General features: G+C 46.6%; 11 protein-coding genes across 21 annotated transcripts; 3 read left to right on the forward strand and 8 right to left on the reverse strand.

Moving 5' to 3' along the window:
- Nucleotides 1-349: 349 nt before the first annotated feature.
- Nucleotides 350-6778, forward strand: Rec8 (REC8 meiotic recombination protein). Its single transcript, XM_047538419.1, has 20 exons — nt 350-473; nt 666-782; nt 872-940; nt 1044-1186; nt 1271-1346; nt 1455-1575; nt 2849-2933; nt 3354-3433; nt 3673-3805; nt 3888-3960; nt 4042-4133; nt 4299-4348; nt 4659-4793; nt 5089-5155; nt 5251-5411; nt 5591-5639; nt 5896-5962; nt 6071-6202; nt 6276-6382; nt 6466-6778. Exons 2-20 carry the CDS (start codon nt 727-729, stop codon nt 6549-6551), a joined length of 1782 nt encoding a protein of 593 aa, XP_047394375.1. The 5' UTR covers nt 350-473; nt 666-726; the 3' UTR covers nt 6552-6778.
- Ipo4 (importin 4) lies at nt 3006-15655 on the reverse strand. Its single transcript, XM_047538417.1, has 30 exons — nt 15572-15655; nt 15403-15489; nt 15205-15284; nt 15067-15108; nt 14433-14562; nt 14164-14343; nt 13846-13911; nt 13633-13734; nt 13463-13546; nt 13049-13213; nt 12896-12949; nt 12624-12733; nt 11989-12097; nt 11693-11822; nt 11385-11498; nt 11163-11276; nt 10837-10957; nt 10555-10666; nt 10336-10451; nt 10142-10219; nt 10008-10065; nt 9781-9886; nt 9504-9697; nt 9311-9358; nt 8838-8963; nt 8514-8722; nt 8268-8400; nt 8073-8177; nt 7124-7193; nt 3006-6997 (listed from the first exon to the last, which is right to left on the reverse strand). The coding sequence occupies exons 1-30, from the start codon at nt 15638-15640 to the stop codon at nt 6867-6869; spliced, it is 3243 nt and encodes a 1080-aa protein (XP_047394373.1). The 5' UTR covers nt 15641-15655; the 3' UTR covers nt 3006-6866.
- Nucleotides 15656-16000: 345 nt separating this feature from the next.
- Tm9sf1 (transmembrane 9 superfamily member 1) lies at nt 16001-21899 on the reverse strand. Its single transcript, XM_047538418.1, has 6 exons — nt 21546-21899; nt 20899-21260; nt 19359-19980; nt 18889-19074; nt 17580-17853; nt 16001-16666 (listed from the first exon to the last, which is right to left on the reverse strand). Exons 1-6 carry the CDS (start codon nt 21706-21708, stop codon nt 16273-16275), a joined length of 2001 nt encoding a protein of 666 aa, XP_047394374.1. The 5' UTR covers nt 21709-21899; the 3' UTR covers nt 16001-16272.
- Nucleotides 21781-29336, forward strand: Tssk4 (testis specific serine kinase 4). Its single transcript, XM_047538420.1, has 5 exons — nt 21781-22237; nt 27015-27249; nt 27592-27806; nt 28169-28562; nt 28987-29336. Exons 2-5 carry the CDS (start codon nt 27028-27030, stop codon nt 29167-29169), a joined length of 1014 nt encoding a protein of 337 aa, XP_047394376.1. The 5' UTR covers nt 21781-22237; nt 27015-27027; the 3' UTR covers nt 29170-29336.
- A 167-nt stretch (nt 29337-29503) lies between these two features.
- Chmp4a (charged multivesicular body protein 4A) lies at nt 29504-33979 on the reverse strand. Its single transcript, XM_047537799.1, has 6 exons — nt 33826-33979; nt 32244-32393; nt 31981-32158; nt 31334-31448; nt 31060-31195; nt 29504-30625 (listed from the first exon to the last, which is right to left on the reverse strand). The coding sequence occupies exons 1-6, from the start codon at nt 33854-33856 to the stop codon at nt 30567-30569; spliced, it is 669 nt and encodes a 222-aa protein (XP_047393755.1). The 5' UTR covers nt 33857-33979; the 3' UTR covers nt 29504-30566.
- Mdp1 (magnesium dependent phosphatase 1) lies at nt 32258-36415 on the reverse strand. The gene is made up of 7 exons (XM_047537804.1): nt 35657-36415; nt 35484-35544; nt 35300-35410; nt 34852-34959; nt 34669-34754; nt 34347-34508; nt 32258-32393 (listed from the first exon to the last, which is right to left on the reverse strand). Exons 1-6 carry the CDS (start codon nt 35691-35693, stop codon nt 34417-34419), a joined length of 495 nt encoding a protein of 164 aa, XP_047393760.1. The 5' UTR covers nt 35694-36415; the 3' UTR covers nt 32258-32393; nt 34347-34416.
- A 147-nt stretch (nt 36416-36562) lies between these two features.
- On the reverse strand, nt 36563-43910 carry Nedd8 (NEDD8 ubiquitin like modifier). 2 transcript variants are annotated; one of them, XM_047537810.1, is made up of 4 exons: nt 43758-43910; nt 38090-38137; nt 37850-37956; nt 36563-36927 (listed from the first exon to the last, which is right to left on the reverse strand). In XM_047537810.1, exons 1-4 carry the CDS (start codon nt 43773-43775, stop codon nt 36831-36833), a joined length of 270 nt encoding a protein of 89 aa, XP_047393766.1. In that variant the 5' UTR covers nt 43776-43910; the 3' UTR covers nt 36563-36830. The 2 variants fall into 2 exon arrangements, with proteins under 2 accessions (XP_047393766.1, XP_047393767.1); XM_047537811.1 differs by having other exon boundaries at nt 37850-37932; nt 43758-43902.
- A 253-nt stretch (nt 43911-44163) lies between these two features.
- On the forward strand, nt 44164-57677 carry Gmpr2 (guanosine monophosphate reductase 2). 5 transcript variants are annotated; one of them, XM_047537785.1, is made up of 11 exons: nt 44169-44353; nt 44608-44815; nt 44952-45071; nt 54318-54401; nt 54573-54746; nt 55611-55692; nt 55781-55887; nt 56065-56107; nt 56686-56845; nt 57046-57205; nt 57402-57669. In XM_047537785.1, the coding sequence occupies exons 2-11, from the start codon at nt 44729-44731 to the stop codon at nt 57447-57449; spliced, it is 1065 nt and encodes a 354-aa protein (XP_047393741.1). In that variant the 5' UTR covers nt 44169-44353; nt 44608-44728; the 3' UTR covers nt 57450-57669. The 5 variants fall into 5 exon arrangements, with proteins under 5 accessions (XP_047393746.1, XP_047393741.1, XP_047393744.1 ...); XM_047537788.1 differs by having other exon boundaries at nt 44695-44815; XM_047537790.1 differs by lacking the exon at nt 54318-54401 and having other exon boundaries at nt 44164-44353; nt 57402-57677.
- Tinf2 (TERF1 interacting nuclear factor 2) lies at nt 55921-60974 on the reverse strand. Of its 2 annotated transcripts, none has more exons than XM_047537784.1 (9): nt 60478-60973; nt 60236-60340; nt 60025-60126; nt 59830-59937; nt 59644-59740; nt 58809-59259; nt 58652-58719; nt 58451-58542; nt 55921-56083 (listed from the first exon to the last, which is right to left on the reverse strand). In XM_047537784.1, the coding sequence occupies exons 1-9, from the start codon at nt 60667-60669 to the stop codon at nt 56054-56056; spliced, it is 1245 nt and encodes a 414-aa protein (XP_047393740.1). In that variant the 5' UTR covers nt 60670-60973; the 3' UTR covers nt 55921-56053. The 2 variants fall into 2 exon arrangements, with proteins under 2 accessions (XP_047393740.1, XP_047393739.1); XM_047537783.1 differs by having other exon boundaries at nt 56036-58318; nt 60478-60974.
- A 12038-nt stretch (nt 60975-73012) lies between these two features.
- Tgm1 (transglutaminase 1) lies at nt 73013-88210 on the reverse strand. Of its 2 annotated transcripts, none has more exons than XM_047540107.1 (15): nt 88084-88210; nt 87034-87321; nt 86701-86889; nt 85458-85706; nt 84967-85085; nt 84744-84851; nt 84123-84297; nt 83580-83718; nt 83332-83435; nt 81114-81202; nt 80456-80609; nt 80074-80355; nt 79764-79924; nt 79224-79360; nt 73013-73409 (listed from the first exon to the last, which is right to left on the reverse strand). In XM_047540107.1, exons 2-15 carry the CDS (start codon nt 87317-87319, stop codon nt 73184-73186), a joined length of 2418 nt encoding a protein of 805 aa, XP_047396063.1. In that variant the 5' UTR covers nt 87320-87321; nt 88084-88210; the 3' UTR covers nt 73013-73183. The 2 variants fall into 2 exon arrangements, with proteins under 2 accessions (XP_047396063.1, XP_047396064.1); XM_047540108.1 differs by lacking the exon at nt 88084-88210 and adding an exon at nt 87644-88020.
- A 2195-nt stretch (nt 88211-90405) lies between these two features.
- Nucleotides 90406-96910, reverse strand: Rabggta (Rab geranylgeranyltransferase subunit alpha). 4 transcript variants are annotated; one of them, XM_047539973.1, is made up of 17 exons: nt 96807-96910; nt 96437-96492; nt 96160-96270; nt 95681-95805; nt 95303-95490; nt 94864-95067; nt 94454-94537; nt 94285-94367; nt 94092-94193; nt 93882-93987; nt 93737-93788; nt 93487-93575; nt 93263-93351; nt 93082-93171; nt 92013-92126; nt 91666-91753; nt 90406-91023 (listed from the first exon to the last, which is right to left on the reverse strand). In XM_047539973.1, exons 2-17 carry the CDS (start codon nt 96437-96439, stop codon nt 90875-90877), a joined length of 1677 nt encoding a protein of 558 aa, XP_047395929.1. In that variant the 5' UTR covers nt 96440-96492; nt 96807-96910; the 3' UTR covers nt 90406-90874. The 4 variants fall into 4 exon arrangements, 3 of the variants coding, with proteins under 3 accessions (XP_047395929.1, XP_047395927.1, XP_047395928.1); XM_047539971.1 differs by having other exon boundaries at nt 90407-91023; nt 93055-93171; XM_047539972.1 differs by lacking the exon at nt 96807-96910 and having other exon boundaries at nt 90407-91023; nt 93055-93171; nt 96437-96779.
- Between the last annotated feature and the right edge of the window lie 7905 nt (nt 96911-104815).

Consider the following 104815-nt stretch of genomic DNA (forward strand, 5'->3'; position numbering starts at 1 on the left):
TCCCGCTCATTGGCCAGGGAAGAGCCTTGGAGAAGCCCTTGTTACTACAGGCGAGAACGAGAGCCCATTGGCCAGGACACTTCACAATGCCCAAACGGCCTGCAGAGTTCTTCTGATTGGCTCGCTGTCGCTCTCGATGATCCTGTGGCCTGGAACCCAGGCAGGCTGCTTGGCGCCAGGAACTAGGGCTCCCCTCAGACGCCGCCTCCCCATTGGCTGTCCTGGCACCGCCCTCCCAACCACGAGCTAGGAGCAAAACCTTAGAGTGCGCTCTCTGCGGCCAGACCTAGTACCGCGGGAGGGCGGCCCGACCGAGTGTGAGACCCGGGAGCTCGGCCTCTCTCTCTGGGCTCAAGGGTGAAGGCCTGCCATAGAGGACACTGTGCTCTCTGGGGACCTGCTCTGCCTCCCAGCGCGGGGCCTTCCCTCGGAGCTTCGCATCTCCAACCTGGAAGCCAACCCCGAAGGCTTCAGTAAGTTCGACTAACCAACGCCGGGTGCGAACCCACCAGGGTACCGCGGAGTGGGGCGTCCCAACTCCCGCGTGTCTGTTGTTACCCCCTCGGTAGTTTAACCAGCAGCTGTTGATCGGTGGTCCAGCCCACCGTGCCACCTGTCAAAATCCTTACTTTTCTCCGACTGTGCTGGAAACTTGTGCTCTAAAGAATCCCGGTTGAGATCCTAACTGGGAAGTAGTGGAATCGAGGGTGAAACCCCAAAGGGACGATGTTCTACTATCCCAACGTACTTCAGCGCCACACCGGCTGCTTTGCCACTATCTGGTGAGGAGACTGTTGGGCACGCCTGGAGAGGTGCCCGGGGATCCCAGACTAACGGCTTCCTCTCATACTCACCTTCCCATCCGCTTCAGGCTGGCAGCTACGCGCGGCAGCCGGTTGGTGAAGCGCGAGTACCTGAAGGTGAACGTAGTGAAGACATGGTAAGGCCTAGAAAAAGGAGGAAGGATGACCCGGTGCTGAGGCGGGAAAGATTGCGGGGCTGGTGCTGGGTGCATCGATGATTAGGGCACATTGTTCCTCCAGCGAGGAAATCCTCAATTACGTGCTGGTACGAGTACAACCCCCGATACCTGGCCTGCCGCGGCCGCGTTTCTCCCTCTATCTGTCCGCGCAGCTCCAGATAGGTGTGATTCGGGTCTACTCTCAACAATGCCAGTACCTCATTGGTAAGGCTGGAAACCCTAGAGATGGGGCAGAGCTGAGTGGCCCTCTGCTAAGCTGGCTCTTTATTTTGCCTTCCCTGCCCACAGAGGACATCCAGCACATCCTGGAGCGCCTGCACCGTGCCCAGCTGCAGATCCGCATTGATATGGTGGAGGCTGACCTGTGAGTGTCCCCCTGGGACTAGGATCACTGCAGTCTTCAGTGAAACAACTATTTCTTGGCCTCAGCCTACCTCAACATCTATCCTTGACAGCCCACATTCTCTCTCAGACCCAGTCTGCTGCTTCCCAACCGCCTGGCCTTGATGGAGACCCTAGAAGATGCTCCAGATCCCTTTTTTGGGATGATGTCTGTGGACCCCAGACTTCCCAGCCCTTTCGATATCCCTCAGGTAGGGGATATTCTCCTGGAACACCTCAAAGTCATGTTTGACAGAGCAGAAGTGGAGCTGTCCCTGTGTTAGTCTAAAACTGGGTTTCAGGAAAGAGAGCCTGCCATAGCTCTCCTGCAGAGATGGGGCAGGTTCTCTATGATGGTAGGCCCATATAGGCAAAGCCCCCTGTATTTGCCTACTCAAGGCCAACTTGCTAGGATGGTTTCCCTGTTGGACATAGCTCTGTCCCCACTCATTTCCATATTGTTCTCACTGCCAAGGCCCTAATCCAGTTCCTCGCCATCTGTGTGCGCTGGTATTCCTTACCCAAATCCTCCTTCATCCATTCCCAACACTCCCACAGCTTAGATAATGTCATCCTGATCCCTGGTTCCAGTTCTCTGGTTCCAGGCTTCAAACATTATCAGCATTTGGAATTCTTCACACCCAGTTCTGAGATAGCTGTCTTCAACTTTTCTCTCAGCCACCCCTGAAGTATCCCCGACTCCAAAACATCAGTTTAACCTGTGTCCCAAAGATGCCAAGTTGGCTTCTTTGCTTATGTAAAAGAAATGTTGTTAGCCCATAATGATCACTCTTCATTCTCTATTAGTTAGGTCCTACATATCCTTACAGACCCAGCTCAAATGCTACTCTTTTTTCAACCAGGGATAGAACCCATTAATACTTAACCACTGAGCAGTACCCCAGCCCTTTGTTGCTGTTGTTTTGAGATAGGGTCTTGCTAAGTTGCTTAGGGCCTCGTTAAGTTGTTGAGGCTGGCTTTGAACTTGTGATCCTTCTGGCCCAACCTTCTGAGCCACTGGGATTACAGGCATGTGCACCACTGCACCCAGCTTGCTTTATCCTTTGCATTGACTCTTTTTGGGCTCATATACAAACTTGTCTCCACACCAGACCATCTGCTCAAAACCAAGAATCTTTTCTGCTCACCTCTGTCTCCCATAGCAATTGACATAAGGATGCAGTGCTTCTTGCACAAATTGACAAAGACCTGATAATTTTGGGGGTGAGGGCAGGTAGGAAAGGAAAGGAGAGCAGGTGGTGAGTGTGTTGCAAACTAATGTCAATGCCACAAATTAGGGTTGCAGCTCAGTAGTTGAGCACTTGCTTAGCATGGAGGAGGCTCTGGATTCCATCTCTGGGACATGCTGTTAAACTAACTCAGTATAACGGGAGATTATCAATCGCTGTCCATTGACCATTCTGAGAGTGGGAAAGCACAGGGCTGAGGCCAAACTGTATCTTTTGTTTTACTCCCTCCCCAAAGATTCGACATCTCTTAGAGGCTGCAACTCCAGAGAGAATTGGTGAGGAGACCCCTCCTGAAGTCCCTACAGAGCTCAGGAAGCCAGGTCAGCAGAGAATCTTCTTCCTGTTGAGAGGCTGAAGAAATAACCACCTTTGAGCTTCTTTTCTTTTTAAAATTTATTTTTATTGTAAACAAATGGGATACATATTGTTTCTCTGTACATGGAGTAAAGGCATAAGAGCCAAGCCCTGTGAGGAGCACTTTATGTGTGAAACCTTATCACTGTCACAAGAGTTCTATGGGGTCAGAATTCTTATCTCCATTTTAGGGATGAGGACAGTGAGGCTCACAGTGGTGAAGCAATGTAGTCAGGGTCAGGTGAGTTGACCGAATGACCTGGCTCTGACTAAAATCCAACTTAACTCAGCTCTGGAGTCCATTCTTTGATCACCACTGAACTTGGAAGTAGTGTGGGAACTTGAAAATAGGCAGAGGGACTGGTGTGACTCCCCTGCCCCTCCAGACAGGATCTTGGTCACTGTGCTATCTCCTGAGGCCATCACCCTCCAGGAAGCGGAGCCTATACGTATGCTGCAGATTGAGGTGAGTCATCCCCCAGCACACAGGGCCTCAGCCCCTTGCACCTATTTCTCTCTGCTCCACAGTCCTGCCTTCTTCATCTCCATTTTTCCACTTCCCATTCTTGGAACTTGAGCATCCAGTGGGCTTCCTTGGGCCTAGGCCTGTGGCATGCTTCTTAGATCTACTCTTCTGCATTCACTCGCCTTTTTCAGAATTGGGATTGTTCCTTCCCCCTTCCCTAGCTCTTCCTTTTTTGACAGGGTGAACAGGATCTCCCAGAGGTCAGCCGCCGAGACTTGGACCTGCTTATTGCAGAGGAGGATGAAGCTATCTTGTTAGATGTATCCCGGGAAGGCAGGCCTCGGAAGCGGAGGGCCCGCCTGGCTCTGGATGGTCAGACCCCTAGCACAGGCAGTCTGGGGCTTGGCACTGCTCCCACTTCTTTCCTGCCCTCTGAATTCTGATCTCTCTACAGAATCTAAGGAAGAACCCCGTGCCCTGGAGGGGGACACTGTAGTCCCCTCGCTTTCGCCTCCAGCTCCTGCACAGTAAGGGCAGGAATACCTGTACCAGGTAAGGGGTCAGTGCTGGGAAGGATGTCCTAAATCCACCTGCCTATTTCCCTTAAGGGTAGAAGGGATAGAAGAGCCACTTCCAGGCCAGGTCCTGGGGCCTGAGGAACTGAAGCTGACAGGCTGGGAGCCTGGGCCCCTGGTCACTGGTGAGTATCCACTATTCCCATGGGCTTTTCTGGGAAGACTTCCACGGGTGTTGTAAATAAAGGCCCTGTTTCCCAACCCGATGATGGGCTGTAGCTTCTTGTCTTGGTGACGATGAAAGTGAAAGGGCTTGTGGGACAGAGCCAAGATCTTGGGTGTTGTTGCAGAGGTGACCCCTCCACAGGAGTTGCGCCTGCCGGCCCCACCCAGCCCAGAGGTGAGCAGTGTCCTTTCTAAGCCTCCTTCCTGTCTTTGGGCTTCTCCCAGAGCTGATTCCCTAAGCCCCGGGCCACTGTTAGCTTACATGGGACTTTTGTGATTAGTAAAAGATGACCCTTCCCATACCCCATTGTGTGGCTTTACTTCCCAAATGGGTACCCTCATGTAAGGTATGTGCTGCACAAGTGTATGCAAGCCTTGCCCAGGCCCCTGCCCCAGGCAGAGTATGGAGCCATTAGCAGCCCTTCAAGATGACAAGAAAAGGAGTGCTGTGTAGCAGGTTATCCATCTCCCCTCCCACTCAGCAGAGGAGGGCCCCAGCTCCTGGGAGCCCACCTGCTCGCAGACGTCGACGCCAGTTACTGTTCTGGGACAAGGAGACTCAGATTTCACGGGAGAAATTTCAGGAACAACTGCAAACCAGGGCCCACTGCTGGGAATGTGTGAGTGCAGCCCACGGAAAGGGAGGGACACAGGTCAGGTTGGGCCTTTTAAACTCCTTGGAGGAGCTCTGGGAATCCAAAGAAAACCTGCTCTGTTCCTTAGAAAGTGCATGTGGATTTGCACAAGTTTCTATGCACTTCTGGGTAAAAAGTCCTTTTAGCAATAAGGATAGGCGAGATCATGAACCTGAAAGTAAAGGAAGTCAAGGGGCTGTGGCACAGTGTATAGAAGAGGTGAAGCGGCACTGAAGAGTGGCTCCCTCACAAGGGGCTTCTGGCCTTCCCCCACATACAGCCAATGGTGCAGCCTCCAGAGAGGACCATCGCAAGCCCAGCAGAGTTGTTCCGAACCCCAACTCTCTGTAAGAACGGCAGGAGTTGGGCACATGGGGATTTTAGAAGCAATATTCTTCATTCTTGGTTTCTTATGACTCAAACCCTGTCCCCTTGTCCTCAGCTGGCTGGCTACCCCCAGAACTACTAGCTTTCTGGACCCACTGTGCCCAGGTACCCCCAAGAGTGCTCAGACGAAGGCCACCCCTGGAGGCTGAAGAGGCTGAAAGGGAGGCAGCAGCAGAGGAGGAAAGAAGAAGGGCTGAAACACTGAGTGAGATCGAGGTAAGTATACCCACACTGCTTCCTCTAAAGTCCCAAAGCTCTGCTTTGCCTAAGCCGCTATAGGCTGTCTTCTACTGTGAGCCAGCAGTGCAGGTGCACTGGACTGGTGCCTTCTATCAGAAGCCTGAACCCAGATGCTTGTGATGCTTGTGTCTCAGTTCTCATTGTTCCACCTGTAGGTCCTAAGGGAGGCCCAGGAACCCAGTGGTCCCCTCATGCTGTCTTCAGGTAAGTACCTGGAGAAGAGGGGATGGCAGAGTCCATACCCTAACCACTGTTTCAGGAGACTAGTGCCCCAAATGCTGAAGCTGTTTCCATTAGGCAAGAGAGTATGTCACACAAGTTCTCCTGCCTAGGTGCTTTACACAAATCCATACATGGCTCTGGTGTCTATTCATAGAGTAGACATTTTTTGGTGGTGCTGAGGCTCAAACCCAGGGCCTTACACATTTAAGCACTCTAGCACCTTTCCTTCCCACAACAGAGCTCTCCCTAGAAGCAGCAGAAGAGGAGAAGACCCGCACCAGCCTTGCCTTGCCAGAAGAACGGTGGTACGCAACCAGCCTTTGTGTGAGCCTGGGTTAGAGGGGGTCAGCTAGGATGGCTGTGCTGTCATCGTCATGGTCACCACCTTCTCTGCTCTGGCTCTGTTTTCCTAGGGCCTGGGCTGAAGCAGAGCAGCCAGAGCCCCCTGCATTGCCAGTGGTGCCTGAGCTCCCTGAGGTGCCCATGGAGATATCTTTGGAACTGCCCCCAGAGCCTGAGCTGCTCTCACTGGAGGCAGTGCACAGGTACCAGGGATAGGGTGCCTCAATGGGCTGGACCTGGGCTGGGGTCTCAGCTAACAATTCTTGATCCCTGTAGGGCAGTGGCACTGGAGCTACAGGCCAACAGGGAGCCAGACTTCAGTAGCCTGGTGTCACCTCTCAGCCCCCGCCGAGTGGCTGCCCGGGTTTTCTACCTGCTCCTAGGTGAGTGCAAGTATAAGCAGAGACAGGCCAGAGGCCACTACAGACAGTCCTTGTGATATGCCATCTTCTCCTCTCTTGACCAGTGCTCTCGGCACAGCGGATCCTTCTTGTGGAACAAGAGAAGCCATATGGGCGCCTCCTGATTCATCCAGGACCCAGATTCCACTGAGGGTAGAGCCCATTTACAAGGCTTCATTAAACCATGCCCTGCTTCATTGGGCCTTGCCTACCTCATTTCTGTATATACATCTCAAGTCTTCTAGCCCTCAGAGCTATTGTCCAAGCAGAAAACAAACTGCCTTTATTATTGTATGATGTTATGGCTCAACCTGTAACAGATGCAGCCCCAGGGACACCCCTGTAAGGCAGCAAGCAGGGTTGACTCCAATGGATGAGGCCCCAAATCTTTGGTAAGGCGTGAGCAGGAACTGGGCCGAGAGGTGGTGGGCAGGCTCTACTCTCTGGCCCAGCTGCAGCCTGCAGTCTAGGTGAGGCCCAACACAGCCTGGAGCTCCTGAGCCTTGTCAGCAGGCAGCGAGCCCAGTGCCGTGTGGAAGCTGTCCGTGTGCTGTTTGGCCAGGAATGTCAGGAGCAGCAGCAGTGCAGCCTTGGTGTCTGGGTGGAGTGCAGACGGGAGAGGTCCTGATGGGGGACTGTACTCCTAAATCTTAACTGTCCCACACCCACTGAACCCTGCTACTCTGTTCTTCCCCAATCCCTGTCCAAGACTGCCACCCTCACCTGGTGGGATGTTGTTGTCAGCCAGAATGAGGCTGCAGATGCGCAAGAGTTCAGGAGCCACATCTACAACCTGTGGAAAAAGAGTGGCTGACTCAGGGGCAGTAGCTGCCCTGGGCCCCAGGACTAGGTGGGTGGGTGGTTGGGACACAAGCAGTCTCCTGTCAGGGCTATTTGAGGTTGATATTGATTCATAGGCATCCAAAAGAACAGTGAACAAGGAGAAGTAAGAATGTGGTAATAACTCTTTTTTGGAAGGGATGGGAGATGTGTGACCAAGGATAATTAAAGTCATAGCCTCAAGACTAAAAGCCAGGACACCCACAAGCTCTCCAAAAAAATAGACTCACAATTCTTTTAGACAACACTGGACATAAGCCAAGCGTGGTGGTGCACGCCTGTAATCCTAGTGGCTCGGGAGGCCAGCCTCAGCAACTTAGCAAGGCCCTAAGCAACTCAGTGAGGTGAGACCTTGTCTCTAAATAAAATACTTGAAAAAAGGCTGGGGATGTGGTTCAGTGGTTAAGTACCTCTGGGTTCAATTCCCAGTGACAACAAAACAAAACACTGGAACACGAATCCACACAGCTTCTTGGTACAGACAAAATCTCATTCAGAAGCAGAGCTGCTCTGATTGAAATGACAGTGAGGAGGCCCAGAGGTACCCATGGCTCCACAGAGAGCAGTTTCCTAGCCCTGATCTAGGAAATCAGTCTAGGAAAGTTTTAACTACTGGCTCAGCCCAGAGCGTAGAAATGGAGCTAAGGAAAAATGCTACATGAATAGAGGAAACTCCACTCCTATTGTAGGATGGCTGTCAATCCTTGTGGACAATTAAGAAAATGGGAGAGTGGTACATAAGGACAACTGGAACTCACCCCACACTGGATACACCTATCACTGAGACTGGAGCATTATGCTCCTGCACGGGTGTTGCCAGCATCAAGGTTACCTGGTCAGGACTGTTCTGGTACAGGAAGCTGAAGAGGTGCCCTATGGTGACCCACTCCTCCAAGTCTTCCCTCAGTGGCAGGGCGTGTAACAGGGCAGCCAACACCTGGACACAAAGATGCCTTAGGCCCATTTGTCTTACCCTCTGCCTGCCACCCTTGGCTTCCATGCCCTGTTTGATGTCCCCCTCCCTCACCTGGGGCTCTGGTTTCCTTGTCGGACTGGCCATTAGCAGACGGGCAAGGGCCCCACAGATGTTGTCACGGACACGATCATGTCGCTCTCGTGCCAGGAGAGGCAAAAGGAGGCCCAGCAGCTTGGGAAAGTGGCTGATCCATAGTCAAGGAACAGGTGCATGCACACAGGCAGGCCTTGCCCCTCCCTGAACCCTGGGGACATTCTCGCAACCCCACCCTTCTAGCCACCTATAAGCTGAGGATACTCCTGAGCAGGGCGGCCCCCATGCTCTGCCAATACTCCCAGTCCAAAGATGGCATTGCTCCGCACCTCAGGGTCTGCTTCCCGGGCAGTGCTCAATAGCACAGGGAGCAGCCGAGACACAAACTGAGCTGAGGCAGCACCCAGACCCTGAATGGATTCTGCCAGTGTCCCCACTGCAAAGGACTTTTCTGCCACTGTGCAGCCCTGCTTCTGTGGGGGAGGACAGAGGAATATAAATCAGTCTGAGACTAGGACACAGTTGGGGGAGCAGGCACTGGGTACATGGGTTGGACCAGGGTTTGAAACCAGAGGATGAAGCACTCACCGTCTTACATAGCAATAATGGCAAGAAGCCGGCAAAGAAAGGAGCAAAGTTGTCTCCCCCAGCTGCAGCAGCCAGGGCAGGGATGGCCTCTCCAGCATGCTCTAGCAACATGGCGTCGTATTCAGCCTATGGAGTCAGGTTAGAGGCTGGAGCACTGGGGCCAGCTCTGTGGCTGTTCATACCTTTCCACTCTGCCACTGGCAGCAGGTGGTTCCAGGCGTGGCCTTGGTTGATGGGATCCCCCCAAACTTCCAGGCTAGCTTTTGTGCAACTCTGCATCCTTCTTCCCCCATCTATTACTTCAGGTAGTCACACTGCTCTCCTCTGAACTTCACTACCTTAGTAAGATCAGGGTTAAATCATTCTGACCATTACCAATCTCGTGGTGACCCTGGCCAAAATGAGTGCACTGTATTCCTGGCCCTGTGGAGACTACCTGGACTGCCTAGCCTGTTTTCATTTGTAGCTCTCACCTGGTCATCCTCCTCTTCCTCTTCTTCGTCAGTGTCTTGACATGCTGTCTGTTGGGAGAAGTAGCTCAGCTGAGTCTGGGTTCTTCTGCACCTTCTTTTCACAGGGGTGCACGGAATTGAACTTGTAATCTCTCATTATCCACTCTTCTGGGGCCTGGCACTCCTCTTCCCACAGCCCCACTGCCCTACTCACCTTCCTCTGTAGCACAGCCCTGAGCATGCTACAGAGCTCAGCAAGGCGCCCAGGAGGTTGCAGTGTGAGGGTTCCACAGCTGCGCAGCACCCCTGTCAGGGCCTCCAGCACAGCCATCACCACCTGACGCTCCCTTTCCCCATTCGCTGCCTGAATGTAGGATGGCACGACCCGGGCCAGGGCGGCCTGCAGAGCTGGGAACATTATTGGCTGAAACCTCAATCAGGCCCCGACCCCCATCCAGAGCCCCCAGTCTGGCCTGGTCTCCCCTTCTCACCGGCATTATTGGGTTCTGAGGGGCAGCTTTGACAGGCTTTATGCAGTGCACAACAGAACTGACCCAGAGCCTCATGAGCTGCCTTCCGCACATTCAGATGAGGACACTGTGGAGTGAAGAGGGAGGGTCCATGCATCCCCTGTGTGTGCGTGTGTGCGGGGGGTATGCTGGGGGGTAGTATAGTCCAGCCCAAGGACCTCACCCATTCCATTCAATGGCCAACTCACCTCCAGCAGTTTGAATACTTCTTCAAAGGCACTCTCCATATATGGAAGGAAGGCCACACTGTAGACAGACACATGATTGTGGGGAAAAGGCTCCCAGGAGGTGTTCCCAGTACCAGGCAAGGATTGATGCTTACCTGGTGTTCACAGAAATCTCCCCCAGGGCAGCACAGGTGTCCTCCTTCTCATCAAAGAAGGCATTCTCCACACTGTACCTAGATGAAGGTGGGAAGGCAGGGGTGGTCAGACACCGGTAGGAGCAGGTCTGGCACTGGCCTTTGTCCAAAATCAAAATCTGGATTCCTCTGAGCAGAAAAATACCTCTCCGTACCCTGAGATCTCTGAGTCATCCTCCTCCTCCACATCCTCATCCATGAGCTCCTCCTCTTCTTCCCCATCACTCTCATCATCAAACAGAAGGAAAGGGCTGCTTCCATCACACTGAGGCTGGATGGAGGAAGCACAACAGGAACTTTGGTTCACCTGGGCTTAAATCACATCATAGGGCTATCCTTGCTTAACTGGCCCAGCCCACCTACCCTCTGCTTACCACAATGCCCTCAGTGGAACGCAGTGACAACAGCATGAGAGTGGTGATTTTCGGCAAGTGGGGTGCCAGGTCTTCACCCATTAGCCCTGATAAGGCTGCAAATAAGCTGTACCTGGTAGAGACAGACAGAAGCTGTGTGGTGGTGCTGCTGTAGCCAGGTAGGATGGGAGAGCCTAGGGAAACCTGTCTGTGGTCCAAAACCAGAGGACTGGAGTCTGGGGTGCTCTCTGTGGATCCAGTGGGTGGGCAGGAGGGAAAGGGGCAGGATGAGGGGTCACTCACGTGCAGCGGCGCAAGTCAGGGTCGTCTACCTGCTCACATAGGCCCAGCCCCAGCTGACAGCATTCCTCAGCCAGGGGCCTCATGGGCTCCCCTACTGCTCGTGCCAGCACTGCCAGTGTCTCTGTGGGGATAAGGATTTAGTTAGCACTAGGATGTGCAGCTGGGAGGAATTCAGAAATTCTACCCTACTCCTAGGTACAGAGTGGAGAATGCCTTTGAGAAACAAGATATCTTCACTACCCTAAGGGAGATGTCTGTGAACGTGGTGAGGTGACCACTGGCCCTTCCCTGGCACTAGGAATCCTGCCTAGGGGTCCCTTACTCACCCAGGCTCTGGATCTGCACAGGCTGAAGGTCTTCATGGCCCATCAACAGAAATTCCCGAAGATGTTCCATGATGGTAGGGAAGTAGGGCAGCAAGGAGGCCTGAGCAGCTGTGGCTGTAGAATGAAGGTCAGAATCAAAAGTGGAACAAGGCTGGGGACCTCCTGCTACAATGTCTTTGGGTGAATCCTATGTATGCCCTTGCCTCCTGCCTTTCTCCTCACCAATGGCCCCCATAGCGCTCACAGCCAGCTCCTTGGCCCGGGGGCTGCTGGGGTTCCTCAGAGGCTGCAGCATACACTCCATAAGTTCCGGGAGGTAGGGCTGAACTTTGGGCCCTGTAAGAAAGGGCATAGGGCCTTTCTCCAAACTTCTGCAAATCCACCTCCCTCTGGGCTGACCTTTCTTGTGGCCCTTCCCTGTCCTGTCCCTTTCCCCACTAGAGCAGGGATCAGGAAGATGTACATCCTGCCCCTCTAACCAAAGCTGCAGCTTCATCTCCCTCTCCTGCAAACCCCACTGCCATCACTACCTAGGTTCTCCACGAAGTTCTCTAAAGCGTAGCAGGCCTTGGCGAGGTGGTGCATGTGCCCTGGAGGCACAGACTTCAGGTAGGCAAGGAGCAGTGGCATCACCTCCCCTGAATAGCTGCTGATATGGGGCTGAGGGAAGGAGCAAGCAGGTCCAAGTCAGGTTCACCTGTAGAGCATACCCTTCAGGGCCAATGGCAGCAAGGATGCTTGAAGAGATAAAAGTTGAGGGGAAGGTGATCCCTGACCCAGGTAGGGAGCTCTCAAGTGGCTGCTGTCCACATTTAGCCTTGCTGACCTGTAGGTTCTCTGAGAACTGGCCCAGGGCAAACAGTGCAGCATTACGCACAACCTGCGAGGAGTCCTCCAGGCCCTTGCACACAATCTGCAGCAGTGGGGGCAGCAGTCTGGATGGGGTGAGACGAGAGGACAAAGACATGGTCTGAGGGGGGGAAACGCTAGGCTGGCCTGTTCTCTTCATTTACCCTACAAAAACTAAAGCTTTCTCTGTCATCTGATGGTTGTCAACATCCCCTGGTCCCTAGCTAGAAGACCAAACCAGAATACCTTTGGGACTGGGGGGAACTGCTATGGCTAATTAATGCTTTTAATTCAAGCCAAGCATAGGGCACATGCCTGTAATCTCAGCGACTTGGGAGGCTAAAGCAGAAGGATCACAAGTTCAAGCCAGCCTCAGAAACTTAGTGAGACCTTGTCTCAAAATTAAAAAAAAAAAAAAAAAGAAAGAAAGAAAGAAAGAAAGAAAAGAAATGTGGACATAGCTCAGTGGTAAAGCGCCCCTGGATTAAATCCCTAGCACCAAATTATTTTTCTAAAAAATAAGCTCAAACAAGTATTCAAGAACTACCAAGGGATGTGCAATGTACCTCCCCATGACCTATGCTCATCCTGGGACAGGAACTGAATGGATACCTCTGCCTGATGTAGTCACCGGCTCCGTCAGACAGCACAGCCAATACCAGGAGACCAGCCTTACGCTGGTAAGGGCTCTCACTCCGCAAGGCCTCTTCCAGCATGGGCATCTAAGGGAGCACATGGTACTCTACTGAAACCCTGGGAAGAGCCTGCCTGCCTACTCCTGTGGCAACAGGCCCATGATACCTATCAGGGCCCAAACATCCTTGACCTTAGGAGATGAGGCATATCTGGGGATAGGGACATCAGAAGGTTAGAACTACACTTACCAACTGGGGACAGAGTTTCTCAGGGGGAAGGTGTAGGGCCAGCATGTCCACAACCTGTAAAAGGTCAAGGAGGCTTTGATTGACTTCATCTCTGCCTGCTCAACCTCCCACAGCCACTTAACACCTTGTCCCTGCCCTTGTCCCACATCCCACCTGTACAGCAAAATGCTTGGGAGTCTCCCCAACTAGCCCAGTCTCCAACTCTTCCTCTTCAGAATCCTGGTCCTCAGGATCCAACTGGCCCGGAGGGGGCTCAGCAGCCATAATGGGGAAAAGGGTGTGCAGTAAGGGAGGCAGGAGACGATTCTTCAGTAAGGCCTTGAGAGGAAGAAGGGAATAGTGTCCCTAAGAATCAGCTCCCAGGATAGACTCACATTAAAAATTCCAGTCTTCCAGGTCACAAGGGGCCCAGCAGGAGATTCCCAATCTCTCAGGCAGGAACTGGGGTAAGGCTGGACCAAGGTTTGAACTAGGGTACTTTAGATGCTCTGAGATGAACACAAAGCCCCAGCAGTGAGAATAAAGGTAGAAGTGGAGGTGGAGTGATAGACATCAGACGGCACTCACCTTGCTCTTAACTTTGACCAAAAAAGTGAGGCAGCAGAGAATACGTACACGTATTGCATCACCCAGGGCCATATTTCTAGCCACCTGCCCAGAGATTAACAAAAATCAGAGACAAGCAAGGATACTGACAGCAAATCAAGCAGAAGGGGTCAACACCACCCCAGGCTCACCTCCAGGCAGAATGTGAGGACCTCAGAGAGGTGGGGGGTGATGATGGGTACCTCTGATTCCAGTAGTTCATCCAGAGCCTCCAGGGCCTCACAGGCCTTAACCTGTCAGACAGACCAGACATAGGATTTCCATGCTTCTCTTCTTCAGGAGAACAGGCTGAATGTTCCTACACTTTCTTCCAAAAGAAGGAGCTCCCTCCCACCTAGCCTTACCTCATCTATAGGGATCAGAGTCTTCACAGCCACGATGAGCTTGGGCACCAATGATCTTGCAAGAGGCTGGGGGACACAGGATGAGCTAAATCACAGAGAGCATGATGCAGCATAATCTCAGGTCCCAGCTTCCTCATAACCCATACTCTGAGAAGGGGCCCAGGTACACCAGCCAGGCCCAGCAACCCCCATGACCCTTCTAGCTATTAGGAAGAACAGAGACAGGATAAGAAGCTGAAACATCTTTGAGACCCACAAGGGTGAGGACCTGAAGGTCCCAAGTTACGGAATTGAGTCAGGTGAGGGCCCACATCTCACCACATCATCAGTGCGGAGGTAGGGGGCCATGGTGGTCAAAGTGCGCAGGGAGTAGAAGAGTAGCCCTGGAGAGCCCACCTCACCAAGAGTCTCATTCAGAAGTTGGAGAAGCTCCCGGTGGTGGGGTTGGAAAGCTTCTGGCTGAGAAGTCACCACTACACTCAGCAGCAAAAGCCCCATCTGTCCAGGATTAGGGAACGGGAGGGAAAAGCTTACATGGTTTATCCAGTCTCTTGGTCTCTTCCCTCCTGCCAAAAGTATGATGATACCTCTCTCTCAGGACTGTGGGGGCTCTGAGTACTGTGCTGAAGAAGCTGCATGAGCTGAGGCCAGGCCTCCAGGCCTTCTTTTCGAAAAATGGTGGCTGAGAGCTGTGCCAGGCTGAGGCTCACACAGTGTCTGCAAATAGGAGATTCCCCCCAGCAATTACCCTCCAATACCATCTCCTGTGTACGGTGGACCAGCCTCAATGGGGTGGCCAGGAAACTTTCAGTTGTGGGCACCTGCCAAGCTGGGATTCATGAGAGATCAGAAGTTCGGCAGTACTGGGGGAAGGGAGTAATCTGGGGACGTCAGCCTCAATGAGCCTGAATTTCAGTCTCAATTTTCTGACTCTAGTTTGGCAGATCATCATCGCCCATTCTCAAGAACATGTCTTTAACACAACTTTATGTGGTGCTGAGGATGGAATCTGGTGCCTCACACATGCTAGGCAAGTGTTCTACCACTGAGCCACAACCCCAGCCCCTAAAACAACTTTAGAATCCCTACTCTACCCGCGATGTAGGATTTAAGGCCCTACTCTTCAAGTCTCAACAAGGAGCTGAAAGAGAAGGCAGAAAGCTAGAGAGGGTCTCAGCCTGAAGTCAATAGGGATCCAAAGAGAAGGTGGTAGGCACTTACTCTGTCTCTCTCTGCAGGGCCGTCAGGATCTGGGATTTGAGGCTGGAACACAAGTAGCAGGTGTTTCCTACTCATCCTGCCCAAGAACCGCCTCAGCCTAGCCTGGCTCCGCCCCACCCCGCCCCAGATCCAGCCCACCTCTCGCGTAGCTCTGTAGCCAAACGTCGCCAGCGGGTGCTTAGTCGTCTGCGGGTCAGCACGGCCGCGAACTGGCGGATCTAAAACAAGGAGGCAGGCATGTGAGGGTTGGGGCAGGAAGATGCTGAGTGGACCGCAGGGGGTGGGAGCTAGAGCTTGACCAGGGGAAAACTGGGCGTGGAGGGGCAGGGGCCCTACCTGAGGGTCGGTCGCCGAGGCCAGCAGATTGCAGAGTGCGGGCAAGGCGGCGGGGTCCCGAAGAGCGATCTGGAGCTGCTCGGTGGCCTAGAGGGAGACTGGGGGGGTCACAGTTGGGTCTTTCCCACAGCCTCCCCCTGGCCCTGGCCCTGCCCCGCCTGCGATGTACCCGGCGGATGCGCTCAGTGTCGGGCAGCAGCAGTTCTCTCAGGATCTGCTCCAGGCCGGCGGGCTCCATGGTAGCAGCCGAGCCGCCGCTACGCGGCCGGGATGGGGGAGGGACGGCACGTGGAGGCTCTGACACACACTTCCGGCGGAAAGGGCGTTGCTCCGCCTCTTCGGTCGCCTGGGTGATTCAACTCTTTTTTTTTTTTTTTTTTTTTCCCCCCTACCGAGAGCTCCCACTCCGCGGCTTCCGTTAGGCGGAGTGTGGGCTGGACCGCGGAAACAGGACCCTGACTACGTAGGTTCCTCCAGCCGAGAGTTCCCACGCTGGGTTGAAGAGTTTCTCTTGCATTCAGTGGCGGACTTGGCTTTCCCAGGACCACGCCCCTAATGGAAGGACTCGAGTTTACACAGCCAGACCAAAATCTCCAACTACAGGTTCCTTTTTCTTAATAAATTTTATTTTGATAATTGTAAAAAGAAAAATCGGGATCAAATTAAAGGCAACTTAAAAAATTCAAATATATACTCCTTATATAATAGAGATTTATAATTTCCAGGCTCTCTCTAGGAAAGAGAGGCCCAAAGAACAAAGGGGAAGGCAACAATGCCATCACACTCACTCACGCAGAAGAGAAGCTGGCAGGAGAGATCAGTGGGGCATGAAGAAAGGGAGAGAAGATTAATAGTTCTGCTACTCAGAACTCAGTCCATCTTGAGGTTAATGTATATATAACGGATGAACTTTAGGGAGGAAAAAAAGGAGATGGTGCCCAGCATGAGGAAGAAGACATAACCAGTGAGTAAGGAGTAGCCAAAGAACTCTACTGTCTGTACTGTTCCTGACATATTGGAACGGCGAGCATAGTAGAAAACTGAGTAGAGGAAGATGAAGAGGCCAGTGGAGCCAACACTCAACACAGATCGCCACCACCAGCGGTAGTCCTCCCCAGACAACTGGAAGTAGGTGAGTGCGATGGAGATACAAGCCCCCACACTCAACAGGATGGCGAAGACGAAGAAGAGGATGCCATATAGGGTATATTGTTCTCGACCCCATACTGTGGCAAAGATGTAGTACAGCTCCACAGAGATGGCACTGTGAAGAGAAGAGACCATATACATCATTTAAGGTTATGCAGGGCACCATGGCTAAGCCAAAACTAAGCTCACACCCTCTTTTGTTGCTGGATCACTGAAAAGTGAGTCAGCTCCACTCTGCCTAAGATTTCCTGGTTTTGTGGGGATTTTTTGTTGTTTTTTTGTACTGGGTAATGAACCCAGGGGTGCTTTACCACTGAGCTACATCATACCCAGCCCTTTCTGTTTTTTATTGAGACCAGATCTTGCTACATTACTTAGGGTCTCACTAAGTTGCTGAGGCTGGCCTAAAACTTGTGACCCACCTGCCTTGGCCTCCAGAGTTGCTGTGATTACAGGCATGTGTCAACATACTTTTTAAAATTTTTATTAGTTGTTGATGAAACTTTATTTGTATGCGGTGCTGAGAATCAAACCCATTGCCTCACACATGCTAGGCAAGTGCTGTACCGCTGAGCCACAATCCCAGCCCCATGTCATCATACATGGTTGTGGGGATTCTTTTGCTTAGGATTAGCTGCTCTTAATTTAAGAACATCTCTGACAGAGTGAAAGCAGGGACCTTGTCTGTTTTATTTTTCCACTGCATCATCTGCCCGGAACAAAGAGATACCCAGCAAACTGAATGAATAATCAAATGAGCTTTAAGCCCCACATGATACCTGTACTAGCAACATGTGGGGTTTAAAGGCCATTTGATTACTCGTTCAGTTTATAAGTAGGAGAACATTACAAATGAGACACTCATATCTGAACTGACTGAAGTTCAGTTGTGCTTGGGGATAGGAGGAACTATTTAATGGGCTCTTAGTAGTATGGCCAAACCAGGGATTATCATTGAGTTATGATAGGGAGTATGTAGGGAAAGCTGAAGTCAAGATCAGAGTGATGGCCATGATGAGAGAGAATACCTGAAGGGCAGGAAGCCTCCAACAGTCATGTGGATGAGAGTAGACTTGTACCAGGGCTGGGGTGGGATCTCTCGGGCGATGTTCTTGGTACGACAAGGCGCATCAAAGGAGTTAGCATTGTTCTTCCCAAAGATGCCTCCGATGACAGTGAGAGGAAAGCCTACCAGCAGCCAGACTGTCAGAAGCAGCAGGATGGTAGTGGCTGGCAGGGCCTGTGTTGAGCCATTGGCCCAATGTACTGAGTTCACCACACTCCAGGTCAGGAAGAAAGGCACTGCAGGGATGGGCCCCCGGAGGGAGGATCAGCACTAGGAGATACGTCCCTAGGGGCACCCACACAAATTGCACCTGAAGGGGAGAAGAATGGACCAGCCTGCCACTCTTAATAGCCCACCTATTTTCCTGGATGTCTGCATAGAGCTGACCGCCTTCACCTCTACCTTTTCATGTCCTATTGTTTCACTTTTGTTTTTGCAGTGCTGGGGTTCAAACCCAGGGCTTAGTGTGTACTGGGCAAGTACTCTACCACTGAGCCACATCCCCAGCCCTCACTGTTCTTTGTTCTTTATGTTGCCAACATTCCCTCCCCTACCCAATGTCATCAAGGATCAAGGTAATTACTACATCAAGATCTGAGACTGACAAATCCACCTGCCTTCAGGGGCCTGTCTTGCTGTGACACTGGTAATTCCTCACATGAGAAATTCCTTTGCATTAAGGCCCTGTTTTCAGAAAGCCCTACTTCAAATAAAAACGTGATGGGATATAAGTCAGACACAAAATTGGGAAGATGTAGGGTTCAGATTATAGACCTCTATTGCCTTTGAAAGAGCAATCTGGTTTGAAAGGTTAAGATGACCATACCTTCAAAATAAAAGGAAGTATCAAAAAGTAAATTCGACAGTGTTTTATGTAAGTATAATGGTTGAGAATACAGGCTTGAGATTCAGATGCCTGCATCTGAAACCTGGCTTACTACTTTCAGGAGTATAATCTTGGCTAAATTAAGTAACTAGCTGAGGTTCAATTTAATCATCTAAAATGGGGACAACATTACCTACTTCACACACATTATGAAGATTAAATGAGATGAAGATATATCAAATGCTCACTAAATTACTTATGACTTTTTAAAGACTTAACTATTCAAAAGAAATAGATTCTTGTCTTTTTGATGGTTTCCTAATTCTCTGTACCCCTATACCCCATATTCTTTCCCTTAAGGTTTCACTCTGACCTTCCCAGGTTCCATGATATGTTCTTAGTTCCCAAGTCCAAGCAGACCCACTGGGGAAGGGGAAGTCCTCACCAGAGAAGAGACTGGTGGTGAGAATGATGTTCCACACCCAGCGCTCGCCTCCAATCTGTCGGTAGAAGTGGCTGGACACATAACCAGAGATGCAGCAGGTCAGGGCATACAACAAGATGGCTGCTGAGTTAATGGCTCCATGACGGTGCACGTTGAACATGCCCAGAAGTGCCATGACAATAATGCCTACAAGGTGGTAGTGGAAAGCCTGTGTTAGGGCTCACCTATTCAGTGCCTCTTATAGTTTCAAAGGAATCAGACCCCTGCTCCCAGACCCAGGACTGCCAGCAAAACTATCTCCCCCAATTCAGTTGTCCAGAAAGTCAGCAATAGAACACACATCCTCACTACAGCCACCTTAACCCTTAGGTCTGCCCTTCACCTTGGACAGAAGAAAAGATCTACAGACCCTATTCCAATAAGCTACCTACCCCTTCAGATAAATCCCCAATTAATTCTTATCATCTCACCAGTGCCAAGGGCCAGGAACTGGGCACCCACACCAAGCACTGCACAGAGCAGACCACGGTATGGAGGGAAGCGGAAGACGTCTGTATGGATAATTTTCCAGCCATTGTCACCCTGGTCAAAGTCATCACCAGAACCTCCAGAGGTGGTCTCCTCATCCAGGTTGTATCGAGCCAGGTCATTCCGAAGCACACGCATTAGAATGACAGCCACAAAACCCACCAGTAAAAACACAAGCACCATGGAGTTGATGATGGACAACCAATGGATTTCCAATGTTCGGGGAAAGAAACCACCATCATCACCACGGCGCCTGTCACTCCGTCGTTCCACTGAAGTCTCAGACCAGCGCACACTGTATGTGTGAGTAAGACCTAGGAACTCATCAGATCGTAACCCGTCCAAGCTGTGGGGCTTCACATCCCGCACTGAAACATTGGCAAATATAATTCGATCACCATGGAATTCTAGGTGGAAGTCCAAATGGGTCCAGAGTCCTATCTTGTGGCTGTGTGGCAGGAAGCCACTCTCTTCCATGTAGCCCACAAAACCACGGATTGGCAAGTCATCTACCACAAATTCAAAGTAATACAGTTCCTCAATGGCCTGGCGCAGCTGCTCCACCTATAAAGAGCAAGTTAGGAGACAATCACACAAGGCCTTCCCAGGCATGGGGTTACAGCAGGGTTTCTTAACCTCAGCGCTGCAGATATTTTGTATTGGGTAGTTCTTTGTCCGGGATGGGGAGGGGGTGACGGGCAGCGTCCCTGGCCTCTATTCACAAAATGCTAGTAGTACCTCGCAGTTGTAACAAAAATGTCTATACAGATTTGCCAAATGTCCTTTGGGGGTCAAAACCCTGTTGAGACTCACTGTCGTTCCCCTGCTCCCTCCACAGCAGATACTACTTTGACAGGGTTAGGCTTAAAAAAAAAGAGAGGCAAGGTGTAAGAAAGACTGGAGTAGACTAAGAAGTGCCAGAATTTGCTGAAGAAATAAGGAAAAGTGGGCTGTGGTTGTGGCTGAGTGGTAGAGTGCTTGCCTAGCATGTGCGAGGCATGGGGTTCAATCCTCAGCATCACATAAAACTAAATAATTTCAGTTACTTATATACAAAAAAAAAGAAATACAGAAAAGTGCCAGCATTTGCTAAAGAAAAACCATGACTGGAAGGTTAGTTAGAAAGTAAAGGAGCCAATCAAGAAAGAGCTAAGAGGTAGGTATGGAAGGAAAGAGTAATACTCAGGAGTAATAGTTGGGACCATATTATCAACAGAGAAGGTTGGAGCAAGCAGCTCTGGGCTCTAATAACAGCTTTGCAATTCACTAGCCAATCTTTAAGAAGTCACTTCTGAGCAAACAAGTCACTTCTTGGTCAATTGAATTAAATTACTGTCACCTGCCCTGTCTGCCACACAGGGTTGTAGTTAGAATCGAGTCAGATAATGTTCATAAAGGTACCCTTGAACCATAAATGCTAGGCACTATTGGTCCCTGGGAACAACTCCTGGGCTAAGTAATGACCAACGTGGAGAGGCTGACCTGTGCAGAACTGAGCTGCATGTGGCAAAGAATTCTTTTCTCCACATTCTCCCGAAAGCGGATCTCATACAAAGACTCGGCCATTCGGTCCCCATCCAGCACTTCACCCAGGCTAAGGCTTTTGTGACGAATCTTCTCAGGGCAGCAGACTGGAAGCTGATAGTAGTGATAAGTTTCCTGAGGATTATGGTAAGGTCCCACTTTGTTGACATATAGAATGACAGGGTCTCCAGCCTTGTAGTGTGTCACACCTTCTACTCCTGGCCCACCTCCCGTGCCCAGTAGCAGTATCAGGATTGGCAACCAATGGCAGCTGCAACTTCGAGGTTGCCCCAGAACTGTCATCCTTGAAGCAGCAGAACCTGTTTGGGGGAATCATGCGGTTACAGAAACTAGGGGTCAGCTCATGACGCCCCAGGTTAGGTCCCTCGAATGGATGCCCATTGGCCTCCCAGCCCCCACACCACACTATCTCTTTCTAATCCGAAGACCCGGCTCCGCTTCTGCTCTCTAGTCCTCCTCACTAGGGGTTCATCCCTCCCGCCGCCCGCCGGGGGCCTCTATTGCGCGAGCTAGCCCGTTCCCATGGCAACGTCTCGCGGCCTCGCAGCTCGGATCCCTTCCCGCCACAGCTCTGGGGTCCTCACCACGCGGGAAGGGCTGGCCAAGGCGGCGCCAGCGGGCTTTGCGGCCCCGTAGCTGCCCTTGGGCTCCAGCCAGGGTCTCCCCCTGGGCGGCGCGGGAGCAGCAGGGTTGGAGAGGACCTGACGACCGACCTCCACGGGGTTGTCCGACGCTGCGCCTGATCATGGAGGTTGCGGCCGCACCACACTGAATACCGCGCTTGGCTCTGTCAAGTGCTTCCTAATGAGCTGTGTTTTCCCAGAGGCGTGTTCCAGCTCCGGGGATCCTAGGAAGCTCGGGTGGCCGGTGCCTGCCGGGGGGTCCTCCCGGCGTTCAGGAGAGCAGCCCAGGACACGTCAGTCTTACCACTTCCGTCCTCACGGGTGGGGACCTCAGCCCGCCGGAAGGCTCCTTTCTGGAACCTAGCTGGTTCTCCGCTGCTGGGGCGGTGCGTTTGGTTAGCGAACAGCTTTCGACCGAGGCCTGGTAGCTAGCACGCCAACACCCTTTCGGGACAAGAGTCGCCACCCGCCTGTCCGCAGGAAGGTTTGGCACATAATGCCCACCTTTGGCTCGAGCGGGCGGAGATGGAGCACTGGCGGCGACTGAGTCCGCGCCCAGTGGACTCCCCGAAGCGTTTGCGGGCTGAGCCAATGGAACTTGCCACCGACTGCTGAGCCCTGAGAGGCGGTTGGTGGCCCCCAACTCCAGCTGGGTGAGGCTTTGCAGGTCGCTCCCATGCAAGGGTCCTACGCCTGAATTTCCTCATTCCTTCCACCTGTAGAGAATGGCTTCGCGTAAGAATGATAAATATTTGAAGTGCCTTCCCAAGGCTGCTGGAGGCTTCCCTTGCAGTTGACAGTTCACTGCCTGGTGATAAGCAGATCAGAGCCGGGTCGGGTGCAGAGGCACGCGGAAATAGGGTGTCTGTACTTCGAATCGTCTAGTTGGGCTGCTTGATAGGGTTATTAATTGGAGGTAAAGAATCTTGTTGACCTTTCGCCTCTTGATACTTTTGTGCTTATCTCTGGGTGCCTTTATTTGGGATTCTTTTAATTTTGTATTGCTTATTTTGAAAAACTTGGTTCTTGTGTCTCTCAGCTTATTTTCTTAGTACTGGGGATGGATCCCCCAGGGATCCATTTTATTTTATCTTGAGACAGGGTCTCGCTAGGTTGCCCATATTGGCCTAGATATTGTGATGCTTCTGCCTCAGTCCCCGAACCGGAATTACAGGCCTGTACCATTAGGACCTGCTTGTCTCCGCTATTTTTAAAGGGACTCTGCAGTCGGGGAGTTCTTTCTGGAAGTCAGACTTCTTGGCAGTGACTTCTGCTGGGCTACCTGGAGTCACTTGTATAGAGGTTCACTTAAAGCTCTCACTGCTCGGGGAAAGAAGTACTGTGAAAAAACCGAAGTGGCGTCAGGCCTCAGAATTCCTTTGTTTACCTACTTCTGTCATTGCCCTCTCTGACCCAGCCTTTCTCCCTGTGGTCAGTGAGATTTTAGGAAGTTGGGGGTTTGAGTTTATTAGACAATGATTTTCTTGTCATTATTATTATTATTTTTTTCCTGAAAAGGGTCTTGCTATGTTTCCCATTCTGACCTGGAATTTGGGCTCAAGTGATCCTCTTGCCTCAGCCGCCTGAGTAACTGGGACTACAGATGTGCACCACTGGATGGTTTTTGTAACTACAAAAGTAATTTATAAGCTGGACCCAAACTTGAGGCCAGCCTCAGAAACTTAGCAGGACCCTGTCTCATATTAAGAAATAAAAATAAAAAGGGCTGGGTAGTGTAGCTCAGTGGAAAAGCACCAGTATACAATTTCTGTAATTTTTAAATAATTTTTAAAAAAATATTTTATTTTGCTACAGTGTCTCCGTGATTTGCTTTTAAGGCCTTGATAAATTGCTGAGGCTGGCTTTGAACCTGTGATGCTCCTGCCTCAGCCTCCTGACCACTGAGATTATGGGCGTGCACCACGGTGCCCAGCCGAAATAATCTTTAACTGACAACTACCTGGTCTCTAAAACCAGAAATAGGACCTTGATCTCAGTTTTCCCAAATATCAGTAGAAGTTCCTTCTACTTATTGCCTATATATCTTCTAATACTTGCCTTCCACCATTTCCTTGGAAAGGTCTCCATCCTTTCTCACTTCAATTACTGTAACAGCCATCTTGCCAAATGATTCCCTTGGATCATTTTTCACACTGCTACTGGAAGGATTTTTAAAAATCTGTATCTCAGGGGAGGAGATGCTATGTATCAGTTTTGTTTTGGTTTGTTTGTTTTTAAATCTTGATGCACAACAAGATTTGACCCTGAGTATATGAGATAAAGTATAAATAGCTTGACATGTGAACCCTCTCAGACCTGTATCCTAAGTTTGAGATAGATAGACAGATATATAGATTAGATAGAAAAATGAAAGTAATTTATCACAGTATATTCCCTTTCTGGAATTCTCTCTTGCAGTTGAGTCCGAATATTGCATGGAATGTTCTCTTAAGCCTGCAAGCCTTATATTGTCCTTGCTGCCTAGACTGCCCAAGCTATCATTTCCTATATACCTGCCTGGAGATTTTTTTTTTTTGGGCCAGGGGCAGGCAGTGCAAATAACACCTTCTATAAAACCTCCTTTTCCCTCTCCTTCCAGGTTTGAATATAGCAGTTCATCTCTCTGTACTGTCATTTTATTTATATATCTGTCTCCCTTGTTAATTGCTAACTCCTTACAAGGAGACTGATTTATTCATTTTTGTATCTTCATGATCCAGCAATGTTTTCTTATATATTAGGCAGCTTAATACATGCTCCTTAAACAAACTGTTTTACTCCCTGTACATGTGAGAGACTACAGCTGTCACCAAGGCACCTATATATCCAGGGGCCAGTTTTGTGGGAGCAGAAGATGGGTTTTATTACCATTGGTGCACCCTGTGGTCTGTTTCTGGCTTGTCTTCCTTACCTATATAGTTTAGATTCCACATTCCACCATTGCAACCACATTCTTACCTGTGCTCTTCATGCCTCACTACCATTATTTCATTGTAGCTTCCAAAAAAACCTGTAATCTTGGGTTAAATTATCCACCAGTATTTAAGCACCTATAGCTAAGATGCTAAAAGAATCTCAACACTATGTTTCTGTAAGTTGTATTTTCCAACCTCACTGAACTTTCAGTTCTGACCAGTGACTCTACTCATTTTCCAAACCAGGTCCCTTCCATTCTCTACAATTCATTCTTTTCAAACGTCTGACTTCAACTTTCTTCTCATCATTGGACCTCCCTGCATAGCCTTGTAGAGATATGAACAAGAAAATCAATTTTGCATACTATATTAGGTGCTGTGGGGAAGGTGGGTACCCAGAGCTAAATTAGACTTGAGCTGTCAATAAAGGCTTCCTAAAAACAGCTCCACACTAATAGTCACAGTTACTGAGGAGGCTGAGACAGAAGTTTGAGACCCACCTGGGCAACTTAATGAAATTTTATCTCAAACATTAAGAAAGGTTAAGGGGGAGGGTCCTGCCTAGCATGCACAAGGCTCTGGATTCAACCCCCAGTACCACTAAACAAGACAAAAAACAAATCCTAAACTAAATGAAGGAAGAATAGGATTTTCCAGGTGAATAGGGAGAACAAAGATGGAAAGCCAGTTCTGTTTGGTTGGAGTATTATGTGTGTGTTAAAAGATGAAAATTGGAGCACCAAGTGAGGTGTGCATGCCTTTAATCGAGTGACTTGGGAGACTAAGGAATGAAGATCTTAAGTTTGAGGCCAGTGCCAGCAACTTAGTGAAATCCTAAGCAACTTAGACCCTGTCTCAGAAATAAAAAAGACTAAGGATATAACTTGGTAGTAAAGCATCCCTAGGTTTATCACCAGTACCCAGTACCAAAATTTAAAAAATAAAAGTTGGAGAGGTGGGCATGTCTATCTTAAAGCCAAATTGGGGGTCAGGGGGAGTAACAATCCTGAAGTGAATAGGAAGACACTGAATTGTTTTAAATGGGAAGAAAATCAGATTTATCCCTTGGACTTCAGTGACTATACTGGAGAGGAGCAGAAGCTTGCTAGGACAATCAGTTAAATGATTGAGGCTTGAAGTAAGGAAGAAATAGTGGACTTGGAAAACCTTGAGTACATTATTGATATATTTAGGAGGTCTAAGGGACAGGATTTGGTGATGGATTAGATGTAGGAACCAAGGTAGCAGGCAAGTGGAGGAGAGTCTGGGATGTGTCTAAAGACAACTAGTGTAGAATTTACAGAAAGGAAAAGTCTGAAAGAAGAAAATAAGGAATTCAATTTCAGACATGATGAGTTTGAGGTACCTGATATCTGTGATGTCTAGTGGGGAGATGGACACGGTATCCAAAACTGCAGAGAGATCTGAGGTGCAGATGAGATTAGAAGCAGTCAGCATAAATGTGGTAATTGAAGCCTTGGGATGGGATGAGATCCTTAAGAAAAGATGTGAAGGTCTGAGATTATAAGGCTTTTGATAGAGCCCTTAGGTTATGATCAAGGGATAGATGGAAGATCTGTAGCTCAGTGGTAGATTGTTTGCCTGACATGCACAAGGCCCTGGGTGCAACCCTCAGCACTATGGGGGGCAAAAATAGATGAGGCTCCAATGGAAAGAATGACCAGGAGCATGGGGAGAAAACTAGAAAATTCAGGGTTGTGGAAAGCAAGAACGTGTTTCAATGTTAAATTCCTGGAATGTACCAGAGAGGGTGGTGCCTGCCTGTAATCCCAGCAGCTCAGGAGGCTGAGGCAGGAAGATTAGGTGTTCAAAGCCAGCCTCAGCAACTAGGGAGACTCTGACTCTAAAATAAAAATTTTAAAAAGGGGGGCTGGCGATATAGCTCAGTGGTTAAGCCACCCTGGGTACAATCCCTGATACCCCCAAAAATTAAAAAATATTTTTTAAATCCTGGAATGAGCTTTGACACCTTGTAGTTCTTCATAATACACTCATGTATTTCTCACTAAATTATAAAATCTAGGTACATAGAGTTGCTGTTGGCCTTATTGGCTAATATATCCTAGTGTTCAGCACGTTAGCATGTAGAAAGTGCTTAGTAAAATTGAAGAAAGGGCCAGATACATGGGGGAGTCTCACCAGATTGCAGAACATACCCTTTGTGAATGAATATGTTCCAAACCACACATTCTCAAGCTTTGTGGCTAGTGATCATGGATAGAAAGTGGATTGTGATGTGTTCAGAACTTGGGACCTTGGGGAGTTCCGTAACTAAGGGGAGGAAGAAATAACAACAGCCAGTGGAGACAAAAAGAACTGCTTCTCTGTTCTTTCGCCTCTAAGTTCTTAGTGGAGGGCTGAGTCCAGCATCCCAGACTTGTGTGACTACATAGGCAAGCATTCAAAGTCTAAACTTGACTTTGGTCCCTTAGCCTTCAGTGTTGGCTTCTGAGTAGACAGAGGCATCTTAAGTAGCAAAACTCCTTATTTTCAGCAAGCCCAACATCATGAAGGGAGATGCCATGGAGTCAGCACCAACCACCACAGCCTATCGTTCTGTCATGGAAGAGTATGGTTATGAGGTGGGCAAGGTCATTGGCAATGGCTCCTATGGGACTGTGTATGAGGCTTACTACACAAAGCAGAAGGTCATGGTGGCTGTCAAGATCATCTCAAAGAAGAAAGCCTCTGAAGACTATCTTAACAAGTTCCTGCCCCGTGAAATACAGGTCAGAAAGGGCTGGAAGCTCATAACTTAAAGTTTCTTAGAAGGGGTGGGTATGACTAGGAGCAGGTAGAGCCCCAAACCACCAATCAGAGTTGAACATCTAAGCAGCTAGGAAAACTCCTTAATGTATATTCAACCTCTTTCCCATTTGCCCACTTGCCTCCAGCCCCCCAATAAGTAAAAGTGAAAACCAGGATTTACCCACAGGCCACCAGTGCTCTGGAGTTGAGAGGTTGATTCTGTTAGGGAGTTCTAAGTAAGTTGCAGCAGGAGGGTAGGAGAGGGTTGGGAGTACAGGCAGGGTTCTCTTTCCCAGGTTTGATGGTTCCTCTTCTGGGGTCAGGTAATGAAAGTCTTGCGGCACAAGTACCTCATCAACTTCTATCAGGCCATTGAGACAACATCCCGAGTATACATCATTTTGGAGCTGGCTCAGGGTGGTGACGTCCTTGAATGGATCCAGCGCTTTGGGGCCTGCTCTGAACCCCTTGCTGGCAAGTGGTTCTCCCAGCTGACCCTGGGCATTGCCTATCTGCACAGCAAGGGCATTGTGCACCGGTGAGGGCACAGCCACCCAGACTGGGGCCTTTGGGATCTCAAGGGGGTTTTATGCATATCACCCATCTTCTGCTCACTTTTTTTCTTCCCTTGACCTCTGCCCTCAATATCTAGGCCCATTGAACCGTTCTTATTTTAACCACTGGTCAAGGACATTTGTAAAGTACCCACTGTGTACAGACTCCCAGTGGTCCTGAGGTACCGTCCTCTCTCCCCCTTTAGGCTCTGCTCACAGCTCCATGGCCTTCCTCACTACCTTGTGCTCCCAAAAGGGCCTCTGCCTCCCATTTTGCCTGTCCTCATCTCTAGCCTCTGACCCCTGGCCCTTCAGCTCCCGGTCTAATACTAAGCCCTCTCCCCAGCCTGACCCCCAGCCTTTCTGCTGCTGGTAGGGACTTAAAGTTGGAGAACCTGTTGCTGGACAAGCGGGAGAATGTGAAGATATCAGACTTCGGCTTCTCCAAGATGGTGCCTTCTAGCCAGCCTGTGCGTAGTAGCTCTTCTTACCGCCAAGTGAACTTATTTTCCCACCTCAGCCAGACCTACTGTGGCAGTTTTGCTTATGCCTGCCCGGAGATCTTGCTAGGCTTGCCCTACAATCCTTTCCTGTCTGACACCTGGAGCATGGGCGTCATCCTCTACACTCTAGTGGTCGCCCATCTGCCCTTTGATGACACCAATCTCAAGAAGCTGCTGAAAGAGACTCAGAAGGAGGTCACTTTCCCACCTAACTGCACCGTCTCCCAGGAGTGCAAGGTGCTGGCTCCCCCAGGAGGGCTGAGGCCTTAGGGATAACCCACAGGGAAGAGTGAACCTAAGCGTTCCAGTCCCGGGGAAGGCTCTTCCAACCGGGTTATGTCACACTCTAACTTCACCCTGTAATAGTGGGGAGGGTTTAAAGGGTCTACCACTGGGCTCCAAACAGATATGGTTGATAAAGTGATTCCAGCTTCTATCCATTTAGGTCAGAAGGGGATTATGCAAGAGATACCCCACCCCACTCCAATTCTTCCCTTCTTAGCAGGGAATGCTTGGCATTCTAGCATAAAAGCAGGGCCACATCCCCTTTTACTGGAGTGGTGTGATGGGCTGTCCTGCTTCTTTCTTAGGTCCAGTTGCTCATTGCCCGTATGGCACAATGGGGGGTAAGCTCAGCCAAGACCTCTCTCCCTTGCCCTAGAACCTGGTCCTCCGGATACTACGCCAAGCTACCAAGCGTGCCACCATCCTGGACATCCTCAAGGATCCCTGGGTGCACAAGTTCCAGCCTGAGCAACCCACCTATGAGATGAGGCTGCTCGAGGCTATGTACCAGTCCCCCAGCAACAGTAATCGCCACCAGTCTTTGGAAGTCACAACCTGAAAATATCTGAGGCAGGGGGCTAAGAGGAACAAAGTAGGAGGGTTTGGGGTGAAAAAACCTTTTATACCAAAAATAAATCTAATTCTGATTTAGTTTCATCAGCTAGGGTCAAAGATGGATTTTCTGGCCAGAGTCTGTAACCAGTAAATCTTTCTTTTTTTTCTTGTTTTATTTTAGTTGTAGAAGGACACAATGCCTTTATTTTATTTTTATGTGGTGCTGAAGATCGAACCCAGTGCCTCAGGAATGCTAGGCAAGCACTCTACCACCAAGCCACAACCCCAGCCCTGTAACCAGTAATCTTTTTTTTTTTTTTTTTTTTTTTTTTTTTGTGGTACTGGGGATCGAACTCAGGGCCTTGTGCTTGCAAGGCAAGCACTCTAGCAGCTGAGCTATCTCCCCAGCCCACCAGTAATCTTAACACCTGTGTAAATCAACAGTAATTCAGTGTAGTCCATGGGGGGTGGGGTGGGGCAGATACCCAGATTAACACCCAAGTAAGTATGTACTCATTATTTCATTATTTTGCATCTCAATGTTCAAGCAGTGGTTGGAACAAGTCCTGGATATTCTACTTTGTAGTTCTGCCTATCTATAGTCCAAAGTGATAGCATTGTATATTCTTTCACAAATGAATATTAGGCTGTGTTTAGTACTTTGGCTCCTCCCTCCTTCAACTCCACATTAACTGCTATTGAAAACAATACCAGGGAGTCAGAACTCCTTGTACTGTTACTCCCAGACACAAGTGATAGAGTTCACACCAAGTCTTCTAGTTATGAAAGCTAAGCACTTTGAGTTCTGGATAAAGGAAAGCTACTTGTATTCTCCCTCCCTGTCCTTGAAAATGTGCTTTAAAGGAAAATGAAGAGAGATTATGACTGACAAAAGAAATGAGTCAAGACTAGAGATAGTTCCACATACTTCTAAGATAACACTGGAAGTTTGCTTAACCTCAACACTAAGCACCTTTAGGATATGGAGTTGTTTCCCTAGAATACAGGTGAAGATATTAAAAACACCCATTTGTTCTATGTTCCAACCCCTGCTCATGACTCAGTGTTAACTTTGTTCACTGCTTAAAATACAGCTCCAAGAACCAGGGAAGAGTTTCAGGTATAGGCAGAACAGTATAGACACTGGGGATCCATCCACCCAATTTATTGGGAACATGGGCACTGTAACTGCTATCAAAGAGAAGGGCGCCCAGGGGCTCCTGCAGCAAGATCCTTTAGCATTCAGCCAGGGATGGGAGGGCAACAGGTCCCTTTCTCAGACAGGCATACTACCACCTCAGCAAGACCTCCCAAAACAGCTGTGCTCCTTTAGCTCAGCATTTGGCACTTAAGGAAAAGGGACTAATGAAGGCAGCAGGAGGAGGACAAGCCCAAGACTCATCAGGATACCCATTCAGCCAACTGTTTTAATGCTTCTTCATCTTCATCGTCTTTGGGAGCTTTGAAGACAAGGATACCCAGAAAAAGAAAAGAGAAATGTTAAAGCCTCAGTAACTTCCAGCTATGCCCTGCTGCGAACCTTGAAGCCTGCTATAGCGTGTCTCCCCAGCAAAGAACCTAAAGGTGCCGTCCTGCTTACTACACTGCTGCTCATTCCCACAGTAGCTTAGCGCAAATTAGAAAAAAGATGGCTCTTGCTCCTAGTATTTGCATCCCTAAAGCAGGGTACACAGCTTGCTGAGTGGAGCACAGGTTGCATTCTGAATTTCATCTACACTCCCTTTTAGTCAAATGCTATTACATAGTCAACAACCTGCACACATGCAATAGCAGCCCTCTGCCTGGATCCTTTTGGCAGAATGGATGGGGAATAATCTTAACCCATATCTCTCCCCACCCTCAAGTCCTCGAGAAAACAAATAGCCCTGGGTACCTGGCCCTGCAGGCAGATGTGTAGAAGGTACACTAGGCAATTTGACTGGCGGTTCTTCCTCCTTGCTGCCCACATTTAACAACTCCTGGTCCAATTCCTCCTGCTGTAGCTCCTCTAGTTCTTCCAGTAATTCATCCTGGATATAGGATGACAAAACAAAGACCAAGAAAGGGAATTTTGACTTCCAAATTTGCCCCAAGAGCCTCTCTCGGGTATTTCTTCTGGCCAGTCTCATAGCTCCTCTAATAGTCCCTGACCCCTCACCCCCAGGTACCTCATCCACATCATCTCCAAAGCCCACAGGCCGAGAAATGGCATCTGAGATCTGCTGGGCCAATTCCTGTTGTTCTGTGATGTCAGCCATCAATTCATCCACCTTGTCAATGTCCCTGAGAACAAGATACACAGTGAAGGAATCAGGCAACACCACTACCCGCAGACTTCCTCATCTCACATGAATGAAAAACCCTTCCTGCCTTGTGCCCTCATACCAATAAACTTATGGCAGGAAAAAGGTAGAATCAAGTCTGGGTCAAGAAGCAGCAAAAAAAAAACAAATAAAAAAAAACACATTGGAAAGTACAGGCTATTCTTCCTTCCTCTAATGATCATTAAGAACTAAAGAAATCAGCTTTCCTCCCTAGAATGCCCCACTTAGCAAGAGGATCTGTCTTGCAGGAATCAAGGAGGTAGACAAGTCTACCTATCACAAACATACAAGTTCACATTCTGAAAGGCTTTAAAGCTGAAAGTATAGGCTGGGGATGTAGCTCAGTGGTAGAGTGCTTGCCTAGCATGTGGAAGGTCCTGAGTTCAACCCCCAGTGCCACCAAAAAAAAAAAAAAAAAAAAAAGTGGAAAATATAATCCCAAATCATCCTCCCTAGTGTGTGGATACTCTCCTCCTCTGCCCCGTACCCACATGTCCTGGTAGGCTTTCTTCATGCCTTGGGCAGCCAGCTCCATGGTACGAAGCACTTCTGCATTGGTGGTGGCATTCTCAATTGCCTCACGCTGAAACTCCAGGGTGGATAACGTCCCATCGGTTTGTGCCAGCTGCTGTTCCAATCTTTTCTTTCTCCGCAAAGCCTGCAGGGCAGCTGACCCAGCCCACACCCTGAACATCATAATCAGAAACACCCAATTCCCACAGTGCCCTCCCCAGTGGCTCCTTTCCCTTACTACCTCTTTTGTTTTTGGTTCCATGCTTCTTGGCTGTTTGCAGCTCCTGTTGAATCTTCTGTTCCAGAAACTCCTGTTTCTTAATCAATATCTTCTCAGTCTCCTTCAGTTTCTGTATTGCTTCTTCAGGGGTTGGCCCCTTCTCCTTCTTCCCTGAAGAGTCCAGTTCAACAATGTTGTGCGAAGGAAAAATATTACCCACCAGTCACTGAGTGCACAGTATGTGCCAGGCACTTGACTGTGTTACAGATAATCTCTAAATGATTCTCGACAATAAGTGTACTATCTTCACTTTACAAATCTGAAAATGGGCACAAAGTGTTTTTTTTGGGGGGGGGGGTCCAAAATTACAAGAGATTGAACAGGATTCAAAATGTGGCACTATGACTTTCAAAGCTAATACTCTTTGCTCTTTCAATGTCATTTCCAGTCACCACCACCCCGTCCCCATTTTGATGGTACTGGGTGCTCTACCACTGAGCTACATCCCCAGCCCTTTTTACTTTTTATTTTTAGACAGGGTTTAAGTTGTCAAAGCTAGCCTGGAACTTGCAATCTTCCTGCTTCAGCCTCTTGAGTAGCTGGGATTACCAGCCTACACCACTGTATTCGACTGACTCCAGTCACTTTGTATAACCACTATTTTCATTTGCTGTCCCAGGAGATACCAAAGGTCCTAAACTCCACAATATCAAACCAAATGAAGTACAAGAGGCTAGAAGAAAAAATCATTTCAATTTCTCTTTTCACCTTCTATACACATTTTCCCAAATAGAAACCTGATACCTTTGCCTGTGCAAAATCCTTCCATACTCTCCATTACCTACAGGACAAAACCTGAAACTTTCTTGATTTAGTCGTCGTTTACCTCTCCATTCATACTTCCCTTTACTTTTCTTTCCTCTTTTAATCTCTCTCTCTCTCTCTCTCTCTCTTTCACACACACACACACACACACACACACACACACACACACGACATCCAAAACTCTTTTTTCCGTAGATATATCTCTCCTGCTTATGTTTTGTGAAGGCTGTTACCACTTCTGGAGTATCTCAGTACTCCACAAGGCAAACTGCTAGCCTGTTGGAACATCAGCGACGCCTATTTCTGTTCTTCCCTCATCTTTTAGGAATATCTCTATCACTGAGTTGCTATATTACACAAATGTTTGTGTTCCCCTTAACGTGAGCTTCAAGAAGACAGACTTCTTTCATCTTAGATCTCGGCTGCCCAGCACTAAGTAAGCATCAATGTTTTAGAAAGGACTGGATGGAGGCTGCTGGAAAATAGTCGTCGTCGTCCCCCGCCCCCCCGCCTTTACAGTGGGAACCAGCTCAGTCGCCAAGCCCTCCACTCGCTTCCCCTCTCGGATCACGAGCTCTAGGCTTTGGGAGTCAGGAAAGCAAGCTGGCGGGAGCTAGGCGCCCAGACAAGGCGGGGCCTATTGGCAACAGAGATGAGCTTGACTCCGCCATGGGCCAGGGTTTTCGGGTCCGACTGCCCCCTGGGTCTCTTCGCCGGCCGGGCTCTACGGTCGCCCCACCCCCACTCCGGCCAGCACCTCCTGGCGGCCCAATCTCACCCCTCCCGAAGAGTCTGCCGAGCCCACTCATTGCGTCCTCGCCTCTCCAGCCTCCGCCCCTCGGCGTGCCCCGCACTTCCGCCTTGCTCTTGGAGGGTGGGTCTCAGCACAGAGACCGGCCTTGGCCAATCCCTCCTTAAGGCGCTGCGGCGACATCATCAACAGGCGCAAAGGAGACCGCCGCTGTCATGTGACCAGGGCCACCAGCCCCAGGTTGACGCGCTCCTCTTAAAGCGGCCGCTTGTTTTTCTACTATCGAAAACGGCCATCCCCATTCCACAAACTGGTTTTGTTCCCCGGAAGGAAACGTACAGCGTAATAGCACCCACCATTGAGGCAGTGGGAAAATTCTAAAGGCCCCTCAGTAAATGGCGTGGGTATGGGTTCCAGAATGAAAGGGTCACAGGCTGGCACAATCTATATGGCAGAACCTCTGGTCTGGGCACCTCAGGACGACAACTACACTAGAAAAATAAAAAACTACCCACACACAAATACACTTTAATAAATTGTAAATGCACCTGAAAAAATGCCTTCTCCGTTTCCTTTCCATTTTAGGCCTCAAACGAGGCTCATCCACAGGGCTGGACCTCAGCGCCCAGCTTGGGAGTTTGCAAATGTTTCTAACCCTTGGGTTAGGGTTTGAAGACTCATTCCATTCTGGATGTGAATGCAAATAACACCTATAAGAAAAAGAAGTCACGTTTCATCAGCTTTTCAAGACTCCCCATTATTATTCACCTTTTGTGGATGTCACCTGTCATGCAGACCATCCACCTAATACCCTTCTAGGAACCCTTTCTCCTCGTTCCCCAAATGGTTATCCTCATTCATTGCTCATACCCAGTTTTCCAACGTCTACAATATTTCGCTTCTCATCATCAAAGAAAATCATCTGGGAGAAAGGAACCCCAGTCTTCTGCTGCAACCTGTGCAAGAAAGAGCAGGGGTAACCAAGATGGTATCTTGGCTGACCCGGCCTCTCTAGTACTCTCCCTGCTGGCTCCTACCCTTATCTCCACCTACCTCTCAAAGTGTGTGACCTTGCTGCCCGGATAAATTTCCTGATGAGCAAAATATCTAACAAGGTCAAAGAGCTCCAGTAGTTGGTTGGCCCCTTCTATCTCACCTGTCCTGCAAAAAGGTGTAATAGATGAGATAGGCAAGTGAAAGGCCATGTGAAGGACTGCAAGCAAAGTTAAAAATAACCAGGGGAAAACCACTTTGCTGTTTTTTCCAGGAAGGATAGGCTTCCTCTGCCCTCATTCAACTCCACAGACTTCTGTCTGACCACAGCTGGCGCTTAGACCATGTTTAGTAACCAAAAGGTACAGAAAGATGTATCATTAGGAAAAAAATGCAAATAATCTCAAATTTGCACTTCCTAAATTTTATTACAGGGGGGTTACACGAAGTTTCCCTATGCATGCATCTTTCAGCATTTATACGGATTTTTGTCAGTCACTCTTCTTACCGGGAAGCGGCTGCCACAGGCACCCCAAGGTTCTGTAATCGTTCTAGGACCGCTGGCACCTCTGGGTACAATCGGACGTTCTGGCCCCGACTATCCCGGACAGTTCCATCACTAGAGAGGACGAGAGAACACTCAGCTCTGGCAGCGTCGCGACTGGACCCAGTCCTCTGATACCCTGCCTCACCTGCTCTTGTGGAATGGGGGGTCGACGTGCGTATCGACCCAGAAAGGCCATAGCGTGTAATCTGCGAGAGGAAGAGCAAGGGAGGTTCAGCCTTGGGGGTGCAGAGACTTGGCTTGCCCCTGACGAGTGGAAAAGGAGCACGCCCTATGAAACTATCCCTGCCCATTCCTCACCCAGATCAAAGACTGCGAGCTTAGGGAGCCGTGCCATGCCCTGGCCCGAGTCTGCGTGCCCAGTTGGAGTTTTCTCCCCGACGCCGCAGAGGCCCACGAAGCGCCGGGGTGCCACAGAGAAGGGCGACTAGAGCGTCGCCACGTTCCCGCAACCAGTCTGATGATCGCGCAAGAGCGCCTTCTGCTGCTGCACGGGGGAAAGGCCTGCAGCCCCGCACCAAAGTGAATGGAGCTGCAGGGGTGGGATCCGTCTAAGTCTCTGATCAGAGGTCTCTGGTCCCCTTACTTCTCCACTCCACTCAGCTTCACCAGTTTTCACTAGAGAAGCCAAGGAAGGGAAACCCTTTCTTCTAGCTTCAGCCATTTTAACTTACCGAGCAATGATCCCATCCCAGCTTATCACTCCTTCAACATTTCTCTACATCAGCCTCTAGATAGCGTATAACCCAGACTCTTCAGAAATATTACATGCTATAAAGAATGCAGTGTCTGTAGCCAGGTGTAGTGGTGTACGCCTGTGGTTCTAGCTATTCAGGTGGCGGGGCAAGAGGCATCACTTTTAGAGGCCATCTCGGAAAAAAAAGAATGTTAGGTGTGGGGTCTGCAAAGCCCTTGAGGTTTTCTCCAGCCAGATACAAATGTCCAGCCAGAGCCACAGTGGCTTCTACCATATCAGTATGCTGATAGACGAGCAACAACCAGTTTGTGGAACGGAACTAACTTGCCAATTTCCACCAACACCAACACAAAATCACTTAACGTGGAGTTGGAAAGAGGTGGCTTTCCTAGAGTGTGATAATCCCTCTAAAAGCACAGCTCTTCCATGGTCCTGCTCCTTAAGCCTGGTGTAAATGGTTATCACTGGATCTGTTTTTATTTCAGTCACATTTGTGCAACAGAAAAAGATTACAGGAGGCCAGGAAATATTTTATTGACAACTAGGGACATAGCCATAAGAGAGGGAAGCACACAGGACTGCAAATTAAAACCCAATAGCCAGCAGGGGCCCTTTGGGCCAGGAACATTGCATCCTGGGGTCCTCACATTCTCCCACCACACACAAGACTGGGCATCCAGGGGAGGGGGGAGTGGCTCTGGTGTCCCAGAGAGTGAAGGATATATGATGCCTCATTATGAGCAACAGCGTAAGGAGGTGAACTGGAAGGAAGGTCTGTCACTGCCTGAGACTACCTCCTCCTCTCAGAGCCAACACCAGGTGGAGAACTGAACCACCTAGAATCTTGTAATCAGCTGCTGTCTTCTCATCATTCCTACAGAGGGGGGAAAAAAGCATTAGAAATACCATCTGGAATAGGGGTTTTCTCTTTTTCTCTTTGGGCCATGCTGGGGATCAAACCCAAGGCTTCAAGCATGCTAATCAAGTGTTTGACTGCTAAGTTACATCCTCAACATCCACAGTCTTAAAAGTGCTTTTTGTTTTTATACTGGGATTGAATCCGGGGGCACTATACCACTGAGCTACATCCTCAGGCCTTTTATTTTGAGACAGGGTCTCACTGAGTTGCTTAGGGCCTCATTGAATTGCTGAGGCTAATCTCAAATTTGTGATCCTCCTGCTGCAGCCTTCTGAGTTGCTAGGATTACAGGTGTGAGCCAGTATGCCCAACTAGAATAAGGATCCTTAATCTGGGTTTCATGGTTCTCTTTGGGAAGCCTGTGAACTTGGATGAGAAAAAAATTCAACCTTTATTTTTACTAACCTCTAACTATGATATTTCTTTTAATTTGGAAATAGGGGAAAAAAAGCACAAAAATTCACAGTAGCATCGGCAACGTAACTTGTTAACAACAGAAATTAGATATTTTCATATCATATTACAACTGTTTGCAGGTATCTTGAAAATATTTCAAAATTATAGCAGTTATTAGACCCACTAGTAGATCTTATTTATTACTAAAGAAGCACATATATTATTATACCATGTTTATTTTCATAGTTTGATAACTGTATTTCAATATAATTAGTTTCCTTTGTTATCCTACATATTTTATTCTATACTAAAAAAATACCCATATCCTGAGAAGTACTCTATAGGTTTTACCAAATTGCCAAATGGTTCAATGTACCAAAAAAAAAAAAAAGAGCAAGAAAGAGGCAGGCCTGATCCACCTTGAGCACTTGTCCCCTCTTCACATAACATCACTCTACCCTCACTCTCTCTCCAAACTCACATCTGTTTGCCACTGTAGATGAGCCGTTGCTGTTGTGGGGGTATTCCCTCTTTCTCCTCCACACGTTCCTTGATTCGCTCCACCTTTAGAGGGCAAGTAGTCAGAGGCTGCTTGAGGATAGAACCATGGAAATGGGAAAAACAAACGCTATGCAGACAGCATGACAGCAAATGGACCGAGTTCATAAGCCCACCCAAATAAAGACACAAGGCAAGGAGAAGGGTGTTGGGCATACATCACCTTGTCTGTGGGTTCAATGTCAATCTCAATTTCCTTTCCAGTTAGTGTCTGAAACAGGAAAATGTTTTATAAGTCCTACAGTTCAAAATATAATTTATCTTCTAGGTAAAACAGGCTGTCCTGTTCTCTAGGAATCTGCTGACTTCTGAGAGATGGACATTCTCAGCAAGTTTACTTTGGAGAATCAGAAGACTTTGACCATAACTGTAGTCATCAGTTTTAGGCTGTGGATGATTTTGGTAGGGCAAGATTCTATGAACCATTTGATTCTCCTATTCCTACAAGTCATCTTTCTCTGTTCACTCCACCATCCAAATCAGTAAAAATATTGTTTTGATTTTTATGGATGATACAGCAATGAGAGGTATTCTAAGAATTCCTTCAAGTCAGAGACTGCACCAGAATAAATACCAACACTAGATCTCAACTTTCAGATAATTCAAAGACTTCTCCAGGATACCAGAAAATCCTCTGACCAGTTTCTTTTTTCTTTCTTTTCTTTTCTCTCCTCTCCTCCCTCCCTTTTTTTTTTTTTTTTTTTTTTGTATGTGTGTGGTACTGGCAATTTAACCCAGGGGCAACTACCACTGAGCCACATCTCCCACCCTTTTTAATTTTGAAACTAAATTACATTTTTTGATACTGGGGATTGAATTCAAGGGTGCTTTACCAACAAGGTACATTCCCAGTCCTTCTTATTTTCATTTTGAGACAGGGTCTTGCTAAGTTGCTGAGGCTGGTCTCAAACTTGACCCTCCTGCCTCAGCCTCCCAAGTTCCTAGGATCATAGCCATGTGTCATGCATTTGGCTATGCAAAGACTCTTGAACTACACAATTACATTTGTAGGTAATCAACTTGGAGAAAAACTTGGGCATATATCCAGAGGCATACGAAAGGTTTACTGCAGTACCATTTGTGAAAGCATACCACTAGAAATAGCCTAATAATACCCGTTAATAAGAAAACTATCAGGGAAAGGGGAAGTACTAGGGATTGAAATGGAGCAAATTATGTTATATGCATTTACCAATGTGTCAAACCCCACCATTATGTATAATGATAATGCACTAATAAAAACATAAAAAATTAAATGATGGTACAGTTATACAATGATATATAACAAGGAATGATCTAAAGGATGTATAATTCTTTAAAGAATGTATAATTACATATCATTTTCATTTTCTATATGCAGACACATGTATATGCACAGAAAAAAGAATTAGAAATATACACAACACTTTTAATAGTGATTATTTTTGAAAAGGGGGGTGGGTTTGAGAGGGGGCTTTATCAAGGGTAACTCTTTTATCTCTGTTTAAATTTTTTATAAAAATATATTTTTATCACATAAATATTAGTAAATATTTGATTTACTAAAAAATTAAATAAAAAAGACTGTGTGGGAGGGGTACTAGGGATTGAACCCAGGGACACTATCACTAAGCTATATCCCTACCCCTTTTATTTATTTATTATTTTTCTGGTAATAGGGATTAAACCCAGAGGAACTTTATTACTGAGCCATACCACCAGTCCTTTTAATTTTTTATTTTGAGACATGCTCTTGCCAAATTGTTTAGGTCCTAAGTTGGTGAGGCTGGTCTCAAATTGGCAATCCTCCTGCCTCCAACTCCCAAGCCACTGGGATTCAAGGCATGCAGCACCACACCAAGAAACAATGAGACACAAGACAGAACAAACCAGTATACGAAGAAGTTCCATATTAAATACTATTGTCCAAATACAAGGGACAATGACAAAATGCTATGGTGAGTGAAAATTAATGATTGAAAAATTAATGATCAGTGTGAACCTGAATGAGGTAACATGCCCACAAGAATGGCTAAGGAATGAGATCAGTGAAAATTGGCAAGGGTACAAAGCAAGTGAAATGTTCAGATATTGCAGGTAGGAAGGCAATATAGTGCAACCCTTTGGAGAACTGTTTGGCAGTTTCTTTTTAAAGTTTTATATATCTATCACATGGTCTAGTAATTCTATTCCCAGGTATGTATCCAAAGGAAATGAAAATGCTTGTCCACAAAAAGACTTGTATAACAATGTTTATACAAGTCATTCACAAACAATAAAAAAATGAAATAAGAAAAACAAAAACAAAAACAGAAGTCTTACTCATAATAGCCAAAAACTGGAAACAACCCAAATTACTATCAACAGAAGAATGAATAAACAAACTATGATATAATTATCTAATGGAATACTATTCTGTATTTAAAAGAAAAAAATTATAGATACACATTACAACAGATATTATGCTGAAAGAATCTAGAGACAAGAATTATATATTGGCCAGGCATGGTGATGTACACCTGTAATCCCAGCTACTTGGGAGGATGGCAGGATTGAGAGTTCCAGTCTGGCCTGGGCAATATAGTGAAACCCTGTCTTGAAAAAAAAGAATTATATATTTTATCATTCTATTTATATGAAGCTCTAAAACAAGCAAAACTAAATTACAGAACTTCTGGGTTGGGGGAAGGGACGAAAATGTTTTAAAGCTTGTAGTCACATGGGTTTATATTATTATTAAAAATTCAATGAACTGAACCCTTAAAAACTGTACATTTTATTATGTTACAACAAAATGGATGAGAAATGAATGAGAAAACAGGTTCAGATAGTAAAGACAGCTGCCACAGTAATCTACAACAAGGGAATCAATGACAGTTCTGGGGTCAGGAAACAGTATGATGGAAAGAAGCTTAAAGAATACCTCTGTACACTATGGTTTTGTACACCATGTCTTGGTTTAGACTACACACTTTAAAGAAGGAATTGCAGTAGGAAAACAGAGGTTTCACAGAGAAGGACATAAGGCTTTTTTTTTTCTTGTAACTGAGGACTGAACCCAGGGGTACTCTACAACTGAGCTATATCCCCATCTCTTTTTAAAATTTTATTTTGAGATAGGGACTCATTAAGTTGCTGAGGATGGCCTCAATCTTGCAATCCTTCTGTCTTAGCCTCCCAGGTAGCTGGGAGTACAAGGTTTGGACCACCATACCCACCTAAGGATATACGTCAGTGAGACCCCAGACCAGCAGGAAAGTAATGTGGATGGGAAAGAAAAATAATGCAGAAATTGGTTTCATATGAAAAATGAGATGCTATAAAAAGGCAAACTAATGTTGGACTGTGTTGATTATCAGGGTTTTTGTCTCTGGCTAAAGATACAAAAGAGGAAATAAAAGGACTAACAAGGGTTAAAAACTGGTGAAGAACTACCAGAGGAGTTGAGTGATGGAAATGAGAGACAGCTAGTACAAAGAACTAAGGCACCGTAACTACTTGCCTCGGTCAAGAAAGCAGTGACCGGTTCAGAAAGGCAAGAGACGACTGAACGTACTCTCAGCTCCTTAAGAACAGCTTAGATCCTTAAAGAATTGTGTTCCAGATACCTGGTAAATCAAGGGCATCAACATATGAGATAGGTACTGGGAAGATGACTTATGATAGAAGAGGATGTGTTTAAAATTAGTGCCACAGAGATTAGGTTACAAGAGAAGACTTAAATAAGGAAGGATTTAATTGTAATGGATTACAGAAAGATATGGAAAGAGTCAGTTACACAGAAACAACAATTGAAAGATGTATAATTCACAAAGGAACCCTAATAAAAACTATCATTTACATAGTAATTAATAGCTAACTAATTGCTCTCCTGTGTTAAATATGTAAAGAATGAAGCAAACAAAAAAGAGATGCAGGACAGAGAGATCTGTTAGGAAATAGAAGGCAAAGTGTGGCAGGGAAGGAGACTGGAAATTTTAAATGACTGCAAAAATGGATTAAAAAAAAGACAAAGGGTTGGCTGTGGCTCAATGGTAGAGCACTTGCCGCACATGCATGTGGCCCTGGGTTTGATCCTCTGCACCACGTAAATAAAATAAAGGTATTCTGTCTATTACAACTAAAATTTATTTTAAAAAGGCAAAATCTAGAACATTGCTAATCAAAGTACAGTCCTCAGATAAGATGCAATCAACATCCCTATTAGCAAAGCAGACTCTCATACCTCATCCTAGGCCCACAGAATCATAATCAGCATTTTAGCAAGACTCCCAGCTTATTTGAATGCACTCTGAAGTTTGAGAAGTCCATTTGGAACATAGTATTTTTTAAACTGTAGGTATCAACCCACAAGTGGGTAATGAAACAAATTTAGAACTGAAACTATCAGAGGGTATCACACATAGTAAGTTGTTTGCGTTTATTTGTTTTTTCTTTCCTTTTTTTTTTTTTTTTTTTTTTCGGTACTGGGGATTTGAACCCAGGGCCTTGTGCTTGTGAGGCAAGCACTCAACCAACTGAGTTATATCCCCAGCCCTTTTTTTATTTTATTTTTTATTTATTTATTTATTTTGTTTGTGTTTAATATTAAAACTTCTTGGTGTGGACTGGAATTTTTTTTTTTTTTTTTTTTTTTGGTGCTGGGGATCGAACCCAGGGCTTTGTGCTTGCAAGGCAAGTACTCTATCAACTGAGCTGTCTCCCCAGCCCTGGAATTTTTTAAAAAGTTTAAAAAACATTTAACAAAAGAATAGGAATAACCTCTTCTTTGGACTAGGAGGACATGAAAAGCATGAGTATTCACCTGTAGTGTTTCTAAAAATCAACAGTGAAGCACATTAAGAAATACTATGAATAGTAACACGTGTATGTAATATACATATAAAATGAAAACAATCTTCACAAAACAATACCCTTACACAGCAGTATACCCTGATGTTTTCTTTTCTTTTTTAATAGTGCTTTTAACCCACAAAGTTGATTTCACAACTCTCTTTTAGATTTCTACTCAAAGTCTGAAAAACAATTATTTTCAACGTGCTCTTTGGTAAGAGATCATTTGGAAGGACTAGAAGAGAAACTTAAGAATGGCTATGACATATTGTAAACATGCTAATAAGCTGATGAAATAAAGACAGACTTACTTAGCTATAAAAAGGCAAACTAGTGTTGGACTGCGTTGATTATCAGGGTTTTTGTCTCTGGCTAAAGGTACAAAAGAGGAAATAAAAGGACTAACAAGGGTTAAAAACTGGTGAAGAACTACCAGAGAAGTTGAGTGATGGAAATGAGAGACAGCTAGTACGAAGAACTAAGGCACCGTAACTACTTGCCTCGGTCAAGAAAGCGGTGACCGGTTCAGAAAGGCAAGAGACGACTGAACGTACTCTCAGCTCCTTACGAACAGCTTAGATTCTACATCTCAGCAACTACCAGCAAAGGCCTATAGTCTAGCCTTTGGGAGACTCCCAGTTTTCCCAAGCTAATCTTTCAGCGCTGTGCTTGGAGACAGTCTATGTTAGGGGTTGCGAGAAGATAACCAGGGCATGAAGAATGGAGGGCAGAGCTTTCCCCAAGAATCCGGGGATAGGGGTGGCAAGCTGCTTCTAGGCCTTCTCTAGAGAGCGGGACTTCGAATGCGGCAAGACCCCAGGGTCGCCAGGCGGGGCCAGCCTCCAGCTCTCAAAGCCCACCGGGGTCCCCCTATTTCCCATCACCACTCGCGCTGAGCCCCGAGGCTGTCAGCACTCTCCAGGAGAAGGAAAGGCGTGGTTTTCCTTCCCCGCTTTTTCCGTAAGGCGCAGCGGCCAGCCCAGTACCACTGAGTCTGGCAAACGTGGAAATGCTCCCACCTTCACTTTAATTAGCATCTTCTTCCGAGATTGTAGCCGCAACCAGATAAATTGCTGCTTCTCCCGCTGCGGTCGCTTCTGTCGCTTCCCAGCACTCCGCTTGTGGGAGTCACTTCTGCTTCCGGGTCAGCCTCTGGCCACACCCCCCAACCTTTCCACAGGGTTCCCGAAAGGCTCACGAATGCTCGCGGGTTTCGTTTTAGTTGGGTTATAAATAAAATAACGCAGCCAGACTAGGTACAGCAGAAATGACGCCTTCCTAATTTTGAGAATCCCTAAGGAGTCAGAGTTAGTGGAAAGATGGGGCGGAACGAACTACTTCTCCCATCATGCGAGAAAGGAGCTCCGCTCTTTGCACCCTGGGAGTTGTAGTCTCCTGCCGCTAGCATCCAACGGCAACCTCAGTATGTGAACTCTGTTACCCAGAAGGCCTCGCACGGCCTCCCCCGAAGGTGGAATTCTTCGGTTAGTTGTTCTCACCCGCAGTTAGCGGAACCTGTTAGCGTGACCCGACAAGGCTCAGCTGGGCTGCATGAGGCTAGTTGCTAAGCAAGGGGAGCTTCGGTCAACTGCCACCTAGGCCAAGACAACAGGAAGTGAGTACCCCTGTGCCGGAAGTTGATTGATACCTCCTCATTCCTTCTCCCTAACTCAGTTTCTGACTCCTCTTTGCAGGGGTGGGGAAGGCAAAGTAGTTGGGTAAAGTGGACACTAGGTTCACCCACACCCCCTTCCCAGTTCTACCTAACAGTCTGTACTTAGGATGGAAGCATCGAGGCCAGGACGAGTGCTGGCGACTGGCTTCGGGGCCCACACCTTTTCCTATAACCTGACCTTCCACGGTTTCCAGGAGAGATGCAGCCTGTCCCAGCCCCATCAGGACATTAAGGCCCAAGGGAATATTGATTCAAATTCCTCCTGACTTCCTACCCTCCAGCACTCAGATTGGAGGCTATCCCCAGACCCCCGCCATGCCTCATATAGACAATGACGTGAAACTGGACTTCAAGGATGTACTATTGAGGCCAAAACGCAGCACCCTTAAGTCTCGAAGTGAGGTGAGCCAATTTTTCTACTTGCACTTTTTTGACCCTAAGCTCCTTGGTCAGAAGCAGGAGCAAGAAAATTGCAAGGTCCTTGTTCTAATGTGTTTTCGGAATGAATAAAATAAATGTTTTCTGTTCATCTGTGCAGGTGAATCTCACAAGATCCTTTTCATTTCGGAATTCAAAGCAGACGTACACTGGTGTCCCTATCATTGCTGCTAATATGGATACTGTGGGTACCTTTGAAATGGCCAAGGTTCTTTGTAAGGTAGGTGTCTAGTTGATTGAGCTGGCTAGAGGTGTTTGCATCCCTATCCTCATTCCCACTTAGTTCTGGCTAGGATGCTCCATTTAGTGTTTTCTCCAGTACTAAGACCCCTTTATCTGATTAGTTAAAAGGGCTATCTGAATTAGTAAGATTCAGAGTTAAATTTTGTCCCTATTTTTCCCTTTTTTTTTTTTTTTGGTACCAGGGATTGAACCCAGGGACACATTATCACTAAGCCAGCCTTTTTTGTTTTTCATTTTGAGACAAGGTCTCTCTAAATTGTTTAGGACCTTGCTAAATTACTGAGGCTGGAATCAAACTTGTAATCCTCCTGTCTCAGCCACCTGTTTCTGGGATTACAGGTGGGATTACAATGCACCTGGAAATTGTGCCCCATTTTTCTGATGTATGAACAAAACTTTTTTTTTTCTTGTCTAATAGTTTATACACCTTACCAACTTTCCCTACCACCCAGCTTATTCCCCCTTCAATCCCTTCAGACACACCATTATTCATAACACTCAGCATTGTTTTAGTTTAGAAACTAAATACAGTTTTAATTAAATTCCTAACTAGAATATTCCAGAAAGAAGCAGCTTATTATGTCTATTTTTTTTTTTTTTCTTTTCTTAAATCTTCCTTTTCTTTAAGTCCTAGGTTACTAGGAGTTTCTGGGATATTCCCCAAATGGAGTATTTTTTTTTTTTTTTTATTAAAATCTTTTTTTATTTTTACAGACACATTTTGATTCATTGTACACAAATGGGGTACAACTTTTCATTTCTATGGTTGTACACAATGTAGATTCACACCATTTTTGTAATCATACAAATATATAGGGTAATACTGTCTGTTTCATTCTACTGTCTTTCCATCCCCCACCCCCTCCCACCCCATTTTCCTCTACACCATCCAAAATTTCTTCATTCTTCTCTTCTCCCCTTTACACCCCCCCCCCCCATTATATACTGTCATGCACTTATCAGAGAAAACATTCGGCCATGGTTTTTTGGGCTTGGCCTATTTCACTTAGCATGATATTTTCCAACTTCATCCATTTAGCAGCAAATGCCCTAATTTTATTCTTCTTTATGGCTGAGTAATATTCCACTGTGTATATATACCACAGTTTCTTTATCCATTCATCAATTGAAGGGCATCTCAGTTGGTTCCACAATCTAGCTATTGTGAATTGAGTTGCTATGAACATTGATGTGGCTGCATCACTGTAGTATGCTGACCTTAAGTCCTTTGGGTATAAACTAAGGAGTGGGACTGCTGGGTCAAATGGTAGGTCCATTCCAAGCTTTCTGAGGAATCTTCATACCGCTTTCCAGAGTGTCTGCACCAATTTGCAATTCCACCAGCAATGTATGAGTCTGCCTTTTTCCCCACATCCATACCAACATTTATTATTGCTTGTGTTCTTGGTAATAGCCATTCTAATTGGAGTGAGATGAAATCTTAAGGTGGTTTTAATTTGCATTTCTCTAATTACTAGGGATGATGATCACTTTTTCATACATTTGTTGATCACCTGTATATCTTCTTCTGTGAAGTGTCTGCCCATTTCCTTAGCCCATTTATTGATTGGGTTCTTTGTATTTTGGTTGTAAAGTTTCTTAAGTTCTTTATAAACTTTGGAGATGAGTGCTCTGTCTGAAGTGTGTGTGGAAAAGATTTTCTCCCACTCTGTAGGCTTTCTCTTCACATTATTGATTGTTTCCTGTGCTGAGAAAAAACTTCTTAGTTTGAATCTATCCCACTTATTGATTCTTGCTTTTATTTTTTGTGCTATGGGGGTCTTGTTAAGGAATTCTTGTCCTAAGCAAATGTGAGGAGTTTCGGGCTTACTTTTTCTTCTATTTGGTGAAGGGTCTCAGGTCTAATTCCTAGATACTTGATCCATTTCAAGTTGAGTTTTGTACAGGGTGAAAGATAGGGGTTTAATTTCATTTTACTGCATATGGATTTCCAGTTTTCCAAGCACCATTTGTTGAACAGGCTATCTTTTCTCCATTGTAAGTGTTTGGCACCTATGTCTAGTATGAGGTTACTGTACTTATGTGGGTATGTCTCTGTGTCTTCTATCCTGTACCATTGATCTACCTGTCTATTTTGGTGCCAATACCATGCCATTTTTGTTACTGTTGCTCTATAGTAGAGTTTAAAGTCTGGTATTTGATACCCTGCATCACTCTTCCTGCCCAGGATTGCTTTGGCTATTTTGGGTCTTTTGTTCTTCCAGATGGATTTCATGATTGCTTTTTCTGTTTCTATGAGAAATGTCATAGGGATTTTAATTGGAATTGCGTTAAATCTGTATAGCACCTTTGGAAGTATGGCCATTTTGATAATATTAATTCTGCCTATCCAAGAACATGGGAGATCTTTCCATTTTCTAAGGTCTTCCTCAATTTCTTTCTTCAATGTTTTGTAGCTTTCATTGTAGAAATCTTTCACCTCTTTGGTTAGATTGATTCCCAAGTATTTTTTTTTTCCGAGGATATTGCAAATGGAGTTGTTTTTCTCATTTCCCTTTCAGATGTTTTATCACTTATGTAAAAAATGCTTTAGATTTATGTGTCTTGATTTTATAACCTGCTCTTTTTTTTTTTTTTTTTTTTTTTTTTGCAGTGCTGGGGATTGAACCCAGGGCCTTGTGCTTGCCAGGCAAGCACTCTACCAAATGAGTTATATCTCCAGCCCTAACCTGCTCTTTTGCTGAATTCATTTATTAGAAGTTTTCTGGGCTGGGGAGATAGCTCAGTTGGTAGAGTGCTTGCCTTGCATGCACAAGGCCCTGGGTTCGATCCCCAGCACCGCAAAAAAAAAAAAAAAAAAAAAAAAAAGAAGTTTTCTGGAGGAGTTTTTTGGATACTCTAGAGAATTATGTCATCAGCAAATAGTGACAGCTTGAGTTCCTCTTTTCCTATTCATATCCCTTTAATTTCTTTAGTCTGTCTAATTGCTCTGGCTAGTATTTCAAGGATGATGTTGAACAGAAGTGGTGAAAGAGGGCATCCCTGTCTTGTTCCAGTTTCTAAATGGAATGCTTTCAGTTTTTCTCCATTAAGAATGAGATGGGATTAGTATAAATAGCCTTTAGAATGTTGAGTTATGTTCCTACTATCCATATTTTTTCTAGTGTTTTGAGCATGAAGGGGTGTTGTATTTTGTCAAACGCTTTTTCTGCGTCAATTGAAATAACCATATGATTCTTATCCTTAAGTCTATTGACATGATGGATTACATTTATTGATTTATGGATGTTGAACCAACCTTGCATTCCCAGGATGAACCACACTTGATCGTGGTGCACTATCTTCTTAATATGTTTTTGGATACAGTTTGCCAGGATTTTGTTAAGGATCTTTGCATCTATATTCATCAAGGATATTGGTCTAAAATTTTCTTTCCTTGATGCGTCTTTGTCTGGTTTTGGTATGAGGGTGATATTAGCTTCATAGAATGAGTTTGATAGGGGTCCCTCCTTTTCTCTTTCCTGGAATACTTTGAGAAGTATTGGAATGAGTTCTTTGAAGGTCTTGTAGAACTGGGCTGAGAATTCATCTGGTCCTGGGCTTTTCTTGGTTGGTAGGCTTTTGATGGCTTCTTCTATTTCATTGCTTGATGTTGATCTATTTAAATTGTGTATGTACTCCTGGTTCAGTTTGGGAGGATCATATGTCTCTAGAAATTTGTTGATGTCTTTGGTATTTTCTATTTTGTTGGAATATAGATTTTCAAAGTAACTTCTCATTATGTATTTCAGTGGTGTCTGTCGTGATATTTCCTTTTTCATCACAAATTTTAGTAATCTCAGTTTTCTCTCTCCTCTTTGTTAGTGTGGCTAAGGGTTTGTCTATTTTGTTTACTTTTTCAAAGAACCAACTTTTCGTTTTGTCAATTTCTTGAATTGTTTCTTTTGTTTCAATTTCATTGATTTTGGCTCTGATTTTAATTATTTCTTGTCTTCTAGTACTTTTTGTGTTGTTCTGTTCTTCTTTTTCTAGGGCTTTGAGCTGTAATGTTAGGTCATTTAGTTGTTGACTTTTCTTCTCTTGAATGCGCTCCATGCAATGAATTTTTCCTCTTACTATTGCTTTCATAGTGTCCCAGAGATTTTGATATGTTGTATCATCATTCTCATTTACCTCTAAGAATTTTTTTATGTCCTCCCTGATGTTTTCTGTTATCCATGCTTCATTCAATAGCATATTATTTAGTCTCCAGGTGTTGGAGTAATTTGTTTTTTATTTTGTCATTGATTTCTCATTTCATTCCATTATGATCTAATAGAACATAAGGCAATATCTTTTTTTACATTTACTAAGGGCTGCTTTGTGGCATAACATATGGTCTGTTTTTGAGAAGGTTCCATGTGCTGCTGATAAGAAAGTGAATTCACTTGTTGATGGATGGAATATTTTATATATGTATGTTAAATTTAAGTTATTGATTGTGTTATTGAGTTTTATGGTTTCTTTGTTTAGTTTTTGTTTGGAAGATCTATCCAGTGGAACAGTGGTGTGTTAAAGTCACCCAGAATTATTGTGTTGTGGTCTGTTTGATTCCTGGAATTGAGAAGGATTTGTGTGATGTACATGGATGCACCATTGTTTGAGGCATAAACATTTACGATCATTATGTCTTCCCAATTTCTGGTTCCCTTAAGCAGTATGAAATGTCGTGCTTTATCCCTTCTGACTAACTTTGGCTTGAAGTCCACTTATCTGAAATAAGGATGGAAACCCCTGCTTTTTTACTGAGTCCGTGTGCGTGGTAGGTTTTTTCCCATCCTTTCACCTTTAGTCTGCGGATGTCTTTTTCTATGAGATGAGTCTCTTGAAGGCAGAATATTGTTGGGTCTTTCTTTTTAATCCATTCTGCCAGTCTATGTCTTTTGATTGATGAGTTTAGGCCATTAACGTTCAGGGATATGATTTATATTCCCAGTCATTTGTGCTTATTTTTGGTTTTTAACTTGACTTTGTTTCTCCTTTGAATGGTTTTTCCTTTAAGGTAGTTCCTCCCTTTGCTGACCTTTACATTGTTGTTTTTCATTTCCTCCTCATGGAATATTTCTTGAGAATATTCTGTAGTGCAGGCTTTCTATTTGTAAATTCTTTTAATTTTTGTTTTTCATGGAAGGATTTTATTTCATCTTCAAATTTGAAGGTTAGTTTTGCTGGGTATAGGATTCTTGGTTGGCAACCATGTTCTTTCAGAGCTTGAAATATGTTGTTCCAGGCCCTTCTAGCTTTTAGAGTCTGGGCTGAGAAATCTGCTGATATCTGTATTGGTTTCCCCCTATATGTAATCTGATGCTTTTCTCTCACAGCCTTCAAAATCCTATCTTTATTTTGTATCTCAGGCATTTTTATTATAATGTGCCTTGGTGTGGATCTGCTCTGATTTTGTCCATTTGTTGTTCTGTAAGCCTCTTGTATTTGATTTTTCATTTCATTTTTCAGGCTTGGGAAATTTTCTATTATTTCATTGAATAGGTTGTTCATTCCTTTGGTTTGTATCTCTGTGCCTTCCTCAATCCCAATAATTCTTCAATTTGGTCCTTTCATGATGTCCCATAGTTCTTGGAGATTCTGTTCATGATTTCTTACCATCTTCTCTGTTTGGGCAACTTTATTTTCAAGATTAAATATTTTGTCTTCATTGTCTGAGGTTCTGCCTTCCAATTGGTCTATTCTGTTGCTGATGCTTTCCATTGAGTTTTTTATTTGGTCTATTGTTTCCTTCATTTCAAGGATTTCTGGTTTTTTTGTTTTTGTTTTTGTTTTTGAGAATCTGTCTCTTTGTTGAAATGATCTTTTGCTTCCTGCAGTTACTCTTTCAACTGCTTATTGGTATGATCATTCATTGCCTGCATTTGCTCTCTTATCTCATCCTTTGCTTCACAAATCATTTTAATTATGTATAATCTGAAGTCCTCTTCTGACATTTCTTCTACCATATTGTCACTGGATTCTATTAATATGGAATCTAGGTTTGTTTGGATCATTTTCTTCTCTTGTTTTTTCATGTTGTTCATGTATCTTTCCCACTAGCAGTGCAGATCTGGGGTATTGCAGTGTTCCCCCCTATAGGCTTATAGTGATCCTATAGGTTTCCAAAACTTTTCTTTAAGGGGGAGATCAATATTAGCAGTGACCAGTTCAGATAGTATGCAACCTGAAACCAAAAAGCCTATGAGGACGTTAACAATATTGTCATAATAAATAGAATGAGTTCAATTATTATCTTCAGTATAACAAACAGATTTGCTATAAGGTCTGCAGTTTCTAATGGAGGACAAAGAGGATGCAGAGGGATGTAGGATGTACCTGTTAATGGGATAAGAAAAGAATATATAGAAGTTCTAGATCATAGAAGGGTGAGAGTGTAATCAAAGGAAGTTGGTTGTTAGCATGCAAAAAGGGAGAAAGAGACTCTGAGGGAACAGATAAACAAAGCGAGAAAAGTAAAGAAACAAAAACTTAAAATTTTTCAATAAGGAAAAAAAAAATCCACACTAAAACAGTCATATAGTATTCAAACCTCCCAGTCTTCAGTAGCCTGATGTATATGAGAGGTACCTGACAATGAGCTTCAAGTGTCCAGCAGCAATCTCAGGATGGGATTTGCCCCACCTAAAGATGGGAGATACTGCTTCCAGGATTATCCAAGATGGCCACTCTGGCTTCCAAATGTGGTTGGCAAATGGGGAGCTGTGGCTGGGAGTGTGGGCGTGGTCAGCTGGAGATCCTGGAGTCGGGTGAGGTTGGTCGGGCAGGGGTCCTGGAGGTGGGGTATTGTGGGTCTGGTTGTGGGATCCTGGAGGCGGGGTGCAATCAGTCAGGCTGGGGGTCCTGGTGCTAGGGTGCAGTCAGTCTGGGGGTCCTGGTGGCAGGAAGCAGTCAGTTGATGTGAGGGCCCTGGAGGCAGGGAGTGATCAGTCGGGCTGAGGGGTCCTGGAGACGGGACTCAGTCAGTCAGGCCAGGGGTCCTACAAGTCCTGGCTGTTGTCTCAAAATGGCGGCAGCCACGTGTAACCAAACCTGCAGGTACCATGACAGTGAACTTCCAGGCAACAGCAGGCATCTGGTGCTCCACTGACTGCTGTCAGACAATTGGGAAGTAAACCTTGGGCAGTGGGTGATGGGTAGGTGAAAGGCAGGCGATGGACAGGCAAAAGGCGCCAGGCAAATGGCAGATGATAGGCGCCAGACAGTGAGCAATCTGTACTCAAAAAGTAGTTGATATGCTGGCAGACTGCAGGTGATTGCAGTAGACAAATGGGGTAAACAGCAGGGGATCGATAAGCTGCAAAAACTGTTTCACCAAGAAACAGATATCCTCTGCTTGAAACCCGAGTTATGGAGCGACAAGGAACGCAGCCTCTCTCTAGTCCGTCATCTTCGCATATTGTTTTCTTATATGCAGGTTGTTCACTTCAAAAATGGAAGACACCGCTCCTGTCAGTAATGTTACCTGCCTCTGTACTTGTTAGCTGAGATGGTAGTTACCTAGGCACTCTGAGAACATAAGAACTCTACTTGTCAATCCATGTTACCATAGTTGATGGATTTTGTTGCTGTTTGTGGCTCTCTATTAAGACTTTAGGAATCCATATCCATTTTTAACTACTGTGTCTTTGTGGAATGCCTTTTGCTATTTCTCTGAGGTTGATAGTTATGCAGTTTCATTACTTTATTTCTGTTTCCTTACTAACTTAACTGCTTAGGAATCCTGCTGTTGCCCATAGTCTGCTTGCCCTGACCAGTAAATTTGGGGAATGGTAAATTTGACTGGAAATTTAACGAGCATGCTGTAATACATGAACCTTATTGGGAAATGTCTTAATACTCTATATTGAGACTGGTTTTTCAGTATTATGGATGGGTACTAAAGAAATCAGATTTGGGCTGGGGAGATAGCTCAGTCGGTACAGTTTTTGCCTTGCAAGCATGAGGCCCTGGGTTCAATCTCTGGCATTGCCAAAAAAAGAAAAAAAATCAGATTTTAGAGACAGAGCCAAGTGTCCTACTAATTATAAAAAGGTTGCATACAAACATCTTTTCCTAGGTTTGGTATATATTAGATGTTTTCATGCCACACTATGCCAGTGCACCTCCAAGACATGTTGACCTCCTAGAGCAGCTTTTATTAACATATTGAAAGTGTTACTGAGAAGGCAGAATTTAATACCAACTTTTAGCTAGACAGTATTGATGATGATCTCTGAATTAAGTATAGCACGTTCTGCTACTGGCTGGTATATCACTTCCTTGCATTTCTTGTCCATTGCAAGATTTGTGCTCTCATGTCTGTTTGCATGTGTGCACTTTTAAAGCACAAACACTGTTTACAGTGGCTTTGTTTTGTTTTTCCTAGTACCTGGGATGAACCCAAGGATCATGCTCTACTACTGAAGTACATGCCCAGCCCTTTTAAAATTTTTATTTTGAGACAGGGTTTCACCAAGTTGCCTAGGCTGACCTTGCACTTGTGGTCCTCCTGCCTCAGCCTCTCTAAGTAGCTGGAATTACAGGCATGAGCCTGGCCACAGTGGCTTTTGAATGCCTTTCTCAAAGTATTGGGATATTATCTGTAATTTGTTGAGCTAGAGAATATGAATGTGATGAGTCATTATGTCTTACAACTTGGTTGACTCAAACAGACTTTTCATATCTATGTCCCCATTAAAAATATTTGTCCTTACTCTTGTAGAAATAAAGGATGGGATGGCACCTTAACAGCTCCACTAACCTTAAGACCTTACCTTTTGTGGGCATCTGGACTCACTGCTGAATTATTGCTGGCAAGTGAATGAGACGATCTAAAGACAGACTTAGTGCTAGATTACTTAGGAGGAGGATCTGAGTAAGTGCAGACCATTACTGGCTCCATCTAGCCTCTTCATGGTTCCTGCATGTCTACTTGTCCCCCTGCACTAAGAGCTTGTCCTTCTCACCCTTTAGGTCAGAAGCAATGTTTGTGCTGGCTGGTGAAATCCAGATGACTCAATACTTTAGTGGGAATACTAGTTCATGTTAAAAAAGCTCTATTGGGGTTTGTAGGAATAGTAATGGTTGAACTCAAATCCCAGCTCAGCCAAGAACTTCTTTAACTTGTTTTCCTTCCAAACTCCAATTGTTTCTCTCTCTCAGGAGAGTGTAAAGATCCATTTCTAGAGAAAGAGATCCTGATAATATTTTATTTTTGAATGCTCTTTCTTCTTCCTAGTTCTCCCTCTTCACTGCTGTCCATAAACATTATAGCCTTCATCAGTGGCAAGAGTTTGCGGACCAGAATCCTGATTGTCTTGAGGTAACATTGGGCCTGTCTTGCTCCCTTCCTTGTCCATTTTCCAGGGAACCATTTTTGACTGCCTGAGAACCAACCCTCACCCTTAGCCCCTTTGGTCACTAGATCATCTCTGATACAATGCCACAGGCAGGTCTAATGCTTCTCATATCAGTGACCCTTTTTCTTCTACAGTATCTGGCTGCCAGCTCAGGGACAGGCTCTTCTGACTCTGAGCAACTGGAACAGATCCTGGAAGCTATTCCCCAGGTGAAATATATATGCCTAGATGTGGCAAATGGCTACTCTGAACACTTTGTTGAATTTGTAAAGGATGTACGGAAGCGCTTCCCTCGACACACCATCATGGTATGTTTTTATTATCCTGTAGTTGGTACCTTCCTCTCTTCTTCCACTTTTTCCTAACACTTTATTTTGTTACATCAGTTCATTTTTCTGTTATATTATGCTATTCCTAGTCCACATACATTACTGGGTGATTATACCATGATTCCAAGCCTAAAATGTTTATTGTCAGTGCAGTATCTCTGACCCTTGATTTAGTCTTTGTAAATCCAGAGTCACTGATATCACTCACAAAACCATGATGGAACATATAAGCATTGTACATACTTGTGGTACAAATACATCTGCCCACTGAAATGAACAATCACATAAAATGCATCACATGAAATAATGTTTAATTTTTTCACAAGCTAGGGGGAGGTGACAAAAACTCATTTTTTTCACAGCATTAAAGGTCTCTGCTGTCCATCAAAAGCAAATATTAAGCCTACACTACCATGTCTTCCCCTTTCCCTGAAGCCAGAGTTTCTATGAAAGAATAGGGTATGTTGGAGAAAAATCTATTAAGTCAGATCTGAGTTTGGTCTAGTAGTTTCTTTTGCTTCATTAAACGCTCCTCCCCTGTGGGTTATACCACCTTGCTGCCTGAGATATTAAAGTGCATCCTGAACCTTGGCTTTGCTGTCATTTCAGTGGTGACACTGGATTCTGCTCATTGCTCCCTATCTAGCTAGCTTGGTGTGGGAATCAGGGTCCTTTGAAGTAGCTAGTGTAGAAGGCCTCAGAGGTTCCAGTATAGGGGATCTAGGTATCCCTTCTTTGTAACAATGCTGGAAGGTCATAGTCCAGGCATGCCATCTAAGAGCAAATAAGCTTGTGTCCATTTCTGACCTTAAGGATGCTCTTATTTTTATTGCTCTGTCTCAGGCAGGGAATGTGGTAACAGGAGAGATGGTGGAAGAGTTGATCCTCTCTGGAGCTGATATCATCAAAGTGGGAATTGGTCCAGGTAAGCTGGTTCATTGAGGCCATTAGCTACCCCTTCAGTGGTAAACTCATGGAGTACTTCACTCTCACCCTTGGCATGTTCTTCCTAGGCTCTGTGTGTACAACTCGGAAGAAAACTGGAGTGGGGTATCCACAGCTCAGTGCAGTGATGGAGTGTGCAGATGCTGCTCATGGCCTCAAAGGCCACATCATTTCAGTAAGGCTCAATGTCTTAGGGTATGAGGCTGCCAACAGATTTTCTGCAGGGTTTGGAGGCTCTGGTAGAGATGGGTCAGGACTCTGAGTGCCTTTCAGTTTTGAAGTAGACTGTTGTGACATTGCTGAGAACTTGGAAAATCCGTGCTGTCTCCTCACTGTGCTCTTTATTTTACAGGATGGAGGTTGCAGCTGTCCTGGGGATGTGGCCAAAGCTTTTGGTAAGGAGTTTGGGAGGGCACAGAAGGATGATCCTGTAGAGGAGGCTGTATCACCTCTCAGGATCTAGGGTCAGGGTAGGAGAAACTCAAGAAGCCATTCAAACTCTCATAATATGAAGCAGTGACCCTGAAGCCTGTGGTGTCCCTGGGGCAAGATAGCAGGGGAAATCCTGAACCCCACTGACCCTGAAGAATGGGATTATAAATGTGCATTTTCAGTTTCCCAGGGGATACTTATTCACATTAAATTGAGAGACTGCTGTTCTTGGAACATACAATGTTTTACTCAGATGGGAGCAACAAAACAAAATATTCAGAAGACAATGAAAGCAGAAGGAAAGAGCAGAAGTTGGGCAGGGAATCACAAAGGTTTTTTTAAAAGTCGTGAGGAAATCAGGCCCACAGAGGAGTAAACCAGGTCAAAGCAGGTCTTTGTGGATTGTGGGTCAGAGAGAACAATGCGGAAGATGCTGGAGACACTGTCAGGACTGAGAATTCGGCAGGAGTTGCTTTTGAAGGGGAAGTATTTGGGCATCTGGGCCAGAAGCATCTCTTTCCTACCTCCTTGATTTTGGCAGGGGCAGGGGCTGACTTTGTGATGCTGGGTGGCATGCTGGCTGGGCACAGTGAGTCAGGTGGTGAGCTCATCGAGAGGGATGGCAAGAAGTACAAACTCTTCTATGGAATGAGTTCTGAAATGGCCATGAAGAAGTATGCTGGTGGTGTGGCGGAATATAGGTATGTGTGGAGGACCAGCCCCTGAGGGTTCTTGAAGAATGTGACTGTACAGTATGGTGACAGAGCTCATGGCTGCTGGGAAATGGATGATATAATTCTCAGGAGAAAAATGGTGACATGGGGTTAAATGTTAGAGACAGAAGAGTCATTGGGCTTAAGGAATCTAGAATGAAAAGGTAATTTTTCCCCCCTATTTCAAGGGCCTCAGAGGGAAAGACAGTGGAAGTCCCCTTTAAAGGGGATGTGGAACATACCATCCGTGACATCCTAGGAGGGATCCGATCTACATGCACCTATGTGGGAGCAGCTAAGCTAAAGGAGTTGAGCCGGAGAACTACCTTCATCCGAGTCACCCAGCAGGTGAATCCAATCTTCAGTGATACACGCTAGACCCGAGTAGTTCTGCCCTCTTAAGGCACCAGTACTTCACCACAGGGTCTCCCACATGGACTACTCACCCATTCTAGCTACTGTGGCTGTGCATTTGCCAGTTCCTATCGCCTCCCTCCTGAGGGCTCCTGTAATAACGCTATACTTCTCTGTTTGTACATACAAGATGCCCAGAGCACTCACTGGGAAGGAAGTGAGGAAGAATACAGTCTGAAAATGAAGTAAGATAATCGAATGGGTATCTGGGGACCCAGCATCCTGAAGATTAAAAGATACTGATTGATTCAGAAATGTTTTACATGGCGTTGATCTGGAAGAGGCAGGCTTTTGGAATTATGTCTTATCAGCTTCATTAAATGAGATCTTCAAATATCTAAAAAGCTCAGAAGTGTTTATATATTTGAGATAACTCAATAAAAAGAGGTCTCACTGACTGTAAAGAGATGCTGGGGCTTCTGCACAAGACTGGAATCTGGGTGCTGCTCCAAAGTAGGGAGGTAGGGTTAGCAGTGACCCAATGGGACCAAGGACAATAAGCATTATTCCCATGAAGTATTTCCATTCTAGTGCCACAATCCCCAGATAACTTGGCAGCATGAGAGATTATAAAGTATATTCTAGCATTAGGACATGTATTTTCAGAACAATAAAAAGACATTTCTAGGCTCTCAAATTCTGGGCACATCTGAATAACACTTTCCAAGGGAAGTAAAAAGGCAAGGGGATTCTTCCAGCTGTGGAGAAGCTGGTTCTGTTTCTAAGAAATTACCTCCACTGACCTACAGAAGTCCTTCCTCACATCAAGACAGTGTTGTAACAAATCCAAGGTTTAATTATCAAGCATCACAAAGTTTTAGCAATGTAGTCAGACAATCCAAGCCTGGTCTTCCACTTCATTCCCACTAAACTGCCTATAGAACTGAGGAGGAAGAAGGCATTCCAGTACTATCATAGGGGTCTAGAGCTATCTAGGTGGTCACAGGAAGGGGCAGGCACCATACTGGGGCCAGAAGTGGGGAGGTATTCACAGAAGGTGGGGATCAGGGTGTCAAACTTTGTCTTCTGATAGTTTTCCAGAGACTCCTGTAGAGAAGGGAGCAGGGAGATCCTATTGTTGGAAACCATCCCCCTAGTCCTCCCTATCCTGAAGCATGTGGATTTCTCAGGCTTGTTCTGCCCATCCTTTTCCCCAGCTTTCTGTTCCTTACTACTCACCTTTCCTTCCCTCTGGCTATTTTCTTCCTCATCAGAGTCCAAAACCAAGTCTCCTATGGTAATGACGGAGCTGCACAGAGATGGAGAACACACTGGAGGAAGGAAACCAGAATCAAAATACTCCTTCTAGGTGAACAAAGTCTCTGAAAAGTCCCCAAGAAAATAGGCTGTCTGAGCCAATCCTGACTCAAGGCTACCTACCTGGATTCTTGGCCCTAGGAGGCGATAATGATAGTCTCAGGGGATCTACATAGCAATCCAAGCAATTCCTGAGGTGGAAGCAAGCAAAGGATAGTGTGAAAGGAAAGCAAGCAAAGAATGTGCTACTATTAGGAAGAAGCAACTCTTTACCACTCACTCTTTTTGCTCTGAGGCAGACAAGTCAGCAGGGTGCTCCTTTAGAGCCCTTTCCCCCAGAATCTGAGATGGACTCTTAGACTTCCCAGTGATGGCTGTTCTTGTGCCCACAGCATCTGATGTGTCTTCTGTGTGAATTCCATGCTCTTCTCTGCTCTCAGGTTTAGATATGACCTGGGCTGGTGTGCCCAAATTCCTGAAGGGGAACAACATGACCATGGGGCGCTCCTTATGGCCTCCCCTTGCAGATGTCCATCGGGACCGGATTTTTCGTCGACCCAGAGGGGCCAGATTGAAGTGGTGGCCAGCCAAAGGTTCTGGGTGCTTCCTTGAAGCTGGTCTCTGAAGGTCAAGCTTGGCTTTTGGTGGACTATGGAGTGCTAGTGCTGGCTGCAGAGGAGGATTTTGTTCTATGAGGTCTGTCAGGTTCACTGAATCAGAAACAGAGCACTCTGAAAAAGAAAACGAGGCTCCTTATTAAAGAAAATAGGTAGCTGGGTATAGTGGCACACACCTGTAATCCCAGTAACTTGGGAGGGTGAGGCAGGAAGACCACAAGTTCAAGGTGAGCCTCAGCAATTTGGTGATGCCCTAAGCAACTTAGTGAAATCCTGTCTCAAAATTTAAAAAAGGGCTGGAGATGTGGTTCAGTGGTTAAGCAACCCTGGGTTCACTCCCAGTACCAAAAAAAAAAAAAAAGAATAGGTAGTAACAGATTAATTCAGTCAGGTGTCTTATGCTTCAGGCCCACCTAACGTTCCAGTTGACTGACTCAAAAGGTGTCATGCTAGACACTACATCCACAAATTGCTAGTTATCCCAAGTGGTCCTAGTACCTGGAAGTGGCCACCCCATGTCCACACCATATTGACTCAAGGCAACAGAAGAGGTGATAGAAACTCCAGGCTGAATCCAACTCAGCACATCCTGAAGCTGTGGGCAGGAAAAGAGGCATAAAAACCAGTCCTGATACAACCACCCCACCTCACACTCTGCCCTTTAATGTTTTGCTTCAACAAAACCTGCTGTGTCTGTACGGTAGGCAGTGCTTTTTCCAGCTGACACATGTATTCAAAAAACAGCTTTTCCATGGCATCCAGAAAGGGTTCCCCATACTCTTGTTTAAGTTCCTACAGTGGAGAAAGACAAGCAGGTCAGAAAAGCATTAGAGAAAATAGAAACCACCACCAAACAGCCTCCAAAATACTCAGTCTCACCTGCAGCTTTGAAGCCAAATCTACAGAGGCCTCTGACAGTTGCTTCACCTGCTGGCAAAAAGTCTCCTGTGCCTCCAAAATCTTCCTCAGATCCTGCTTTGTCTGTTGATATGAAAGGCAGAGAAGTTGGGGTCAACAGGATCCAGTCGCAGGGGCAACTTTGTTAACCGAGTGCAACTGGAGTTAGGGCTTGTCCAAAGGATTTACTCACGGCTTTAGGGTCCCGCACCACAGGTCCAGACTCAGGGAAGTGGTGATTCAGGGCATTCAAGACCTGGGCCCAAGGCCGGCCCTGCAGAATCAGCTCCACCACCACCTGCACGACAGTGAGCTCAGAATCCCGACTCGGGGCAAACTACCCTTTTCCAACTGGTCTTACCCCGTTCCCCCAACCTTAGGCCCTCCTCAGGCTTCGCATTTCCGCCCCTTTCCAGATCCTACTCGCTCCAATACCTTGGCTTTTAGGCCCATACACAGGCGTTCATGGTGCCGGTAGCGAACCAAGCCCGGGGCAGCAGCGCGCAGGGATCGCAAAAACTCTAGTACTCTCGGAAAGTGCTCCACGCTGCGTCGGCGCAAGACTTGCCAGCTGGCTGCCGCAGCAAAGCGCAAAGTGGCGGGACCGGCCCCCGGAGGCGTGGTCATGGCCAGCGTCTCCGCCCCAGGGCGGTTCCTTCAGGCTTCTTCCACCTAAGAGAGGCTACCCGACCCTTCCTAAGGGCGGGGTTTCCGGAGGCCCTCAATGATTCGGCTCTTTCGTGGTGCGCCGGATACGTTGCGATCTGACTCAATTCTCTTCTATAGGCTGCCAGAACTCTGGGGGCTTCTCCTAGCTCGGGATGGAGCCTGAATGGAGGAGCAGGGTGTCTCCATTGGTACCAGGATCACTCAGCTTTAAACGCCACTGCAGCCTGCAACTCGAAGGTACCTCACTTCCGGCTCTGAGACTAGTTTCCCTTGCCCCGGAAAATGGTGGTAAAAGAGAACCAATGAGCGGCCAGGCAGAGGGAAGTGTGACGGCGCGTCATAAGACCACGCCCCCAAGGTCCCGCCCCCTCTAAGGTCCCGCCCCCTGGGCTGCCTGGTGCCTCACTTGTCTGCTGAGGCAGCTGTGACCACCCCTCGGAGTCTTCTAATCTGGTTTTCATCGCGGAACCTACTGAGAAGTCGTGTCACTTTTTGAGGCCTGACTTCCTAATCTGTAAACGGAGATCATGCTGTCTCATCTGCCCATCGTTTTCATTCATTGAAATGACAGGTCCTTAAATCGCAGTCCCCAGCCAGCGCCTGCCATACCTTCCACGGCGACAAGCTGCTTTCAGTAAGAATTTAGCCAAACAGAAGAGGGCGCTGGCCTTTAAAAAATAAAATATGAACTGGGCGCGGTGGAGCTCTTCTGTAATCCCGCGACTCTATGAGGCTGCACAGGAGAATCGCAAAATCGTGGCCAGCTTCGGCAATTTAGAGAGACCCTGTCTCAAAATAAAAGATAAAAGGGGATAGGAACGTGGCTCAGTTATTAAGCACCCCCTAGTTCAATTCCCGGTGCCAAAAAAATAAAAAACCGAGCCGTGATTGGTGGCATGCGCGGGTAATCCCAGCTACTCTGGAGGCCAAGACTAGAGGATCGAAAGTTCGAAGCCAGCAAACATGGGCAACTTAATTAGCAAGACCTTGTCTCAAAATAAAAAGGGCTGGGCGTGTAGCACAGTAGTGGAGCGCCCCTGGGTTTAATTCCTAATTCTGCAAAAGTTAAAGAGGCATTAGATTGTTAACCTGCTTTTCTCTGCATGGTAGGGTTATCTATGTAATATTTTGTGCTTTTCTGTTTTTCTGTATCCAGTCATAAAGTTTAAAAATAATTTCCTTTCAGATATCTGTTGACCACTTAACTTGAGTCAGTCCATTAATGATTTGACTGTTTTTTTAGTCTATCATCCTTCCTGGTACCTCTTCATTTTCATCATCAAGCACTGAACTGGGGATACACTGTACACTCGGTTGACTGAATTAACTACCTGCCTTGACCACTGTACAAAGATTTACTAAAACCGTCCATTCTTTGACCTATGTCTTCCATTCCCAGATATAATGGCTCACACATTCTTGTCTCCACCTCCTGGTAAGTCTTCTGAGCTGAGTGAGTCACGCATTTAACTGTGCAGGGGACACCTAGTTCCAAAGTACTTCACACTGGACACGTGAAATTCTAGTCATCTCCCATTTTTCTTCACATATTCCTTCTCTAAAGTTCCTTTATATAGAATTGAATTTATGACCTATAGAATTTTCATTCTTGGGACTGGAGATATAGCTCCGTTGGTACAGTGTTTACCTTTCATGCAGAGGGCCCTGGGTTCTAATACCCAGCACCACAAAAAAAAAAAAAAAAAAAAAGAATTTGCATTCTTTCTAATGAGTTTATTCTAACATATCTTGTAAGACAGGTCTAATGGTAATAAATTTCCTCAACTTTTTTTAAGTATTTCTTCCCTTTTAAAGGATAATGGTTTGGTTACAGAACTTGAGAGTAGTGAAGGTTTTTTTTTTCTTTTTCCCCTTCAACACTGCAATTATTTCGCTCCTTTTTTGCTTTCATGGTTTCTGAATGAAAAGCCAATGTTATTCTTATCCTTGTTCTTCTGTAGGTAAGTTTCCCCAGCCTATTCCCGTCCCTTACTCCCTACTTCTTTCCTTTTTTTTCTTTTTCTTTTTTTCTTTTCGTCTTTGATTTTCTGCAGTTTGGATATGATATGCCTAGATGATGTTATTGGTGCTGTTTTATGTTTGTTTATTTGTTTGTTTGGTATTTATCCGGGTTGCTGTTCTGTGAGCCTCCTGAATCTGTTTTTGGTATCTATCATTAATTTTGGGAAATTCTAGTCATATTGCTTCAAACACTTTTTTTCTGTTCTTCTGTATCTGCTATTCTCATTATGTGTATGCCACACCTTTTGTAATTATCCCACAATGCATGGATATTTTGTTCTTTTTAAATTCTTTTCCCTCTGCATTTCAACTTTGGCAATTCTGTTGACATTTTTTCAAGCTCACTGATTCTTTCCTCAGTTGTGTCCAGTCTAATAAAGAACCCATCAAAGGCATTTTTCATTTCTGTTATGGTATTTTTTATTTTTAGCATTTCCTTTTGGTTCTTTTCTAGAATTTCTGTCTCTCTGTTTACCTTACCCAACTGTTCTTGCATGTTGTCCACTTTTTCCATGAGAGCCATGGCATATTGACCATAGTTTTAATTCTTGGTGTGATAATTCCAGTATCTCTGCTATATCTGAGTCTGATTCTAATGTTTGCTATGACTCTTCTTCAAACTGGTGTTGTTGTTGTTGTTGTTTAGCTTTTAGTCTGCCGTGTCATTTTTTGTTTCTTTGTTTTTGTGGAAAGTCTAGTGTTTTATGTTTATCTGCCTAAGGGTTAGGCTGTATTTGTTGTTCGTTGTAGATGTTAGGAGCTAAAATTTCCTCTGGCATCCTTGTTATTGCCTCCCCTATTGTCTTTGGTAGTCCCAAGAGACTTCCTAAATAAGGTCCAAGATATGCAGTTCTTTTGCATTCCCCTGTTATTATATACAAAAGCTTTATTGGTGTTAAATTACTGGGGGGAACATTCTAGAATCCTACAATTAGGTTTCAGTTTCTTAGAACCTGTACCTGGAGCTGTGACTTTCACAAATGCTTCTCAGTCCCTGACAGCTCCCACCTCTCACTGCCATGCACAGGTCAAATAGGAAAGCTAGAGCAGGCTGAAATTGCGTGTTTCCCTTCCCCATGTGAAGTGCTAGGAGGCTAGAGTAAGGATTTCCCTTTTCCCAGATCACCTGGGCTCTCTCAATGTCCTGAATTAGAAAGACTTAGTTTCTTTGGAGGACACGCCTTGTTAAAAACAAGTAGTTAATGCACTTCAAAATGGCCATTTTTGGCCAGGCATGGTGACTCATGCCTACAATCCCAGCAATTTGGGAGGCTGAGGAAGGAGAATTGAAAGTTCAAGACCAGCCTCTGCAACTTAGCAAATCCTGTCTAAAAAAAATAAATAAATAAAAAATAATTTTTGAAAGGCCACTTTCTCTTTCCCCCTGCCAGAAGTCCAATGGGAGTTTTCTCTAGTCTTTACTGTGAGAACCTGGTAAACTTCTTGAGGCAAGACTCATAGATGCCTGGGGACTCCCTTAAGAAGGGGACCCCCTGGAGTTTTTAACTCTCAAATTTGTCTGCACTAACCTCTAGTTATTTGTCGATTACAGTTTAATTTTTCCAACATGAGTACTGGTTTCCATAGAAGTTTCTGCTCCTAGGCTTTTGCTGGTAAATAGTGATTCTCTGTGTCTACCTGTTTGTCTCTACTTTAGGGGCAGTAATTTGCCTTTTGCTTGCAGTTCTCTGATAGATCCAGGAAGAGTTGTGGATTTTCAGTTTGTTCAGCTTTTTCCTTCTTGTGAGGATGGGAGTGAGGACTTCTGGGTTTCTTATGTCACAGACAAAGCACTAGAAGTCATTAACTTTCCTTTTATGATCTGTTCTTTTGGGTTCTGTAATGCTGTGCAGGACAATTCCCTTCATAGCACCATGAATGAGAAACCTAGCTTAACTTTGTCCTTCCTCCTCTTCAAATTGAATCCATCATCAGATCTAATCAGTTCTATTTCCTACATAACCATCAAACCACCCTCTTGTTTCATTTTTACTTCCTCTGTTCTAGTTCACTTTCTCCTGTCTTTTTCTCTGAGAGGACTCTACTCACTTCACTTCTATACAAATCCTTCCAATTTCTTTTTTTTTCCTACCAATTTTTTCCATGTTGCTTTCACCACAATTCTGGGGAAATGCAAAACTGACTATATCGCCCCTAACTGTCATCCCCCTCACTTTCAGAAGAAAGTCTAAACCCTTAAAATATGACAAAATTTTTTTTGTGTGTGAGTGTGTGTGTGTTTGTGTGTCTGTGTCTGTGTGTGTGGGTGGGTGGTGCTGGCAATCAAACTCCAGGTCTCAGAGGTGGTAGGCAAGATCTTTACCACTGAGCCATACCCCCAACCTGGCAAATGCACTTTTAATGACCTGGCCCAAGCTTAATTCTTCAAGCATATCCCTTGCCCTTTGCTCTAACCATACTCTTTGCATTTTCCAAATATACTGTGTTGTCGCACCTTTCTGTGCTTGGCTCATGCTGTCTGATTCCTTTGTGTTCTACCTCATGAACTTGACTTCTCCTGGTTCATCTGATAATCACCTTCATGGAGCCCTTCTGGATCAGCTCAGGTAGAATTCACTATTCTCTGAGTCCTTCAACATCTGTACGTCCCTCTACTTCTTATCATGCAGAACTTATTTCGTAAGGTTGTCATAAGGATTAAATGAATTAATAAATATAGAGTTTGGAATCTCAGAGCCAGCCTCCTAGTAAGTGCCATGTATACATTTACTGTTATCATTCTTTGGTTTCTACAGGAGATTGATTCCAAGACCCCCTTGGAGCATCTGTGGATGCTCAAGTCCCATATAAAAAAAAAATCTCATAGTATTTGCATATTACCATACATTCTCCTGTATACTTTAAATTATTTCTAGATTACTTATAATATCAAACACAATTTAAATGCTATGTAAATGTTAACATAGCTGTTGTTATGCTGTATTGTTTAGGGAATAATGACAAGAAATAAAGTCTATATGTGTTCAGTGCAAACTTTTTTCCCCCAAATTTTTTATCTTTGGTCATTTAAGTCTATGGATATAGGGCCTGCAGATGTAGAATGGTATTGAGTGTAATTAGAATGTTTGCAATCTGTTGCCCCCACTGGGCAGGAGCACTCCAAGGGAGGGGTTTTCTTCTTTCTTTTACATGTTGTGTTACTGGTGCCTCTTGTGACATCTTGTTTATATGTTTACTTCTAGTAGGAGTAGCTTCACTCTAGTAGATTTCTTAACTCAAAGATTCAAGAAGATTTGCAACTGGAAGTGAGACTATCAGGTACGTGGTCTCATAGCTCCTGCTAACCCTAGAAGAGTGTAGGCAGGGGCAACACAGGAAATAAAACCAGCTGAGCCAGGCTTGGTGGTGCACACCTGTAATCCCAGCAACTTGATAGGCTGAGGCAGAATTGCAAGTTCAAGACCAGCCTCAGCAACTTAGCAAGACCCTGTCTCAAAACTAAGATAAAAAGGACTGGGGGATATAGCTCAGTGTTAGAGTGCCCCTGGGTTCAATCCTCAGTGACAAAAAAAAGAAGAAAGAAAGGAAGGGAGTGAGGAAGAGAGGCAGGAAGGAAGGAAAGGGCAAGAAAAGAAAAGAACAAAAGAAGAGCTGAGGAGAAAAATAGGAGGTTATTAGTTTCAGTCCTTAGTCAAACCCTTAGTGTTTTGGGCCTCTGCAACTGGGATTCTGATAACATGAAATCTATTTTGGGGGCCAAACAACAGAATTTTTAACTAATAATAATTTTAGATGATTGTAATTTTAGATGATTATAATGGAAGATGTTTAGAGATTACCCTGACATAAGGGAACAGTTTAAAACCAAAGCCAAAAGTCACCTGTTTTACTTTTTTTTTTTTTTTTTTTTTTTTGCTGTGACAAACTATCTGAGAAAATTAACTTAAAGTAAGAAAGATTTATTTGGGCTTATGGTTTCAGAGCTTTCAGTTCTTGATCACTTTGTCTCCTCACTTTTTGCCCTGGGCGAGGCAGAACATCAAGGTGGGGAGCATGTGTTAGAACAGAGCTGCTCACCTTATGGCAACCAAGAACCAAGGAGAGAAAGGAAAGAGCCAGGAACAAGATACACCCTTCCAGGGCATGCCTCCAGTGACCTACTTCCTCCAACTAGGCCTTATATCCTACAGTTTCCACTACCTTCCAATAGTCCATTTGTTTATGACCCCACCAATGGATTAATCAGTTAATGAGATCAGAGCCCTCATGATTTAATCACTTCCCCTAAAACCCCACTTCTGAACATCCTCTGCATTTAGAACCAAGCTTTCAACATGTGAACATTTGGGGACATTCCAGATTTAAACTACAACATAACCCAAAGGAAAATCTCCAGTTAGAAGAGAGCCTCACAAAGGAGTACTGGTTCTGAGACTCTGGGCTTCACCATCCCTTGCAGTTTCCTCTATGGTAAGTAGTCCCTGTATTCAGTGGATGACGTGATCAATCAGTCCTGCTTCACAAGACAGAATCCTGGGGGCTTGTCTTTACTGTTCCTCTCTACCTTCCACCCAGCCACATCCCATCCTTCCCCAAACCCTGTCAATTTCACCTTCTGGGTTTTCTCCAGGCTGTCTTCCCCTGGCTTCAGCACTACCACTTTAGCCTAAACTCCAGCCCTACCTTATTCCATTCTTGACACTACAGGAAGAGTAATCTATCCAAACCACACAATCTGGTTGTGTCACTTCCAATCCCTTAAACCCTTAAAAGGCTTGCCACAGCTCTTGGGCAGACCAAATCCTTAATGTGGCCACTGCGACCCCATAGGGCTTGGACCTGCATCCCTCAGCTTCACTGCCTCCACTCTACCCTGTACTCTCTTCATTTGAGCTACACTATCCTTTTAGCCTTGCTTAATCTTCTAGGCTCCCTTCCATCTCAGTTTCTTTGCACAAGCTATTCTGTTTGCCTGGAGTAATTTCCCTTCTTTCTGTCTATCTAATGCCCTCTTGTCCTTCGGGGTCACCTGTTAGGTAAAACTTTCCTAACTGCCACCACCAGGCTAGGTCATGTGCCTTTACTGTAAACTTCAGAGTCCTACTCTCCCTGGTCTTGTGCAGTTTTTTGTTTTTTTCTTTCTCAAACTGTACACTTCATAGGAAAGGAACCAGGTTTGTCCTGTGTTCCAGCACTTAGTTCACTGCTTGGTATGTGTCACCAAATATTTGTTAAACCAGTGGAGGATGGGCCCATTATCCACCTTTATGGCTGGACTTTGGCCTTCAGGGTCTCCTGCAAAACTCTGGTCCGACTATGGACAAAAATTCCTTTCCAAGGTGGACCTTAGAACAATTAAATTAGCCATTATTTTAAAAGAAATTTTAAAAACAAAATGTAACCACTCTAGTCTAGTTTGAATCACATCTTATGAATTTATGAGTCACATCTTATAAATTTTTGCTTTTAAATTTATAATTAGTTCTACCTGGTTTCTTATTAGGAAGATAAAAATCTTTCTTTTGATTTTTCCATCTCTCCCAAAATTTCTTAAGAACTCCAGCCAAAGGGGTGGGCCTTTCAGCTTCTACTATCACCAGGAGAGTCCTGCTGTCCACACTGTGGCTTCCATTGACTCAGAATACTCATAGAAAATCAACCTCCAAAAAAAAAAAAGAAAAGAAAAGAAAAAGAAAATCAACCTCCAGGGGCCGATGTTTGAGCTCTCTGGATTCCACACCTATGACCAGACATTGGTCCTTGGGTCAAGGAGCTATAGCAGCTTCCAGTATCAGTCACAGACTTTCCCAAATCAAACCCACCCACAAGAATCCCCTCTGAAGATTAAACCCAGGGAAACTTTACCACTGAGTTATATCCCCAGCCCCTTTTATTTTAATTAATTGATTTATCAATTTATTTTTCTTTTTCTTGTTACTGGTGATTTAACCCAAGGGCATTTTACCAGAGAGCCACATCCCAGTCCTCTTTATCTTTTTTATTTTGAGACAGGGTCTCACTAAGTTGCTTAGGGCCTTGCTAAGTTGCTGATGGTTACCTTAAAGTTGCAATCCTCCTGCCTCAGCCTCCAAAGTTGCTTGGATTACAGGTGTGTGCCCCCATTCCTGATTGAATTGTTGCTTTTAAGTTGTAAGTAACAAATACACATTGTGCACCTGTATGTAGGTCCTGTTCTAGGTAATTGGACATGGATGTGAATAAGACAAATAAGATCTCAGTTCTTTAAAGCTCACGTTTTAGAGAAAGGAGAGAGAATCTAATACATAACCAAATAAACAAATCAATGTTAAACAATAAGTGCTGTTTAGAGCACAAAAGAACATAGGATGATATGCTAAAGACAGTAGGAAGCAGGAAAATTAATCAGATTGGATGGTCGGGGGACCTCCCCAAGGAGACAAAATTTAAACTGAGATCTGAACGATAGGAAGAAGTTGGTCATAGGTCTGAGGGAAGAGAGCTCCTTCAGAAGGAAGAGCAGGGACCTAGTCTTAGGCTCAAGGTTGGAGAATTTGTGAAGTCCAAGGACCACATAGCTAGAGCAGAGGGAGCCAGGAATGCATGTTGCAGACAAGGTTGGAAAGTTCTGCAGGAGCCCAGCAAGTCAGGGCAGGACTTCAAATTATTCCAAGAGTGATGGAAAGGCATTGGGAGGCTTTTAAACAGGAAAGACCCAGGTTTTTTACTGTTTAGGAAGATCACTGACTATGTAGTAATTAGATAATATTCAGGAAAAAGGCAGAAACCCACTAGGCTTGGCAATTCCATAGGGAAAGAGCTTGGAACAGTATAACTGGAGAAAATGAAGATTCAGTTATATTTTGGAAGTGGAATTAATAAGGTTTGCCAATGGATTGAAGATCAGAGGGGCGAAAGGGGTTGACTTGTAGATTTGGGATTTGCACAACTGGGTCATTAGAGCAACATTGATATAGGGGAAAACTAGGGGAAGAACAATTTGAGGTGGAATTAAGTGTTATGTGGACCACTTTCAGTTTAAGATAGAATATAAGCTATGACTCCAGTCCTATTCTAGACTGCTAAATGATTTTAGACAAATCATCTAACTTTTTTGCCTCAGTTTCTTCATCTATAGAGAGTGAATAATAATACAGCTTACTTGATGAGGTTATTTTAAAGATCACATGACCTATAGATTAATACCTACCTTCTTATTACTCAGCAGGTATTTAATGAGCATATCTATTACCAATGTCCATAGATATAAGAGAACAAATCAGACAAAAATCACTGCTCCTGTGTAATTTACATTTAATTGGGGAATGGGAGATGAAATAAACATGCATAGTTAAAATATTTATTGTGTTGGATGGAGATAAATGCTTTGGGGGCATGGTAGTGAGGAGGGGAGGGGATTGCATTCTAAAATGGGATGGCTAGAAAAGGCCTTACTAAGATAGCAATTTTAAAGGAAAAACCTTAGAGAGGGGAGGGCACTGGCCATACTTATATATGGGGAAGGGTGTCCGGATAGGGGAAATGCCATGGGGTGGGAGGAGGCTTACAGGGCTCCACAAATACCAGGAGAGGTGGAGCAAGTGACAGGGATGAGATGAGATCAGAAGAGGAGTAGGGCCATCCTTGCAGGACCCTGAGGGTCACAGGGAAATTTCTGGCTGTTATTCTGCACAAGGTGAGGAATGACTGAGGGAGGTGAGTGAATCAGTGACATGACCTCCCTGATATTTAAAAGCACCCCTCTGACTGCCAAGCTGAGAATAGACAGGATAGAGGAAGGCCCATGAGCAGGCTGGTGTGTTGTTCCAAGTGGGGGATGATGAAGACTTGGAGTATGATGGGTAGATCCAGGAAAGAGAATTTGATGGACCAATAATGCAAGGAATTAAACATATAGAATGTCAACGGTAATATGAGCTATGGGGGAAGATAAAGCTTGAAGATAGATAGAGTGTGTGGAGGATGTTGCAGTTTAAAAATAGGATGTAAGGAAGACATAACCAAGATGGTGACCCTTAAGACTTAAAGGAGACGAGGAGGCAAGCTGTAGACATCTGGGGAAGAACTTCTCAGGCAGAGCTACATAGGGGCCCTGAAGCAGACCGGGCACTGTAGGGAAACAGAGAGGCCAGGGGCCTGGGGTAAACTGAGCCTAGGGGAGAGAATGAGGAAACAGATTATTGTGAGGACTCTGGCTTTGAGTAAAGCCAGTAGAAGGTTTTGAACAGAGGATTGACATGATCAGACTCATCTGCTCTTTCTGCTGTCTGTGTGATAAGTAGAGTATGAAAGGGCAAGTGTGGAAGCCAGAAGAATAATTGAGAAGCTGGTGCAGTGATCCATGTGATCTTCATCCATGAGAGATGAAGGCAACTCTGGCAGGGTGGGTTTTGTAGGGGTGAATGGAGCAGTCAGATTCTGGACCCATGAATGGAAGACAGGACCATCAAGATTTGCTGACAGAATGGATGTGGGATGTGAGAGAAAGAAAGGAATCAAGAATAACTCCAAGAACTTGAACCTGAGAAATTTGAGAAAATTGGAACTGCAGTTGCTGCAGGAGGACATGCTGGAGGGAGACCAGGAGTTTGATTTTGGACATGTTACACCTGGAGCGTCTATCAGGCATCCAGTAGAGATGTTGTTAAGATAGTAGATGTATAGGTTTCAGGGGGTTTGAAGAAAAGAGTAGGGTTGGTGATACAATGGTCTTTAAAATCACTAGATGAGTCGGGCGTTATGGCACATGCCTTTCATCCTGGCTGAGGCAGGAGGATTGTAAATTCAAGGTCAGCCTCAGGAACTTAGTGAGACCCTATCTCGAAGTAAAAAATATAAAAAGGGCTGGAAATGTAGCTCAGTGATAAAGTGTTCCTATATTCAATTCCTGGTACCAAAAGTAAAAATTCTAAAAACCTTAAGTCAGTCTGAGATAATGTAGGCAGATGTAACTGAATAAGAGAAAACTCTGGGGGAAATCCTGAGTCACTCCAGCACCCCAAGGCTGATCAGAGGAGGAGGTAGCAGCTAAGGAGACTGAGAAAGGTTGCCATTGAGACTCAGAAGGACCAGGTGGGTGGCCTGGGAGCAAGACATTGTCCAGTCTTTAAAAATGATGTTTTCAAAGAATACTTAATACTGTGAGAAAATGCTCAATATAGGTTATGTAGGGGAAGTGATATATGAAGCAATGATGCTAAAAGCTCTCAGCAATGATTGAGGAGTATTATTATTCTTCATCTTCATTTTTTTTTTTTTTTTTTTTTTTTGGTGGTGGTACTGGGGATTGAACCTGGGGACACTCTACCATTGAGTTATGTTCCCAGCCCTTTTGATTTTTTGGCAGGGATTGAACCAGGGCCTTATGCTTACAAGGCAAGCACTCTACCGACTGAGCTATCTCCCCAGCCCCCGATTTATTTTTATTTTAAATGTTGTTGGGGGGTTCCCAGGTATTGAACTCAGGGGCACTCAGCCACTGAGCCACATCCCCAGTAATTTTTTGTATTTATTTAGACAGGGTCTCGCTGAGTTGCTTAGCGCTTCGCTTTTGCTAAGCCTGGCTCTGAACTTGCGTTTGTCCTGCCTCAGCCACAGGTGTCCCAGGCATGCACCACCGTGCCCAGCTTATTTTTTATTTTGAGACAGGGTCTTATTAAGTTTCTAAGACTGGCTTCAAACTTGGGATTCTCCTGCCTCAGCCTCCAGAGAAGTTGGAATTACAAGTGAGCGCTATAATGCCCAACTATTATTATTTTCTTTACAATTTTTCTTTCTATTTTCTTTTCTTTCTTTTTTTCTCCCTCTGCCCCAGTACTGGGGATTGAACCCAGGGTCTCACACATGCTAGGCAAGTACTGTACTTCTGAGCTACATTCCAGCCCTTAAAAAGAAAAAAAAAATTAAATTTTGAGAACGGATCTTACTAAGTTGCCAAGACTGGCCCTGAACTTAAGATCCTTCTGCTACAGCCTCCCAGGTAAGTGGGATTACAGGTGTGAGCCACTGCACTCCAGCTCTATATTTTCTTAACATTCAACACTGAACATGTCTCACTTTTGCAAAAATCCTTATTTTTGAAAATAAGTGTTAGAAGGTGTATTTTGCTGCTCAGATGTGGTCAGCATCAGCCCCTGGGTGGGGGACTCAGGCAGGGTGCTTAACCCTAGGCAGGCTCTAGTCAAGGGTGGCTGAGCCAGCACTATCACCTGCCAGCCACGAGTCTCAGGACTGGGGCACATGCATCCCCTGCACACACTGTGACACCACACTCCTTGACCTGGTATGGACTGACAGATGGACAGCACAGCAGCTTCATTAAAAAAGTTTATTATCATCTGTGCCACCCAATACAGGTGAAGATTGGCTATCTCCCCAGGTGCCCCAGCCTTCCCACCTGAGCTCCTGGGGAGCTATTTTGTGGTGGGCCCCCATCTTGGGGCAGTGTCCTTGCTCATCTGACTCCAGTCCCGTTGTTCCCAGTCCAGGGCTAAGCTCCACCTCGAGATGCCATAGGAATGGTCTCTCCTGAGCGACTGTTACCTCCAGTGTCTGAGAAATCCATGCCCCCAGAGGCTGGAGCCACATCCACCTGGATGACACCGTGCACCTGGGACAGCTGTGGGCTGTCCAAACTGGCAATGAGCTGGCGGGGGCCTGGTCGCACAGGCACAAACGTCTGGCGCAGTGTCACTGTCTCATTGCCCCCGATGTCCCTGTGGGTAGAGACAAGGTCATGGGTCTAGAGTAATTGAGGGAGAATTGGGAGATAAGGATGGATTCAGGACAGTCAGGAAGGAAGGAGTAACAGGTGGAGCCACACAGGCATTTCTGGGTTCAGCTGGAATCTCCACACCCACAACCAAGACAAAGACCGAACCCCAGAACTGCCTCCACATAGCCAGAACAGCAGCCTCACACCCTGCTGCCTGAACTGAAAATCTCCCCATCATTGAGGACTCCTCCCTGACTGCTCCCACATCCACCTGGACAAAGACTGCCAGTGCCACCTCAGAGGTAGCTCCTGCCCTAACCACACCATCCCCATCTCACTAGTTTTTTTCAAACACCAGAAAAACTTCAAAATAAGACTTTGAGGTCCAACACAGTATTGCCAAATGCTTTCAGTTTTGCCAGAAAAGTATGTTAAAGAAAATTAATTGCTGGGTGTGGCAGTGCAGGCCTGTAATCCCAGCTTCTTGGGAGGCTGAGGCAAGACAATGGCAAGTTGGAGGCCAGCCTGGGCTACTATTTTAAGATTGTCTCAAAATAAAAAGGGCTGGAATTTAGCTCAGTAGTGGAGTGTTTGCCTAGTATGCACAAGGCCCTGAGTTCAATACCTGGTACTAGGGGAAAAAAAAGAAGAAAATTAATGATTCTTTACCTCAGTCATCTTTCCAAAGAAGAAAGCACCCATTAGAAGAATGTTGCCTTAGAACAAAAGGAAAAGGCTATCCGAGGAGAGATAATTTGGCATCTTTAAATTGACATACACCATCATGTGTCTGAGTTTGTGTTACGTGTGTGTGGGGGGGGGTGCATACACGCACACACACATACACAATGTCTTCCCTTCTTCATGGACCTCTGAAAATCTATTACCAGACCACCTCTCTGGGAATCATGATTTCACCAATCTTCTAATGGCCTCTTGTCTCCCATATTGCTTTTCCTTTCTATTCTGCTAACACTCAGGTGTTCTAAATCCTTCAAGGACTTGGCTTCCTTAAAGAATGAGATCTCAGTTCCTCAACCTGACACACAGCTCAGTGATTCAGCCCCTATGACCTGATCAGCCACACCATCTTGCAACATTGCTCCTGTGGCCTAGTCCAGCTGAATCTTCCCCTTCCCAGCTCACCTTCACTGCCCTGCTCTGCAGCATTGGCTTTGCCTGGCATGAGCTCCTAGCACTGGCTCCCCACCCGTTCTTCCTCCAAGATTCAGCTCACCCCACCTCCTCAGCGAGACTCCCCTGAGTACCTCCAGCTCCTAGGAAAGAAAACTTCACTCCTCTCAGAGCTCCTCCAGCAATTCGCATTTTGCATTTTATACACTGAACATGTTTGCATTTATATGGCATCTGCGTGCGCCTCCTAGAATTTGTCCTTCCTGCCTCTGCCTAAACCTTTACTTCTGGTCTCCTTTTAACTCAAGCCTACCTTGGGCTCCCTCTTTGGAGTCAGACCCTGTGCAGTCATCACAGTCCTCTAAGGGAATAAACCAACATCCCTAACCCCAAAGGTGAGCTCTCTGTAGGGCAAAGCTTTTTGCTTGGAGCCTGCTTCTGAGAGGTTTCCTGGGCTGGTCTACTCCTTCTGCTACTTATTAGCTTTGTGGTTTATGATAAGTTACTTAATTTCTCTGATCTTCACTTTCTAGTCCATAAAATGGAAATGAATGTAAAATGAGGTGATGGGACCAAATGACTTTGAAGATGCCTCTGAGCTCCATGAAGGAGGAAAGCAAGAGTGTATAATATAATATAATACAATATAATAATAGGAAGCCTAACAAGTCTATAAATTAACAGATTGGTTATGTTTTGGCTGGGCATAAATTCACGTTCTTAATTTTTGCTCACTTCTCCCTTGATACAAAGTTGAAGATAAATTAGGCTCAAACCAGCCTTCAAAAGTCTAACTGTGGGGCTGGGATTGTGGCTCAGTGATGGAGCACTTGCCTAGCATGCATGAAGCTCTGGGTTTGATCCTCAGCATCACATACAAAACTAAATAAAGTTAAAAAAAAAAAAAAGTCTAACCATGCCAAGTGTGGTGGCGAATGCCTGTAATCCCAGCAGCTCGGGAGGCTGAGGCAGGAGGATCATGATTTCAAAGCCAGCCTCAGCAACTTTGCAAGGTCCTAAACAACTCAGTGAGACCCTGTTTCTAGTAAAATATAAAAAAGAGCTGGGGATGTGGGTCAGTGATTGAGCACCCCTGGGTTCAATTCCCAGTAGCAAAAAAAAAAAAAAAAAAAAAAAAAAGTCTGACTGTGATACCTATAGTCACAGCTACTTGGGAAGCTGAGGTAGAATCACTTGATCCCAGGAGTCCCAGACCAGCCTGGGCAACATACTGAGACCCTGTCTAATTTTTTTTTTTTTCTTAAAAAGGTCTATTTATCTATAGTTAATTGCAATATTTCAGGAATTAACTTTTATATTCCAATAACCAACATTATTTCCAAAAGAAACTGTCTTCCAGCTTGCAGCTGGGAATGTCAAAGTCCCTTCCTGCCCTGATCTTTGTGTCAGGTGAGGCCTCTGCCACACCCCTGTTTTTGAGTTTAAGCTGAGAACAAGTCAGATGCTAAAGCTGGAATGTGCTCGTAACTGCATTGAGGTAATGAGACCTAATGAGACTGACTCCCAAACAAGGGCACCAGAACTTAGAGATCCCCGAGAGAGCTGTCCTTCAGCTTGAATCTGGGAAACTATGTTGCCAGGGCTTGAAACACTTTTAAAAACTCTTCTTGGACTTTTCTTTAGAGCCATTTAAAACACGCAGGTGCGCATGCACACACAGCCTGTCCCTCCTTTTCTGAGTGCCTCATTTTGGAATGAAAGGGCATCATTACCCACCTTTTTTGTTTACCTTATTAGTCTTAGCTCTAAGTGACTTCAGGCTTTTCCCCAAAGTCAAATCCACCCACAAGAAGGGAAATTGGCCACTCTTAAGGATGTGCTACAGAGTGTTATTCAGGCTCTGGGAGAAATTCCCAAGAAGGGCTCGGAAGAGACTTGCAGCCTCCCTGCGACTATTTTGATGATGACAACAGTCATCTGGAGGAGGAAGTCCTGGAATGTTTATTAAGTGGCCAGTCACCACTCTGGGTGGCACACCTTCTGGTATAATGGGGTTCCATACCACAGCCTTTGATGTGCAAATGAGAGGCAAAATAACACTCATGTGGAATCTAATGTATCTGAACCAACAGCTCAGGGATGTTCCCCTCAAGGCTACCAAGTGTCCTGAAGGTTCTAGTCTGGGTTCATAGCAGCCAAGGAGCCACAGAAAATCCAAAGAAGGCCTGCCTTGAGAAGCCATCATCTAACTTTCTCTTTGACTCTGGGCAGGCTGGGCCCTCAAATGGCAGGGAGACACACACAAGCCCCACAGCTGAGGATGGGTGATGCTCTGCACAGTGGTGCTTTCCTTACTTGCAGGCATGGGTCAAAGGTCTGGTGGGGCTGCTGAGGGCTATCTGCCTCTGGGGACTCTCAGGACAGGGGGAACTCCCTCCATGGCTGTGTGAATGTGGGTGAGAGATGTCTCAGGGAGGACTAGCAAGGTAGGTGTCAAACTTCACTGTCTGGCCTGCTAGGGACCCTTGCAGGGTAGCAAGAGGACAATACTATTTTGTGACATATCACAGCATTCCTAAGAGGCTGACTGAGGCGAAGATCAGGAGAGCAGCCTTTCTGTTGTTGGCCTGATGGTGAAAGCAGGGGAGGAACACAGGGGGAAAGGTGGGCAGAGTGGGCAGGGGTCCTCTGCTTCACTACCGGCCCTCTCTCAGCACTCAGGAGCCCTCTCTTTGAAGAGGAGAATACCTGTTCCTGTCCCCAGAAAGCCAGTCTAAAAGGTCAACCTCTGGCCTTCTCTGCTTTCCCTCTGTGGTTTTCCTGGGGAGGGACAGAGCAGCATGTATCTGTGTCAAAATGATAAACACAGAGGTCAAAGAACACATGTACTGTGTGTACTCTCCCTGGGCCCAGAGCCTCATTCAACCAGGATCAGTCTCAGCCTGGATGAGGGCCCGAGGCATGGGGCTCTGTCCCTTGGAGCTGCTACTCCTCTCTTATGGCACAAACCAGGCAGCAAGCTCAAGAGTTGGGGTGGTTAGCACAGAAAACAATCAATAATGTGAAAAGAGAGCCTACAGAGTGGGAGAAAATCTTTTCCACACACACTTCAGACAGAGCACTCATCTCCAAAGTTTATAAAGAACTTAAAACATTTTACACCCAAAATACAAAGAACCCAATCAATAAATGAGCTAAGGAAATGGGCAGACACTTCACAGAAGAAGATATACAGGTGATCAACAAATACACGAAAAAGTGCTCATCATCCCCAGTAATTAGAGAAATGCAAATTAAAACCACCCTAAGATTTCATCTCACTCCAATTAGAATGGCTATTACCAAGAACACAAGCAATAATAAGTGTTGGTGTGGATGTGGGGAAAAAGGCACACTCATACATTGCTAGTGGAGTTGCAAATTGGTGCAGCCACTCTGGAAAGCAGTATGGAGATTCCTCAGAAAGCTTGGAATGGACCCACCATTTGACCCAGCTATCCCACTCCTTGGGTTTATACCCAAAGGACTTAAAATGAGCATACTACAGTGATGCAGCCACATCAATGTTCATAGCAACTCAATTCACAATAGCTAGATTGTGGAACCAACTGAGATGCCCTTCAGTTGATGAATGGATAAAGAAACTGTGGCATATATATGCAATGGAATATTACTCAGCCATAAAGAAGATTAAAATTAGGGCATTTGCTGGTAAATGGATGAAGTTGGAAAGTATCATGCTAAGTGAAATAGGCCAAACCCAAAAAACCAAAGTCTGAACGTTTTCTCTGATAAGTGCATGACAATATATAACGAGGGAGGGGTTATGGGGGGAAGAGAAGAATGAAGGAACTTTGGATGGTGTAGAGGAAAAAGGGGTGGGAGGGGGTGGGGATGGAAAAACAGTAGAATGAAACAGATAGTATTACCCTATATATATGTATGATTACATGAATGGTGTGAATCTACATTGTGTACAACCATAGAAATGAAAAGTTGTATCCCATTTGTGTACAATGAATCAAAATGTGTCTGTAAAGCTAAAAAATATTTTAATTAAAAAAAAAACAGAGTTGGGGTGGTTATGTGTTCCAAAGGAGAGAGCAGAGTCTGTCCCTTGTGAGCCATGGCCACCCTATAAAGCAGGGTGAAGATAGCAATAATAGAAATGACTAGATGCTGAGCAGTAAGTTTGTGCCATATGTGAGTCTACACAACCCAAGGACAAAGTGCTACTGCCAGCCCATTAGATAGACAAGAATGCTGAGGCTTAGAAGAGCTGTCACCTGCCTGAGGGCATCTAGTCAGAAGTGATGGAGCTGGGACTTGAACCCAAGTCTTCAGGTTTCCACAGCTTTGCTTGTAATCATGTGACGATCTCTATTTTACTTTAAAGAGCTTCCCTAATCTCCAAATGAGATAATATCCCTACGAGTTTCTGGTCAACTTTTCAGTGCTGGGCAAACGTTAGCCATGGCTTACTAATGATTCCCACATGGAGTTTTAGCTCCCTGAGGAGATGGACAGGCCCCTGGAGTGCTGCACAAAGCACCCAGCAGATCTCCTTAAGCACTGGTTGGACTGGGCTGAACTAGAGTTGGGAGGGATTACTGGCTGACCCCAGGGGACTTTGTGGGGTACTGAGAGGAAGCAAAGCTGGGGCCCAGGGTAGCCTGGGGAAGTGGAGGGCAGCAGGGGCAAGAGGAGAGGCCAGACTTACCCAACATTGAGGACCTTGGGTCTCTGTAACCCAGAGCCCTCTAGCCGGAAGACAACATTGGTGAGGGTGACAGGCAGGGGGTTCTTGAAGACAATCTGTACTTCACACTCCTGGCCAACTACTGCTGCTCCCAGTAACTGAGAAAAACAGAGGCCCATATCACATCACAGACCCTGGCCAAATACACAGGGTCTGTATGCTACCCCATAGGAAGAAGACCCCTGAGAATCAAAACCTCCCTGTGAGTCCTTTGTTTCTATTCCTAAGAGAAGGATCCCCAAAAGTCAGAGAGGAAACTTCCAACCCACTCCACAGCTAAGGCTACCACAGAATCAGGGATATAAGTTCCCCTTTTACAGATGAGGAAACTGAGGGAGGTCCAGGAGCCCAGAGCTGGTCCTTAACCTTTTTCTCCTAGACTGACTAACTAGGTCAGCCTATTCCTGGCTCAAGCATTTTCCCCTCTTCTCCTCCAATTTCTTTTAACCCCACAGCCATCACTCCCAGACCACCCCTCATGACCCCCAAAGCTGCACTCACTGTAAGGGAGAGGTCTGGGGTACGCAAACGGAAGGTGTGCTGCTTGGCCAGAACCTGCCCGCTCTCCTTGACATGGCCAGAGACGTTAAGCAGCATGGCCCCCTGGTCCACAAGGTGGGGCCTGTACTCCTTGTAGGCCACGGGCATGGTCACAGAGTCCGCTGGGGAGAGAGAGTATGCACGGTGTCACTAAGGCGTGTCTCCCCAGATGTGGCCTTCCCAGGGGTGCTCCCCTTTGCTCTGGGTCTCTATGTCTACAGCCCCTGCTGTTTGACTATCTAGCAGGCAGGGCTGGGTAAGGAGCACTTACAGGCTCCTGGTGCCAGTGTCACTTCCTTCTTGGCTTCCTTGAAGGTGGACCCGGTGACACCAGTGTAGAAGGTGACAGAGAGGTAGAGGTGCAGCTTCACAGTGCGACTGCTGCTGCCACGATTGGTCAGCACCACGGAGACTGTCAGATCCTGCCCCATCACTGCATCCTGTGCTTCCACTTGCATGGCCACATCCTCAGCAGAGTCCCGGGTGGCATACACATTGGGTTTGCTGCCATGGGCAGCTGCTGTCTCTACTGCCTTCCGCTCTGCTGCTGATCCTGGGGGTTGAGGGTCAAGGGTGAGTTCCAGCTCTAGCTGGGGCAGCGAGTGCTCAGTAGAACACTCGGCATAGAGCTGACCGTCTGTGGGAAATGGTACCTTCTGGGTGCTTATAGATGTGGGTGATGTCCTCCCGCATATTGGAGTTGATGGCCTTTGTGACAATGAGTGTGCCAATGGCTTTTTCTTCAACATACACAATCTTGAAGCTGCCATCATCCTGCCGCTGCCAGTATACCTTGTCACTGTTCACCTGTTGCAGAGTGAGGGTATGAGCAGGACTGAGTGAGCCGGAATGTCTGAGGGGAGGCCTGACCCCCAGTGCCTTCCATCAGTCCCAGGGTCTGCAGGGCAGGGTTAAGTCCAAAGAGTGGGAGCTTCCTGGCAAGGCCCAACTGGGAGACTTCCCAAGCAGAGCCAGAAAAGGCCAGAGAGCAGGGAAGAAGCTGGTCTGGGAGGCTCCTTGCAGTACATTTGGACATTAATAACAGTAATCCCTTGGGCTCGTTCACTGGCTTTACAACTTAGCAAGCAGTTTCATACTTATTATCTCTTTTGATCCTAAGCACAGGAAGCAAGGCAGCCATTATTATCCCCTTTTTACAGCTAAGGAAACTAAGACTCTAGAATGAGTGACTTGCCCAAGGTCACATAGCCAGTCAGTCAGCAGTGAAATCAGAACCAGAGAACCCAGGATTGAAGCCAGTCTCTGATCACTCTGGACTACCTGAGGAGGCACCTGGAGCCTCACCCTCACCTCTGCAAAAATGAAGGGTGTGTCATACTTCATGTAGACTAAGCCATTCTTGATGGACTCCACGGAGCAGGGGCCACAGCAGAAGATGCCTAGGAAATGAGGCAGGACAGAGGTGAGGGATCCAAGGAGACCAAGAGGGACCCTCAGACCCTGGGCAGAGGCCACACAGGGCCCCAGCCCCACCTGACAAAGCCCAGTATCCTCTGGCTGGCAACCTCTGGAAGGAGCTAGAAGTCCTCACCAAATACTCAGGACCAGTGGATACCCAGTCGAACGGAGGGAGGGACAAAAAAGAGAGTGGCCCGTCAGCTTTCCTCAACCCAGACTGCTCCACAGGAAGATAGAGGTGGGGGCAAGCCTGAGGACAGCCTGCCTTCACAACCAGGTCATCAGTATGCTCTCTGGGCTGGCCAAAACAATGCCCACTGTCTGTGATGCCCAGAGGACAGGACAATCTTCCTATCCTCCATCAGGATCCATCCAGAACCATGGTGGCTCTGCTGGGAAAGCAATGACACCACCACCACCACCATTTCAGAAAGATCCAGAACAACTCCTCAGCTCTGCAGCCCACTCTGTGCTTTTTTCTGGGGAGTGGTGTGGTGGGGACCTCATGGGAAAAAAACAATCTGTCCTCATCATACTCAGGAGGGTTTCCCAGAGGATGTGGGCTGGTAGCAGGAGGCCCAGTAGGAGAAGGCCAACAGGAAGTGAGGGCCATCTAACAGGAAAGAATCTTAACAACACCTAACACTGTGGCCTCCTTTTACAGATGGGGAGACAGGCTCAGCAAGGTAGAGTAGATGCCAGGATCTCATAAGACAACTGGAAGGAGCTAACGATTTTCTGAGTGGCTACTATGTTCTAGGCATTCTGCTAGTCCTCTTGGATTCATGATTTCTCACTGAATCTTCTCAACTACCCTCTATGATATATATTATCTCCATATTACACACAGGAACATGGAAGTCCAAAGGTGAAAAGTGCTCACTCACTTACCCAAGATCACTTATCTAAGATGTGATCAAGGAAGAATCAAGCCCTGGCCTGGCTGGCCCCAGAGTCCCCACCACTTCTCAGAAGCAGGGCGGGAACTCAGGTCTTCTAGTGCCTGAGTTCTGGCTCCAACACTGCAGGCACCAGTGGATTGTTAAACGTTGGGGGCACCGTTTAAGTAGATGATTGAGAGGGAGGGATCTTGGAAGGAACCAGAAGAAGATAGCAAGGGAGAGTCTGGAAGGAAGAAGCTGGAGGGGCAGACCAGGTTCCCTGGGCTGGAATGTCAAGGTTGGAAGGGGGTGGGGATCTGTTTGGGCAATAGGTCTCATTTTTGCAGAAGATATTTGGTCCCTGGCTATATCTTAGGGCTGGGTTATAAGGGCTGTTTTCTTCTTTGAAGCTATCTGAGCCCTGATTTGCTCATACTGTACATGAAGCTTATAGTGAACAATGGAGCAAACAGAGAGGAACTTGGAGAAAGTTAAAGTGTGTAATAAGAGAGAGAGTCAGGGACTAGATGTGTTCTCCTGGTGACCTAGTGCCCTGTGCCCCAGATGAAGTCCTTCACCTCTGGGCGCCACTGTTTCCTATGTGTTTCACAGGGCTTGGAGTGAGTTATAAACCTGGGCGATCTTCAGAATAATCAAGGAAATTTTCAAAAATATATATTTGTGGGGCTGGCATTGCAGGTCAGTAGAGCACTTGCCTAGCATATGTGAGGCACTGGGTTCAATCCTCAACACCACATAAAAATAAATAAAATAAAGAACCAGGAGGATGTTTTAAAATACGTATTTATATAAAATGTATATATTTATAGATTTTTAAAAAACATTACATATAAAAGGGTCTTTTAATTATCTCCCAGATGTGTAAGTAAAAAAGCAAGCAAGAATAATGGATTTGCCTGGGGAGGGAACCTCTCACTGACTACCTTTGAATCTTTTGGCTTTTGAGCCATCTGAGTATATTAACCATTATAAATAAATAAAATTAGCCATTATAAATAAAACTAAGGCAAATAGTTACATAAAAAGGTATAAATAAACCAACAGCTGCATGGCAATTCAGTTGATAAGAACTGATTTAAAGAACTTTGGGGCTGAAGATCTTGGCTTTCTGGCCCAGTCCTGGGCTGACACTTGAGTTTGTCACTCAGGTGGAGGAGATGGGGAGGGAACCAGGACCAGGCCTGAGAGCCAGGGAAGGCCTGCCTTACCGCTGCTGGTCTCCTGGGGTGTGGCATCCACAACCTGCCATCCATCAAATCCTGAGGGTAGATCCGGCCTCTTCATCCAGCAGTCATTCCACACATGGAAGTTCCTGGATAGATGTAGAGGGAGGGCTGGGTCTAAGACTCCAATCCAGAGCCTCCCCAACCCAGGCCCTGCCTGCCTTCCTGCATCCCATCCTCAGGTCACCATTCCTCAGCAGATATGGGCAGTCAAGTCCCAGCCCCAGTCTCACCAAACAGAATCATGGTTCAGATGCTCAAGTGGCTTCATGTTCTCATCAAAGTAGATGTCCATAGTGAGGGATGTGTCTGTGTCATGTGCAGAGTTGAAGTTGGTGACAGTACGGGTGGCTAGACCCAGGCATCGCAACACTGTGGAGGAACCAGGGTTGAGGTTCAGGGCAGAGGTTGGGGGCAGGTGAGGCATCAGGTCAGCAATATCAGGGGGAAAAGGACAACTGAGGTTGCCAAGCTGCAATTTACCACCATGGTCAGGGGTCACAGGGCCCAGGAACCTTTGGGTTATAGAGCATTTGGGGTTAAGGAAAGACAGGGCACCTGCCTGGCTCAAGCCTTGCCTATAGCTTCTTCCTCCTCTGCCTTAGGCCTCTCTCTGTTGTTAACATAATTAATGATAATTAAGGCATCTTATCATCCACCCTTGCCTGCACCCTATGCTGTAGCCATGGCTGGGCTGGGCTGGATGAAGATGGAGACTGGCTTCCCTCCCTCCTCCTGTGGGACCCAGGTCACTCCTGTCCTAGTCCCTTCACTACCTGTGGTGGTCACACCAGCAAAGACCCAGCACTGGCCATAGGGGACAGAATAGCCAGTGCGTAGGTAGCTAAGCAGGATCTCCACGCTGCCCACCCACGCTGAGGGGTTGGTGCCTCGAGAGTAATCGCCAGACCAGTTCCCAATCAGGACTCCATTGTCATCCAGGGAGTTCACCTGCCCAAGACAAGATGGGGTGGGGCTGAGTTGGGGGAGGTGTTCAGGACCTGGCTGGGTCCCCAGCCCAGCCCCTGACCCTGCAACCACCCTTCACCCCTAAATACCTCAAGACCTAAACATTAGCCTGAGCCCCACCTACCCCTTCCCTGAACTATCTGTCCCCTCCTATCCCTGTTCTGACACAGGAATGTGAATCCTGGGTGTGCCAAGTTGTGGGTTTGGCCCTACATTACACAGGAGTTGGGACAGGAGCCAGGAAGGGTGTAGTTGGGGGCAGGCAAGGAGAGAAGAGGAGTGAGACCCCCTTCCTGCAATACCCTTTGCAAGGGCAGGGACAGTCCTGAGGATACTAAACGAATCCAGAAAGGGCAGGACCTGGGGCAGGGTGATGAAGAGGCAGTAGGAAGACACACAGTAAGACTCAGAGATATAAGGGTGCTCACCATGGCAGAGATGACCCGGGAGACACTGACTGGGTCCCCACGACCTCCATATGGCATTCCCCGCCGGTCCAGGATGTACAGGCAGGCATCCAGCACTCCATGGTCAAACTGGAAGGAGGGAGGGCAGAGCTGGCTACAGACCACTCTGGAGGAGTTTGGACACTGGGCCAGGCCCCTTCTCCACCCACCTCCCCTGAATGCAGGTGACTCTAACCAGTCATACCTGACCATAGTTCCAGGTCCTCTCACCGATCTGTGCTTCAGTTCCATAGTAAATTCTTCCAGACTCATTAAGCACATACTCCTGCCGCCAGTCCTCATGGTCCACATATACAATGTCCTCTGTGATCCCAGAAAACACATACCGTGTTCCCTATACTCTCTACCTGGGCCCTACCTGCCCCTAGGCCAGGTCTTCAAAACTCATGTCCACAGAAGAAAAGAGGATAACTCTAGCCTGAGAGGACTGCTCTCAGGAAGGCCAGAGGGACTACAACACAGATGGTGGAAGATGGTTGGTCCTAACCAGGGTTTTCCTCAGTAGAGGTGAGACAGGTCATGTTTTTACACTGGGACCGGTTCCCCTCCACAGGACAATGGAGATTGACTTCTCCTGTGGCTAGGTACCCAGGCATCCAGTCAGGTCCTAGAAAAGGAAACCCTGGAATGCCCTTCCCTCCTGCCCACCTCTGCTTCTGACCCCAGTTGGCTCACCTGGGCACCAGGGGTTGAAGAGGATGTAGATCTCGTTGTGGGGGTCAAAGGGCAACTGGAACTCCCCAGCATCTGAGCGTGTGCGGACCGTGAATTGAAACTTGCCAATGATGGCATTGGGGGAGGTATGGACTCGAAGGTTCAGATTCTGCCCACTGGCTTTTGTCACCTGGGCTTTCCAGCCCCCACTGCCCCCCTTACCCACTGGGATGATCACGTGGGTACCTTTGCCCACCTCAGGGTTGTTACCTAGAGTGGGGAAATCAATAATTAGCTGGTGAGGCTTTGCTTGGATGAGGGGATGGAACCTTAGACTTCTCCCAGCCCCACCCAAATGTCTATGAGCCAGTGTGTGTGTGCGTGTTTGTGTCCCTGAGTTGGGTCATTCTGTGACAATCTCCCTCAGAGCAGCGTCCACCCAATGACTGCCCATGAGTTAGGGCAGAGCCCCAGGCCAACATCCCAAACCTGTTCCCCTGACACTGAACTGAGAGATGGGGAGGGGAGACCAGGGCTATTGTTACCCTCTGCCTGCCTGACTATCCCAGTGCCTGGGCTGGAGAAGCATAGCCACACTGGCTGATGCAAATCCCCCTGTCCTGTAGGAAAGGGCAGTCCAGATACTAAAGGCCAGGCCTGACTGCTCCCCAGGGCTGTGGTTTCCAGAGCCCAGGGCATCCCTGGTGGAGGTGGTGGGGGTATCTGGGAAATTAGAGGCTGGGGTGGGCAAGGTTAGGCTCTAATCAAAGGGTAAGAAGAGTCGCCCGCCCCCGGTAGCTGCATAATCACCAGCCTGGGCAGTCAACGGTCACCAAGCAACGCGGTGAGAGAGGCACCTGCCCTGGGCCATGGGACAGAGATACAGAGAGAGTCAGAGTTGGACAGAGAGATTGAGAGATGTAGATGTAGATATAGATAGATAGAGCAAGGTGGGGGGAGAGAACCAACCACACCCTGTAGAGAGAGCAGACCCAGAAAGAAGGGCACACTGAGGCTGACTCCAGAGAAAGAAGTACTGTGAAACAGATAACCTGGAGGCCTGAGGAGAGAAAGCTTGGGAAAACTGCAACACCAAGACCCTCCCCAAGAAGCAGCCATGGGTACATCACCTAGACACTTGCACCTGCTTTATCTTGTAGATGTTAGGGGTGATGGGCAGCAGTCTAAAGATCTCTCTAATTCAATACCAGCCCTTCCTCCAACAAATCTATGGCCTTAACCCTTCCATCCAGGTCCCACTCACCAATAAGCAGCTCAAGGGCAATGCGATCAGAGGATTCATAGCTCCGGTTCAGGAAGAGAACCACGTGGAAAGGCTGCCCACGGCGCACAATCAGCTCATCATACTCAAACTCATCTGTGTGATGCTCTCTGCGGTTCTGGTCTGAGCGTGAGCTCAGCAAATCCACACCGGTCACCACCAGCATGCCCTCTGCAAGGCCATATCTCTGGGTCAGTGAAGCCCCCACAAGGAACCTAGATCTCCCTTATTAGTTTCTCAAGCCCCTAGTGATGCTGAGTCTCAGGTCTCACTAAGGCCTTTCAGCTCTCAGTCAAGGTGAATAGCTGGTCTCACCTCGGATAGTGCCATCTCCAGCTGCATTTATACCACTGCCGCGGGAGTCAGGTCTTCGGCCCCGAGAGCTGGATCCTCGACTTCTGGAGCCAGAGGGCTCAGGCCCCCAGTCATCATCTGCCCTATTCCGGCAAGAACAGCAACCACAGCAGCGAGCCCAGAAGGAACGGGCTCCTCTGCGAGAGCGTCTGTCTGGCTCTGGTTCTGGCTCTGGAGAAGGTGTGGTAGGGGGCTGCAAGGGGTTCCCGCCCCATCGGCCCACGTCTGAGCGAGGACCATCCATCATGCCTGTGAAGAAGAGCCAGGGGATGCTCTGATCACCCACTCAGAGCTCCTGTACCCAGCTAGTCCACTCAGAAATTCTTCATCCAGTGAGTTGATTTAGTCATCCCAACCAGATGACTGAAACAATCTGACTTTGACTCAGAAATTCCCCTAGACCCATCTGAGACCCTCCCTAATGACTCCATTCAGACACCCAAAGAAAGCTGCCCACAATTCAGAGAAAAAAGTTTTCTCCCATCTCCTTATAGACACCCACCAAACCACATCCAAAAACAGATGCCCAAAGAGAAAACCCACTCAAGGACCCATCTAAAGAAATACACACAATTCCTTGGGTGAACACCTGTCACGGCCTCAAGATTCAGCCCCGCAGACCAGTGCACCTCAGCGTCCCTCGGCCTGGTCCCTCCACCTGCTGGCTTCTCAGTCTAGAGGTCCATGACGCTGACAGCCTTTAGAATCCATTCTTAGCTAGATCTCCCCCCTCCAGTCTCCCGACAAGACCGGCGGGTGGCATGGGGAGTCTGGGGTCTTTGGCAGTCCTCATGTCGGGGCAAACCCTACAAGGGCCTGCCGGGAGGGCTGGGGCGCGGGAGGTGCTAGGAGCCCCCACTGGGTCCCGCAAGAGCGACTTCTCCCAGCCCAGCCGACAGGTACCCGCTGGCCTGCACTCCTCCTTTCTGGGGCTGGACTTCTGCGCGTGTGGCCCCCAGACAGCGCAGACCGCTGAGGCTCAGCACTTCGGTGACTGTCAGAGCCCCTCACCTGGGCAGCGGTGTTGGCGACGGCAGTACTGAGTCCCAGGGCCGGGGCGGGAACCGGTCGGGACTGATGGGACGGGATGCACGGGCTGGACGCCGCCGCGCGAATGGAAGGTGTGGGGCGGGCGGGGTAAGTGGTTTATGAGGGGAGGGAGGGCGGGGCCGAGCTGCTGGGAATCAGAGGAAGAGTGGTTGCCCCATCCCCGAGGGGAAGAGGCCTGGCCTCTGGGTGCCGTCTCAGGGTAGTAGGGGCGGGAAATGGGTACGGTCACAACCCTTTCCCCTTTCTAGGAACTGAGATGTGCTAGGGAGGGAGCAGGGTCCGGTCCTTCCGGGCTGAAACTGGGGTGAAAAAGGCAAGGCTTTGGTGAGACAACAGGTTTATTCTCTTATTCTTTTTTTTTTTTTTTTTTTTTTTTGTGGTGCTCGGGGTTGAACCCTGGGCCTTAGTGCTGGCAAGGCAAGCACTCTACCTACTGAGCTTTATCCTCAGCCCTAACAGGCTTATTCTTTCCAGACTGGGTGTGTAAAGAGCCGTGGGGCAGGGGGACTTCCACCCACAGCCCTGTCTGGCTGACCTTATGTTCCCAAGCTGAGGATGCCTACCTCTGCTCATGCAGGCCCCTGCTGCCAAGCTCCCTTGCAGCCTAGACCAGGCTCAGCTCTGTGAAACTGCCCATGGGGCCCGTCCTGGAATTCATCCTGCTTTAGGGAGGTCCCAGCATCCTGGGCTAGACTGGTGACATCAACAGCCAGGCCCTCAGACTGGCTCCACCAGCCAGCCCCTGACCTGCCGGCTTTACCAGATCTTCTGACACCCACCCCTCCACCCATATGTCTCTCCTTCCTCCAGCTGCTCCATAGCCCCCAGCATGAGTGAGCTGCCTCTCAGCTTCTTGTGTCTCCTGTTTGGGACTGGGGTTGGGGTCAGTGTAGGAGCAATCTCTTATTTTCTCCTCTGAGCCTGGGGCTCCCCAGGCTACAGAGTATTCCCTTTTCTCACTGAGAAGAGTGTCTGGTCAGCTGGAGTGGAGAATTCTGCCTCTTCTCCGTCCTGGAATTCTTCCTGGGAATCCAGACCAACCGGCTCCAGGCATCTACACAATGTGCTTCCTAGCTCCACCCCTGGCTCTGACAGAAACACCTGAGATGCCATGGAGACAACCCCAAGGCAGAGGCACTAGGTGTCTTCAGGGAGGCTCTCCTTGGGCCCTAATCGCATGCCCAGCAGCCAGGAGTCCCTTCTCTTCAACCCACTGGTGTTCCAGCTCTGCCTATGGGCCAGTGAACTGAAGATAAGGAAAACAGGATTGCCAAAAAAGACAAGGAAACCGACTTGAGGAGAGGCTGTTGATGTACCAGGAAAGGAGGACTGGGGACAGAGAGGCTCCAGCTGGCAGGGAGTCCTCTATATCCACACTGACTTTCTTGTCCAACAGCAAGCTCCAACACCTGGCAGGGATCTGTAGCACCTTCCAATACTCAGCACACACACTGGTGGAAATAAAATTTCCAGGCAGTGTGAGGCAGGTCAGCCAAAGGGCTTCATTGTGGGGCTGTTTGAATACCGCTTAGGGTATAGGAAGGGGTGCGGCCCTGTGTGACTTGATGTGTGTGAGCACATGTGGGCCCAGGTAGATCCCAGAGAACCAGGAAAATGCCTTTGTCACACTCTCCCTTGTTTCAATCAATCTTTCTCTTTCCCCACCCAGCCAGGTTTGACTGGGTGCCCTAACCCAGAGCTGCTCCCCCTCTCCTCCCTCTTGGAGGCCTGGTGCCTCAGGGCTTTCAAAGTCTGGACAAGGTGTGGGGGACAGGAAGAGGGAAACCACAGGAGCAACCCAACCATTTTGTGTACTTTTTTTCATTTAAAACTGATAAAGAAAACCAGGTTAGTAGATGACTTTGGCTCCAGCACCTCAGAGCTCAGCAACTTTGGGCAAGTCTTAACAGCAGTTTCCTCATTAGTACAAATGGGCATAATCACCTCATCCCTGAGAATTTGTGAGGGATCAAATGGGATCAAGTATTTCTAAAGGTTTTTCAACTGTGGAACACTGTTCATGGGGACTTGATACTATTGCTACAATAGGGTGGAGAAAGGGAATGCTGACTTGCTCTTCCTGGAACATGGAACACTGGAGACTTCTCAGTTGAGGTGAATGAGAACCACGGCAGAGAGGGCATCTGAAAGGGACAGGTGTTGTGGGAGAAACTTTTATGATCTCTTCCAGACAGAGACTTTTTTTGGTAGCAGGGACTGGATTCAGGGATGCTTACCACTGAGCCACATCCCCATCCCTTTTTAAAATATTTTATTTAGATACAGAGTCTCTCCAAGTTGCTTACGGCCTCACTAAGTTGTTGAGGCTGGTTTTGAACTCGCGATCCTCCTGCCTCAGCCTCCCAAGCCACTGAGAATACAGGTGTGTGCCACTATGCCCAGCCAGTTAGAGAGATTTACAGCTGTTTTGTAGTTCTCCCAGTTCCTATCCTATTCTGGAACCTAGGCCCTGCCTAGCCTCCAAACCAGAAGACAAGCATAAATGCAGCCCTGTTTTCTGTGCCAGACACTGGTTTTGTTCTCTGTGACAGGGAACAGCAGGGTGTAGAGCATTAAATGAAGGTAGACACACCCCAAGTCTCTTCCTTTTCTTTTCCCAAAATATGTGGCAGTGGTAATGCTGGTAGTGGCATAGAGGCAGCAGTGACAGCAGCTTGGCAGCCTGAGGGGGCCTCTCCGTTCTTTATTCAGTCCCAATAAGTTAAAGGTCAAGGGTGTAGGGCAGGGTCTCTTAGGTGAGGATGCTGCTAACTGAAGGCAGCAGTTCGGCCAGGTGCTCCAAGATGTTCCCTTCTTGGCACAGTGGGTTGCCCTGCAGGTTGAGGAGGACCAGCCTAGGGCAGGAGGCAAGAGATTGGAGTGCTGCAGGCTGCTGGAGGCCTTGGGTGGAGAGTCAAGGAAAGTTCGGCGGGTTTCCCCAGATCTGTCTACTACTGGGCACCCTTGAGAGCCAGTGACTGCTGCTTGGAAGTATGTTTCATAGGCATCTCCGATGCTTCCCCGGAGGGAGTAAGGCTCAATGCAGGGACTGCAAACACCTGCCCACAGTGGCTGGGCAGGAAGCATATGAAGCAGGCTTGGGGTGGTACCAGAGCAGTGGTAGAGACTGGCAAAGTAGAAAACTAACCTGATGCAAAGAGGCATTCACTATTCAGCAATGACCAAGGGCTGCCAAGTGGAAATATTGGTCAAATGTTGCTCTAACTTCCAATTTTTAAAAGAGGAATCAGTTTTAGATTTTTAAAAATATGCAATTTCTTGATTTTTATAATACTATATGGTCCCCGGGAACCACCTTCAGGTTGCCCGTTTGTGAACTCTGGCTTGAGGAAGTCACTTACCCTCCGCAACACTCCACTGGTGCAAGTTAATGATAGCTCCAGACAGCCCCAGGCTATTGTCTCCCTTCAGCTCACATCGCCAGAGCCCCTATCTCCCGCCCTGTCTCAGGATGGTACCCTGTCTATGTCTGCGGTCTATCCTGCCACAGTGTGCCCCTCAAGGGAGCCAAAAGAAGGATACGGTTGTTGCACAGTAATAGTTCCTGTAGCCGGGGCAGGTTGGTGATGCCATCCAGGGACTCTATGGCGTTATCATTTGCCTGCAGCACCTGGGGGAGCAGGGAGGCACAAGACTGAGTGAGCAGCTGTCAGCCTGGGGCTGGAACAAGCAACACAAGAGCCAGGGTGATCAGCTTACAGTACATGGAAGGATTCATAGGGTCAGGCTGGGTGATGGATGGGGGAGGGCAACTGGTCACCTGTAGGGACTGGGAGGTCCTGGACATCTCTGTAGGATGGGCAGACTTCTGAGTTGGAGTAATGGAAAAAGGATTGCCCAGGATAGCAAGGGAAGAATGAATGTTTTACCTCAAGGCAGCGCAGAGCAGCCAGGGCAGGGGGCAGGGCTCGGAGACGATTATGTGATAGGTCAAGATGGGTGACCAAGAGCAGCTGTTCCAGATGGCAGAGAACTGTCAGATCCTAGGGGTATGAGGGGGATGAGATACCCAGCTTGTTCCAGATGGCAGAGAACCGTCAGATCCTAGGGGTATGAGGGGGATGAGATACCCAGCAAGATCTGGGGGAGGGTCCTCAGCTCCTTGCCCTCTGTGCCTTACACAGGTCTCTGGGGAAGTTGCTGAGGAGAGGATGGTAGCAGGTGGGAAGCTTGCCCTGTAGCCTGTGGCAGCACATGCTACGTGTCAGGGACATGGAATGGACCATGAACACTAAGGGTGGGGTGGCCGGTGGGAATGAATGGAGGAGGCAGTCTAAAGTATGGAAGGTGGGGCTATTGGCTGTGGCTCAGGGGTACAGTGCAAGCCTAGCATGTGTGAGGCACTGGGTTTGATCCTCAGCACTGCATTAAAATAAATAAATAAAGGTATTGTGTCTGTCTATAACTAAAAATAAAGTATGGAAGGGAAAGAGGATAGTGGGGAGCTGCCAGGGTGAATGCTAAGTCAGCAGAGGGACTTGCCAAGAGGGGAGATGGATTTCTGGGTATGATAGGAAGACTCATTGGTAAGGACTAGAAACAGGAAAAGTGGAGCCTGGAAATCTCTACTAACTATTTGAACTTTTATCTTCTGGGGTTTGCTTCAGGGTGAGAAGCATGGGATACATGGCAGCGTGGGTCAAGGGTCACTCTGGAGGCAGAATGATATGACCAGCCTGGTGGAAGGAGCAGCATGAGGCCCTGGTAACTCAGGATTTGAAACTGGGGGACATGAAGAAAATGGGCCAAGTGACAGAAAGCACAGCCTTGAGGAACAGATTAGAAGGATGATGGACTCAGTCTGGGTAGGGAAGATATATCCAGGAAGGCACCTGAGACTAACAGCAAAACCAGGATATGGTGAGGCCAGCGGGCAAGGGCCTAGCAGAAGGCACACACAGCAGCCCATACCTTGTGAGCCAGGTGCAGCACACGCACCTCAGCATACTCCATCTTGAGCACACTATTCTCCAGCAAGAACTTGCTGCGTAGGTCGTCCAGGTAGGCTGCCCGCATAGGGTCTACGGCCTGGTAGAGATAGGGCAGGCAGGTATGTAATTCAGCTGCTATCCTCCTGCCTACTGGGCTTCCCTGGCCAGTTCCCACAGGCCCAACTTGCCTTGAGGGTCTGGAAGTACTGCAGCGTCTCCTTCTCATATAAGAGGGGGTCCAGTGCCCGCATCAACAGAATGATGGTAAGCAGGCACCCTGAGGAGAGATCAGAGAAACAGAGGAGTTCTTCTGGATCCTCCTCTGTTCCCATTCTCTTGAGACCTTTCCTGCTTTCCCTGGGCTTCCTTAGATGGGTTCTGGGGGATTAGGCTCTCAGGGAATGTGCCTCACATTTATTCTCAGGCTCCAGCTCCTGTAGCTCCTTACAGGATTCCAGCTCAGATTGTAGCACCGTGGACTTCTCCACCGACAGCTCACACCTGAGGGTGGGCAGGGTGGGGAAGGGATGATACTCATAGTCCCGGGATACTGGTCATCCCCAGCATTGAGTCTGACATCTCCCTCAGGCCTAAGACTTCTGCCCCAACTTCCAGATACCCAGAGCCCAGAGCCCCTCTCCTGTCTGTGTTCAAGTCATCACCTGAACAGTTGCTCGTCAGTGGCTGAGTCCCGGCACCAGCCTTCTTGGCGGCCTGCAGGAAAGGGGAGTTAGTAGGAGAGGACACCCATGAGAGTAGAGGAGGGATGAAGGCTGCTGAAAAGGTCAGGGCTGCAGGCTGCATTACCTTTTAAAAGCACACACTCCTTCTGAGCATCGCCTGCTGTCCAAATAACACGAAATGTATGTTGGGGCAACTGATCATTGAGGGAGGCAGTGGGCAGGTCACAGAGCTGGGAGCACTGGGTCAAGGAAATGCCCTAGCCTCACCACTTTTCAGACTATCCCACCCATCCATCTCCAAGCCCTCATTTCTTCCCCACCAATCCTGGGATACCCAGACATGGCTGGGTCGGTTCCTGCCATCTGGGGTCCTCCACTCCACAATCAGGGGTGACTCATCAACCATGAGTAGCAAGGTCTCTGTACTGGAGCCCACCTGGCACAAGGGACAAAAAAAGACCCATCAGCCCCAATGGCATCAGGCTCATAATCCCATGATACTCTCCAGCAATAGTCACAGAACTCACTAGGAGGGGCCTAGAGAAGGACACAGTCAGGCAGGCCTCGTCTCGGCTCACATGCAGGCAGTGTACGGCATCCTGGGGGTCAGCTGGAGAGAGAAAGCCTCAGGTCTCTGTAAATTTTCTTGCATTCCTTCCAAGTCCCAAACACCCAGTCTCTTCCCCCATTGCTCACCTCGGCCCAGAAGCCAGCGGTGGTAGAACCAAGCACTCTGGTCATTGGGGTCAGTGAAGAAGGCATTCTGTACCAGCTCCAGCTCTGTGGGGTCAGGGAGGCATGGGGCTGTGCTGAGTACGCTGGTGGGCTCCTGGCCACTCCTCAACCAACACTCATCTTGAAGCACCTCCAGCCCTCAGTCTCACATATGCCCTGGCCATGCAGGGGGCTTCATATGTCAGTTTTATTTTCTCCATTGGACACCTGAACTCCTTGCAGCCAGGGATTGAGTCTTATGTACCCCCAAAGGCATGAAGTAGGTGCTCAATAAACCAAGTTTATTGAGGTTCAGGAAAGGGCCAGACAGGTATCAGGTCTGGAAGGGTAGTGCTGCAGAATACTCGCCAGAATCCCCAGGTCTTGCTTACCTTTGAGCAACACATCTTCAGGGAGGCGTCCTTGTGGGCCAGAGTCTGGCTGGGGGTGCAGCTGGGGCAAGAGGCAAGAGCGGTAATGCCAGGAGGAGTAGTTGGAGAAATTTCGGGTGATGAGGCTGTCAGTGAAGGCGAGCTCCTCTGCAGGGGGCACAGCGGCCTGTGCAGCCACAAATCGCCGATAATCCCAGCAGTGAACTGGAGCAGGGAGGAGGTGACAGCATATCTCAGAAGCAGGGTAAAGAGGACTTATCTCACTGATACCCCCAGGTTCCCTCAGAGACTCCTAGAAACACCTTGATGGATTCCATAGAGGATGCATTTGATTCCATCATCCTTTTCACCATCAGCAAAATCCCAACCCACTAAGGGCCTTACTGAGGCCCTAATACCAGGATATGAGGGTTGTGGGAACATAATCTTTGGCACGTACAGTTCCGTTCATCAACTTCAAGAAAGCGGGCACATAATTCCAGTTCCCGGGCCCAGTTGGGCTCAGGCAGGCGTCCCAGCAGCCAGCAGCGGTGGTGCCAGGTGCCATAGGATTTAGGGTTCACACGCAGGCAGCTCTCCAGGAAGCCAAGTTCTGCCTTCACCAGAGCAGCCAACTCCTCAGGAGACCTGCATGCAGAGCAAAAGGGGAATCAGGGCCTTCCAACACCCAACCTCAGTTCAACCCTCACTTTCTGCATCCAGTCCCCTCTCCCCATCTCTAAACCCACCACTGCCCCGTTCCTCCTCCACCCTTGGACTCAGGCAGGGCAGGGGCAGGATTAGGGAAATCTTCCTGGGACCCTGAGCCCTGACGCACTTCTGGGTCTCCAGTTGTTGAAACACTTCTCGTCGACAATTCCAGAGGGTGGCAAAATCAGGGTTGGCTCCCAGAATCTGGCTTGTCAATTCCAGCACTGACTCATCTAGCTCTCCAGCCTGGCGCTGAGAAGACACGTTTCAGGGTCAGAGATTCTCCAACCACAGGGCTAAATGACATAAACTTATAACTACAAAATATTCTGTACTATACAACACGTACTATGCAAAAGGCTTTCCAGGTATTCTGTCATTTAATCTACACACTTATTCTTATGCAGTGGGTGCAATTATTAGCTCCACCTTGCAGATGAGCAAACTGTGGCCCAAAGAGATTCAGCAAACTTGCCCAAGGTCACACAGTAAGTGATAGAACCTAGATTTGGATCCAAGTAGTTTGGCTCTACTCAAGGCCCAGATCTTGGCCTCTTGATATGCTAAGGGGCGTCCTGGACTCGGGGCTATCTCTGAGAACCCCACCTTCTGGAAGACAGCTTGGGTAGCTGACTGGTAGAGTTTCAGCTTCTGCTCCCTCTCTAGCCTTTTGGCCTCCGCCTGCTCTTCTGACGTCTTCACCTTCAGGCGCCCGTGCTACAGGGATGGGAAGGTTGGAAGAATGCAGGTTGCCTTGCAGGAGTAGACCTACAGATCCCCCTAATGTAGAGTCCAAAGTTCCTATGGGGCAAAGGAGGCAGAGCCACACGGGGCGAGGGTGTGGGCATGAGGAGCTGAGGGGCTGGGCTCAGGGTTCTCTCACCATGGTGCCGGCTCAGCGTTCAGGACAGGGGAGGGGTCCAGTGGTAGCACCGAAGTCTGGGGAAAGAGGTGTCAATCACGGGGCCCCGCCCCTAATAGCTCCGCCCTCAGGTGTCCGCCGGAAGCGGCACGCGGGATTGGGTAGCGACCCTCGCAGTGGAAAGGGGTCCTAGACAAGCACTGTGCATCCAGGAGGATCTCGCTAGGACTAGGGTCTCCACCCGCGCAGCCCTACCCGCAGCCCGATCTGCCGAGGCCGCAGCCCAAGTCGCGGCACCTGAGCAGTAGGGACGACTACGCGCCGGGGAGACTGCTGCTGCCCGCCCGCCCCACGGCTCCCAGGCACCCCCGCCCGCCGCGGGCGGACCCACCTGCGCTGGGAGGAGACGCTGGAGACCAGGAGCTGCAGCGCCCGCCACCGAGCCGGTACTCTGGCTAGAGCGGCGTTACTCCCCAGCTCACTGAGGCGCAGCGCCCTCTGCAGGCCCGGGTGGGTAGCCAGGGCAGAGACAGCCAGATCGTGAGGCGCGTGCGCGGGGCTCGGCGCGGGAGGTCAAAAAACGCCAACTTCCTTTGAGCACCCTAGTGTGTAAGAGTGCGCACGCGCGGCCATAGCGTACGTGTGAAATGAGCTGGGGCGGCTGTTCCAGTTGGCGACTCAAAATTAAATCTAGTTGAAGAGGTTTCTCTAACAACCTGAAACCCACACCCTTACAGCTCCACTGACCGTAATTATTCTGGCCACACTGGCCACCTCCCTGTTGTCAAATCTAACGGATGGATTTCTTGCCCTTATCTTCCCTGACCTTTGACTGACACCACTCACTGCCTTCTTTATGCCTGACGCCCCTTTCCTGGCTTCTCCTGCACTTTTGCCTCGCTTAGTTCACTTTTCCTAAATATTGGCGATATCCGTGTCCTATTGCTTACTGTTTTCACTGCACACGTTGTTCCAGCATTAACACATTCAAGTCTTGTTCAACGAGGGATAAAGTTCCAAATTCCCAGAGCTCTGTCCTTGGCCCACAGATCTTCTGACCCTACACTTTCTCTGCGTGACTTCATCAACTCTCATGGTTTTAATTACTGCCTGTTAGGTGATGACATCCAAATTTTTATCTTCAGCACAGATGTCTTCTGAACTTTAATAATTAAATATATATGTATACTTTATATATATTATATGTATACATTATACGTATTTATGTATACATAAATATTCAAAAGCCTATTGCATATCACCTGGGTGCCACAGAGGTATCTTAAACTCCAAAAGTCAAAAGATACCATCGTCACCCATCTATCCTGTCAAAATATTGGCCTCATGTTTCCTATTGTAAACAATAATACTATTTCCTCTCCACTTGTTAATCTCTCTTAAATACTTTTTCCATTCCTGCTGGCAGTAGAACTGTTGGAAGTCTTTGTTGTTCACCATCTCCACCCTGTACCCTCTATCATCAGTTCATCCTCTGTGCTACTGGAACATTTCTTTTTAAAATGAATATTCAATGTCACATTTCTGTTTAAAAGCCTTCAGTGGCTCTTGACAGAATTTTCTTTTTTCTTTCTATTTTTTTTTTTTTTTTTTTTTTGGTACCAGAGATTGAACTGAGGGGCACTTAATTACTGAGCCACATCCCCAGCCCTTTTTAATATTTTATTTAGAGACAGGGTCTCACTGAGTTGCTTAAGGCCTCGCTAAGTTGCTGAGGTTGACTTTGAACTCACATTCCTCCTGCCTCAGTGCTGGTTCTGGACAGAATTTGAATCTTCCAGCACATGGGGCCTTTTGGCACTTAGTCCCCTACCCTTCCACCCCATGTCCTACCTGTTTTAGTGAACTTTTGCATTCCTGACTGAACCTGACTATTCCTGACAAGAACAACTTAGAGAAGGTAAAGTTTATTTGGGGCACATGGTTTCAGAGGTCTCAGTCCATAGATGATTGACTTCATTGCTCAGGGCCCAAGATGAGGCAGCACATCATGGGGGAAAGGCCCAGAGGAGGAAAGCTGCTCAGCTCATGGAGGGGCCAGGAAGCAGAGGGAGGGTGGGAGCCACAGAGAAGATGCACCCTTCCAGGGCACATCCCCACTGACCCAACTCCTGGAGCCATTCCTCACCTGCCTACAGTTACCTCTCAGTCAGTCCATTCAAACCAGTGTGGACTGATTAGGTTACAAGCTTTCATAATCCAATCATTTCACCTCTGAACATTCCTTTATTAACACAGCTTTTGGTGGACACCTCATATCCAAACCATAACACTGTCCCTGTTAAAATCATTAGCTTATCAAACCTCTTGCAGTTTTCCAAATATGTTAATCTGTTTCCTCTTCTTCCCTGTCACTACTCCTTGCCCTGGTATTGGGGTTGGAACCTGGGGTGCTCTACCCCTGAGCTACACCCCAGCCTTTTAACTTTTCTTTTGAGATAGGGTCTTGCTAAGTTGCTGAGTCTGGCCTCAAACTTGTGATCCTTTTGCTTCAGCTTCCCAGATCTCTGAGATTACAGGCAGAGGCCACTGTTCCCTGGGGTTCCCCACAAGACTCTTCTTCCATACCTTTCTTTTGTCAAGCAACTACTGTTCATCTTTAAAAAACAAGTGTGACCTCAGGAAATTCGAAATACCCCAGTCTTATTTCATCATTATTATTTTATTCATAGTACATAAATGGGGTACAGCTTTCATTTATCTGGTTGTACATGAACGAAGTAGAGTCATACTGTTTGTGTGATCATACATATACATAGGGTAATGATGTTTGTCTCACTCCATTATCTTTCCCACACCCTCCCCAACCCTCATTTCCCTCTACACAATCCAGCCTTCCTTCATTCTTCCCTTACCTCTCCCCCCTGCCAGTCTGATTTGATAGACTTTTATGTGCTGTCAAAATGCTTCTTTCCTTTTCCTAGTACAGGTTTTGGATTATGCACCAGTATCTCCAATCAGATTGATAGTTCTTGGAGAACAAGAACGATACTTTTTGGTCTAGTCTTTCTCATATCTGGCCTCAGTTCTTTTTTTTTTTTTTTTTTTAAATACCAGGGATTAAACCCAGGGGCACTTAACCATTGAGCCACATCCCCAGCCCTTTTTATTTTTTATTTTGAGACAGAGTGTCACTAAGTGACTGAGGCTGGCCTCGAACTTACAATCCTCCTGCTCAGCCTTCCAAATCTCTGAGATCACAGGCATATATCACCAGACACAGCAATCGTTTCATACCTATAAGACAGTTTGCTCATTTATTATTAAAAATGAAGTGCAATGACTGGAAATTGGCTCCATAAATTCAAGAAACAATAATAAGTCATATCCTGTGAATTGTTTCTTTCTTTTTTTTTTTTTACTGGAGATTAAACCCAAGGGCACTTTACCATTGAGTTACATCCCCAGCCCTTCTTGTTTTATTTATTTATTTATTTATTTTATTTTATTTTGAGGCTGGTCTTGCTAAGTTGCCTAGGGCCTTGCAAAGTTACTGAGGCTGTCTTTGAACTTGTGATCCTCCTGCCTCACACTCCTGAGCTGCTGAGATTACCTCACCGTGCCTGGCTGACCTCAGTTCTTAATTGTTTCTTGGTATTTATTTAGATGAACAAAATACCACATCGTGAAGGCTAGCTTGGCTGGGCCTAACAATGTGTGTGCTTGGCATTTAAGGATCAGGAGGACATCCATGTGGCCTCAACCAATGCAGCAGGGTTTCCTGATGGAATCTTCATGAGGTTTAAAAGGGCAGTGAGTGTGTATGTGTGTGTGAATTTTTTTTTCAAACAGGGTCTTGCTATGTTGTCCAGGGTGGCCATGAACTCCTGGGCTTGTTATCCTCCTGCGTCAGTCTTCTAAGTAGTTTGGATACAGGCATGCACCACAGCATCCAACTCTGGGATACTTTTGTGAAAAGTATGTGACCATGTGGTGGGTGTTTATTTCTAATTTACTCTGAATAGAAGTTTAGCTTTAAATCTTTATATATCTTACATACCTCTCTCAGGCCCTGGAAATATATGTAAAGTGTCCAGTGTAAATTTTGTCCTTTCCTAAAACCTGTAACAAGTTAAAGAGGAAAAGAGACAGTTTCCCTGGCTCGATGTACTTACAGTCCTAGTGAGGAAGGACTTACTCAACTTAGTTATCCTTGTGCCAGGCACCATGATGGGAGCTTTGTGATGGGAGCTGGGTGTGTTCGCACATATGGGACACATGCAGGAGGCAGCAGCAGAGTGGTTAAGAACGTGGACCCTAGAGCTGACTGCCTGGTTGTAAATCCTAGCTTGTGAGTACTAGCTGTGTGACTTAGATGGCAAATATTCAACCTGTCTTGAGTTTCCTCTGTCTCAATTTCTTCAGCAGTGTCAAGGGAAGATATTACTTAACTGCTTGAGTTGAAATTAAGATTAAATAAACAATCTTTAGAAAGTACTTAGAATAATAACTGTATTGAGTAACAGGCTCAGTAAATAGTAATAGTAACTATTATTATTATTTCTAATCTTCATAACAAACATGCAAGGAAACTGAGGTTCAGAAAGATTCAGTAACTTGTAGAGGGCCACCCATGTATTAAGCAGCCAAATGGGACCTGTGCCTTGTCTAGTTCAGTCCTCCCACTTCATCACCTGTTTTGAATTTTATCTACCACCTGTTCTTACTTCCTGCTGTATATACATTCATAGGTACAATGTGCGTGGAACACAGATACCCACAGGTGCAGGTTTGCCAGGTACTGTGTTACATCATAGTCACTAAGGAAGGAGAAAAGGGGGTGGACAAAGACTGAGGTAAGCATGAAATGTTTCTTGGTGATTAGCAATCTTGAAACTGGAGAGGTTGAGTCAGGTAGGCTTAAGAGAGGAAGTGAGTCTCATGAAAAAAATTTGAATTCAAAAGGTAGGGCCTAGGTTTGGAAAGAGGGCAGGAAGGGCTTTCAGGCATGTAATATGAAGTGAAGGTAGGGGAGAGAAATCCAAATAGACTTAACTGGCTGGCAGAGAGATGCTGAGCCAGGTGCCTTTGGAGATAAGAAGAGTGGAATTAATGACAAGACTCTTGCTTGAAGGCAAAAGGAGCTGCCAGGAGTTATATTTGGCCTCTTCTGTGAGATAAGTGGGAATCACGCAGGTATCTGAGGGCTACAATCTGAATTATTTGGAGGAAGGGATTTTATTGTACTCTGTGTAGAGACAGGAACAAACTATGATTTTCAACAAGCCCCAGACTGCTTGTTTAATGCATTCACTATGAATGTGAAGCAGCTATCACTTTCCATATCCCACAGTAAGGAAACAATGTATGCAATAGTTTCACAGAGGTTACATAGCTTGCCCAAAGTCGCATGGCTGGGAGGAAACAGCCAGAATTCAAACCCCTGGGTATTCACTGCATAGGTGGGAGCAGCCATTGCCAAAGGCCCAAACTTGAGATTTTTAAGCCCTGGAACCCTGGTGTTTCTTCACATCTGCCATTCTTTTCTCTCCTTCTGCCTCCAACATGCACACACACACACACCACCTCTGACCCTGAGCCGTCAGAGGCCAGAGATGGTTGGTAGGGAGGAAAGGGACAATGAGCCCTAGGTCAAATCCCAGTCAAAGTGGGTTAGCAGGCATGGCATGTAGGCAGCAGGAATAAGTAGGAGGCGGATACTGATGCTACCACTGGGCCCTGTGATGCTGTGGCATTATGTGTATTCATTCAGTCACTTGATTTTTAGCATCATAGTTAGGTGTCACAGTGTGCTGGGTGCCATAGATGCAGTAGCAGACCAAAAAAATACCATCTCCTTCCTGGAGCTTATGGTTTACTGCAGCATTGTCCTATTTTTTTTCTTTTTTCTTTTATGTTATACATGACAGTAGAGTATATTTTAACATATATACATGGAGTATGACTTTCCATTCTTGTGGCTGTACATGATGTGGAGTTACATTGGTCATGTATTCATATATGAACATAGGAAAGTTATATCTGATTCATTCTACCTCTTTCCTATTCCCATCCCCACTCCTTCATTCCTCTTTGTCTAATCCAATGAATTTCTGTTCTTCCCTTCCCCACTTATTGTGTACTAGTATCCGCATATCAGAGAGAACATTTAGCCTTTAATCTTCTGGAATTGGCTTATTTCACTTAACATGATAGTCTCCATTTAACAGCAAATGCCATAATTTCATTCTTCTTTATAACTGAGTAATATTCTATTGTGTATATGGATCACATTTTCTTTATCTATTTATCTTTTGAAGGGACCTAGGTTGGTTCCATAGCTTAGCTTTTGTGAATTGTGCTGCTGTGAACATTGGTGGCTGCATCACTGTAGTATGCCAATTTTAAGTTCTTTGGGTATATACAGAGGAGTGGGATAACTGGGTCAAATGGTGGTTCCATTCCAAGTTTTCTGAGGAATCTCCACACTGCTTTCCAGGGTTGTTTTACCAATTTGCAGTCCCACTAGCAATGTATGAATGAACCTTTTCCCCACATGCTTGCCAACATTTGTTGTTACTTGTATTCTTGATAATCGCCATTCTGACTGGGGTGAGATGGAATCTCCGTGTAGTTTTGATTTGCATTTCTCTAATTACTAGAAATGTTGAACATTTTTTATCATTTGTTGACTGATCCTATTCAATAGAACTTTTTCTGACAATTGAAAAAAATGTTCATATCTGTATGATTCAATATAATTGCCACTAGCTTCATGTAGCTTTGAGATCATGAAAAGTGGCTCATGCAACTGAGGAATTGAATTTTTAATTTTGTTTAATTTTAATTAATTTAAATTCAAAGATCCACCTGGGGCTCATGGCAGGAATTGGACAGGTCTCATCGGTGAGTTATTCCATCTGGAATAGGACAGAAGGAACCCCTTGCCTGAACTCAGGTTGAATTATAAGGCCCTTGTTCTAGATCTAGTGATATGCATTGGTTTACAGTTTTCTTTTAAACTTCAGATGCTTATTTTATTCTTCCCTTAAAACTTATCAATGAAGAATAACATACATATATACTAAAAATGCACAAATCATAAACATACAGTTCTGTTCCTCCTATTTTAAAATTCTCCTAATGACAGGGGTGGGTAAGAGGTTAGTGTGGAACTGAAAACAGTGTGGAGGTGAATGTGGGGAAGGGGCTAGAAAATCATGTCCTCATGGATATTTAGGACTAGGAATCAGAGCCAAGTCCTTGTGACCTGGAGAGGTGGGTGTGCATTGAGGACAGGGAGAGATTAGGACTATTCCTGTTTTTTTTTTTTTGGTACTGAGGATTGAATCCAGGGGCCCTTTACCACTGAGGTACATCCCCAGCCCCTGTTTATTTATTTAGTGGTGCTGGGAATCAAACCCAAGGCCTTCCACATACTAGGCAAGTGTTCTACTGCTGAGGCACATCCTCAACCACTTATTTTTTTATTTTGAAGCAGGGTCTTGCTACCTTGCTTAGGGCCTAACTAAATTGCTGAGAGTAGCTTAAATTTGAATCCTCTTGCCTCAGGCTTCCAAGTTGCTGGGATTACAGGCGAGTGCACCACACCTGGCAAAAAGGACTATTTCTGAGAACTCAGGCAGGATTGGGTAGCAGGTGGGACCAAGATGTGGGGACAAAGGCATCTCTGAGTTAGGTTGGAAAGCTGAGAGACTTGAGGATCTGTGGTTTCCACAGAGGTCTTAGAATGTGGTAGGGGGAGAAAGGGTTGTGTGAGAAGAGAAAAACCTACTTTTAACATGTTCAGTTTGATGTGTCAATGTCCTAAGGCAGCAAGAAATACTTGCCTGTAGAGAGAGGCTGAGAGGTCAGGGCAGAAGAGGTTGGTGTGGGTGTTAGGCATGCACAGGTAGTAATTACCCACCCCCCAGGCAGGGAATGGGCGGGGGGGGGGGTATACACACAGCTTTGGTAGAGTCCTTGCAAGGGCAGGGCTGAGGGTGCAGGCAGAGCAGTCTCAATGGGGGAGCAAAGGGAGAAGTGCACAGTGAAGTGAGGAAGACAGTTGCTATGTTCCCAAAGCCATTATTAAAGAGAAAGAGTAATGACTACCTGCTCCACAGCCATTATTACAAGAAACTGACACTGCCCAAGGCCACATGCTCAGAGGTAGTAGTGCCTGGCGCCCAGGCTGTCAGATTCCAGAACACACCGTCTTTTCTTTTCTTTTTTCCGTACCAGGGATTGAACTCAGGGGCACCACTGAGCCACATCTCCAGCCCTATTTTGTATTTTATTTAGAGACAGGGTCTCACTGAGTTGCTTAGCATCTCGCTTTGCTGCGGCTGGCTTTGAATTCACAATCCTCCTGCCTCAGCCTCCTGAGCCGCTGGGATTATAAGCGTGCGCCACCACACCCAGCCAGAACACACCGTCTTC

The sequence above is a fragment of the Sciurus carolinensis genome, chromosome 2 (genome assembly GCF_902686445.1).
Source record: "Sciurus carolinensis chromosome 2, mSciCar1.2, whole genome shotgun sequence".
In the NCBI taxonomy this organism is placed as follows: domain Eukaryota; kingdom Metazoa; phylum Chordata; class Mammalia; order Rodentia; family Sciuridae; genus Sciurus; species Sciurus carolinensis.

Bases quoted from the DNA above. Each gene is read 5' to 3' on its own strand.
- Rec8 (XM_047538419.1), top strand. From the start codon at position 727: ATGTTCTACTATCCCAACGTACTTCAGCGCCACACCGGCTGCTTTGCC. The intron at 1,576-2,848 runs GTAGGGGATATT...CCCTCCCCAAAG, and splicing joins GCCCTTTCGATATCCCTCAG to ATTCGACATCTCTTAGAGGC. The intron at 4,794-5,088 runs GTGAGTGCAGCC...CCCCACATACAG, and splicing joins GGGCCCACTGCTGGGAATGT to CCAATGGTGCAGCCTCCAGA.
- Ipo4 (XM_047538417.1), bottom strand. From the start codon at position 15,640: ATGGAGCCCGCCGGCCTGGAGCAGATCCTGAGAGAACTGCTGCTGCCC. The intron at 10,220-10,335 runs GTACGGAGAGGT...ACCTTCATCTAG, and splicing joins GATGACTCAGAGATCTCAGG to GTACAGTGTGGAGAATGCCT. The intron at 9,698-9,780 runs GTGAGAAGGGGA...TAATGTTCCCAG, and splicing joins CTCAGAACCCAATAATGCCG to CTCTGCAGGCCGCCCTGGCC.
- Tm9sf1 (XM_047538418.1), bottom strand. From the start codon at position 21,708: ATGATCAGGCGCAGCGTCGGACAACCCCGTGGAGGTCGGTCGTCAGGT. The intron at 17,854-18,888 runs GTGAGGACTTCC...CCATCCCTGCAG, and splicing joins CACCACCAGTCTCTTCTCTG to TGCCTTTCTTCCTGACCTGG. The intron at 16,667-17,579 runs GTATTCTCTCTC...TTCTCTTCACAG, and splicing joins GGAGGCTTCCTGCCCTTCAG to TGCCATCTCTGTGGAGCTGT.
- Tssk4 (XM_047538420.1), top strand. From the start codon at position 27,028: ATGAAGGGAGATGCCATGGAGTCAGCACCAACCACCACAGCCTATCGT. The intron at 27,807-28,168 runs GTGAGGGCACAG...CCCTCTCCCCAG, and splicing joins AGCAAGGGCATTGTGCACCG to CCTGACCCCCAGCCTTTCTG. The intron at 28,563-28,986 runs GTGCTGGCTCCC...CCCTTGCCCTAG, and splicing joins CCGTCTCCCAGGAGTGCAAG to AACCTGGTCCTCCGGATACT.
- Chmp4a (XM_047537799.1), bottom strand. From the start codon at position 33,856: ATGAGTGGGCTCGGCAGACTCTTCGGGAGGG. The intron at 31,196-31,333 runs GTACCTGGGGGT...TCCTATATCCAG, and splicing joins TTGGAGATGATGTGGATGAG to GATGAATTACTGGAAGAACT. The intron at 30,626-31,059 runs GTACCCAGGGCT...TTGTCTTCAAAG, and splicing joins ACATCTGCCTGCAGGGCCAG to CTCCCAAAGACGATGAAGAT.
- Mdp1 (XM_047537804.1), bottom strand. From the start codon at position 35,693: ATGGCACGGCTCCCTAAGCTCGCAGTCTTTGATCTGG. The intron at 34,755-34,851 runs GTAGGTGGAGAT...TTTCTTGCACAG, and splicing joins AAGGTCACACACTTTGAGAG to GTTGCAGCAGAAGACTGGGG. The intron at 34,509-34,668 runs GTATGAGCAATG...TTTTTCTTATAG, and splicing joins TGTAGACGTTGGAAAACTGG to GTGTTATTTGCATTCACATC.
- Nedd8 (XM_047537810.1), bottom strand. The intron at 37,957-38,089 runs GTGATGTATGCC...ATCCTCAAGCAG, and splicing joins ACATTGAACCCACAGACAAG to CCTCTGACTACTTGCCCTCT. The intron at 36,928-37,849 runs GTGAGTTTGGAG...CCCCCTCTGTAG, and splicing joins ATCTACAGTGGCAAACAGAT to GAATGATGAGAAGACAGCAG.
- Gmpr2 (XM_047537785.1), top strand. From the start codon at position 44,729: ATGCCTCATATAGACAATGACGTGAAACTGGACTTCAAGGATGTACTA. The intron at 44,816-44,951 runs GTGAGCCAATTT...TCATCTGTGCAG, and splicing joins CCCTTAAGTCTCGAAGTGAG to GTGAATCTCACAAGATCCTT. The intron at 56,846-57,045 runs GTATGTGTGGAG...CCCTATTTCAAG, and splicing joins GGTGGTGTGGCGGAATATAG to GGCCTCAGAGGGAAAGACAG.
- Tinf2 (XM_047537783.1), bottom strand. From the start codon at position 60,669: ATGACCACGCCTCCGGGGGCCGGTCCCGCCACTTTGCGCTTTGCTGCG. The intron at 58,720-58,808 runs GTGAGTGGTAAA...CTTCCACCTCAG, and splicing joins TCTGCCTCAGAGCAAAAAGA to GAATTGCTTGGATTGCTATG. The intron at 58,543-58,651 runs GTAGGTAGCCTT...TCCTTCCTCCAG, and splicing joins TCCTAGGGCCAAGAATCCAG to TGTGTTCTCCATCTCTGTGC.
- Tgm1 (XM_047540107.1), bottom strand. From the start codon at position 87,319: ATGATGGATGGTCCTCGCTCAGACGTGGGCCGATGGGGCGGGAACCCC. The intron at 85,707-86,700 runs GTGAGTGGGACC...TCCCCACTCTAG, and splicing joins TGCCCTTGAGCTGCTTATTG to GTAACAACCCTGAGGTGGGC. The intron at 73,410-79,223 runs GTAAGTCTGGCC...CTCTACCCACAG, and splicing joins CCCAAGGTCCTCAATGTTGG to GGACATCGGGGGCAATGAGA.
- Rabggta (XM_047539971.1), bottom strand. The intron at 94,368-94,453 runs GTGAGCAATGGG...TTCTCTCTCCAG, and splicing joins CCGCTGGCTTCTGGGCCGAG to CTGACCCCCAGGATGCCGTA. The intron at 93,988-94,091 runs GTATCCCAGGAT...CAGTGCTCCCAG, and splicing joins ACCGACCCAGCCATGTCTGG to CTCTGTGACCTGCCCACTGC.